The sequence below is a fragment of the Schistocerca piceifrons genome, chromosome 8, assembly GCF_021461385.2.
Source record: "Schistocerca piceifrons isolate TAMUIC-IGC-003096 chromosome 8, iqSchPice1.1, whole genome shotgun sequence".
In the NCBI taxonomy this organism is placed as follows: Eukaryota; Metazoa; Arthropoda; class Insecta; order Orthoptera; family Acrididae; genus Schistocerca; species Schistocerca piceifrons.
Window position 1 is genome coordinate 132,356,225 of NC_060145.1, and position 136,766 is coordinate 132,492,990.

General features: G+C 39.6%; 3 protein-coding genes across 4 annotated transcripts; all 3 read left to right on the forward strand.

Annotated features, from left to right (window-relative positions):
• Positions 1–726: 726 nt before the first annotated feature.
• LOC124712125 lies at positions 727–57,436 on the forward strand. Its single transcript, XM_047242424.1, has 4 exons — positions 727–773; positions 19,475–19,536; positions 56,904–57,220; positions 57,344–57,436. The coding sequence occupies exons 1-4, from the start codon at positions 727–729 to the stop codon at positions 57,434–57,436; spliced, it is 519 nt and encodes a 172-aa protein (XP_047098380.1).
• A 429-nt stretch (positions 57,437–57,865) lies between these two features.
• LOC124712126 lies at positions 57,866–58,963 on the forward strand. The gene has a single exon (XM_047242425.1). It carries the CDS (start codon positions 57,866–57,868, stop codon positions 58,961–58,963), a length of 1,098 nt encoding a protein of 365 aa, XP_047098381.1.
• Positions 58,964–63,397: 4,434 nt separating this feature from the next.
• LOC124711360 (lachesin) lies at positions 63,398–94,303 on the forward strand. Of its 2 annotated transcripts, XR_007005464.1 has the most exons (8): positions 63,398–63,629; positions 67,653–67,894; positions 71,010–71,266; positions 83,054–83,317; positions 84,846–84,985; positions 89,996–90,113; positions 90,828–90,949; positions 91,011–94,303. XR_007005464.1 is itself a non-coding variant. In XM_047241398.1 (7 exons), exons 1-7 carry the CDS (start codon positions 63,584–63,586, stop codon positions 90,847–90,849), a joined length of 1,089 nt encoding a protein of 362 aa, XP_047097354.1. In that variant the 5' UTR covers positions 63,398–63,583; the 3' UTR covers positions 90,850–94,303. The 2 variants fall into 2 exon arrangements, 1 of the variants encoding a protein (XP_047097354.1); XM_047241398.1 differs by having other exon boundaries at positions 90,828–94,303.
• Positions 94,304–136,766: the final 42,463 nt, after the last annotated feature.

The following is a 136,766-nucleotide window of genomic DNA, read 5'->3' on the forward strand; positions in this document are numbered from 1 at the left end:
ACTTTTTTTATTACAGAATGTCGCCAACAGACACTCTCGCACAACACATAAGCCAAGTTGAATCTTAGGTATAAGTGTTAGCTGATATTAGTGAATCTGTTAAGGCGGCTACGCATGTAACAGCATGCTTGACAAGCATAAATGCACAAGCATGCTTGGGCAAGTATGCTTCAGTATGTGTTGGATAAATTTGTGCAAGAAGCTTCATGCTTGATCGAATGCCGATTATGCTTGCTTGTGCAAGATTAAGTGTGTGTATAAAGAATTGGGAGGCTTGTGCAAGCATTCGTCAGTGATTTGATTTGATTTGATTTTTATTTGGTCGTGATGTACTGAGGTTGAATGGTAATTTAGGACAAGTCAAAGAATCCAGTATTACATGGAGAATGATAGAGGAAAAACAGCAATACTGTGAGACAGTGTGCATAGTGTATATGCCACGAATTGTAATATGGAAATGATATTTTCGTTTTTTAGCCATTTTTCACTCTATATACCACATTCCGTCTTTTGTCTTTTTCCTATCAATAGCAAAAACGCTGACCAAACCAGTGCATTGCCGTCTGAGCTAGAAATTTTGTGGTAACCAACCCGACGCTTGTACAAGCCTTCGTGATCTGTCTGGAGGTGCTAGCGATTTGTGCATGCTTGCACAAACACTCTTGCCTATGCAAGCTTCTCGAACATCCAGGTATGTGTGGGGCCGCTTTCACAGAAATTGATAAAATGGCTAAAATTTTGGATAGTCAGCCAGGAAAATTTGGAAATTTTTGGTATGCTTCAGACTGATGTGCTGAAGGTTTGTTATCACTTCTTCCTGAGGTACTAAAGTTCTATTTTGCGCTCAGCCGGCGTAGAATTCTCCCAGCGTAGGTGAGTGGATGTGACGGCAGGTCAGCACAGGTGAACAGCAGCTGCTGCCGGCGGCGTCGGATGTAGGCTGGTTTCCACATCTGCGTCGCCGCAATGCGTGTGAGAGCTGTATACTCCCGACGCCATATATTCTTAGTCGCATAGTTCTACGCTTAGCTCTTCTTAGTCTAATACGTCGAGATCTTCTCTCCGATTTTTTACGTTGTGACTTTCTTACCTCTTATCCCTTATTTGCATTTACAAACTTCCTCCCGCGGATACTCTGGCATAATCCACTTTCTCTTAATGGTTATGCTCGGTTGCTATAGCAACCCTTGACAGCTTTTTCTCTCGTTTTCGTCTCAGAATTCCTGAATTCTTGGGTCCTTTCACACTGATCGCCACGTTCCAACGGTTTTGTGACGGCTTTTTTAATAGGCCTTCTCTTCTAAAACTGTGCTCTTTCGGCAACACCGTCGGGATATTTGGACTCCATGCGCAATAACAAATTCGCACTTTCAATGTAAACATTAGAGTTCGCGTAAGTAACTCGTATCGTCTCACATTAGAAACAGATTTATGTCTATTTAGAAAAGAGTTGGCTTTAAAACTATGTCTCTACTACAAACATGTCGTAAAATATGTCTTGCCTCCAGCAAGTACAAAATAAAAGTTTTTTCACAATTCAGAATCTCAATTGTTCTTTTGTCACTAACAATAGTCACAGTTACAAACAGCACAGAATAACACCGAAGTTTCTTGGTTCTTCCGTGTGATTTCACTACTACTTCCATGGTTCGCCCGACAAGTACTTGTCGGTGACGCCGCGTCGACCTTACGTCCACGACTGATCCCACACCTGCACACACACACACAGGTGATGCGCAATAGACAGGGTTCCTTTCTCCCACTCACATCTAAAATATCGTGTGTTCGAGACGGTGGAAGGCCGAGTGGTTCTAGAATTTAGCGGAAATTCTCGAAAAACTACGATTCCTGATCACCATGCAGTGCAGCTTCAGCTGGAGGCTAATGATATGCCCTTTGTCACTAAAAAGAAACTATATGTAACCAAAACAATTATGTATAATGACAACATCACTAGAGTGAACGACATGTTGGCACACATACCACGGTTTGAGAATTACAGCTTTTCATATGATAGCTTTGCTGCTGACTTCAGCTACTGTTTTGATGCCACATGCCCAGTTGTACCCACAAAGTTAAACAAACTAATAATATAAACAAAAGTATCTGGATAAATAATGATACCATAAAAACAAGGAAAAAACTAAAATTATTGTATAGAGCAATGAGTTGAGTAATAGACAAAATCTGAAGCTGAAGGAGGCCTTCCAAATTTGTTAAGAATATTATAAAGATTTACTAATACAGACCAGGAGCAACTATATTGCAAAAAAAGCCCCTAGCTTCACATAATGTTTCTATTGGCATCTGGGGAGTGATAAACAATTTCAGAACAGGCAGAGACAAATCCTGTATGGATTTTATTATTGACCACAGTGGGACAGTTGTAAAAGATCAATCCGAAATTGCTGGTATGTTAAATGAATATTTTTCTTCAGTAGGGGAAGCTATCATTGACAAACATGATAACCTGCGGTAAAATTTTAAAGACAATCCCTCTGAGCATAGCATATATCTAGCCCCCACAAATTACAAAGCAGTAATTAAAATCATTAGCTCTCTAAAATCTTCCAGATCCACAGTGTATGATCGCCTCAGTATTAATATATTAAAACACAGTAGAAAAGATGTCTGTGTACCTCTGTCTGCAGCAGTAAACATCATAATAGAATAAGGCACCTTCTCAGAGAGACTAAAAATAGCCCAGGTAACACCAAGCTTCAAAAATGATGATAAACTCAAAATTCAAAACTACAGACCAATCTCAAGACATCCTGTCTTTTCCAAAATATTTGAAAAGTCATACATAACAGAATTATAAACTTTCTCCAGATTTACAACCTAATGTTTGAAAATCGAAAGGGATTATTGAAATGTAAATCAACTCGCACAGCAGCTGCTCAGTTACTTGAAGAGATAACAAGTGGCACCGAGAACAAGCAACATGTTGCAGCTATATACCTCGACCTTGAGAAAACTTTTGACTGTGTGAATGCCACTATCCTTTTTGGATATACTATGGAACATTGGAATCAGGGGCACTGCTCATGAGCTAAAAAAAATCTTACATGAGTAACCGAAAACAGTTTGCACTGCTTTAAACTGAAAGGGGTGTTCGCCGGCCTTGGTGGTCTAGCGGTTCTAGGCACGCAGTCCGGAACCGTGCGACTGCTACGCTCGCAGGTTCGAATCCTGCCTCGGGCATGGATGTGTGTGATGTCCTTAGGTTAGTTAGGTTTAGGTAGTTCTTAGTTATAGGGGACTGATGACCACAGATGTTAAGTCCAATAGTGCTCAGAACCATTTGAACAATTTGAAAGGGGTGTTCACAAATCCAAAATCACTAATAGATCAGAGATCCAAAATAGTTTTGTATGCAGATGATATATCCATCGTATCTAAAAAGGAATCATGTAACGAACTAGTGACCCACTGTAATAACGTGACAAATGAAACTGTTCATTACTTTAATTATTGCCACTTAAATGTAAGCAGTAGTAAATCATGTCTCCTCGAGATTAACAACAGTAGTTTTAATGATGAAATTAAACTATACACAGACAATGAATTAGTAAAACAAGAGTTTGTTGTAAAATTACTCAGTTTAACAATTAAAAGCAATCTAAAACGGGACAGATGTTGAGACTCTAGCATGTAAGTTGTCTAAGAATATATTTGCAATTAATTTGATTAGCGCCGGCCTGTGTGGCCGAGCGTTTCTAGGCGCTTCAGTCTGGAGCCGCGCGACCGCGATGGTCGCAGGTTCGAATCCTGCCTCGGGCATGGATGTGTGTGATGTCCTTAGGTTAGTTAGGTTTAAGTAGTTCTTAGTTCTAGGGGACTGATGACCTCAGGTGTTTAGTCCCATAGTGCTCAGAGCCAATTTGATTAGCAAGTTCCACAGAGACACTGTTGTCCTAAAGACTGCATACCACGCTCTATTTTCCTCTCACTGAATTAAGAAATAGAAATTTGGGGAGCAACAACCAAAGCAAATCTAACCAAGCTATTGCTACTTCAAAAAAAGAACTATAAGATTCAACTGTGGAGCAAAATAGAAGGAATCATGCCGTGGCTTTCTCCAAAAACTGGTGTGCTAATCGTAGTAAACATGTACATTCTAAAAGCAATATTACTTGTTAAAAGACAGCAACCCAATATTTGTTTTGATTTGCTTCAGTACATCTACATCTATACATCTACATGGTTACTCTGCAATTCACACTGAAGTGCCTATCAGAGGTTACATCGAACCATTTTCATACAACTTCTCTATCATTCCATTCTCGAATGGCGCGTGGGAAAAAGGAACACCTAAATCTTCCCGTTCGAGCTCTGATTTCTCCTATTTTATTGTGATGGTCATTACTCCCTACGTAGATGGGTATCAACAAAATATTTTCGCATTCGGTAGAGAAAGTTAGTGATTGAAATTTCGTAAGTAGATCTCGCCGAAAAGAAAACCGCCTTTGTTTCAATGACTGCCACCCCACTCGCGTATCATATCAGCGACACTCTCATCCCTATTGCGCGATAACACGAAACGAGCTGCCCTTCTTTGCACTTTTTCGATGTCCTCCGTCAATCCTACCTGGTAAGGATTCCACACAGCGCAGCAATATTCCAGCAGAGGACGGACAAGTGTAATGTAGGCTGTCTCTTTAGTGCGTTTGTCACATCTTCTAAGTGTTCTGCCAACAAAGCGTAGTCTTTGTTTCGCCTTCGCCACAGTATTATCTATGTGGTCTTTCCAATTTAAGTTGCTCCTAATTGTGATTCCTAGGTATTTCCTCGAATTGACAGCCCTTAGATTTGTGAGACTTATTGTATACCCAAAATTTATCGGATTTCTTTTAGTACCCATGTGGATGACCTCACACTTTTCTTTGTCTAGTGCCAATTGCTACTTTTCGCCCCGTACAGAAATTCTCTCTAGATCATTTTGTAATTGGAATTGATCGTCTGATGATTTTACTAGACTCTAAATTACAGCGTCATCTGCAAACAATCTAACGGGGCTGCTCAGATTATCACCTAGATCATTTATGTGAATCAGGAACAGCAGAGGGCCTATGACACTACCTTGCGGAACGCCAGATACCACTTCTTTTCTACTCGATGATTTACCGTCTATCACTATGAACTGTGACCTCTCTGAGAGGAAATCACGAATCGAGTTACACAACTGAGACGATACTCCATATGCAAGCAATTTGATTAATAGTCACTTGTGAGGAACGGTATCAGAAGTCTTCTGGAAATCTAGGAATATGGAATCGATCTGAGATCCCTTGTCGACAGCACTCATTACTCCATAGGAACAAAGAGCTAGCTAGCTGTGTTGCACAAGAACGATTTTGCTGAATCCGTGTTGGTTATGTATCAATAAGTCATTTTCTTCAAGGTGATTCATAATGTTCGAGTACAGTACGTGCTCCAAAATCCTACTGCAAATTGAGGTCACTGATATTGGTCTGTAATTCAATGGGTTACTCCTATTTCCTTTCTTGAATATTAGTGTGAGATGTGCTACTTTCCAGTCTTTACGTACAGATCTTTCGTCAAGTGAGCGGTTTTATATGATTGCTAAGAAAGGCGCTATTGTGTCTGCATACTCTGAAAGGAACCTAATTGGTGTACCATCTGGACTGGAAGACTGGCCGTTCTTAAGTGACCTGAGTTGTTTCGCAACACCTAAGATATCTACTTTTATGTCACTCATCCTAACAGCTGTTCTGGATTCGAATTCTGGAATATTTACTTCAGCTTCTTTCGAACAGGAATTACGGAAAACTGTATTTAGTAACTGCGCTTTAGTGGAGCCGTCATCGGTAACATTTCCATCGCAATCGCGCAGTGACGGTATTGGCTGTTTTTTGCCACTGGTGTACTTTATGTACGACCAGAATCTCTTTGGGTTTTCTACCATATTTTGAGACAATGTTTCGTTGTGGAAACTATTAAAAGCATCTCGCATTGACGTCCGCACTAAATTTCGAGCTTCCATGAAACTTAGCGAGTTTAGGGGATTTTGCGTTCTTCTGAATTTGGTATGCTTTTTTCGTTGCTTCTGCAACAGTGTTCTGACGTGTTTTGTGTACCATGGTGGATCAGTCCCGTCTCTTATTAACTTATACGGTATGAATCTATCTACTTCTGTCGACACTGTACCTTTGAATTTGAGTCATATCTGGTCTACACTTACATAATTAGCTTGGAAGGAATGGAGACTCTCTCTTAGGAAGGCATCAAGCGAATTTTTGGTTCAAATGGCTCTGAGCACTACGGGACTTAACTGCTTAGGTCATCAGTCCCCTAGAACTTAGAACTAATTAAACTTAACTAACCCAAGGACATCACACACAGCCATGCCCAAGACAGGATACGAACCTGCGACGGTAGCGATCACGCGGTTCCAGACTGTAGCGCCTAGAATCGCTCGACCACTCCTGCCGGCTAAGCGAATTTTAATCTGCTGTTTTAAATAGATATATTTTTCGTCTATTTTTAGTGGTTTTGGTTGATATGGTTTTGAGCCTCGCTACAATGACCTTGTGTTCACTAATTCCTGTATCCGTCATGAAGCTCTCTATTAGATCAGGATTATTTGTGGCTAAGAGGTCAGGTGTGTTTTCGCAATCATTTACAAGTCGTGTGGGCTCATGAACTAATTGTTCAAGTAATTCTCAGAGAAAGCATTTAGTACAATTTCGGAAGATGTATTCTGTCTACCACCGGCTTTGAACATGTATTTTCGCCAGCAAATCGAGATTGAAGTCTCCACCAATTATAAGTGTATGAGTGGGGTACTTATTTGTAATGACATTCAAATTTACTTTGAACCGTTCAGCTATTATATCATCTGAGTGTGGGGTCGGTAAAAGGAGCCAATTATTAATTTGGTACAGCTGTTGAGTATAACCTCTATCCATAGTAATTCGCAGGAACTATCTATTTCAACTTCACTACAAGATAAACTACCACCAAGAGACACAAACAAACCATCACCTACTTTATTTAATCTATCCTTTCCGAACAAGGTTTGTGCCTCTGTAAAAATTTCGGCAGAATTTATCTCCAGCTTTAGCTAGCCTTCTGTTCCTATAACGATTTCAGCTTCAGTGCTTTCTTATTAGCGCTAGGAGCTCTGGTACTTTTCCAACACAGCTATGACAATTTACAACTGCAGTACCGACTGTTGCTTGGTCGATTCTCGTCGTTTCTTTGCCCTGTACCCTTTGAGACTGGAGCCGTTTTTGATATTTCCCGAGACTGCCTAACCTAAAAAACCGCCCAGTCCACGCCACACAGCCTCTGCTACCCTTGTAGCCGCCCCTGTGTGTAACGACACCTGACCTATTTAGCGGAACCCGAAAGCCCACCACCCTATGGCGCATGTCGAGGAATCTGCAGCTTACACGGTCGCAGAACCGTCTGAGCCTCTGATTCAGACCCTCCACTCGGTTATGTACCAAAAATCCGCTATCGGTCTGTCGACGATGCTGCAGATGGTGAGCTCTGCCTTCATCTCGCTAGCAAGCCTGGCAGTCTTCACCAACTCAGATAGCCGCCGGAAACCAGAGAGAATCTCTTCCGATCCATAGCGACACACGTCATTAGTGTCGACATGAGCCACCACCTGCAGTTAGCTGCACCCTGTACCCTTCATGGCATCCAGAAGGATCCTTTCCACATCTTGAATGACTCACCCCAGTATGCACACGAAGTGTACATTGGCTTTCTTGCCGTCCTTAGCTGCCATATCCCTAAGGGGCTCCATCACCCGCCTAACACTGGAGCTCCCAATGACAAGCAATCCCATCCTCTGCGCTTGTCTGGACCTCTCAGGAAGACCAGCCACTGCCGCCCTTGCTGGCTCAGAAGTACTTTCCGCAGTGGGCGGTACCTCAAACCTGTTACGGAGGCGTAAGCATACAGCCTTGCAGCCAGCACCAACTTTCGCCTTCTGTCCAGGGATTCGCGACCCCGCCACGGTTCGCCAATCACCATCAGGCAAGTGACGACTGGCAGGGACGCCCGAATCCTAGGGCGCAGTGGCATCAGAGATCCCAGGCGACACTACAGCTTCCAGAGGCGGCAAAGCGCTCGCCTCGGGTGTCCCAATGTCACTGTGGCCCAGGGCAACAGCCTGGAGCCTGTCGACCATGGTCAACACAACTTCCAGCTGTTTACGGACGGTGGCCAATTCCCCCCTGAATCTGTACACAACAGGCGCAGTCCCTATCCATCCCCAACAATTTTTTTCCTCTCTTTTATCTCACAAGCCGTTCAAAACAAACACATGACTGACGATTATGCGTATTTACACTATTCAGGTACTAAAACGCGATGCTACAACTTTCGAATGCTATAATACGCCCGAAAATTGTGAATTAAACTATGCAAGTACCCAAAAACACGCAGAGAAACAAAGAATTAAACTATAAAACAAATGAGTGAGTTAAGAGTGCGACTTGCTGCTGGCTGCTGCTTATCCAACGGCGGCAGAGAGCTCACAATGCCAGAAATAAATGAAAATTTTACATCAGTAGCCTTTTTACACATTAGAAGAGTACCATACTTTCATGCAGATTAAGAAGTGATTCCAAAAAGTATGTAAATAGTGCTAAGCAAAACATTTTATCTGTAATTTAATCATTTTGTTAATCAATGTAATATTCACAAGACTGTATTATTGTGCTATGCATCCAGAATTGTAACCTGATTTTATACATATGCAATAAATCATTCGATGTTGAATAAAGTACTATTATTATTATTGCAGTTTTGAACATGGTAGTTATCCAGCAACCATATATTAGTTTCAATATAAGATTAAGCAGCCAACTTTAGGTACATTGACCTTGGTGTCGACACCTACTAGGTGCGTCTTCATCAGAGTGAACAGTTGCTAAATCGTAAAATTACATTGCTAAAAAGCAGTAGTCAGAATTTTGAGCAGCTATGCTCAAGTCAAAAGTAAAACAAAACGTAGTAGTTTCTGCCTCGTGTACCCAGGCAGAAAGAACATCAGACTGAAGTTAGCAACTGTTCATTCTGATGAGGACACCCCTAGTAGTTGTTCAAATCTAGGTAAAATAGAATTGAGCATTTGGGGTCATTGGCCGGGAGGCCCCCTGCAGGGCAGGTCTGGCCGCCTTGGTGCAGGTCTTATTACATTCGACGCCACATTGGGCGACCTGCGCGCCGGATGAGGATGAAATGATGACGAAGACAGCACAATACCCAGTCCCTGAGTGGAGAAAATCCCCGGCCCAGCCGGGAATCGAACCCAGGCCTGTAGGACGGCAATCCATCACGCTGAGCACTTTTTTTTTAAAAATCTCATTTTGTTCGTTTTCGTTCTTTGCATCTGCTTGGGGCAGATGTCACAAGACATCCGTTTCAGTTCGTCGTCGATCCATTAACTCAGTTTTTTTTTTATTATAGAGGTCCACTCAGCTATCAGGGCGGCCTTGAAATCTAGGACAATGTACCTAACGTTTATGTGCAGCTGGTTGGCTGTTTATTCTTGTATTGTTCTTGTATTGAAAACTTATTGTAATTATTACATTCCTACCTAACCACACCATCAAAAATCGCGACGTATACAGAATAAACAGCAAAGTATTAGTCACAAGCAAGACTATATACATGACTGACCCTTGTGTTACTCCCAGCAGTTTTAACTGTGCTCTTATTTTCTGGTGTGTAATCAAAGGAAATCATTACTTAGAGAACATACTCTTGTATATAAATAACATCGAATACTGCAGAACATACTTCAGTTACATTAATAAGGGAGACCCAGAAGGTGTTACAAATGCGAAAAAAATTAGCATTTACTTAGATTCGAATCTACTTCCTGTAACAACGCGTTACTAACCACAGGACCACAATGAACATAGTTAGAACAGTGTAGTATAACTGTTCATAGTCAATTTTTCTAGCCCTTTTATAGAGGATTTGTCAGTAACTGGCATTTAATTAGACCACACCACACATAGGTTGAGAAATGATTAAAAGTTTAACTTTCATGGGGAAATAGCAACAATGTCACGTGATGATGCAAGAGAAGATCACAAGAGCTTTTAAGTGCATGTAACAGTGGGATGGAAGACATTCTCGAGTGCTGGAATTTGAAGAAAAAGCAGGGAATTTTACAGCAATCATGAATGTTTGGTGGTATAAAATAAAAAATCATGAGGGATGAACATTTCACAGCAGTGGGCTCCAGTTTTATTTATGCAGCTGGTGGAACTGAAAAGAAATCTCAGCAAATGCTTTCTCTCTGCAAGAAAATATTTAAACATAAAGAGAGTAAAGAGAGTTCAACTCATCAGGCTGCAGTTAAAACACTGAAAACTGCAAAACTTTGGAAACTATGTGCACTGACGCTTCGGAAAATGTAAAGGAAATAACTGCCAATGTACTTCGAAAAGCATAGACAGTAGTTAAGAAAAATCAAGCCTTCCACGATTTCGAAACTGAAATTGATGTACAGGAGTGAAATGGCGGTAATAGGGGCCACATTCTTCGTTCAACTAATGTGTGCATAAATGTTGCTTCTCATATTGCAACAAAAATGAGAAACAAAGTAGCAAACACGATAGTGGATGGAAATAGTAAAATTACCGTCATTACAGATGAAAATACCACTATCAGTCATCTGTCATCATTGATAGTGTACTTTCAGATATGGACCAGCCAACCAACATTTCTTTGGGAATTATTGAATTGCAATATGTCGCTACTTATGAAATATTTAGTGCATTGATGACTTCTTTGGGAACACTGGGATTCAATGATGGAGTTTCTGAAACAGAATCTTTTGCAGATTCAACTGATGAGGCTGCAGTGATGCTAGGAAAGAAGGGTGTAATTACTTTAATAAAGCAACAGTTTCCCAATTTTTTTATTTTGCATTGTCCTAATCACAGGCTAAATCTTTTCATAGCTGACATGAATAAAGATTTTCTCTCACAAGTAAACCACTTCAAATCTTTCATTGATAAACTGTAAACAATTTACCATTAGTCACCTAAAAATTCCTTTGTACTGAAAGCTGATGCAGAGTAACTTGAAACTGTAGTCCAAAAAATTGGAATAATTATAGATACTACAAGAGGGTTGCTTTCTGTCTTTAAAGCAGTCTCAGCTGTGTGGAAAATTTTGAAGTTTTAGTGCCACATTTCTAAAGTGCCAAAGATGATCCTAAAAGAGACAAAACTGAACAAGTCATGTGTGGAGGGCTCCTTAAAGCCTAATTTATGCCAACTTCATATTAGAAACTTTATTGATGTGTGGTACTCTTCAGGAGTCAGAAGAATTTAGTGTTGACTTGCAATTTTGTGACATTACAATTTACTCAGCATATAAGAAGATATGCCAATGAATTAAGGTGTTTATTAAAAAAAACCAAACGTGGCCCATACTACACAGAAGCAGTGGAAGTAGAGGCACTGTTAATATCTAAAGTGGTGAATGTAGCAGAAGATGCAAGAAATAAAGGGAATCACACCAGCACTTTGAAGCTCTATGAGTGCCTGGGCAGGCTTACAGAGAACTGCCTTTTAACATCAAAAGATATTGAAATCTGAGAAACGCCTCCAGTATTGGACACTACCACTTGGCTGGAAAACCCTGATGCAGTCTAACGTACAGAGAAACAGAAATAAGAAACATGAGTAAACGTTTTAAGCTCCTTCAAAGACAAATCTTAACAGGTTTCTATGAATGTCTTGCCGAAAAGAAATGCCCAATGTCTCTCCTGCCCCTTATTAACTATGATCAGCATTTCTGTTTCGACAAGTGAATGTGAAAGAAGCTTCTTGCAAATTAACTTGATCATGACTTTAACAAGAGTATCATTACATCTGAATAAACTAGCAAATCGTATGTGCATCAAGTTGATTGGCCCTCCACTAAGAATTTTCAAACCTGAGGATTACATGAATTCATGATTTCTCAAAGGAAGACATCTATTGACCAACGCAAAAAGCAAGGAGAGGAGAGGGGGCATTAACTGAGACACTATGACAGTGCTTATATTTATGTATTCACTTAATTTTAAACTGTAAAATGATTAGGAATAGTAAGTGCAGTTACCATCTTGACATGTTGGGCAAAAATAAATTAACCCATTGAAGCTTTTCATTTAACTGAGTTCTGGAACCCTCAGTTACACCCAAATAATTTCTGTGTCATTGTCCTGTGGTCAGAATGTACCCAAAACCTCTCGATTATAGCATGTTACTTCAATAACAGTGCAACTATACTTTTGTTTAGTTACATGTGAAGCATAATCAGACTCTGCATAACTGCAAAAACTATAAAAATGGTGATGTTTTGTCGACTGCAACTGAGAATAGCCTTTAAAAAGTTTTAGAAAAATAGCACTGGTGATACACTTTAGCAAATGAAACCCTTTAGGTAGTTCGCAATTTGTCAATACATAAGGAAGTGGCACTGAATATAAACAAAACTGATGCTGTGAATTTCAGTTTGAAGAGTGAAAATGACACTGTTAAATTAAATGTGATGGCGTCTCTACAGACTGCATAACAAATTAAAAATTTCTAAGAATGAATCTCGTTCTCACAATGTGAACACACAAAAGATACTTGCAAACGAAATGTCATCAGCATGTTACGTCCTGACAGTGTGCTTTAGTTACTTGTTATTCACATGTATACTCAATTCTCAGCTATGGAATTCTTTTCTGGGGTAAAATTGCACAAAATATGAACACAGTTTTCAAACTATAGAAAGTGACAATGAGAATAAGAACTAAAAATAGTAGTAAAGGTCTTTGTAAAAAGTCCGCTCGAAACAATGATGTTTTAACTACATCATGTGAATACGTTTACCAATGAATTCTGTACATCAAATATACAGTAACATCGATAATTACTGCAAAATAGCGTTGTCCATGAATATGAAACAGGATCTAGACTGAACTTACATTTACTGAGAACTAATTAACTTAAAAAGTAGCACAAAGAGAATGAGGAGATTAATGAACGAACTGTTTTAAAAGGTAGTTCCTAGTGGCGAGGTAGTCCCCAAAAGTGTTGCAGTCTTACAATAGTGACATTGCAGAGGTGTGTTTTCTGAATAAAGGATCAATGTGTGCATTTGTAGTGATGCCTAGTGGGCTAGCAGGTAAGTGCTGATACTATGGAAGCATAGAAGATGGCAGTCAAAGCAGACTATATGGATTACTTGGTTTTATTCAGTAGCAATCGGTTTGAAAAATACTTTTGTCGAACGCAGATGGTTTACAGCTGTTGTTTGTTGTCCCTGATTTCTGTTTCCCTGTCAGTATGGAGAAAAATTTTAATGTGAGTACGAAACGTAGCTAATACTTGAAATGTAGCATGTAGTTATAAAGACGTGAATAGATGGAAAGGCAGAAAACATAACAGTTATTTGCATTTCGGTTTTACGTGTACTACTGTTGGATATGAAGAACGACCACAGTGTGTCAGTTGTATTAAAGTTGTAGCTACTGAAAGCATGCTTTATAATAAAATAAAATGACATTTGCAGTCAAATTACGGCAGTTTGGTACGGAAACCATGAGAATATTTTTCCCTACAAGTTAAAAGAAATGACAAAAAAGCGCGTAGCAAGCTACAGTTCCTGCAAAAACACTTCTTTCATCCTATGAAGTTGTCTACCATGTAGTAAAGAGCAAGAAACTTCACACCACAGCGGAATACCTTGTTTTACCCGTTGCTATCGACTTGATATCTATTATAATAGGTTCCAAGCTATTAGGGTGTACAGTTGCCAAGTTATTGGGAAGAATGTCTTTGTCAGACAACACTATTATTCATCGAATACTCCATATGGCTGATGACATTAATGATCAATTGACTGAAGAGCTCGAAGGTAATAGTGATTTCATTACTCAGTTTTATGAAGATAAAGTCAAACACAGTGAAGCATATCTAATTTTTTGCCTGTGGTTTACACATGAGAACAAACTTCATGAAGATCTTTTCTGGAGGGAAATAGCTCTTGGGGCAAAAGCAAAAGGCCTCTTTGAAGTAATATATTCTTTTATGGAAGAAAAAAATATCAATTGAGAAAACTGTGTGAGGATGTGTACAGGTGGAGGTTGTAGTGTGGCTGGCCTTTACATTAGGTTGCAAGCTCTGATCCATAAAGAGGTTCCTCATGCTGCTTGGATACATTGTTTCATTCACTACAAAGCACAGGCAGTAAATATCATGACCCCTGTCCTTCATGAGGTTCTTGCACTGACTGAAGTAGCTAACTCCATCAAAAGCTGACCACTTCAGTTGAAATGCTCTCAACAAATATGCACTGATATGGAAGCTGAGCATATTTTTCTAATTTATTACAGTAACTCTTGCAGGCTTTCAGGTGATAACGTCTCGAAAATGTGTATGAACCCAGAAATTAACTTTACTCTTCAAACTAAGTAGGAGACGAGATACTGGCAGAAGTAAAGCTGTGAGGACGGGGCGTGAGTCGTGCTTGGGTAGCTCAGATGGTAAAGCACTTGCCTGCAAAAGGCAAAGGCCCCGAGTTCGAGTCTCTGTCTGGCACACGGTTTTAATCTGCCACGAAGTTTCATATCAGCGCACATTTCACTGCATAATGAATATCTCATTCTGGAACTTTACTCTTACCCACTTCAAGAGAAGTATTTTAATTTAGAGAAGTTCATAGATAGTGATTCTGTTTTGAATGTAGTGTATTTTTGTGACATCCTTGAAAAATTCAATTCATGGAATGTATCCATTAAAGGTAATTAGACCAACACTCTGCAGCAGTTAGACAAAATATCAAACTGTAGAAAGAGACCACTGTCTTGTAAGAAAAAGTTGGATGATAAATATATAGATTACGTTTGCACTTCTCTTCGCATGGTTTTGGAAGACAAGGCTTTTCAGTTGCGTGAAGAATTAAAGTCTGTGATTGTGATTACTTAACTGAACTCAGTGATTGCTTTCTGAAGTGCTTTCCAATATAAGTTGATCAACATAACTGGATCAAAGACCTTTTCAATACAGAATTCCCACAACAACTTACCACTGAAGAACAAGAGATATTTATTGATATTTCTTTAGTCTCCACACTGAAATCGAACTTGGTTTCCTCAACATTGCTTGAGTTTTGGAGAAGCAGGAATATCTGCAAGTGAGCAATAAGGCGTTCATTCACAATTTATATTTGCATTAATGAATGCCAGTGCTGAAAAACACACCTCACATTAGTAGGAATATATCATATAAATTGTGAATAAATGCAGAAAGAATGATGCAAGTACAATTCCAATCCTGTGCCAAAAAGGGAAGAATTCATAATGAAGAAGCAATGTCTTAATTCCTATTAATTCGTTGCAAGAATATAGTATAACAATATTAAAAGTTGATTAAAATATTTTATTTCAACAGTTAATAAAGAAGTAACACTCTTAGTATTTTTTTCGAAACTTATTGTAACTTTCTTTACTACACATTTCGAGTCAAATGTCATGTGTTAAAGGAAGTTTAGGTGTTTATGTTCAGGACAAGGGAACCATGAGTCCAAAAACTTTGAGAACCACTGTTCTGTACAGTGAAGGATTACTTAGGCAACAAAGAACAGGTGTTTTGCAAAAAGTAGAACAATTTTGTAAGTAATAACAACGAAGATAAAACGGGAAACCTTATTCCCAAAGCTATGTAATTTATAACACTAACATCTTATTTGATGCTGACTGTATGGGTGATGTCCAAAAACCATTATAAATTTTTTAAAAATCTTGTCCTTTTTCTGAGCTAACTCCTCTCTCTTTATGGCAAGATGCTGACGTTTTTCAGGCTAATAAACGAGAAATTGCAGTACCCAACATGGAAACCAAACACCATTGGATGGTTCTGATGCCATCTGATAGCAAATATAGTGTTACATAACGAAATAATGTATGTTAGTGTGTATTGTGAGTATGGTGCATGCAATGACTGGTAGTGAAATGCATGAATGGCATAGCACTGGTCTTTTACTTTATTAAATAAATTCTTTCCAAAACAGGTACTGTTCACTAGAGATAAATCAAATGAGGTACTGCTGTTTTAGGCAGACTGGCATTATAATCTCGTGAATGGTGCCTTCAATCTTCATCCAGCCATCCTGATTTAAATTTTGTGTAGTTTTCCTAAATTACTGAGACAAACTCTGGGATGGTTCGTACATTAAGGCCTTGGCTGACTTCCTGTCCCATCCTTCTCAATCTAGATCTGTAAGTATATAAAAAGCCTGTGTATATTAATTATGTTATTTTTGTTGTTTTTGTATTGTAATTCCATGGCACATCCAAATTGGTTGTAAAAGTGATCCAAAGTCCAAGTCCTTGCAAAGCAGAAAAGTACTAGATTAAATAAACAGCTGACATATATTTTGTGTGTCAGATTTGCAAGGATTTCCAGTCTACAAGCTGCAGTCTATCTGTACATGACATTTATGATCACAGTTTTGAGCACTTTAGCTTATGCTTGCGACTCCAACTTCCAGGTTTGTGCATATTAGTAAATTGTTTAGTATTCTGGTCTATTTGTCTATGTAGATGTATTGTGTGGTAACCAAGGAGGATAGAATCTATGGGGATGCCGTAACACTGTATATGTGAAGCCAGCGACTTAGGCTCTCCAACATATTGTTGGGATCAAAACACTGTGAGGAGTGTAATTGTATTGCTGTGTTATTCGTCGAAATAACAACTTGAATTCGTCAAAAAAGTAGTTACTTGTGTTGCATATCAGCGCACAAATAGAGCTGAAAGTTAGTTGTTACTTTCTCCACGTAAATACTTTAGCTAAACGTAGTCATGGACGACTTCTGGCTTAGTGTCACAGTGCCATAACACTGCATGTGAAAAACAAAGAAAGAGAGGCCAGTAGTGGAATAAAGCCGGTTTTGCACCTCTTTGTTAGTGCTGGTTGGATCCATTCAGGACCCTCTCCCCCTCCCCTTAACCCTTTGTTCTGCTAAGTGGCTTATGACCTCCTGGAGGTTGACTTACAACCCCCTTGAAATAATCTGGCCTTTTGAGAATTACAGTACTAAGGGTTGGCGGTGGGAATAACATACCACAAAGAAATCTCACCTAACATGTATGCTGCAAATAGACTCGATAAAACACGTGCCTGCTAACAGTTCCAAGTAAATGGGTGATGCTAGAAAAAAATAACTTCCTTACTGCACTTCGCTGGGACTGTCGCGACAGCACATCTGCTTACCGTAGTGTCCAGAATACTTGTGTCCAGGCATGTGGACAACTAACGAGTGATCCCTGTGATCCAAGCGATATAATTGGGAACTACTGACTGGTAATCACATCACAAAGGCTGACATGATCAACAACCACTTGCATAGACAGACGAAAGCAAATCAAGTAATTAAATTTCATAACACTCGCCATATGTAGGGGATCTTGTATGCAGAAACGTTTGAGAACACAAGCACACTCCTCCACACAATGCCCATAAGTCGCATGGTCACAAAGGTAGCCAAATGCATACAGAGCAGTAGTTCACTATACACCCATCCAGGGAGTGCCTCGAGTGTCACTGCGTGGACAGTCCAACTATCCCAGAACAGAAGCTGGTGAGCTTCTGATATTTAATATCTCAGAAGCCACCTCCAATCTCTCTCTGAAGTGGTTACAGCCTGTTTGTGGGTCCATGAACCAACCTTTCCAAACCTATCGACCAAGGTAGCCCCAAATTCTGCAACCTGATTGGTTCCTGCCAAATTTATGACCAGAGCTTTTTTAAAAAATATTATTTATTATGCAGAAGTGCTACAAAGCTGTATCACTTTTCAACACAATATCCCCCATTCTCAATGCAAGTCCTCCAGCACTTACAAAGTGTATAAATTCCTTTAGAAAAAAATTCTTTTTGTAGTCCGCGCAACCACTCATGCACAGTGTGGCATACTTCTTCATCAGAATGGAACTTCTTACCTCCCATTGCATCTTTGAGTGGTCCAGACATATGGAAATCACTTGGGGCAAGGTCTGGTGAGTAAGATGGATGAGGAAGACGCTCAAAATGCAGGTCTGTGATTGTTGCAACTGTTGTATGGGTTGTGTGGGGCTTGCATTGTCATGTTGCAAAACGACACCTGATGACAGCAATCCACGTCGCTTTGATTTGATTGCAGGCCGCAGAGATTTTTTTAGGAGATCTGTGTATGATGCACTGGTGACAGTTGTCCCTCTAGGCATGTAATGCTCCAAAATGATGCCCAAAATAGAGCCAGTATAACCTTTCCTGCTGATGATTCTGTTCGAAACTTCCTTGGTTTTGGTGATGAGGAATGGCGAAATTCCTTGCTCACTTTCTCACTCTCTTCGTTTCCAGTTGGTGGAAGTGAACCCAGGTTTCGTCCCCAGTAACGATTCTTGCAAGGAAGCCATCACCTTCTCGTTCAAAGCGCCGAAGTTCTTCACAAGCATCAACACGTTGTTCTCTTATTTCAGGCGTCAGCTGTCGTGGCACCCATCTTGCAGACACTTTGTGAAACTGGAGCACATCATGCACAATGTGCTGTGCTGACCTATGACTAATCTGTAAACATGCTGCAATGTCATTCAGTGTCCGTCGGCGTTTTTCCTTAACAATGGCTTCAACTTCTGCATTGTTCTGTGGAGTCACAACTCGTTGTGCCTGACCTGGACAAGGAGCATTTTCCACTGAAGTCACACCATTTGCTAACTTCCTACTCCATTCGTAGACTTGCTGCTGTGACAAACATGCATCACCATACTGAACCTTCATCCGTCGATGAATTTCAATAGGTTTCACACCATCACAACGCAAAAACCGAATAACAAAATGCTGTTCTTCCCTGGTGCAAGTCGCAAGTGGGGCGGCCATCTTTATACTGATACTGCGATGGTATGTGTGCATCTGCACTATGCTGCCACCTACAAGCCATTCTGCACGCTGTTTGTAGCACGCCTTCACTACGCAAAAACCGAATAACAGAACGCTGTTCTTCCCTGGTGCAAGTCGCAAGTGGGGCGGCCATCTTTATACTGATACTGCGATGGTATGTGTGCATCTGCACTATGCTGCCACCTACAAGCCATTCTGCACGCTGTTTGTAGCTCGCTTACCAACTTACAGGATAATGGCTCGAAATTTCGATTTGTTATTACAAATTCAAGATTTTCATTTGACTCACCGTCGTATATAAACCCTACCCCCTCCACCTCGGTCTCATTATAGCATCGTTCTCTGGTGTCTCATGTCGTCTTCTTGCTTGTGTGCAAGCTATCAGTTTTTATTTGGAAAAATGAAGTGATCAAGCGGCATCAGCAATGCCACTAGTGGCGAACACCTGATGCAGTGGGAAATAACTCGTAAGTTAATATTCATATCGGCTACTGTAACTTTTTCTCCCACTAAGAATTTTGTAGTATTAAATACATTTCATCTTATTGTTTCAGCACAATCCACCAAATTGTGGATGAGATGAATGCTGAGATGCATCAGCAGCAGAAACAGCATTGTAAGTAGTATATTTTTGTTCATATACATAATATGCTGGTGTTATTTAGTGGCCAGTCAGTGTGTCTTTGCTGTTGTACATGATTTTAATTGTAACTTTTCACAAAGAATTTCGTAGTATTGAATACATATCGTCTTACTGTTTCAGTATATGGCCAACATATAACTGACGAGCTGGCTGTGAAAGCTATCAATAGCAGTAGCAGCAGCAGCATTGTAAGTAGCATATGTACATTTCCTCTTTGTATTACTGTGTATACATAATATGTTGCTGTTCGAGAAAAATTTCATCATATACGTAATATGGAGCATATTCTTTGTTGTTGTTGTAGACGATTTCATGGCAGAAGACGGTGAACAGGAAGGGGTATGTGTCAAGGATATGTGGGGCTATAGCAGATCTCCTGTAAATGCACATTCTAAAAAAAATTCTCATAGTTTTTCGCATTTGTATATGCTTTTATTATTTAAAAAATTTAATATGTGGTTTTAGGTGATGTCAGTGAGATGGACAGATGGCTATTCCCCAACTCAGCTGAGGACGAAATGCCACAATGAGTGGGGAAGATGGAGGAAGATCTTTGTTGGTGTGAGGAGATGACTTAAGGGAGATGCCAAGGAGCTAGAGCGAAACTTACACAGGGTAGTCCATTGATAGTGACCGGGTCAAATATGTCACGAAATAAACATCAAACGAAAAAACCACAAAGACCAAAACTCGTATAACTTGAAGGGGGAAACTAGATGGCGCTATCGTTGGCCTGCTAGAAGGCACTGCCATAGGTCAAACAGATATCAACTGCGTTTTTTTTTTAAATTAGGAACCCCCATTTTATTTACATATTCGTGTAGTACATAAAGAAATATGAATGTTTTAGTTGGACCACTTTTATCACTGTGTGATTAATGGCGCTGTAATAGTCACAAATGTATAAATGGTATCACGTAACATTTCGCCAGTGCGAACGGTATTTGCTTCGTGATGCATTACCTGTGTTAAAATGTACCGTTTACCAATTGCGGAAAAGGTCGATATCGTGTTGATGTATGGCTATCGTGATCAAAATACCCAATGGGCGTGTACTATGTGTGCTGCTCGGTATCCTGGACGACATCATCCAAGTGTCTGGAGTGTTCGTCGGATAGTTACGTTATTTAAGGAAACAGGAAATGTTCAGCAACATGTGAAACGTCAACCACGACCTGCAACAAATGATGATGCCCAAGTAGGCGTTTTAGCTGCTGTCGCAGCTAATCAGCACATCAGTAGCAGACGAATAGCGCCAGAATCGGGAATCTCAAAAGCGTCAGTGTTGAGAATGCTACATCAGCATCGATTGCTCCCGTACCATATATCTATGCACCAGGAAATGCATGGCGACGACTTTGAACATCGTGTACAGTTCTGCCACTGGGCACAAGCGAAATTACGGGACGATGACAGATTTTTTGCACACGTTCTATTTAGCAATGAAGCGTCATTCACCAACAGTGGTAACGTAAACTCGCATAATATGCACCATTGGGCAACGGAAAATCCACGATGACTGCGACGAGTGGAATATCAGCAACCTTGGCGGGTTAATGTATGGTGCGGCATTACGGGAGGAAGGATAATTGGTCCCCATTTTATCGATGGCAATCTAAATGGTGTAATGTATGTTGATTTCCTACGTAATGTTCTATCGATGTTACTACAAGATGTTTCACTGCATGACAGAATGGTGATGTACTTCCAACATGATGGATGTCCGGCACATAGCATGAGTGCGGTTGAAGCGGTATTGAATAGCATATTTCATGACAGGTGGATTGGTCGTTGAAGCACCATACCATGACCTGCACATTCACCAGATCTGACATCTTCAGATTTCTTTCTGTGGGGAAAGTTGAAGGATATTTGCTATTGCGATCCACCGACAATGCCTGACAACATGCGTCAGCGCATTGTCAAAGCATGTGCGAACAATCCAGAAGGCGAACTACTCGCTGTTGAGAGGAATGTCGTTACACATATTGCCAAATGCATTGCGGTTGATGGACATCATTTTGAGCATTTATTGCATTAATGTGGTATTTACAGGTAATCACACTGTAACAGCAAGCGTTCTCAGAAATGATTATTTCACAAAGTTGCATTTATCACATTGGAACAACCGAAATAAGATGTCCAAATGTACCTCCGTTCTGTATTTTAATTTAAAAAACCTACCTGTTACCAACTGTTCGTCTAAAATTGTCAGCCATTTGTTTGTGACTATTACAGCGCCACCTATCACAAAGCGAAAAAAGTGGTCCAACTAAAAATTTCATATTTCTTTACGTACTACACGAATATGTAATAAAAATGGGGGTTCTTACTTAAAAAAACCGTTTGACCTATGGCACTGCCATCTAGCGGGCCAACCATAGCGCCATCTGGTTTCCCCCTTCAAGCTAGACAAGCTTCGTTCTTTGAAGTTTTTTCTATTGACGCTTATTTTGTGAGATATTTGACCTGGTCACAATCAATGGACCACCCTGGATACATGTATTCATTCTACTTACAAATAATCAGTGTTCTTTCTTTCCTTGCAGCAGCAGCAGCTGGTGACATCAGGAATGTTGTACTTAACTGTGTTCGTTATTATTTCTCTATAGCACCGTCGTCCACACAGTACACTGTGATGTGGTACTCGGGGCAGCGAAGCCTGTTTCGCCAAGGCGAGGCCTGATGAGGTATGCCTCGCCAGCAATGACGCCTCTAGTCACTGCACGAGAAGCTGCTGCAGCCGCCACTGCTGCTGCTACTGCCTGCACATCAGCTCCACTCTGGCGTCCGTGGGCGACCTTCCCTCCGGCACGTGGGTTAGGGCTGCAGCTGCAGCAGCAACCAGTCTGCTCACAATGGCTCAACACTGCAGCATGTCCTCCTCCTCCTTCTCCACAATCTCGTCGTCACCAGTCTTCCAAGGTACTGCACATGGACATCAACACCTCGCCACAAGTAGCTTTCTCATCTAATTATAGTTATAGTATTCATAATAGCGATGATCCTGTGACTAGGGGCAGTTCCCTCTTCTGTCCCTAAATCGCTTCAGGCAAATGCCGGGATGGTTCCTTTGAAAGGGCACGGCCGATTTCCTTCCCCATCCTTCCCTCACCCGAGCTTGCGCTCCGTCTCTAATGACCTCGTTGTCGACGGGACGTTAAACACTAATCTCCTCCTCCTCCTCTTCTGTCATGTTAATCAAGGACATCAGGTTAGTGACACCACATCGCAACTAGAATACTTGGTCATTGCAGATGCCTTTGAGGAGCGAATCTCGTTCACTAGAATTGAGAATCCGGCAGAAGGGTACTGTGACCCTGTAGAGTTCCTAAGAGCATGCCTTCCTACCCAAGAAACGGAGCTCCTCAAGGCTGTTAATGGTCCACAGTATCCCACTGTTAAATGCGGTGCAGTGCTGTGGAATGAACTGTCGGACCCCCTTCCCAAAGTTACATCTGGTTTTGGAGAGATAATCTTTTATCTTTGGGGGATAATGACGTGGTAACGCAGAGCACACCAATCACCGAATGGTTTCGTCAATCCATCTTGCGAGCCAAACTGTCCCAGTTTTCTGAGATGGAAGTTGGGGTCAGCTAAAGCATTCAGCCTGGACATCCTTACACAAATCTATGATCCAGTGAATGGAGGGTCTAGCTATGTCAAGCTTCCTGATGCTGTAGTAGACATGAAGACATGTATCAATGTCGAAAATACAGGAGTATTTTGCGCTTTCAATCCCGGCTTGCAAAAGAAAGTACTATTATTGGGATCAAATGTAGCATACATCTCGCAGTAGATACCTTGGTATTCACAAGTGTTATAACTTCGATGGGATCGAGTTTCAAGTCAAGATCCAGGACATATCTGAGTTTGAGGTGCAGAATACCGGAATATCAGTTCATGTTTATGGCCTGGAGGATAAAAGCAAGTCAGATGAACATAATGAACATGTAATCGTCGGTCCCCTTCATTACTAAAAATTTGCCAGTGAACCTAGGGTACATGCAAACACGTTCTTCTTCTCCAATAAAAAAAATAAGGAGAAAGGCATTTATCATTATGTTTAGATCAAAGACATGTCCTGCCTTCTCTTCTCCTAGATGAGTAAACATGAACATAAACAGCATATTTGCTTAAAGTGTCTGAATTATTTTTCCTCAGACAAGTTATCAGCAGCGCATTTAGTAGACTGCACTTCCAAGGACCTGGTGCGAGTTATTATGCCTGCTGAGGAAATCAAATTCATGAAGTTTAAAAATGCTCACTATCAGGAGCTATGCCAGTTTGTAGTCTACACCGACTTTGAATGCCTCCTCCCTACTGTGACCCACTGTCAAAATGACCCTACAGCCTCTTATACTAACTTCACAGAAAAACACATACCATATGCGGCAGTGTACCATATTGTACCATTATATGATTCGAGTCTTAACCACTACAAATCGTATGGCAGGAATAAGCCTACAGTTTGGCTTCTCACTGAGATTGAAAAACGTTCATGGGAGGTTGATAAGCTTTACAGTGACATACACTCCTGGAAATGGAAAAAAGAACACATTGACACCGGTGTGTCAGACCCACCATACTTGCTCCGGACACTGCGAGAGGGCTGTACAAGCAATGATCACACGCACGGCACAGCGGACACACCAGGAACCGCGGTGTTGGCCGTCGAATGGCGCTAGCTGCGCAGCATTTGTGCACCGCCGCCGTCAGTGTCAGCCAGTTTTCCGTGGCATACGGAGCTCCATCGCAGTCTTTAACACTGGTAGCATGCCGCGACAGCGTGGACGTGAACCGTATGTGCAGTTGACGGACTTTGAGCGAGGGCGTATAGTGGGCATGCGGGAGGCCGGGTGGACGTACCGCCGAATTGCTCAACACGTGGGGCGTGAGGTCTCCACAGTACATCGATGTTGTCGCCAGTGGTCGGCGGAATGTGCACGTGCCCGTCGACCTGGGACCGGACCGCAGCGACGCACGGATGCACGCCAAGACCGTAGGATCCTACGCAGTGCCGTAGGGGACCGCACCGCCACTTCCCAGCAAATTAGGGACACTGTTGCTCCTGGGGTATCGGCGAGGACCATTCGCAACCGTCTCCATGAAGCTGGGCTACGGTCCCGCACACCGTTAGGCCGTCTTCCGCTCACGCCCCAACATCGTGCAGCCCGCCTCCAGTGGTGTCGCGACAGGTGTGAATGGAGGGACGAATGGAGACGTGTCGTCTTCAGCGATGAGAGTCGCTTCTGCCTTGGTGCCAATGATGGTCGTATGCGTGTTTGGCGCCGTGCAGGTGAGCGCCACAATCAGGACTGCATACGACCGAGGCACACAGGGCCAACACCCGGCATCATGGTGTGGGGAGCGATCTCCTACACTGGCCGTACACCACTGGTGATCGTCCAGGGGACACTGAATAGTGCACGGTACATCCAAACCGTCATCGAACCCATCGTTCTACCATTCCTAGACCGGCAAGGGAACTTGCTGTTCCAACAGGACAATGCACGTCCGCATGTATCCCATGCCACCCAACGTGCTCTAGAAGGTGTACGTCAACTACCCTGGCCAGCAAGATCTCCGGACCTGTCCCCCATTGAGCATGTTTGGGACTGGATGAAGCGTCGTCTCACGCGCTCTGCACGTCCAGCACGAACGCTGGTCCAACTGAGGCGCCAGGTGGAAATGGCATGGCAAGCCGTTCCACAGGACTACATCCAGCATCTCTACGATCGTCTCCATGGGAGAATAGCAGCCTGCATTGCTGCGAAAGGTGGACATACACTGTACTAGTGCCGACATTGTGCATGCTCTGTTGCCTGTGTCTATGTGCCTGTGGTTCTGTCAGTGTGATCATGTGATGTATCTGACCCCAGGAATGTGTCAATAAAGTTTCCCCTTCCTGGGACAATGAATTCACAGTGTTCTTATTTCAATTTCCAGGAGTGTAGTTCCCATAACCAAATTGAAGGAGAATTAAGATCCTTATAATAACGTGGTTGACTGTCATATTTGTGGGCTGTAGTCAGATAGAAATGCAGAAACTCCTTGTAGGGACCACTGTCATCTTACAGGGAAGGTCTGTGGCATAGCCCGCAATACATGCAATTTGAAGTGCCAGTCACCAAGCCACATACCCGTTTCCTTCAATAATTTATGTGGGTATGATGCTCACTTTCTTGTTGAGTACTTGGCTGATTTCGGCATTAAGAAAGATCAGGTCAGTGTCCTGCTGAGAGCATCGAGAAACATAGTTCATTCTCTAAACGAATGACGCCAATAATTACGCTCCGCTTACTTGACACACAATATTTTATGCAGGCAGCACTCCAGAAACTCGCTGAAACTCTGCTTCAGCAGGATATGGATATCACTCCAGCTGATGAAAAGTTTCACCTTCTGACTAGGAAGTTGGTTTTCCTATATGAGTATCTGGATAGTATGGAAAAACGCAACAAAACAAGGCTACCCAATATAACTGCATTCTCCAATTACCTTAGAATCGATGGTGTAATGGATGCAGGGTCTTTGTTAGAGTCATAGGCACACCAAGGCAAATAACCCACAGATGGGTGACAGGTTCAATGCATCCCTTTATATGAGTTACATCATATACCTGGATGTAAATAACTTATACGTGCATGCCATGCAACAGTCACTGCTGACTGGTGAGTTTCGATGGGTGTCTGAATATTAATGCAAGGGATTTGGTGGAAAAATCAGGAGGAGTGTTGCGGTTGATTCTGATGTGGGGTATGTGGTGGAGACAGAACTCACATATCCTATTAGTTTGGATAATGCGCACCTCGATTTGCTGCCGTCCAGAGCAACTATTTCTATGAGGAGGCTCAACCCCAAAACTGATGACAACGCTTGGGAATAGGCAGAGGTATTTTATCCAGGCTCGTAACCTACAGCAGTGTCTCATATTGGGGATGGAGCTGGTTAGAAACACTCACCCATCTCCTTCAAGCAGTCCACTGGTTGAGGGAGTGTATTGATTTGAATATATGACAGAGTGCTTCTGCGACATGTGTCTTTGAGAAAGATTTTTATAAATAATGAATAATTTAATTTTCAGCAACACAATGCAGAATTTGAGGGAACGGTGTGAGATTTTGATTAGGACCGAATGGGGTGTTGTTGGGTTGCAAGAAAATGCATCGCCATACCAGATTTTAGATGGGTCGCCATATTCAATAACAACTTTGTTGCTGTGGGGATGGCAAAGACTGCAGTAGAGTTTACAAAGCCTATTTATGAGGGGATGTGCATACTAGACCTATCCAAACTCCACATGTGTCACTTTCATTATGAGTTTGCAAAAACTCATTTCACAGACTAAATTATTTTATATGGATACAGCTAGCTTCATCTACTGGATGAAGAACTGCAATCCATGTGAAGTAATGACGTACTATGGTAATGAATTCAACACATCCTTATACACAGCCGATAGTACACATATTAAAAAAAGTTTTGGAACACCTCAGTTCCCAGAACAGACATTGACTGTGGATATTGTATCACAGACACAGTCCCTTTGACTGTTCGGAGATGTCACTAAACCTGCCCAAAGATGTGAACAAACATGCACGAGCAGTGCATATGAGATGGAGGGCTTTTGACAGCTGATCAGTTCCAGTCGTTTCACCAGGGAGGAGGTACACGCCTTGTGTTGTCTGTAGTTCAGCCATGCCAATATTGCGGTTCGATCACGTCCACATTGTTACTTTGTGCCAGGTAGTGCTCTCAACAAGGGAAGTGTCCAGGTGTCTCAAAGTGGACCAAAGCAATGTGGTTCGGACATGGAGGAGATAAAGAGAGACTGGAACTGTCGATGTCATGCCTCACTCAGACCGCCCAAGGGCTACTGCTGCAGTGGATGACCGCTAACTACGAATTATAGCTTGGAGGAAACCTGACAGCAACGCCGCCATGTTGAATGATGCTTTTCGTGCAGCCACAGGACATCGTGTTACAACTCAAACTGTGCGCAATAGGCTGCACGATGCTGAACTTCACTCCTGACATCCATGGTGAGGTCCATCTTTGCAACCACAACACCATACAGTGCGGTAAAGATGGACCCAACAACATGCCGAATGGACTGCTCAGGCATAACGTTCTCTTCAACGATGAGTGTCGCATATGCCTTCAACCTAGTAATCGTCAGAGATGAATTTGGAGGCAACCCGGTCCGGCTAAACACCTTAGACAACTGTCCACCGAGTGCAGGAAAATGCAGGTTCCCTGCTGTTTGGGGTGGTATTATATGGGGCTGATGTACACAGCTGGTGGTCATGGAAGGCGCTGTAATGGCTGTGCGAAATGTGAATGCCATCCTCTGACCGATAGTGCAACCATATCAGCAGCATACTGGCGAGGCATTCGTCTTCATGGATGGCAATTCGTGCCCACATTGTGCACATCTTGTGAACGATTTCCTTCAGGATAACGACATTGCTCGGCTTGAGTGGCCAGCATGTTCTCCAGACATGAATCTTGTCGACATGCCTGGGATAGATTGAAAAGGGCTGTTTATGGACGATGTGACTCCCCAACCACTCTGAGGAGTCTACTCCGAATTGCTGTTGAGGAGTGAGATAATCTGGTCCAATAGTACCTTGATGGACTTGTGGATAGTATGCCACGATGAATAAAGACATGCATTAATGCAAGAGGACGTGTTACTGGGTATTAGAGGTACCGGTGTGTACAGTAATCTGGACCACCAACTCTGAAAGTCTCGCTGTATGGTGGTACAACATGTAGTGTGTGGTTTTCATGAACAATAAGAAGGGCGGAAATGGTGTTTACATTGATCTCTATTCCAGTTTTCTGTACAGGTTCCGCAACTCTCGAAACCGAGGTGATGCCAAACTTTTTTTGATATGTGTACTTACGGTATTGTTTTATAGTGGTGTTCGTGGTGCTGCACCACAGCCGCCGCTTGTGGTACACAAACTACTGTTCGATTGAGAGGACGTGTGGCGTGCACTGTGCTGCAGTCTAAAATCGGAATGTCGTCTCATGACGATAAAAATGTCGTTTGTGACTATGGGACTGAAACTCTCCCTTACTCACACTATTCACTTGTAGTGATAGAAGAGGTGGGGGACTCTGTGTGAGAGAGAGAGAATGAGTGAGAGTGTGTGTATGCCTGTGTGTGTGTGTGTGTGTGTGTGTGTGTGTGTGTGTGTTTGTGTGTGTGTGTGTGTGTGTGTGAGTGTGTGTGTGTGTGGAATTTTCTATATTATTATATTGGTGGTGATCTTCTCCTCCTCTATAACTCTCAACTACATTTATGTATGTGCAGAATGTGTACTGTGTACACACACACACACACACACACACACACACACACACACATATGGTGTGTGTGTGTGTGTGTGTGTGTGTGTGTGTGTGTGTGTGTGCTGTGAAAAAGGTAACAAAGTTTAAATTATGTAAAAAAGCATAAATAAATATATGTCAGCTTAATATTTATTTATTCATACACAGTGTATGGGTACTGTGTACACACATGTGACTGAATTGTGTCTCAAGAACTGAGTTGTATCTCAAAAATCAAATTATATGTGTGTGAGTTGCATAAATGAAAAAATTCGTTACCATATGTCTTTGTTGTTATTTACAAAAAAGTTTATTGCATTGTGCACATAAAGTGTATTCATGACACAAATGACATCACTTTTTATGAAGATGAGTGCTATTAAGGAAGTGAAGTTTAGGATGGAAGATAACAAAATATATAGAATCATTGCATTGGATTATGCCTATTGTGCAGCACAAATTGGCTTACAGGATCAGGAGGTACATGACCATGTCTGCCTCCAAAGACATATAGCTAACTTGCCTAAAATTATATCTCCTGTGCTCGAAGGACACCAGAGACATATTATCAGGGCAAAACTGTATACCATCAAAAAAGGAGCAGTGTGAAGAGAAATCATATGTAGATTGTGAGGTAAAAATTCATTTGTTTCTCATCCAACTTAAAAGTAATTTTACATTTTAATAAGCAGAAACAACAACACTATTTGCACATATCTTCTGCTAGAGTCAATGGAGAGCAAGACACCCATGGAAGTCCAGGTCTTGACTAGCAGCAAATGTGAAGATTCGACGCAATGATGTGAACTTCCCCTTCCCGTTCATGTAGATGATGGTATCCATGTGGCTGAACAATTGAAGCTACGTCACCATATCTTTACTAGATATGCCAGGATCATCCTAGTGAATTCCATGCTGGAAATGTGCTAACCACTTTGCCTCTTCCGTATTTAGCACATTCCACATCCTTGAAAGACCTCAGTGATGCAATATTTGCTGAGAATGTGTCTATTATTCCTGCATCTTCTGTCTATGCTACAAATGCAAGATCTTTAAAAATGAACTAACCATCATCATAGAAATCTCGAGCATCTGCAGTGATGCTCACACCTTGACATACCATTGTGGAATGCTCTGGGTAGGCGCAGCACCTGATCATTTATACAGATCGTTGCACAGCACCAGTAAGCAGGAAGTAGTTAATCATACAGTCATGTTTAACTAGAGCATAAGCTGCAGTGTGTTCCAGGAAATTTGATGAAGATTTTAATTCAGTTCATACGTCTACAGGTCCAGATTTAATTATCTTGTTTTGAGCAGTCTATTACGACAATTAGCGCCAGCTCCCTGAATTTCCATTGATTGAATAGACATCCATTCTCTTCATAGTATGAAGTACAGAACCTCGCATACATGTCATATGCTAGACTGTGTACATTTTCATCCCACTTCAGGTGTAAATTATCATATGGGTAGTAGTTGGATTTCAGGTAGACTATGGCATTGGTTAACCTGATTTGGTGAAATCATTTCCTACGTTCCCTCTTATTTTGGTCTGAAACACAAGTCTGATGCACCTGCGCATCTCCAGTTAAGTGACGGTTTCAATGGAGCACGTTCGTCTGCTGGCAGTCGGTAACACTAGGTACTCGGAAACCTCTCATGAAAGGAAAGATAACAGTAGAAATACACCGACAATCTGAACTTTTAAAAGCTTCAAGTGCTGCTCGTTCGATATAGTGATGTGAGGTATTTTCCATATTATTATATTGGTGGTGATCTCGTTCTCTTCTTGAGCTCTCATCTACATCTACATCTACGTGATTAGTCTGCTATTCACAATAAAGTGCCTGGCAGACGGTTCAATGAGCCACCTTCAAGCTGTCTCTCTACCGTTCCACTCTCGAACAGTGCGCGGAAAAAACGAGCACTTAAATTTTTCTGTGCGAGCCCTGATTTCTCTTATTTTATCATGATGACCATCTCTCCCTATGTAGGTGGGTGCCAACAGAATGTTTTCGCAATCGGAAGAGAAAACTGGTGACTGAAATTTCATGAGACGATCCGGTCGCAACAAAAAACGCCTATGTTTTAATGAATGCCACTCCCATTCATGTATCGTGTCTATGGCACTATTTCCCCTACTTCACGATAATATAAAACGAGCTGCCCTTCTTTGTACTTTTTCGATATAATCCGTCAGTCCCACGTGATGCGGATCCCACACTGCACAGCAGTACTCCAGGATAGGGCAGACAAGCGTGGTGTAAGCAGTCTCTTTAGGAGACCTGTCGCACCTTCTAAGTGCTCTGCCAATGAATCGCTGTCTTTGTTTGGCTCTACCGACAACATTATCTATGTGATCGTTCCAATTTACGATATTTGTAATTGTAATCCCTAAGTATTTAGTTGAATTTAGAGCCTTTAGATTTGTGTGACTTAACGCGTAATCGAAGTTCAGCGGATTTCTTTTAGTACTCGTGTGAATAACTTCACACTTTTCTTTATTCTGGGTCAATTGCCACTTTTCGCACCATATAGATATCTTATCTAAATCAGTTTGCAATTCTTTTTGGTCATCTGATGACTTTACAAGACGGTAAATGGCAGCACCATCTGCAAACAATCTAAGATGGCTATTGAGATTGTCTCCTATGCCGTTAATGTAGATCAGGAGCAATAGAGGTCCTATAACACTTCCTTGGGGACGCCGGATATTATTTTTGTTTTACTCGATGACTTTCCGTCTATTACTACGAACTGTGATCTTCCTGACAGGAAATCAAGAATCCAATCGCACAACTGAGGCGGTACTCCGTAGGCACGCAGTTTGGTTAGAAAACGCTTGTGAGGAACGGTGTCGAAAGCCTTCTGGAAATCTAAAAATATGGAATCCATTTGACATCCTCTGTCGATGGCACTTATTACTTAATGAGTATAAATAACTAGTTGTGTTTCACAAGAACGATATTTTCTGAAACCGTGCTGACAATGTGTCAATAAATCGTTTTCTTCGAGGTACTTCATAATGTTCGAATACAGTGTATGTTCCAAAACCCTACTGCAAATCGACGTTAGGGATATGGGCCTGTAATTCAGCAGATTACTCCTACTTCTCTTTTTGGGTACTGATGTTGCTTGAGCAATTTTCCAGTCTTTAGGTAGGGATCTTTCTGCGAGTGAGTGGTTGTGTATAATTGTTAAATTGTAAGCTACCGCTTCTGTTTTGCTCTTTTCTGCTGATGGTTAAGCCTGCGAGCCGAACGTATAAGTGAAAAATTTTGCACAATGGATTTTATAACGCTAATTTGTCTCCCTGACACTTATACACTCTCCAGAAGGGTAAGCTTATCCTTTGCTCTGTATGTGATATCAACTTGTCGTATGCAAATCTGGTTGGTTTCTAACCATATCCTCAGTATATGCTAGAATGTTCAGATGTGCTGACCTACAAACACTGCCTCCACCAGGTGGTTGCAAACATGAAATACACAAATAAGGAAATAATAAAATGACAAAGGAAAGTACTAGCTATGAAATGATACACTCAGTAGTGTTAAATTCTTTAGTCTTCTGCAATTTACTCTATACAAGATTACACAGTACGAGTAACATTTTAGTTCTGCCTATTCATATTTGGTAATTACTCTGTCTGGCACTGTCCTGTGATATCTTCGCGGTCGTTAATTCAAGCGCGGAATACTGATATCAGCTATGGCAATTGCAATTATATTTAGAACTACACTAGCGACTAGCAAAGTGAAGCCTCAGCATAGAACGAAAAAGACATGTGATCAGCAATTTACTTTACTTCCCTAACCGCTGTTGCGAATGTACGACCACTACAGTAATCTGACGCTTATCGCTGCAAAGGTTCTCGCCTCAGCGAGGTAACATAAATTCTACCTCACCAAAAGCTTCTGTAAGCACCTTCACGGCTGCCGTGGAACACCAGACGATCCTCAGGCTCTCGCTACAAGTCCTCTGTCCCAGTAATGAGGTCGCACACCTCGCCAGGACCAACCTCTCTCCTCGACGCCCCAGAAACAAGTGTTTCTCAGTCGCTAAGCTTTTTCGTAGCCCCTGCTCTTTCTTTCTTCCCCCCTTTAATGTGCGTGGCCAATCATGTTGCTGGAAGGCGTTCGTTTCCGAGCGCCGACCAATCTCAGTTTTGCAACCGACCGAAGCTTCTAGAAGCTTCCAGACTGTTCCAGAAGCTTCCTCTCCGGCCGTTGGGAAAACCACTTAAAGCCGCCTCTCGTTTTGCGAACGAGCCCCTGTGTCTTCTCCTTGTCCTCGGCCACGTGGCTCCCGCTAAGCCGCCGTCCACCCGCCTGGGGTTTCCAGGAGCTTACGGACACTGTTGTCTTCAGCTCTCAGGCATGCCTCCCTCGCTTGTGTCTTTCCCGTTCTCCTGCCAGCCTCCCGTCTCCGTCCACTTCACTATCGCCCAGCGTGCAGATATTCTGCTACAAATTAAGATTCCTAGCCGATGTCAGTATCGTTAATGGTTTCCTGTCTCGATGTTTATACTATTAAAGGGGCTTCTTTCCGGAGTGATAGTTGTAATGAGGCTCAAAATGATGCCACCTTACAATACCTTCCCGTTCCCAGCAATTTTGTACTTGCATGAGGTGACTCTAATATTGTCGTCTTATGCAGTACAAAATTCATTTACATTTTGCCCTTGTTATCTTTCCAAATTTGACGAAGGCAGTGGGATAGATGAATACCAATGTGTCTTTATTGCAACAGTCATACTTGGGATTCTACCAACTTTGGTTAAATTTAATTTAAATTAATTGACATGGTAATTATTTATAGATTGGTTCGTTCGTGCTTTATGTTGTTAATAGTCCTTGTTTGTGACATGGCGATTACAATGTTCAGGTGCGAAATTACGCATGTCACCAAAAGAAAACTGTAAACTAACAATGACATTTATCTATTTAATTATGGCAAATGGTAGTCCCTTTATTTTAAATTAAGTTCTTCTTACATAACCACTCATCCTTCTCTAACTGAATCTATAGTAGTGCAACATAAAACATATTTGATACACGTGGTCGTCCAACATTAACAGTTCTCATGTTCCCAGAGGGCAGTCTCGCCATTATCAGTTCATTTAAACAATTAGATATTCAATTTAATTCTAACTAATTAATATCATCACATATACAATTTCCTGTGTAATTGTGTCTGGAAGTGTTTCTGTCTCTGGTGTATGAGACAGTTGTTGTTGTTGTGGTCTTCAGTCCTGAGACTGGTTTGATGCAGCTCTCCATGTTAATCTATCCTGTGCAAGCTCCTTCATCTCCCAGTACCTACTGCAACCTACATCCTTCTGAATCTGTTTATTGTATTCATCTCTTGGTCTCCCTCTACGACTTTTACCCTCCACACTGCCCTCCAATGCTAAATTTGTGATCCCTTGATGCCTCAGGACATGTCCTACCAACCGATCCCTTCTTCTAGTCAAGTTGTGCCACAAACTTCTCTTCTCCCCAATCCTATTCAACACCTCCTCATTAGTTACGTGGTCTACCCACCTAATCTTCAACATTCTTCTGTAGCTCCACATTTCGAAAGCTTCTATTCTCTTCTTGTCCAAACTATTTGTTGTCCATGTTTCACTTCCATACATAGCTACACTCCATACAAATACTTTCAGAAACGACTTCCTGACAAATCTATACTCGATGTTAACAAATTTCTCTTCTTCAGAAACGCTTTCCTTGCCATTGCCAGTCTACATTTTATATCCCCTCTACTTCGACTATCATCAGTTATTTTTCTCCCCAAATAGCAAAACTCCTTTACTACGGTACTTTAAGCGTCTCATTTCCTAACCTGATTCCCGCAGCATCACCCGACTTAATTCGACTACATTCCATTATCCTCGTTTTACTTTTGTTGTTGTTCATCTTATATCCTCCTTTCAAGACACTGTCCATTCCGTTCAACTGCTCTTCCAAGTCCTTTGCTGTCTCTGACAGAATTACAATGTCATCGGCGAACCTCAAAGTTTTTATTTCTTCTCCCTGGATTTTAATACCTACTCCAAATTTTCTTTTGTTTCCTTCACTGCTTGCTCAATATACAGATTGAATAACATCGGAGAGAGGCTACAACCCTGTCTCACTCCCTTCCCAACCACTGCTTCCCTTTCATGCCCCTCGACTCTTATAACTGCCATCTGGTTTCTGTGCAAATTGTAAATTGCCTTTCGCTCCCTGTATTTTACCCCTGCCACCTTCAGAATTTGAAAGAGAGTATTCCAGTCAACATTGTCAAATGCTTTCTCTAAGTCTACAAATGCTAGAAACTTTGGATTGCCTTTCTGTAATCTTTCTTCTAAGAGAAGTCGTAAGGTCAGTATTGCCCCACGTGTTCCAACATTTCTACGGAATCGAAACTGATCTTCCCTGAGGTCGGCTTCTACCAGTTTTTCCATTCGTCTGTAAATAATTCGCGTTAGTATTTTCAGCTGTGGCTTATTAAACTGATAGTTCGGTAATTGTAACACCTGTTAAAACCTACTTTTTAGGGATTAGAATTATTATATTCATCTTGAAGTCTGAGGGTATTCCGCCTGTCTCGTACATCTTGCTCACCAGATGGTAGAGTTTTGTCAGAACTGGCTCTCCCAAGGCCGTCAGTAGTTCCAATGGAATGTTGTCTACTCCCGGGGCCTTGTTTCGACTCAGGTCTTTCAGTGCTCTGTCAAACTCTTCACGCAGTATCGTATCTCCCATTTCATCTTCATCTACATCCTCTTCCATTTCCATAATATTGTCCTCAAGTACATCGCCCTTTTATAGACCCTCTATATACTCCTTCCACCTTTCTGCTTTCCCCTCTTTGCTTAGAACTGGGTTTCCATCTGAGCTCTTGATATTCATAAAAGTGGCTCTCTTTTCTCCAAAGGTCTCTTTAATTTTCCTGCAGGCTGTATCTATCTTACCCCTAGTGAGATAAGCCTCCACATCCGTACATTTGTCCTCTAGCCATGACTGCTTAGCCATTTTGCACTTCCTGTCGATCTCATTTTTGAGACGTTTGTATTCCTTTTTGCCTGCTTCATTTACTGCATTTTTATATTTTCTCCTTTCATCAATTAAATTCAATATTTCTTCTGTTACCCAAGGATTTCTACTAGCCCTCGTCTTTTTACCTACTTGATCCTCTGCTGCCTTCACTACTTCACCCCTCGGAGCTACCCATTCGTCTTCTACTGTATTTCTTTCCCCCATTCCTGTCAATTGTTCCCTTATGCTCTCCCTGAAACTCTGTACAACCTCTGGTTTAGTCAGTTTATCCTGTTCCCATTTCCTTAAATCCCCACCTTTTTGCAATTTCTTTAGTTTTAATCTAAGTTCATAACCAATAGACTGTGGTCAGGGTCCACATCTGCCCCTGGAAACGTCCTACAATTTAACACCTGGTTCCCAAATCTCTGTCTTACCATTATATAATCTATCTGATACCTTTTAGTATCTCCAGGATTCTTCCATGTATACAACCTTCTTTTATGATTCTTGAACCACGTGTTAGCTATGATTAAGTTATGCTCTGTGCAAAATTCTAACAGACGGCTTCCTCTTTCATTTCTTAGCCCCAATCCATATTCACCTTTTATGTTTCCTTCTCTCCCTTTTCCTGCTGTTGAATTCCAGGCACCCATGACTATTAAATTTTCGTCTCCCTTCACTACCTGAATAATTTATTTTATCTCATCATACATTTCTTCAATTTCTTCGTCATCTGCAGAGCTAGTTGGCATATAAACTTGTATTACTGTAGTAGGCATGGGCTTCGTGTCTATCTTGGCCACTATAATACGTTCACTATGCTGTTTGTAGTAGCTTATCCGGACTCTTATTTTTTTATTCATTATTAAACCTACTCCTGCAGTGCCCCTATTTGATATTGTATTTATAACCCTGTATTCACCTGACCAGAAGTCTTGTTCCTCCTGCCACCGAACTTCACTAATTCCCACTATATCTGACTTTAACCTATCCATTTCCCTTTTTAAATTTTCTAACCTACCTGCCCGATTAAGGGATCTGACTTTCCACGCTCCGATCTGTAGAATGCCAGTTTTCTTTCTCCTGATAACGACGTCAGTTAGCTTTACATAATTGATAACCTGTCTGGGTAAGTCCAGTACTTACTTTTAGTGTACATCTTGTAAATTCAATTTAGTCAATCTTGTTATTTACTTTGGCAATTTGTATTAAAGGGAATTACCATTGCCCCTTTTTGGATCGACCTCTCGATATAATAAAGAAAAACAATATATAAGCATTCAGTGAGTTGGCTTACAGGAAAATGTGTAAACATGATTAGTCAGATACATTTAAATTAATACAGTTTACAAAATACAAAACAAAGAAGAGAAAAAAAAACACAAAAGGCATCGATGAAGTTTTGTCTGTGGGTGTTGGCACAAGTCTATCTGATGTGGCTCTGCTGTTTGTATGATAATAACACATAGGCACTGCTTGACATTACACTGACACTATCGATGCTTGTTTGTATACAGGAGGGCACTGTAGTCCGTGTGTGTGAGATATGGCATGAACTGACGCGCGTCTCTGGCCTGAATTCACTCTAGTACCTTGGCAATGGGGTCCATGGGCACTCCGCTTTCTCGCCGATGGCATGTCTGTTCACAAGGTGAGCAGCAAGGCAAAGTGCTGCGTTGATGGGCTGTTTCATGGGGTTTCTTCACCGAGACAGATAACTGGTCGATAGGAAGGTACACAGGTTTTTATGTGGTGCAAGTAGTGGGTATTAGGTAACCTATAGTTCTTCTTCGTTGTCTAAGAGTTTGTGTAGCTGTCCTAATTTCAATCTTCATGTATTTCTTCTTTGGCCTTTAGTTTTTTGTGTTCCTAATCTTCTTGCTTCGTGATCTTCTGTCTCTTGTAAACTCTTGTAATCAGGTAAGGAACATAGGTTTTTGTGGTTAAAATTACTATGAGGATTGGGTTAGGTCTCCTGCTTGGAAATCTGAGCTTTTGTAGTCGCCTCAGTTCCTGTTGGATGGTGTCGGAAGACACGAAACTATTGTATTCGCGACGTAGAAGTCGCTCGTTAAGTAATAATTTTGCTGCAATGGTAGCGATAATGTTTTCTTTCTCAGTACACAATCGTCGTCAGTGTAAGGCCTGCGTTCGGTTGCTGTGATCCAATCAGTTATCTGCCATGTCATCTGCTGTCGATGTCTTACTGAACATACCGCCACTTTGTAGCTCGTTAGGGCGCTTGCTGCGCGGGCCCATTGATACCTGGAAGGCAGCTGTCCCGTTATCTTTTGTGCGTGCAGTCCTCGCCAACCGCGGTTTTCCCTACTGCGTCCGCCAGCAGTTCAGCCACCCCGGCACCTGTCTCCTCCAGTGTTATCATGAGCAGCTCGTCATACTCGTCCAGTTTCTCTGAATACCTGCACCCACTAAAGTACACAGTCTCAACATCAATACCTGTACATGGAATTTAACACATACATAAACATCTTACATACATAGAATGACTTCATAAGATGGTCGGCAGTGACCCCTTTTCAGCAAATATTATAATTTATAATTTTATCCTACTTCCAATTTGATGGCTACATGTATTCTATGAAGCCCTCGCTTTACATTTAAACTTGCTTACATGGGAGAAATATTTTCATTAGTACATTTTGTGCAGTCCAACACCAAGGTCCATCAGAATACACAAGCGCGCTGGCCAGCGTGTCTACTCTACTTTTATTCATACAACAAAAAAAACTCCCTGTTTTTATCATATCATAAACCTTCTTCTGCGCCGTGGTTCTCTGGTTGCGGAAGGTGTGTAGCTTTCCCTGTTAACATAAGAACAGAATGCGCCACAGCGCAAAGATTGCGTTTAGTCATGTCTTTCTCTGTTGGAAATTTAGTTTTTTCTTGTTGAGATCACCGCTGGTTGCGTCTTTGTTTGGTACCTGTAGACAGGTGAATCGTTTGTGTGATATTGTGATCACTGCTCAGTATCACAGGTACTATAATGCGATCTTATTATTAACCCATTTTCTCAAGCGACAATTTTCGGAATTTTTTGTGCCTATATTTGGCGTGTTCTCTATTGTATTTAATCTTATGTGATCGAGTAACTGTACTTGACACTATGACGTAAAATTCCCTCACATTTTTCTCAGATATTAGTGCGTTCATACGCCATAGCGTAGATCAGTCCACCCTTATACATTTATCACTAACGAACATAAAAGAATTCCCCCTCTATAACCTCGCGGTGCGCTCTCGCGAACTTTACGCAGAGGTGGCCACCCAATTGACCTCTTATCACTATAAATACATCAAACTTCCCTCATTATTTTGCGGTGCGCTTTTGCGAACTTTACGCAAAGCAGGCCACCAGTTCATCAACATTAACACTTCGACATAACACAGCAGGCATACCCATTTGTTCCCGTAAATAATGTCTATCAAGTCACTCACTGGTGGCATTGTGTTCACGCAAATTAAATATTCTGTACAGTTAGTCGTTCCGAAAACTGTCGCCCCCATTTATACAGGTGATTCTGTTATTACACCCTCAGATGTTTAAATAGATATAGCTTTTCATGACTAAACTCATTAGTATCGTTCTGTCCTTTTCAGGTACAGACCAGATGAAATCATTAACAGGTCCTTCATATGCTGGTGTCATATCTATTGTTCATTACCCACAGCTTAATACTAATCATTTTATACTAGAATTATTATATCTGCTCACTCTAGACTTAGCAATAATTTACATAATGTACATCTCATTCTCCGTTTGTCTGTTTTCCGTTCCTTGTTTTACTCTACGAAGCACTTGATGTGGGTTACGTGGTGTAAACCAAGTGACTTCCCTGTTTTTATGGACTCCAGTTCCACTGCGTTCGCATGTGCCAATCGCCTAATCCTTAAAGGCCCGTCATAGACATCGAAGAATTTGTGGCAAAGCCTCTTTTGTTTGTTCGACAAACGGTGAGATTTTACTAACACTCGCTGCTCAACAACAAATTCACGCTCATTTGCCTTTGTATCTGCTCGCTTCTTACGTTTTTCTCCTGCCATGCGAATGTTACGTAGCGCCTCTGCTACGAGGGCTCTATGTTGTTGTCGTTTCCTGGGCAGGAAATCGACTAGTTCCCTTATCCTATCTGGAGCCGGTCTATTCTTTAATACAAGAGATTGGTGGTAACAATGTGGTGCTATGAGGAAGTTCATTAATAACATCCTGAAAATCTTTCAGGAAGACATCCCACGTTGCATGTCTTTTTCCACAATACAGTCGGCACAGGTTTCCTAGGTCCTTCATCGTTCTCTCTGAGGGGTTTGAACAGGGTTTAAACCTTGAGATGAACACGGGTTATATTTTGTGCCTCCGTAACATTCTCTTCCAAATCTCTGATTTGTATTGCGGGCCATTGTCAGAAAAAACTACATCAACCGTCCCGACCTGGGTCAATAAGTCTTTGCAGAACGCCTTGCTTACCGTGAGGCCCGTGGTTCTCCGTAGTGGTGTCAGAGTAGCGAACTTAGGCGTTAGTTCTAACACTACCAGGATGTACCTATATCCCGTTGGCGTCGTCGGCAAAGGACCCATTATATCAGTGGCCGCAATATGGCGCAATTTCTTGGGTATGAATGGGTACATCGGGGCTTGCAACGCTACTGTTGTCGTCTTTGCCTTTTGGCACCTTTTGCAGACGGCCAACACCTTTCTTATTCGCCTCTCCATGTTTTTAAAGTGACATATCCCTTTTAATTTTAGAAAACATTTACGAGCACCAAAGTGTGCATAACTTAAGTGGGTGTACCAAATTAATTTATTGATGACTTCTTCTGGCACACACACTACCCATAGTGACTCGTCCATATTCGTTCTATAGAAGAGAATGCCCTTTCTAAGGAGGTAGTGTTGGCGTATATTTGCCTATGTACGATCCCTCCATTTCCGTTTTATCTCCAGGAGTGTGGTATCCTTGACCTGTTCCGTCCTGATATTCTGTATAGTGACAGTAATGAAATTCTTGAACGCCACCTTTCGGAGGTAAAACAACGAAAAATGTTCGTGTTCTAGCTCCTCTGCTGCCTGTTCCGTTATGCCTATCGGTGAACGCGACAACGCGTCGGTAAAACATTTGTGGACCCTGGTACGTGTACTGTCGTGAACTCGTATTCCTGTAATGCGGTAATCCATCGAGCCAGTCTTCCGTACGTGAGTTTGGCAGTCAGCAGGAACTCAAGTGCCTTGTGATCAGTATATGCCTTTGTTTTTCTGCAAAAAAGGAAATATCTGAATTTTTGAAAACCCCAAACTGTGGCTAGGGCTTCGAGTTCCGTCACCGAATAATTGCGTTCACTCTTCGTCAAAACTCTACTCCCAAACGCGATAGTTTTGTGAACCTGTTTTCCGTCCTGCTCGTACTCCTGAAATATCATCACCCCTAATCCAGTCTTCGCACTATCCGTCGCCATGCAAAATTCCTGCAAGTCCGGGTGTGACAGTATGGGAGCCGTAACAAGTGCTGATTTGAGCGCCCGAAACTCCCTGTCCGCATTCTCGTCCCATACCAATGGTGTCTTCTTACTCGTTAACTGACAGAGGCGAGGCGTCGCTAAAGAGCTCACATAAACAAATTTCTTGTAGAAATTGGTTATTCCGAGGAATCCCCTCAGTTGCTTCCCCGTTTTTGGAGTAGCAAATTCGGCTACAGCCGCCAGGTTTTCGGGATCAGGAGAAATACTTTCACTATTTACAATGTGACCCAGAAAGTGCACCTGACTGCTTCCAAAACATGATTTCCTGATTTTTGCCGTTACCCCATGTTGCTTCAGTCTGCCCAGCATTTTCCCCAGTAGCGCGTTATGTCGTTCCCACGTGCTCTCACCTAAGAGGACGTCGTCGACGTAACAAGTGATCCTTTCTTTTAGGTTGTCACTTAATATACTACTAAAGCCTCTAATGAATTTGGCTGACGAGATACTTAAACCGAATGGCAACCTACAGAATTGGAAGCACTGTCCAAATGCAATGAATGCAGTGTGCTTACGGCACGCTGCACCCAGCTCGATTTGCCAGAAGCTAGACATCATATCTAATGTGGTGAATACAGTGATCACGTGGAATTTGTGGAGTAGTTCCTCTAATCGTTCAGGTCTGTCCGTTTCCGGGACAATAATTGTATTGATCTGACGCGAATCTAATACAAGCCGGATTCCGCCATCCTTCTTCTCGACTCCTCTGATGTTGCCGGTTCAATGACTCCATCATCCCTCTTTTTTTGTAATTCTGACAAAACTCTGTCTCGGTATGCCCAAGGTATGATGTTGGGTGGGACGCGGAAAGGTCTATGTTTCCTGACATTGAATTTGTATCGGTATCCTTTTATTGTACCGGTCTTAGGAATGACAAACAGATTTGCTGTGAGTTTGTGCCCTTGGCAGTCAAAGTCAATTTGCGTCTGTTGCGAAATTTCAGTGCCTTTCCCCATTAGCGCGCCCCTCACTTTCGATTTCCTTACTGCAAGCGTTGGTGGATTTACGGAGTCTCTACATTCATTATATAGAGAGTCAGATATTGCTGACAGCTCGCTTCCACTGTCTGTTATCGCCATGCAGTTGATCTCGCCTATCTTTATTTTTACCAGAGGGTATATTTCTGCCCTACATTTCGTATCCTTTTCTTCTAATAGTAGTTTACCCATATCTTCGTATTCTAGCATGTTCATTTGACCGTATCCGATATTGTTTTCGGGCTGTCTTTGTGTTGTGCCCGACCTGTGGCCTAGTCAATAATCATTGTCTATTTCGATCGCTTGTACGCGTCCCGGATTTGGTGGCCGAATTTTAACTTCATGCCTGTTTTCGGTGCGTCCGTTTCCTTGCCAATTTTGATACGTCTGCGTTCGGTTGTGGCTTCTGTTGTTGCTCCACTGTCCGCTATTACTCCTCCACTTGTTCGCTCTCTGATCATTATGCTGCCTGTTATTTCGATTGTTTGTCCAATTGGGATTGTTCCCTGTCTGATTTTCACGTTGGACGTTTCGCTGAGGCGATCTACGACCATCATTGTGCCAGCCCTGTCCTCTACCGTTTTCGTTCTGGTTATCCCAATTAGACCTTTGTGTGTCCTTTTGAACTTTCCTTCTCTGTTTTGCTGCTCATTAAAAGCGAAATCGAGTTCCCTTAACGTGCCTTTAAATATCTGGATGTTGTCGCCGCACCTACCAGCTAGGGTTTGTTGATACGCGATCTGTAATTTCATGCAGCATAATCTGATTATTTCTGCTTGGCTACGCGGTTGGTCTAAGTACTGGTTTCGTTTGATCATGTTTTCGAAATATTTGACGGGGCTGCGGAAACCTGAACTTTCAAAATTTCGGCTCATCATGAGTTCTTGTTTAATTCTGTTTTGCGTTTCTTTCGACCAATACTTGTTGAGGAACGCAGTACGGAATTCTTCATAGGTATTGCAAGTTCTCGTAATGTTTCGCATCCACTCTGCGGTGGCGCCTTCCATATGTGAACAGACAAAGTCTAGCTGATATCGGAGCGGCCAATGCGGTGGTAAACTTAGGTGAAATTGTCCGATGAATGTTTTCCGGTGCAACAGATTACCGTCGTTTTTGTAGTGCTGGAACCGCCGGACCGATATAAAGTGCTTAAAATCGAAGTTGTCTTCTGACTTCGGTATCTCACGTCTTTCTAGTCTTCCTTCCTGTTCACTGTACCGGCAGTTTTCGTTCCTCATTGTAACGGCACATTCGGAATTATACAGTTGATGTGCGGTGGTTCGGATTAACGGACTGCAATTACTGGAGTCGACCGTAATGTTGCTATTCGCACGGTTGTTGATAAGTGGGGCAGGTGGAGTCAAAGGGTTTGTCTGTTCTGTGCCACCGTTGGCCATATTAAATTCCCTCTCCGTGTTCCCATGGTGGATTACATTAATTTCTGATCCGCTATTCACCGTTTGCGTGTGACTGGTTGGCACTGAAATTGCTCCTGTTCTCGTCGTTTAGAACTACACTAGCGACTAGCAAAGTGAAGCCTCAGCATAGAACGAAAAAGACATGTGATCAGCAATTTACTTTACTTCCCTAACCGCTGTTGCGAATGTACGACCACTACAGTAATCTGACGCTTATCGCTGCAAAGGTTCTCGCCTCAGCGAGGTAACATAAATTCTACCTCACCAAAAGCTTCTGTAAGCACCTTCACGGCTGCCGTGGAACACCAGACGATCCTCAGGCTCTCGCTACAAGTCCTCTGTCCCAGTAATGAGGTCGCACACCTCGCCAGGACCAACCTCTCTCCTCGACGCCCCAGAAACAAGTGTTTCTCAGTCGCTAAGCTTTTTCGTAGCCCCTGCTCTTTCTTTCTTCCCCCCTTTAATGTGCGTGGCCAATCATGTTGCTGGAAGGCGTTCGTTTCCGAGCGCCGACCAATCTCAGTTTTGCAACCGACCGAAGCTTCTAGAAGCTTCCAGACTGTTCCAGAAGCTTCCTCTCCGGCCGTTGGGAAAACCACTTAAAGCCGCCTCTCGTTTTGTGACCGAGCCCCTGTGTCTTCTCCTTGTCCTCGGCCACATGGCTCGCGCTAAGCCGCGGTCCACCCGCCTGGGGTTTCCAGGAGCTTGCGGACACTGTTGTCTTCAGCTCTCTGGCCTGCCTGCCTCGCTTGTGTCTTTCCCGTTCTCCTGCCAGCCTCCCGTCTCCGTCCGCTTCACTATCGCCCAACGTGCAGATATTCTGCTACAAATTAAGATCCCTAGCCGATGTCAGTATCGTTAATGGTTTCCTGTCTCGATGTTTATACTATTAAAGGGGCTCCTTTCCGGAGTAGTAGTTGTAATGTTGCTCAAAATGATGCCACCTTACAAAATATGGAGCTCCTTGAATGTATAAGTTGTTATCCGTTACGTTCTGTACGAGAATAAGTTCCTGTTTAGCATTCAGAACAACTGGTCATATGTTCTCAAAGTATCCCACAAGCAATTTTAAAGGTATACACGCAGTAAATCTCTTGTACTCTTCCACTGTTCTATCCAATGGCTCATCTATGAACCATACAGCATTTTCTAAATCGTTCAAATCCGAGGGAGAAGCGAGACATAGGTTAGTTTATGTTATCCCTACATTACATACGTGGTCAATCTCGATCCCGTTAAGTTCATATCATATCTTATGAAACAGGACTGCTTAACAATTGTGTGTAAGGTTCAATGCCACTGTAACAGTACCATCTCTTTTTGTAAATGATATATGAAACTCTGACAATGGGAGGGTTAAAGTGTCTTGGTGTTGGATGACAATCTTAACTTCGTCGTTCGTGTTAAATATGGCTGATGCATAAGCTTTATGCGAGAATTTTTCCTGCCACATGATACACTTGTCATATTCCACCGGGCTAATTATATTGCACGAAGTCATTGGATGGCATCAGACCCACTGATTTAAGAAACTGTTAGTTTGCACATGTTATCACCTTACTGTTCTGCTGTGAAGTGCCACATTGTGCGTTGTGTTCTCTGGTTTTATATCTTATACCCTTCCTGTCTACGTTGACAATATATGGCCACTGCGACCCCTGGCTGGTTGAAGCTCGCAACTGATGTTTCTGGTCTGGCAAGTAAAGGTTCTGCCTTAAATATGTCCTGGCTGGTTGAAGGCCATCGCCGCTTCTGGGTCTCTGCTCATTCAAGGTCACTCCTGGTTCCACTTTAGATGTAGCTCTACAATGATTTTGTCGCAGCGAAAATGGACAAGTTGACTATCCTTGTCCACAATACACAGCTCCAGATAGTCCGAAGCGAAAACTGTTATTGAGAGGCGCCGGCCGCGGTGGTCTCGCGGTTCTAGGCGCGCAGTCCGGAACCGCGCGACTGCTACGGTCGCAGGTTCGAATCCTGCCTCGGGCATGGATGTGTGTGATGTCCTTAGGTTAGTTAGGTTTAAGTAGTTCTAAGTTCTAGGGGACTGATGACCACAGGTGTTAAGTCCCATAGTGCTCAGAGCCATTTTTTGTTATTGAGAGGTAAATAGCATTGGTAGGGGTCTCAACAATTTTGTACCCTGAGAGATGGCAGGGCACTCTCACTTTTGATACTGTGTCATGCTGCTTAATGTTCATAGGGAAAGCGATCTTTATTACTTGGTTTCTACATTTGATACGATCTGACTTTATTCATATGATGAAATGGTCGGCAGTAGTTAATGCTCTTGCTTGTGTGCTCTGGAGAAGGCATAGCAGTAGGCTTTACCTGTGTTCAAAGGAAGAGGGTGCCGAGTTAATTGACAGCAGTAAAAGCATATGGTGGCTGAGAGCCGAGGGGAGCTTTTTTTCTGCGGAATGGACGGGCGTATCTGGGTGGAAATATTTGAGGACAGTTTCCTGGTCTAACTGTGCAAACACATGTGGTGGCGCCAGTCGGTCAGCGGCCGCATCCAGATGAGCTGACTAGGGCCAAGGATTTGCTGGAGCTTTGACCGGAGTATTGTATGATCTGATTGCCAGCAATAGAGCAGAGTACGGGGCCTTGTTAGGTAGAAAGTGGATGAGATGGCTGAGAGTTTTTGCGAATTCCACGGGACAGGGCAGTAGGGGCCAGGCGTCCAGACTCTGCCACAAAACATATATTTGAAGGAATGAAGCTTTTAGCGAATTTATGGGCGTTCTTTACAAAGTTCAAAATGGATACAACAGGGGAGATGTTTTTACGGAGGGCTGTGGTTCAATCCAAGTCATGCTCTTATCAAAGACACGGGGTAAATGCGTGGGAAAGAGGGCGCGAAGCTGAATCTTTTTTACTTTTTTCCCTATTAATTTTTAAAGTCTCTGGTTGGTCAAATCTGTGTATGGAGAGCAGGTGGGAGGTCTCCCAGTTTCGAATGCCGAGCTCTAGCTCGTGATTGGCTTGTGCTGAAGTGGGTGTGGTCTAAGCATGCAAATGTGCTATGCTACTGAACTGCAGAGGAAAGCTGTAGAGAAAGGGAAGAACATTCAGGTACTGGCGCTTCGCTAGGTCTTTACCTAGTTGGTGAGACTTGTGTCCTTTGTTAGTGTGCCACTTAGAGCCTGTGCCAGTTACCATCTGAGCTGTCAGAGGTACTGCTTCTTGCATCACACACACGACAAGTTGTGTGTGGGTGTACTTATTTTTTGGAGTCGGCCGTCTAAATGTTTTACATATTCCGTTACGCATAGTTGTGTCACGGAGTCAAATTGGTTTGGCACACCAGCAGACAGGTCCACCTGTACACTGGAATCCACCATGGTTTCAGAGGCTCTTAGGGAAGTATCTGCGTTCCGAATAGCTGAACGCAAGACCTCGTACTTGCATATATCCAGGCACACACCGTTAATAACAGATTGCCGCTGTCCGCGACTGCCCTCGGCGGGCACTTTGTGCTGTGCCGCCCTCACTTGCAGAAGGGTAAAGTATTCGCTGCCTCAGCGTAGGGCTCCAATATATGCTTCGCAGCACCCTGTTCTTTGGATCCATGTTTTTCTCTGTGCAATTGTTGAGTATAGATGCTTGATAGTAGCATAGTTTTTGGGCCGGGAATTTAAGGAGATGGGACCTGGGTAAACTGAAAGAACCAGAGATTGTACAGAGTTTCAGGGAGAGCATAAGGGAACAATTGACAGGAATGGGGGAAAGAAATACAGTAGAAGAAGAATGGGTAGCTTTGAGGGATGAAGTAGTGAAGGCAGCAGAGGATCAAGTAGGTAAAAAGGCGAGGGCTAATAGAAATCCTTGGGTAACAGAAGAAATATTGAATTTAATTGATGAAAGGAGAAAATATAAAAATGCAGTAAATGAAGCAGGCAAAAAGGAATACAAACGTCTCAAAAATGAGATCGCCAGGAAGTGCAAAATGGCTAAGCAGGGATGGCTAGAGGACAAATGTAAGGATGTAGAGGCTTGTCTCACTAGGGGTAAGATAGATACTGCCTACAGGAAAATTAAAGAGACCTTTGGAGAGAAGAGAACCACTTGTATGAATATCAAGAGCTCAGATGGAAACCCAGTTCTAAGTAAAGAAGGGAAGGCAGAAAGGTGGAAGGAGTATATAGAGGCTTTATACAAGGGCGATGTACTTGAGGACATATTATGGAAATGGAAGAGGATGTAGATGAAGACGAAATGGGAGATACGATACTGCGTGAAGAGTTTGACAGAGCACTGAAAGACCTGAGTCGAAACAAGGCCCCGGGTGTAGACAACATTCCATTAGAACTACTGACGGCCTTGGGAGAGCCAGTCATGACAAAACTCTACCATCTGGTGAGCAAGATGTATGAGACAGGTGAAATACCGTCAGACTTCAAGAAGAATATAATAATTCCAATCCCAAAGAAAGCAGGTGTTGACAGATGTGAAAATTACCGAACTATCAGTTTAATAAGTCACAGCTGCAAAATACTAACGCCAATTCTTTACAGACGAATGGAAAAACTGGTAGAAACGGACCTCGGGGAAGATCAGTTTGGATTCCGTAGAAATGTTGGAACACGTGAGGCAATACTAACCTTACGACTTATCTTAGAAGAAAGATTAAGGAAAGACAAACCTACGTTTCTAGCGTTTGTAGACTTAGAGAAAGCTTTTGACAATGTTGACTGGAATACTCTCTTTCAAATTCTAAAGGTGGCAGGGGTAAAATACAGGGAGCGAAAGGCTATTTACAATTCGTACAGAAAGCAGATGGCAGTTATAAGAGTCGAGGGGCATGAAAGGGAAGCAGTGGTTGGGAAGGGAGTGAGACAGGGTTGTAGCCTCTCCCCAGTGTTATTCAATCTGTATATTGAGCAAGCAGTAAAGGAAACAAAAGAAAAATTTGGGGTAGGTATTAAAATCCATGGAGAAGAAATAAAAACTTTGAGGTTCGCCGATGACATTGTAATTCTGTCAGAGACAGCAAAGGACTTGGAAGAGCAGCTGAAGGGAATGGACAGTGTCTTGAAAGGAGGATATAAGATGAACATCAACAAAAGCAAAACGAGGATAATGGAATGTAGTCAAATTAAATCGGGTGATGCTGAGGGAATTAGATTAGGAAATGAGACACTTAAAGTAGTAAAGGAGTTTTGCTATTTGGGGAGTAAAATAACTGATGATGGTCGAAGTAGAGAGGATATAAAATGTAGACTGGCAATGGCAAGGAAATCGTTTCTGCAGAAGAGAAATTTGTTAACATCGAATATAGATTTAAGTGTCAGGAAGTCGTTTCTGAAAGTATTTGTATGGAGTGTAGCCATGTATGGAAGTGAAACATGGACGATAACTAGTTTGGACAAGAAGAGAATAGAAGCTTTCGAAATGTGCTGCTACAGAAGAATGCTGAAGATAAGGTGGGTAGATCACGTAACTAATGAGGAGGTATTGAATAGGATTGGGGAGAAGAGAAGTTTGTGGCACAGTTTGACTAGAGGAAGGGATCGGTTGGTAGGACATGTTTTGAGGCATCAAGGTCTCACAAATTTAGCATTGGAGGGCAGCATGGAGGGTAAAAATCGTAGAGGGAGACCAAGAGATGAATACACTAAGCAGATTCAGAAGGATGTAGGTTGCAGTAGGTACTGGGAGATGAAGAAGCTTGCACAGGATAGAGTAGCATGGAGAGCTGCATCAAACCAGTCTCAGGACTGAAGACCACAACAACAACAACCACAGATTCAGATAAGATTCAAATAAAGCGATTAGTTCTGGTTAGTGCGGGTGCATTGATCCCCAGTTGATCACTTTGTTAACCATAGGCTGCACATTATTGAAAACGATTGTCAGATAAAATGTTTGTATGGCATTTCTTTAGCCATCATTTGACAGTTGATATTAAGAAAGAATAAATCAGTTGTTATTTAGACCCCAACTCCTCCCAGTATAATTTAACATGAACCGCTTCCTCTTCCATCGCCCATTTCAGTTAGTTGTTCGACCTCCTAGACTGGCCTAAACCTGATAACTTCCGACCCTAGGCGCGCCCCTAGTACACCGTAAATTGAAGTACATCCTCCTTATTGTACGTAATTTCCTGTTTTGTTATTTAACGGCAGCCCTGGATGCCCACTCTCAAATCCTGACCGCTTGGGCTCCTGCACACTGCTACCACGAGGCATATGTAACAACCGCCTCCCCTCTTTCCCAAACCCTGTATACATTTACAATTGGTGACCAGAAGTGGGGTCATATACATTTACAGTTTAAAATAAGATACGTAATAAATTAACAATGTACAGCTGGTAGCACAAATGTATGTAAACATAGTTCAAATCGAGCGAGGTGGCGCAGTGGTTGGCACATTGGAGTCATATCCGGGAGGACGACATTTCAAACCCGCGTCTGGACATCCTGATTTAGGTTTTCCGTGATTGCCCTAAATTGCTTCAGGCAAATGCCAGGATGGTTCCTTTGAAAAGGCAAGGTTGACTTCCTTCCCCATCCTTCCCTACTCTGATGGAACCGATGATTTCACTGTTTGGTCCTCTCCTCTGAATCGACCAAACGTACACTGGTGGTGTCCAAAATTAAAGCACCAAACCGCTGTTTCCCCGTCCTGTCTTTAATTCACGATATAATCATACAAACTGTCAACCAAATTTCCATATGATCTTGTTCTGCACAGAACATGGCATTCCGGTCAATGGACAACCACATCTATAACGACGTCAGGCCACCAATGAAACGAGGTACTATTTTCCGGATAGCGTCGTATCCACAATCGCTATGTACACAGCCACAGGTGGTGCAGTATGGCACAGAGAAGATGCCTACCAGACTCTCAGCGGTGGAGGGTCAGAGAAAGAAGGGAATCAGGACAGTCCTGATGGCTTAGTGTGAATCGTCCTGTTGTTTCTCGGATGTGGTGACAGTGTATAGAGACCGAAACTGTATCTGGAAGACCAGGGCAGGACCGACCACGAGTGACTTCAAAAGAGAGGATCGTTATTTGGCTATAAGTGCAAGACAGTACAGCCTTAGTACTGCATGGCAACTGGAAAGTGAGCTCTCAGCATCCATGGACGTGTTGTAAAGAGACAAACGTTGTGCAGAAGGCTTCACAGAGTGCCCTTTGTTGTTGGAGACCTGCTGTATGTCTACCTCTGACGTGTCTACACAGAAGGGAACGTTTAGAATGGAGTCATCAACATGCTACCTGGGTGGTCGAACAGTGGCCCAATGTTGTTTTCAGAGATGAGTTCTGATTTAGTCTGGATAGTGATTCTCAATGGATTTGCATATGGAGGAAACGTGGAACACGATTTTGGGACCCAAACATTGTGGAAAGAGACTGATATCAAGGAGTATCCCTAATGGTGTGGGTAGGGATTATGTTGACCACTCAAACACCTCTTCATGAAACTGTGTGGTTAAATCGTCGAGCTTTAACTGCTGTCATATATCATGACGAGATCTTGAGACCTATTTTGCGGTTGTTGCGAGGTACTGTGGCCCCAAACTTCGTACTGATAGACGATAATGCTCGACCTCGTAGAACACAGCTGGTTGATGTTTTCTTGGAAATGGTAGATATTGTACACATGGCGTGGCCTGCTCGCTCTCCCGGTTTGAACCCCATAGGGCATGTCTAAAAAGCACTGTGAGATGGCTTGCAACACGTCAGCATCCACCAACCACTCTCCAAAACTGGGAGCAGCTCTGTTGGAAGAATGGGCGTCATTCCCTCAACATGGGACTGATGACATCATTCATGGCATGCTCCATCATTTTCAGGCCTGTACTGGAGCCAGAGTTAGTCACACCCCACACGGAGCACATTACCAGCTGTCAGAATGTGTGTGCAAATGCGTTAAGTCGTAAAAAAAACGAAAAACATTTTTGTCTACCATTATGCATGTTGCAATTTTCTACATTCTGTATTCTTTACATAGTTTCTACTTTACTACTACCTGTTTATACTGTTCTGTGGCAAAATAAAATCACCCTTACAAAATTTCCGTTTGTTGTATTAATTATGGACACCAGTATAGTTCAAGTATACTAAAACCGCCCATTTAGACATACTATAGGCAGAGGACCAACTTCTGTCGAGGTGATATTGAATGCCTAAATCTTGTATTTCTCACTGTAATTTTTATTGGTATCTCGCTTAACAGGTAAAAACACTGTTGTCTAGATATTCTGAAAAATTAGCACGATGACTCCTCCTCATTCAGCTCCTTATATAGAGTGTGGAACTCTCTTTCACAGTCTCGATTTTTTAACATTTTTCCAACCCATACTCTTTTTGCTCTATATTCCTCATCACCAATCATTCCTAACAGATTTAAACTAAATTTCGTCATTTTATGACGATCTATCATGTGATTTTGAATAAAGCTGTTTCTCAGCAACTGTATTCAATTTTTAAACAAAGGAATTTTATAGCCAACCTGTTGCAAATAACTTAGGTGCAATTGACCTAGGTTTCAACATCTACTAGGGTTTCCTTCATCATAATGAAATTATTGATGAATTCTATACATAATGCATAGAAATTTAAGTATCACAATAAAACAATCTTAACTAAGACGAAAACTCGTTAAGCACAAAGGTTACTTAAATAAAATTACATTACAAAAAGCAATGGTCAGAGTTTAGAGCAGCTATGCTCAAGTCAGATTTGAAATAAAATACATTCCAGCCTTGTCACGTATGCCTAGCTAGGAATAACATCTGACTGATTGGCCCAGAGGCTTATATTGCTGCCTCGAAAACAATATAAGGTAGCACTGCCAGTCGGGCGTGAATAGTGACATGTGTCAATGCGAAACATTATAACAGAAACTACTGAAAAATTACAGTTAATTATAAAACCAAATTAAAGGGAAGGGAGCTTAATGTATTTCTGATGTTACGCAGTTGTGAGACAGGTGAAGTATAGTAGCCATGTATTAGGCTTTACAGAAATTACTGTTACGTAAAGGACAGAATAGTATAAAAAATTTATACAAACAGCTGTAGAACCAAGAAATATCTGTATGAAGTTAGCTACAGTAGTACCCATCTAAGATTCCAAGAAAATGATAATTCAGAACTAGAGGCAAAAAATATAGTAAAAAATAGGGGAATCAAAAGGCTGCAAGTAGTGGATTAAAACCTCTGAAAAATTTTTTGTTATGTAATTGCAACTGTCCATTGAGATGAGGCCATCGTTCGGAGACATATGCTTGAAAATCTTCTGCTCTTTGAGTACGTCCAGTATATGACCTTTCTTTTCTCTATACAAAACGGAAATTTCTTCAATTCTTTTCGGTTTCTGATTGGAAATTAGCAGGCGATCAGCTAAAGTGGAATTACGTACATTAGTACCTCTTTTTCCCAATAAATTTTCTTTGTACCTGACACTAAAAGCTCTTCCAATTTGTCCTATATAAGAAATGGGACATGTTTCTCAAGTGATTTTATATGCTCCTGAATTATATATAGGAGCAACTGTTGACTTGAGATTGTGAACAAGATTTTATGCAAATTATTATTAGTGGAGAAGGTAACTTTTTATCCATATTTTTTAATAAGAAAACGAGGAATTTTATAAGAAACGGGGCCTAGAAATGGAATCGAGAAAACATTTTTGTGCTCATTATTGTCAGAAACAGCACTGACGCCTGACGTAGTTACTTTAGTGTCACTTTTAGCTTTGAAGATCTTGTTAACTATTAAGGGATCATAGCCTCTATTAACAGCAATAGTTTTTATTATATTCGTCTCTTTAATGAGCTTATCAGGTGTCAAAGGTACAGAAACTGCACGATGAATGGCTGACTGGAATAAAGCTTTTTATGGGACTGAGGATGCACTGAAAAGCGGCCACAATTTGATCTGTATTAGGAGCAGAATAATTACTGAAGAATTTCTTTTCTAGCGAATTGATGAAAATATCGGCTAGGATGTCTGCCAGTGTGTTACACATTGCCAAGTCGTCAGGCTGATGGTACAGTTTGCCACTGAAATCCGAATAATTGTATTTTACTATTATTCTTAGCAAACGAACTAGTCAGTGATCTTTTTTTTAAGTATGCAGGTTTTTAAATGGTGTCAATGGTAATTTGAACAAACAATGTAGTTATCTTGATCACACTGCAGATCTTTGATTTTACTGACTATATTTTGACTTCTGAACACCGAAAACTATTTTGAAAAACAAAGGATTTTTTTTATTTTATCATCGAGAAACCCTGCTAACTAATGATATACACTGTTCGTACTGTTCAGAATAGCGGATATCAATGGTGACTTTTGTGTACTTTAAACTGGGAACGCAATTTTAGGGTCTGTGGCTCTAAATTCCGATCATTGCTTTTCAGAATGCAATTTTACATAAGTAACCTTTGCACGTCATGACAACTGTCATCTTAATCAAGGTTTTTATTTATCATATACATATAACGTCATACAGTGATTTTCGATTTGTATCGTAATGCCTTAGTTTACGAAAGTTCAGGTTTGATTTGATTGCATCTCTTGCTTGATTTCAGCATGCCAGAAAAGAGAAACTGGCAGTGAAAGGGAGAAAGTCCTTGCAGTTTGGTCCAGTGCGATGGACGATGACGTAGTCCAAACTTGGAAAAATAACACAAGTTCACCTTTAAGTAATGATCCTTTTGAATTGCTGCAAATTGCAGTGCATGTATCCACAGCAACTTTTGACTTTTGAAATGATGGGCTGTGCTATTCTGTGGCTAAAAGCCAGACTCTTAAAATATTCTCCATTCACCAGGAAAATGTTACAACCAGCCTGCAACATAACAGGACGTTCACCAGTATTTTATCAGTGATCTAGGCTGGTATGATCACAAAACGTATAAACATATAATTTATACTTTCGAGAAGATGAGATAGCCTCCCTCATGACCATGTTACACTTTCTGATTCCATCTTCTATCATAGACAGCAGCTTCTCATAACAAGACATGTCCATCCTAACGGAGTACCAAAATTCTTGCAGACCTTCGGGCCTCAGTTCTTTCAGTAACAGTGAATATATTCCCCTGACCTCGTCCCTTCTTTTCAGCCAGGGTCGAACCCAACAACGGCTGACTTTTCGTTTTCGTTGCCGTTGTGCTCTAATCCGAATATTTACCGTCAATACCAGGGCAATAGCTCCAAAAACAAGTGGATCCTACATGTGCAATATGCTGTATACATGTAAATTTCTATATACCGGGTGATCAAAAAGTCGGTATAAATTTGAAAACTTAATAAACCACGGAATAATGTAGATAGAGAAGATTGATTGAGTAACGTGTTGTGGACCGACGAAGCTCATTTCACGCTCCGAGGGTCTGTCAACGCCCACAACTGCAGACATTGGCCTACCGAAAATCCTAGAACTGTCGTGGAAACTCCATTGCACGACAAGAAAGTCATGGTATGGGTTGGATTTCCCACATCTACCGTTATCGGGCCTTTTTTTCTTCGAGGAAATGCGTGATTCTGGTTTTGTAACTTCTACCGTGACGGGTGAGAGGTACGCCAATATGTTACAGAATCGCATCATCCCCAGCCTGGCTGATAAACACCTGCTGGAATGTACGATGTTTATGCAGGATGACGATCCACCCCATATTGCTAGACGCGTGAAAGATCTCTTGCGCACGTCGTTTGGTGATGATCGTGTGCTCAGCCGCCACTTTCGTCATGCTTGGCCTCCCAGGTCCCCAGACCTCATCTGTGCGATTATTAGCTTTGGGGTTACCTGAAGTCGCAAGTGTATCGTGATCGAGCAGCATCTCTAGGGATCCTGAAAGACAACATCCGACGCAATTGCCTCACCGTAACTCCGGACGTGCTTTAAGTGCTGTTCACAACATTGTTCCTCGACTACAGCTATTGTTGAGGAATGATGGTGGACATATTGAGCATTTCCTGTAAAGAACATCATCTTTGTTTTTTGTCTTACTTTGTTATGCTAATTATTGCTATTCTGATCAGATTAAGCACCATCTGTCGGACATTTTTTTTGAACTTTTGTATTTTTTTGGTTCTAATAAAACCCTATGTCATTCCAAGCCTTTGTGTCAGGTTGTACCTCTGTATCTATATTATTCCGTGATTTATTCAGTTTTCAAAAATATACTGACTTTTTGATCACCTGGTACATGTACGTGTGTAACCAAGAGTCGTAATATAAAACTGTCGAGTCTGTAATTCAGAACAGTACTAATATACATAAGCGAAAAACAAAGGCTTCTGGTGAGTATGTTATGAACCAGCTGTAACATCTTGACGTTCTTTCGACTTTCACGTGCCATATAGTGTGACTACTCAGGAATTCCTCTGACCTTCGATGTTCCAAAACGTGGCAGGACGTTGGGAGTGTCTCCCGACAGTACGCACTTGGCTGTTTAGACGTTTACTGACCGGAAGTTGGTTTCACGTGACGAGGCATCCTGTTCGAAGACGCCATTCATGTTGATGTTTGCCTTGTGCTCCATTTAACTGCTTTCGTTGTTTGTTGCTGCTTCTTGTTATTTCGTTGCTGCTGTTCCGTTTTGTTATTGTTTCTTGTTATTGTTTAGTTTGTTTTAACAAACATGAGTGATTCCCAAGAAACGCTCTATAAGTGTGAGGAATGCAGTTCAGAGTTTACGCCCATATGAGGAAAGTTCATGAACTTGATATCCATGTGTCTAAAAAAGGAAAAGGCAGTGAATTGTGTCCCCAGTGCGGAATTGCATTTATGAGATGCAGTTCATTAAAACGTCATCAAATAACTGCATGGCATGAAGTCGGAGGAAAACAGTCGGAAATGCCGCATTATTTGCCCACAGTGCTCTCTCTCGTTTCTCACCTATGACACACTGAGAACACATATTCAAGAGAACCATGACGTTAGTTTTGAGTGCCAGGAGATAGAATTTGGTTGTCTTGCAGGTTTGTTTTTTACATTTATTGTGTTAGTCACGTTTTAGTAAATTTTGTTGATCCCAAGTACATGACTTAAAAATACTGCCTTAACATTTTTTCAGATTTTGAAGAGTGGAAAATTTCTTACGAAAAAGTAAACCATGTTCGTTATGTAATGAACTGTTCGGAGCAGGAGCGACTAGAAAAACGTGTTCGATATTACCACTGCCATCGCTCTTTCAATTTCAATTCTAAAGGAACAGGTGCCAGGTGTGTCAAAAGTATGGGCATGAATAAAATAGGCAGTACTTGTCCATCCAACATGCAAGTGACAATAACAGAGGACAAATGCTGCTTAAAATTTTTCCAAAACATATGGGACACACCCAAGATGTTGGAAGAACATTTCTGCATGGGAACGAGAGGGCAGAGTTGGCAGGTAAAATGGATTATGTTACACTTATGTACATGAAACATGAAATTATCAAATTTATTTGTGTGAACAGACGTAGGGTCTATCAATGTGCTTCATTTTTATTTCCCTTTTTTTTTCTTTTTTCAGGACGGCTGTCACAGGGTGTTCCTGTTGGACGAGTCTTACAAGATGTCCGAAGTGCACCAATCGCTGCAATGTGGAGAGAATCCATCTCCTTGAGAAAAAAGATTTGCATAATATAAAAAGGGATTTTGATATTGGTTATGCAACGAAGAAGCATGAAAATGATGCAGTGAGTGTGAAATTGTGGGTTGAAGAAATGAAGAGACAAAGTGACAACCCAGTACTGTATTTCAAGCAGCAAAAACAAGTGGATCCTAATTTTCAAGATGAAGACTTCATTCTTATTATAATGACAGACTTTCAGGCCGAACAACTTCTAAAGTATGGAGAAGATAAAATATGTGTGGATGGCACTCATGGCATGACTGCATACGATTTTCAACTTTTTACTATTGTCGTTGTTGATAGATATGGTGCTGGAATGCCAGTTGCATTTTGTTTTTCAAATAGGGGAGACTGTGCTTACTGTCTTTTTATTTCAAATGTGTGTGAGAAAGGGTGGGCACTGTAAAGACCAATGTGTTTATGTCTGATGATGCACCAGCATTTTATAATGCATGGTCAGCAGTAATGGGACCTGCGCCAAACCAGTTGCTGTGTTCTTGGCATATACAACGGAACTGGTCTCAGAATTTAAGGAGAATTTCTGGGAGTAGTGAGAAAAAATCAGTAGTGTTTAGTTCACTAAAGCGACTTCAGACTGAACTGGATATAGATGTTTTTAGTTGTAGTCTGGAGAAAGTGGTGGAAGACTTATTGAATGATCCGGATACTGCAGAATTTGGCAGGTACTTTCTTAAGATGTACTGCCAGCGAGTGGAAAAGTGGGCGTATTGTTTTAGGCACCGATTGGGCATTAATACAAACAATTACTTGGAGTCCCTACATAAAGTTATTAAATACAGTTATCTAGAAGGGAAAAAGTGCAGAAGGCTGGATAAGTCATTAAATGCTTTGTTATGTTTAGTGAGAGACAAAGTATATGAGGGCTTAGTGAAGCTCTCAAAATGTAAACAGTGCTCTAGGGTGTCAAGAGTGAAAACAAGCCACAACAATAGCTCAGCTATAACAAATGGGATGATTTTATGCAGGGGTGAAGGATTGTGGGAAGTGCTTTCTTCCACTGGTTGTGAAGTGTATGTTGTTGTAAAAAATTCAGAACTGACATGCGAAAGAAAATGTTCACTTAAGTGCAACACCTGCAACATATGTGTACATTCGTATAAATGCAGCTGTTTAGACAACATTTTAAATTTTAACATATGTAAGCATATACATGCATGTGCCAAATCATTGTCTGGTGCTGTCCAGGAGAGTGAACAGTGTTCCTTGCCCTCTAGTGCAGACAATGAATATGTGTCAGCATTGCTTTCTGGCAATTCAGAAAAATCTGCTGACACATTTGAACAGGATGTGATGTCTCACTGTGAAACTATAGTTGCACTCAGCAAAGGAACACAGTGTGGACAGGAGACTAAGGCCAAAGTATTGAAGGATCTGAAGAAGATCATTGGTAATCTTAATAAAGATTTTTCTTTCTCAGAAGAAAACACAGTAAATGTGAATGCCAAGATTGAATCTCAGGCTAGATTTTTTTCCACAAAGCAGAGAAGGATTTTGTGAGGGGTGATTAAGTGTTAAAAAAAAAGTAAACTCCAGGTTGGAAATATCAACAATATTAGGAAAAAAATAGTTTGCCACTCACTGTAAAGGTGACATGTTGAGTTGCAGACAGGCACAATGTAAAGAATGTTACACATTTAGTTTTTGGCCAAAGCCTTCTCCAGAAAACAAAACACAAACAGATTAACACTAGCAAGCACACATGACCAATATCTCCCACTGCAGATAGTGGAGATGTGTGCAGGGAGTGTGCTTGCATGTGTAAATCTTTTTGTGTTTTCTTTTCTGAAGAAGTCTTTGGCCAAAAGCTAAATGTGTAACAGTCTTTACATTGTGCCTGTTTGCAGCTCAACATGTCACCTTTACAGCGAATAGCAAACTATCCTTTTCCTAATATTGTTAATGCACATAAAGGTGGTCTTGTACATTATGTCAATTTTTGTGTGTGTGTGTGTGTGTGTGTGTGTGTGTGTGTGTGTGTGTTTTGTGAGTGAGAGAGAGAGAGAGAGAGAGAGATTCCATGTAGTTGAAGGTGAATAAAAATTTAAATTTACTTGTGCATTTTTTGAGTTTTGTTAATCATGGTATACTAAAATAATGCTGTCCCACCATCTTGGCTCATTCAAACTGTATTCTATAATTCAGTGATATCTAATTGTGTAAATAAAACTGAATTGCACAATGAAACATTGTAATTGGTCTGTATCAGTGTTTGGTAAAGGATTTGAGTTAACAAAAGACAACAAAGAAAGTAATGGAATTTGTCATGATTTTACTACTGTGTTTGAGCACAAAAATCAAGGATTTAGTGTCACGCTACAACAAGTCTTAGTTTCTATGTAAAATAAAACTGGCTGAAAATCTCAAAAGTGCTTAAATGTCATGTCTGTTATGACAAAATACTTTACACACACAGAGTTTGCCTGTGTTGCGACATTCCATTTCTTGTAATCCCACCTGTGAGTCTACTGCAGTTAGCACTGTTTGAAAAGAGTTTAATGTTTCCTTGTTAATGATCCTTTTTGTGAATACATAATTAGAATGCTAGGAAACAGCTGGTTGATTATTAGTTCTCTTTGTATAAAGTCCCATGACTAGTGCTCTGTTGACAGACGTCATTGGGTCAACTAAAAGTCATCTCATAGTCCCATGTATTTAGATTTGGGATAACAGTGTCAAGGCAGGCATCACTTCTGGTTGGTAAATGACATGCTACAAATAGTCCATAAATTGTTAATAGATTCATAAATTTTCTTCCTTAGAACTCTCCTTGCAAAAGTGTACATTGAAATGAACACCCAGTGCAATTTCTGATTTCAAGTGCATAAAATAGCAGCCAAGATTCTATTTAGATGAGAAAATTTTCAAAGTTGCCATCTGGAGAATGGTATACTAGACAACAATTATTATAATAAGATTTAATAAGTCCGAAGCAGCCAACTCAAAATCTAGGTCCACACAGTAGCTTTTTAAATCAATTTCTTTAACACTAGATTTTCTGTTGGTATATTTAGATACATCACCGAAGGAAGCAGGTGTTCTGCACCATGCACTTATTGAATTTAGGCATTCAATTCAGTTATACTACCCTGCTTCTTGTGCTGATAACCAATGTTTACATACACAGTAACATTTGCTTCACTTCTATAAAAAGTGATAACACATTAAGTTTAGTTCTAAGATACAGGCATTATGGGAGTAACTTTCTGAGCACTATGTGACCCGTTTACAATTAATTCTTCTTTCTGTTTGTCACAGAAAAAATTATTTCACAGGAATATTGGCGACACTATGGAATAAAAAAAACGATACATCACAATATTTTTGGGCCATGTAGCATTATCCATTACATTATATCTAAGATCAGGGTAAACACTTTCAAGATTTTCACCCCTTTTTTTTTTTTTGTTGCTGGAAGCTAAAGACGTTTTCTAGAGTTGTACAAATTATGACTCTGTTCAGGTCTAGCCATGATCTTTTTTCACCATACAGCATTCCTTATGCAGGTTTTCAACAGGGCTGGAACTATACTATGGCTACTTAAAAGCCGCTTTTCGTCGTCCAAAATATTAAAAATACTTCATATTCCCCGGTTTGGTCCCCCTACATGTGAATGCGAAGTAAAACGAGGTAGCAGACTTATGAGCAGTATAGCCTTGTGTTAACCTTTTAACCACATTTATTTTCCATATTTTACGCACATTTCGTTATAACAACTAAGATCCACAGAAAGAAAGGGGAAAAAAACCTGACACTAATCGGCAGAATATTTCGGCGAATCTGTACGTACATATATCAATTACGTAAATTTCAGTATGGGCCTACTGTGGAAATTTTACACTATTCTGTTTATTGAACATGAAGGACTAAATCATAAGATGGAAATTACTTCATGCTTAACTAATTCCTTCAGTATTCACGTGTGCAACTCAGTGATCTCCATACTGACGCAACTGCACTGCATGAAAACCGTCCTCGCAGCAAAGTGTTTACTGAAGGGACAGTCACGTGACTTCCGGCAGCCAAACGTCAAAACAGCCAAGTGCGTACTGTCGGGAGACACTCCCGCAGGACGTTCAGGGAAGCGTCAATCCACCGTTGTTCTTCCCTCGGACTGATTTGGTTGTTCGCCTTCGACCATAGATGCTAATAGACTGGGCAAGCAGTGCAGCGGCTATACATCTGGCGTGGCTGCAACATAGAATCACGTGACTGTTGGCAGAACGTCGGCGGAAGTTCGAGGCAGCATTCTGATTCCTGATTTCACTTCCAGTATTTCTCAGTGGATTTCCTGCTAGCTTCACCGCATTAAATGTAGCTTATGTAAACACAGCTAGAAGTGATAAATTATTGCGTAACCACTGTACAAATTTAGTTTTACAGCCATTACTTCACAATGAACTTTGTGAACTGCTGAAACACTTTCGATGTTCGGCAATATATTCGCCGCGAATATTTTAGTGTTACCAATTATGAGATGCATTCTCTACTAACAATACGCGTTATGCACTGCATAAAATGTAAATATTGCGTGTGTGTGTTTTAGTGCCTTGGTTGCAGAAAGTGTTATAGACTTCATAAATCGGCATAAACAACGAAACCTGTAACGTAAACACACGTGTTCACATCGAATGTAACGAACTCAATTGTGTCGTTCACTCACAAAACGTAAAGCAGTTTCATTTGAAAGCTCGTTTTTGGTTTAAGCAGTTTGTTTCGTAGGTGTATCAAATAAGATATCTACAAAATCAGTGCTTACTTACATGAATACTTGTTCCACAGATCATGAATACGATACTTCGCAATGATGTGTCAGTTTAATAAAAGGTAGACCTATCATTACATGACAATTCTTCCATTCACTTATTTATAGCTAAAAAATCGTCTACTGAGTAGGAGCTGTCATTCATAGATTCTTTTAGTTTGATTTTAAATGCTGGTTGGCTATCTGTCAGGCTTTTAATGCTTTTTGGTAAATGACCAAAGATTTTTGTAGCAGCATATTATTTATCCCATACATTACAGCTTATTATCTGGAAACTAACATAGGCCATACAACTACCTTTTTGCAAATGGTATTCAGTATCTGTTTCTGATATTCGTGTGTTTTGTAACTGGGAAATACAAAATAAAACTAAACACTGATGAGAAATCAAACCCCTAACTTGTTTTTGCAAATTGTTCTTTAAAATAATACCAGCATAATTCACCCCTTTTTGTACCAAAGTCAGATTTAATCTAGGATAGTAAAAATCATCCTTTCTTCTTATGTAGTAGCAATGCACATTGCCATTGCTTTTGGAGCGGGAAGGGTTATTGGTAATAAATATCTCTCTCCCTCTCTCTCTCACACAATATATATATATATATATATATATATATATATATATATATATATATATATAATCTTCTTCAAAGTGCTTCGAACAGATGTGTGTGTGCGCAGTACGCTTGAAATCTTTTCGTTTCACTGCCTTTATCCACATCTGCCTGCGCCCTTCATCCTTTGGAAACCTATACGAAAGAGAAAAAGCAGGTTTGTAGCCTACCATTTCAAGAAATATATACGATTGCAATGTGCGCCTGGAAACACACACAGCACTTTAATTTACGTAACTGTGGCGTTCCGGGTAAGGATATGATACACACAATAGCTTATCAGTATTCAAGAAATGCCGCTAAATTAAACTAATAATACTTACACGTGAAATTTAATGTTACTTCCCTTCACAAAACGCTCGGTACAACCATAAGCACAACAGGATACCACCATTGTTTTGCCAATAGTCACGTGGTATAGCAGTAGAGATGTTGGTGCCACGAAATATACGTCATGACCAGTCTACCAATATCTATGGTCGAAGTTGTTCGCTGACATTATCTTTGATCGATCTAATATCTTTGATTTTGTCTGAATTATTCAGTACTAACATCTCTGCAACTGGGTGTGTTTGGTTTCCGCCATTTGTCAAGGAAGTGTTTACTTTTGTTTTGTTGCAAAACCATAGCAACTGTTAGGAAAATTGGCGGTGTAGGTGTGGGAAGCGGTTGGTTGTTGGCTAGGTCTGTTGGTGTTGACTGACTGCGTAAGAAATTTAATTTTCGATTTTGACTATTAAAATGGATTTACGGCTGTATACGATTTTCGTCGGTTTCTTCTCTGTTGGTAAGTTTAGTCTTTATTTCTAGTTAACGCAACCTCTTATAAATAATTAGCTGTGACAGTCAACGAAAACAAATTTCGCAGGTTTAGGATACAATATAATATTTTCATGCACCTGGAGTTTTTTAGTTTTTATAGCTTTCGTGCCCATGTATGATTTTTTGTACTTTGAACTGGACACCAGCACATGCAAATTTTTATGTATAAGAATTCCTAGGGCCACATTTTACATAACTATTTGTATTAGTACACTTTTTGCGACGAAGAATTTAGGCAAATAGTTGCAGACAATACTGTGATTACCAACATATCTAATTTTTTTTTCGTCTAGTGGCGCATGGTTATAAATTTCGAATATTGTTTGCTGTGTGATAACAGAATCAACTGTCATTTACACTATTAGCAATTGATATCATGAGCGCCTAACCACATATTTTCCCTTCTCCAAGGTACGACACTGGGTAAAATTAGATACTAGTACGTGAACAATCATAGGAAATACTGAAGCGTCCGATCCCACCCGTCTGCTTTGACCCATGACGTCACAAATATGGCGGAAACAAAAACAAACACACACACTTTCCACAAGAAGCCTAATGACACTACCGGGACAAATGCGGGAAATGGGGTGTTTTGGGTGGGGGCAAACTAAATATAAACAAATTTAGACGCCTTGCGTAGCTACAACGTGTTAGTGAAGACAGCCATGCGTGAATACCCACCCACCTCCCCAGGGGTCGTAACCCCTGCAACCCATAGAAGATAAAGATGCTTCAGTGGCTGATTAGTGTTTTTTTGTCTTTAAAAAAAAAAAAAAAAAACTCACGGGATAGAACGAACAGATCAGAAAAGTAAATAAAATAAGATAAAACAGAACTGGAGACAGCCACACTCAAACCAAACTCCGCGCCGTCATGACGTCACACACGACAACACCCTTACGTCACAGGTCAAAGCCGACACGTGGGATCGGACGCTTCTGTCGACCCCAATCATATCGGAAACAACAATGATATCAAGGTAATGGTAAGTTTATCTAATGTTAGGTACCAAATTAAACTTTAATCAACACATTTTCCAACTTTGAAAGCCATCGTATATCAACGTACAGATAATTTTAAAGCCGGGGGAGTCACAGCTATGGTACTTATACATAATTGATTGACAAGTCATACAGTAGAACAGTGTTTCAATAGAAGTATTAAAACTATTATAGCTAATAAAAACTGAATGAAAAGTCCAATAGTCTGCTTGAGTCGATTAGAGACTCACACAATTTGTCTGCAAATTTTAAGTTACATCTTCCATTAATGCTATGATACAGGGAGCCACAGAGTGACAGTTGGCATAGCCAGCCAAAGTTCTAAGACCACTTCATTCGATAAAATCTGTGTCAATAATGAGTGTCTAGTCTGCGAACTTCTGGACGCTAATCACTGCACACACTCCAACAGCACACAGGACGCCTCGTAACTTTCATCGTCAGCTGCTATGATCATTATTGTTATGTTTGTGACAATGACTCATACGCATGTCAGCTTTTGGACTCAATATTTTTCTGGATAGCGTTTACGAGGGGCATTGTTTGATGCTTGGCATAGACCTAAAGAGCATACGTTAATTGGTAAAGTGATGACAGTCCATGATTTTAGCAGATTGGACATCATCAGTTTTGTATCACACCGACGTAGGCAAAAGGAGTGACATATTAATTAACAGAGAGGTAGCTAGTCAAAGAACTGTTATTGCAGATATTACAATTGCAAACGGGTGAAAATTTTTGAAGGAAATAATAACTACGTACAGACCATGCTGAATCAGACAAAACTCATCATAAATGCCTTTACGAGGAAGTGTTAAGAAGTAGTAAAAATTCAGAATAGAAAACGATAAATTTAAAGGGAAGAAAGGGGTTGACTAGACATCATATTTCAACATATGTGTTAGGAAGCACAACAGCTGACAGCACAAACAAAATTGTTCAAGATACCAATATAAACATTCTGATAATTCACAAGAAGAACTGAAACATTCTTAATTATGCTTACTGGAAGTAATGCAAGATGAGGCATAGAGAACTATTTGAGGCCTGGAGATGGTGCTATGTCAAAGAAATGGCTGTAGCTGAGGAGTTGTGACACACAAAGTAAAATGCAGAATTATTTGCAGAATGCTTACAACAAAAAAAGTTCTTGAAAACTGGAACAATGTTGAAAGGGTTTACTTCATAAGAAAGGAGACAGATAATATGTAAATAATAATAATAAAAACCCTATTGGCCTTTTCTCCACAGTTACTCACAGAAAACATCAGAAAGTAGTGAATGAGTCATTTGCAAGCCCTGGCTTGAGTGTTAAATTCAAATGGTGGCAGGGTTGTTTGGGTGGGGAGGGTGAGGTTTCATAAATGAGATTGTTTTCTATTAATTGAGGTGTGTATTTGTATTGTTTCTGTGTTTTTAAAGTGGTTTGTGAATTGTGTAATTGTATTACTGTTGTTTGGTCTCTTTTTGTGTGTTATCTATGTGTCTCAATCCCACATTCATGGGGAAGTTGGCATCTAATACATTTGATTCTTGGTTTTGTTGAACTTACTTTTGTTTTGTAAGTTTTAGTCTCTGTGTATTGGTATTAGTGTTTTAAGTTGTGCACTATAGATTAGATGATGTTGTCAGTACCACATTTTGTTAGTTTTCACGATTGTTTCACCATGTGTATTGATGTTGCTTCATGGCTTTTTGTGGTATGGCCTAGGATTTTTGTAGTGGTGTGGGTCTTTCTAGGTGAGATATATAGCTCAACTGATGTTTCAATACCAATTACCATTTGGTTGCTTGTATTGTGCATTTTTTGCTTTTTTGAATTATCGTTTGCTCTTGTTTCTATCGTGGCATGTATATTTTACTATTAATGTGATTTTGCAATTGTTATCCTAGATATTTGTTCTTGCTCAAAACCCCTATTTTCCTTCAGTAGTCCCATTAGCTTCAATATTTATTAATAAGATTTTGTGTGATTCTGTACTTGATGTCTATGTGATTGTACCATAGAAACATTTAAATTTAAGGTTATTGGTCTCCATTTTGAAATAATATTTGTGCTGCATCTTGAGAGTTGGTATGACATTGGTCAGAGCTGACAGGTGATTTTGAACGATATGGTTTGTTCACTAGCAGCGTATGGATATAATCAGTGACTTCTATTAAAGATTAGCTTTACTGTGGGGCTACATAGTCACTTAAAACATCCCTCAAATGTAGAAAATTTTTAATTCTGATCTTAATTTACTTTCCTCTTCCTATGTCTTGACACACAGGTCTACTGACAGTCCATGTAGGATTCCAATGTAACTCATATCTTCTTGGTTAAATTTCTTTTTACTAATTCTGTACAGGAAAAGAGGAACATTAGGACTAACATCCCATCAACAGTAATGTTATTAGAACTTGTGCATAAACTCTGATTGAGGAAGGACGAGGAACGAAGTCGGCAATCACCTTTCAAAGAAAACATCTGAGCATCCACCTTAAGCAATTTAGGAAAATCATGTAGACATTAAATCTGTTTGGCTGGATTGGGATTTTTGAGCCAGTGTTATCCCTGGGACATTGTGCTAACTATTCTACATGGGAGGCATTACAGTTATCAGTTTTGTAGCCGTCACTCTGTTAGTGTGCTAATCTCTAAATTTGGGTCTTCTAGTCTACACACATTTGTGTACATGTGGGGAAGTTTCTGTGAGTGTTATAACATTTTTGAATAATGGTGTGCGTTGTGGAGAAATTCGTGGCCTTATTTGAGCAGCTCTTTTCTACATTGTAAACATTTCTTTAAAGGAGGATTAGTTTTGCCCCATAATGCTATTTTATAAGGTTACAAGGGACTGGAAGTACAAATATGTGACATTCTGTAGTGCATACTGTAGAAATGGCTCTCACTGCAGAATGAACTCAATTGAATTCTTGAGAAAGATAAGTATTCTCCAGGACATTCAATTTAATTAATGTTAATTGTTTTGTTTAAACAGTTTATGCTCAGCGGACACCTACAATATCATACATATCACAAGAACAAATCAAAGATATTGGTGGCACTGTGGAACTTGAATGCTCAGTGCAGTATGCCCAGGACTATCCTGTGCTATGGATGAAAGTGGATCGTAATAGGCAAGTTGATCCCTTACCTATATCAACTGGAAGTTCGTTGATTATTCGTGACAGCCGATTTGCTTTGAGGTATGATACAGCAAGTTCGACATACACCTTACAGGTAAGTACACAAAGAATGTGTATCACATACAATATGGAGATTATTACTATTATTTTTGTTAAAAATATTGCCTTCAGATACTAATGCACTGCATAGTGTGGATAACTGCTGGCGTTCTTGGCTTCACAATTACTCTATCCTCCAGATAAACTTTAGAAACAAGTACACCATGTACAGAAATGACAATAAGATGTTAAATATAAGGAAAATGTATTGTGACTGTAATCTGCTTAACCCAGATAGTCCTGAATTATTATTATTATTATTATTTTTTTTCAGAGTTTATTTATATCTTATCTACATTCATTCACAAGGTTGTAAGGAAGAAAGTAAAAACAATTTTGAGTATTTATTTTTATTTAGTATTTCCAAAAATGGCGTCCTTTCAGAAGGATGTAAGGACAATAAGGGAATACGTTTTTGAAGTATATGACATTTCACAATTAACTTGTTTTGGTTTTTATACTTTCAAATAAACATAAATAAATTTGAATTATGGGCTAAAACAGCTAATAAATACAAAAAAAAAAAACAAAGAAAATAACCTATAAACTTATTTTATGCACTAGTAGGATAAGACAAAAAGCAACAAACATGAAGTGATTCGTCACATTTTACACACATAGTAGTAGTTTTTTTGTGGCAACTTCGACATTTCAGCTGCTTCTTCTTTTTTGTTATCTTGTCTGTTGGTAGTTCAGCAACATAATGTTCTCTTCCATCAAATCTAGAATCTAAGTTTTGCCCTCTTACTAGGATGTCCTCTTCTGGTAGTGACTCTTTTGTTACTTTTAAGAATTGCAGTGACAATTTGATTACGAAACGTGAGATGATCTATGGGTTCTTCGTTGTGCTTGTGAAGATCCCAGGCATTTTGCTCTGCAATGTCTATAAAATGTGCAGTGATCGGGAAATACCACTTTTTCCCTCTTATAGAGCATCTAGATAGGGATACATTTCGGTCAGCTCGATCTATGACTCCCATATGAGTATTGTAGGAGTGTAATAAGTTAGATTGAGGCAGGCTAATCCTTTTCTTTGTTCCCTGGAAAATCTTGCTACAGAGCGGAGCCAAATAATATATCCACCACTTGTGCCTCCACACCAAAATTTGAACTTCTGAACAATCACCTAGTCTATTTCTCTTGGCTGTGTACTGATTTGTGTAAGTGACCATCATTTGAAGCACTTCGTTATCAAAAAACTGTTGGAAATATTCAAAAGTGTTCACCCTCTCTTCATTGCAACTGTGAACATTAGAGGCCATACAGGTGTTGGATTAACTATTACACCACTTTTCCAGTTATATTTCTTGAGTTTTAGAACTTTATTCTTCGATAGCCTTGCTGGTTCGTTTATGGTTGTTGTTACTGTTGCCGTTTGTGTACTGCTGGAGGGTCCTGGAACATTATCAGAGGTACAGGATTGTTTCCTTGTTGCATTCACAGCATTACCATTGGTAGAAGTGGTCAAATCACAAAGCGCAGTAGCATTGAACTGACTTGCGGGTAATTTATCTACACTTAGATTTTCTTCAGCACCCGAATCTTAATCTGTTATGTCATCAGTTGAATTTAGAGGAGGGTGTAATGTTACATTCGCACCAGTATTAGGTATTTCCTCATCTTTTGGTTCTAATATGTCCAAAAGTTCCATCAGTGTACATCGTTTTCTGTGAATACAAAATGACAACATATTACCCTGACGTCCTTCTGGAAGGACGGTTGAAAACATTATTGAATTACAACTGACGAAAACTTTCAATCTTAATATGAACCCCTAGATAATATAGGTTAATTCTTTAAGATGTTATATGACAAGTTTCAGAATTATTGACGCAATATGAAAGAAAATGTACATACCCATCGATGACAAAGTCAGTCAGTTCATCCATGGTAAAATCGGCCCTATTTTCAAGACACTGTTTCTCACTCACTATGAACGACAGCGTCAAACTGACTGTCGCAGCGCGCAACTGACTCTGCCTACTTCATATAACAATGCGTCACAGTCCATTGCATCAGTGCATTATTCGCAAAAATTAAATAACTTCAACAGTGAGTGATGTCGTCCTTCCAGAAGGACGTCAGGGTTATCTGGGTTAATGTTTGAGTTGCTTTATCCTTTCTGTAAATTCAGGCAGTACTGATGATGTTAAGGAATGATAGGTTTAAGGAGATAAAATATGCACTTTTTAAAACCTGACTGCTGTCCACATTTGTGTTCCATAAAGAAGAATTTTTTTTTTTTTAATGTGTGCTACTATATGGTTAACTTGATTCATAGTGCATGGTTCGGTTGCAGGTTACCTATCAGCTTCCAGGAGCAACAAAAAATTGATTTTAAATATTTCACGTAAAAAATTAAGGTGCTGTTGTAAATTACTTATTTAGAGGTATAATCTTACGTTGGAGGTCAACTCAGTAAGACAAGTGTTACACTTATGGGCTTTGTACATAACTTGAGGCTGCATAACTCAGTGCACCAGTTACCTAGGCTATATTCATCCAGTATTTGAGAATGAGAGCACTTAGCAATTTTAAATAAATTTTATACATAATTTCAAACCTCTACAAAACTTTTTTTCTGGCATTGTCCTTCCCAGAAGACATGAAAGGGAGAAGGGTTTATCGCTTGCTGCATTTACACTGTTCGTGCAATAAAACATCAGCATTTGGGATGATGATGCAATTTAATACTAAATTTACTTACAGCACATTTTTCAGACATTAACCACGTATACCACTTAATGCACATGCAAAATTATATCATTGTATGATATGCAGGAGGTGTGACACCATAAGCATCGAGATAAGGGAGAAAATCAGCTTTTGCTTGAAACAGAGCACAAGTTGCCCAAACTATACTTGTTGGTGTTTTGACAGTGAGAGCACTTAGTGACTTCCAGCAAACTTAAACATGGTTTCAAACCATTTCTAAACTTTTTCTCAGTTACATGCTCAATGTCAAATATTCCATACATTAACTTATCTGTAAAATATTTAGCTGTATAAAACAAATTTTCTTTTCACTAGTTTTTTAGTAGTGCATGCCACAAATTGGCACAGTTACAGGAAATGAAAATGAGCAGTTTGTAATTGTGCATGATTTTCAGATAAAGGACATTCAAGAGACTGATGCTGGTTTTTACCAGTGCCAAGTGATCATTGGTTTGAACAACAAAATAACAGCAGAAGTAGATCTTCAAGTCCGCCGTCCGCCTGTAATTTCAGACAACTCTACGCGCTCATTAGTTGTAAGTGAGGGACAGGCTGTAAGACTTGAGTGTTATGCTGGAGGCTATCCTGCACCCCGTGTTTCTTGGCGTCGTGAGAATAATGCTATCCTTCCTACTGGAGGTTCTATATATAGGTAAGAGAAACTGAAATTTCTGGTATTATTGTTATGTTCTACATATTTTTTGACAATACTCATATGTCAACCACGTATTTCAAGAACACATGGGGAAAGGAACAGTAGTGAGTACAGAAACTAGATATGATGAGATGTAGATCAAATGTGACAAAACCTGGTTTTAAAAGTATCATTGTACAATATGTGCAGTGACACACATGTACTATAGTTTGGTTGGCACCGACTGTTGTCCTTATATTACACGTGCAGGATGTCAGTAAACTTTTTTATTGCCTCGCTTACTGGATAAAAGTAAAACTGTGTCTCACAAAGTTATTTCTTCTTGTAATGTCATGACTCAGAGGTAATAACTGATACATTATAGGCTTGGTCAAAAAGTAATTGAAGATTGCATCGAAGTGTGGAAAAAACTGTTGGCTGCTGACGAAGGGACAGAACTGTGGTGGAACTGCTTCCTTTGAAAGGTGCTAGAAGCAATGAGAGTTTGTGTGGAAGGATGCATAAACTATTTGATCTGTTTGGTGTTTGTGTTTTGATGCAACACTTTCGGGTCTAAACTTTTTGGTCATGGTCCCAGTTACACACATTATTGCATCATAATCACACTCATGTCCATATCCAAAGGCAGAGTCATCAGTGAAATTCAACACTCAGCATTGAAATCACATTTATTATGAACATCAGAGCAGACCTGACCAGGACAGAGTGTGCAGCTATTTATAGAAACATCAAATATTCCAGAGTATACAAGCATAAGATATTTCAAGAACCTTCTAGAAAAGATAAATACTAAGTAACAAATAATTGCTGGTGGTCAGGTTTGAAATGGTGAAACACTGCATGCTGCCAGCAACACCAACAACTACGCCACACTGCACACTACATACCTTGTGGCATTGCTCCTCTCCTATAGAAACAGCAGTCTGCCTTCAGAAGTTCTCATTGGAATTGATTATAGCACCCTGGGTCTAGATCTCGTCAGTGGTCCTCTGTATAGTGACGCTGTCATGTGAATGTGTTCTGGTCGTGTTGTTACATTCTCTTCACTATGGTGAGCATTAAAGGTAATACCTCCCATCGTTGACGTGTGCCTCTGGCTGTAGTAGATCTTCATCCAGAAGACGTGAACAGTGACTCTGCTCTTTTGTCTTCCTGATGAACAGTCATATTCCTTGACTTCATATGCGTGTGTCCAACAAGCAAAGAATGATATGATATGGCCCAAGTTGCACTTTAGAAATTTTTCTGACAGTCCTACTTTCTGCACAGGTGTAAAAATCTGAATCAGGTCTCCTGGGCTATATCTCACTGCCCAGTGTGTGGTGTTTTAGCATTCTTTTTTTCTTATGGGTGCCCAGGATCCATATGCACTCATCTTCGCATAGGACCAATCCTCTCATGTGTAGTTTCTTGTTCTGGCAAGAGGGCCATTTTTGTGCAATGTCCAGCTTGTTGCCTAAAATTTTAAGGTGACAGTTTTAAAGTATTGTCAGGGTGGCTGGCTCACCTGTGTTTTTGAAGTGATCAGCCAGCCACATATTCCTGTGAATCTATTTATTTTTCCTCTTGTCTTACTTGTGTTTTAGTTGACAGTTTTAGAACATCTGACCATTCTTAACGTTGCCATATGTGTTAGCTAGTGTGATTGTGGAGGTGATCATAGATGAGATTGGGAAAGAGTGTGTGATTGCTTTTTATTCTCTTTATCACATTTTCTAAGTTTAAGCCACATTAGTTTCTACTAATGTTTGTATGTCCAGTTGAAATGGGAGTAGTGTACCCATCATTGTTTCTGCCTCACGACCTTGGGGCAAAAAGAACAGTGTGAAGCTTAAATAGTGCCTTGATTTGCTGTGTTACATTTGAATGTCATGGTGAGCAGTTATTGCATCCTAATCTGTCTGTTCAGCATCAATATACACCAAAGGCATGTCTGCCAGTGTCTTATTAAAGCATTATTGTGTGGTGCCATTTGTCTATGGATGGTAGGCAGTTGTCATCCGGTTGATGTTGCAATATTAAAATTACCTCCAAACATAGTCTTGACTGGGAAAACTTCCATGCTCAGAGACCATTGCACAAGATCTTCTGTGCTTCAGAATGATCTCTTGCAAGGAGCTTCACACACTCTGTGGCCTCTTTAGATGGCACAGCTTTGGTGACAGACTATCATCCACCGATTCCATTTGTTGAATTCGGGAGCATCCCCAAGAGGTTGATTTGAACTCCCTGAAATAGTGCTGCTGCAAGTTAGTTTGGTAATTGGGGCACATAGTTCTGTCATCGGCTTTCCTTATGTAGTGTCTAACAGACCTGACCTTCTTCCGACTGTGTCTAAAGTCTTCATGCATCCCAGGTGACCAGATGTTATAGCATCATGGAAATATAGGGTGTACATGAAGTCTGGGAACATTTTCAATTATTTATTGCACAAGAACTAAACATTGGACAGATGTCGTACATATTGCATTTTGAAGGGAAACTCTGAAAGTTTCTTTTACAAACATTTGATATGCAAACCATGAGTGACCTGGCAGACGTCAATACGGTAATCGAATTCTTGCCATACCCGACCCAGCATGGCATCATCGACTGTGGCAATCATTTTCCGTAGTTCTCTCCCGGAACTGTGCAACATCATGTGGTTGAAGCCGTACATACACCAGATCTTTAATGTGTCCTCTCAGAAAAAAGTCACGTGGAGTGAGATCTGGTGACCGGGGAGTCCATTTCATGAAACAGCTGTCCCCTTCTGTAGCATGGCCAATCCATCGATGCGGCAGCTCTGTGTTTAGGTACCCATGAACTTCGATGAAAATGGGATGGGGTGTCATTGGAGCCATTTCGAGTTCATGGGATGCATGACACACCGATTTCTTTTGACTCCTTATGAATGTGTCTCATACGCGCTCCACATTCACTTCACTCACACTGAGACGTCCGCTTCTCTTTGCCGGGCACAAGCAACCCGTCATAGCAAATTTGTTGTGCCAGTGGTAAATGGCCTTCCTTGTTGATGGCTTCTTACTGTACTTGGTTCTAAACATCTGTTGGACAGCTGAAGCATACTTGTTTTTGTCAAACTCCAACACACAGAAAGCTTGCTCCGCACCTGAACTCGCTATGTTTGCGACTAGCGCTAACTATCAGCAAATTACCAAACTACACTGTGGTGGTATAAACTTTCCGGATTTCTCTTCAAAAGACATATGTGTGATATCTGTACAATGTTTGGTTCTTGCGCAATAAACAATTGAAAGTGTTCCCGGACTTTATGTACATCCTGTACTTAAGAGTAGCTGGCTGTGGATGAACTGGGATGACAAGCAACCACTATGCCCCATTTGATTGTAGTTTCTCTTGTACAATGCTTCATTTATTAAATGGAATTTTCCTTTGCTGGCTCATGCTGCTTCATGGTTGTCTGGTTTTCAGTAGTGCTGGATCTTCCTTGTGTTCAGCAGCAAAATCATTCAGTGCAGTGATGACTGCGATTTCATCCACACTGCTGTGCTCTGCCAAAGGATTCTTTGAAATGCTGTTGACATCCTTGTATTTGCATCCAGTTTTGTATATCACTGTGAGGTCATAAACTTGAAGCCTTAGTGCCCGTCTTACCAGTCAACCTGATGGATTTTTCAGGCTAGCGTAGAAAATGATGGTCCATCAGAACGGTGACTGGTTTGCCTAATAAATATAGTCAGAACTTGCCAATAGCTCAAAACATGTGCAAGGCATTCTTTACTATGGCGGGGTACAGTGGAGCCAGGAATGGATGCCCAGTAGCCATCCAATGTTTTGTTGTCAAAACATCATTGTTAAAACACCCATTTATTGTTTGTCAACTACAACAATTATGATGATACTTGGAGAAGTCAGTGCACCCACAGCATAAACTGTACATGGACTGTGAGGAGGCACAGCCGTCACCGGCCAGCCTGACAGGTTGCAGTGTTGTGCAGCCGGCGGGTGATGATGCCAGACTGGAACAAAGGTGACATGGCTCATGGCAGCAACAGTGTTTGCCCACATGAGCAGAGGTAGGCAGTAAGAAGTTTGCCTGCAAAGGCAATGGTGGCCAAAGGACTACACAGCTCCAGGCTTGAATGGTAGACCTCCAGAGTAGAATGCTGGCAGCAGGTGAGGTAGGGCCGAGGGTGACCCACTGTTTGGAGGGCACTAAGTCCACAGCGTTGGACTCGGCATGAACAACAGGGCCACAGCTAGCAACAGCAGCAAGGGTGGCTGATAAACTGTGATACCTCTGACTAGAAGTAAGTATTATTTATATGGGATTGGGCCATTGTTCTCTCTCTCTCTCTCTCTCTCTCTCTCTCTCTCTCTCTCTCTCTCTCTCTCACCGGTTTCTGTCACATAACCATAACCATAACCAGGACCATGGCTCAGACGTGAAGCAATCAGGTTACCAATGCTACAGTGGCTCTTCTTTTCCACTGCATCGTTGATGTCATGACTCTGGTTCCTATGCTATGTGGTAACTGCTCGGCCCAGCATTAGCTGTGGAAAGTTTCTCAATACTGTGGAAGTAATAGCTACCACATTTTCAGTGTCTTCCTGAATTTGCAACAGCCAGCTTTGGTGTAAAGTTCTGTCTCAGAATTGTTGTTATACAGTGTTAGGTGTGGAGAATATGTTAGCCTCCTTAAGGACAAGGAAAGATCTTTCTTGCACCTCATTCCAAGAAAATTGCTCCGCAGTAGTTGTTGCATGTGGCTTGTTACAGAAAACATTTATGGATTGCTGCTAGCATGAGCACATTCCGAGAAATACAGGTTGCTTTTGGCAGGATGTATTTCTCGTTTGCTTCTTTGAGCACAGTCACTTTTGTATCACAGAGTATGTGGTATTCTTTAAATGATGACAATAGGCATTCAACATTACAGAAAGGGAAGCCCACGAATCAACTAATTCACAGACATGTTGACTATTGACGATGACATTAGTGAGATTTCCTTACATCTTGGTTACTGTCATTAATGGATTTGCATATGAGCTGTCTTCACCTCCATGGGTGGTCGTCTCACTCAGTTTTCCTGAAGTAGGTGGCTAGATGGGTGGCTGGTACGTCTGTACAGAGACTGGGAACTGCTACAGTGTGGGAGTGAACTTGTCCAGGGTGCGGCAATGGGCTTCATCCCACAGGTTGACTATAATCGTCCGCAGTTGGCTGGCGTGAATAAAACTGTTGTGATGGTTGATGTACAAGGGTGTAGTAGTCACTGAAAACTCGCCTTCTTCCTCTGGAGTAGTTTACGACACATCTGGGTTGTCCACAGTGAAGACGCACTGGTGTGGTGTTCTCTGCCCTCCAAATACCTCTTCTTCTATGGGGCATCATACGTTGTGTGAGAGTTGGTTGTACCTGTGTTTGTTGGGTGCTAGGTTGTTGTTTGATAGTAGTGTCATCCAAGTTGGTATAGTCCATTCTTTCTGGCCTTTCATCTGATGGCAGAGGTAGGTGCATAAGATCGATGCACCTCTTCAGCATTCTCTGTTACCTTCTGATGTGCTGGGTCAAACACTGATGAATGCCTGATGTTCAACGGACTTAATGCCGGCTTGGAATCCATTGCTCCACTGAAAATATGCACTGCCCTGCCCATATAGATGATGGCTTTTACATTGCCTAATTGGAGTCACACTGGTGTAGATTTTGATAAGTACCCAACTTCTCCACGAGACTGTCATATCATGACCACATTCATGTCCAAATTTGAAAGCAGGGTTGTCAGTGGAATGATGTAAAACCCTTAGCACTGAAATCACATTTATTATGAACAGTGACTGACAGCCAGAACAGAACAAAACTCCTGGACGGAAAGTGCAGCTATTTTTAGAAACATCGAATATTACAGAAAGGTAATATTTAGATAAACATTGAATATTCCAGAATGCTGATATTTAGACAAACATTTAATATTCCAGGATATACAGACATAAGATATTTCAAGAACCTTCCAGAAATAGTGAGTGCTAAACAACTGATAATTGCTGGTGGTTGGGTTTCAGCTGGTGGTGGTTGGGTTTCAACTGGCGACTTGCAGCTCCCCAGTCAGTGATGCTAACCACTATGCATCATAGCTTACAACAATATTGTTAGTACATTGTAGTTTTGAAACAGTTGTCAAGCTGAGATGTCTAAACCCAAACTGATTGTAAACTCCCTAATTATCTGCGTTACCTCTTCATTACCCTTTCTTTCATCCAGCTTCTCCTAATTTGCTCATGAAGAAAATTGTTGTTTGATGGACAGGTTCTGGCTTTATCAAGATTTTCTGATGTCTAGTTTTTCACAAAGTACAGACATATTATGTCTTCCAGTATTATCTGTTACCCTTGTATCTATACATTTTTCTCAGGATAATGTAATGTACTCTTATCTGCATTATAAAATCCCATTCAATTAATGTGGCATATGAAATGATCAAACCAGGAACTTACACTTAAATTTTGTTACCTACATGTACTGCTCCTTGCATACTTAAATGTGTTTGTACTGAACCCATTTACTTACTGCTCTGCTGATAATCCTTATTAATCATAGAGAAGGTGCATTATTTAATGTTAACATTAGCAACACATGGTGTATTATGTACCCATTGATGATAAGTGGCTATTTGTTGGTACTGTTTTATCATTTATTGCAATGCAGTGTTAAATCTTACAGTGATTATACATAACACTTAAGCTTGTGCTTAACAATAGTTTCATATATGTTATAAATGCCAATTTGTTACATTGGAATAACTTACTTGCAAAATAATTGTCTTCGATCTCGGGTGAATGCACACTGCATTTCATACAGAGTATGTTTAAAAATGACTTATGCAAACAAAATCATTTTAAGAACTACATTGTATTGTTGTGGAGCTAACTTGTCTTTCCTTGAATTCCACATCTGGCTTTTTTCTTCATTAACTGCTCTTGTATATGTGTCGCTTGAGCTTTGCAATAATGCAGATACATGCTAACATCATTCTTTAGAAAAACTCGACGTGGATGTTTCTCATTATTTTAAACACCATCTGTGTATTCTTATTAGCTTATATTAACTATATTCGGTAGTGCATAACATATAGCCTCTGTCCATCTTGTCATTTGCATCACTGAATATTTATTGGACATTTTGTGAAACAGTATCAACCCCCTTCCCCTCCCCTTCCCTGTTGTTTTATTGTAATCGGGTATAATGTGAAGCATATTAGTTCACTCATCTTCGTAGTACATTGTGAAAATTAGTACATCACATTTTTTACGTCCAAGTGCATATGATACCATAGTATCTTTCTGGTATCCGAAAACTGCTGAACCGATTTCTCTAAATGATTTTGTTTCACAGTGGAGAGAGCACCAGCAGATAACTAATACACCAGTTGTCTATTGTTACATTTCTATTTGTGCCTTTTATCAGCTTGGTTATTCTACACACAATATCAAATGGCTTATTAGAAGCACAAAATGGTCGTTTGGGCAGTTTGCCACAATAAGCTTCCAACAAACCAGTGTAAAATCACATCACACAGAGCAAATATTTTGATGCCATATTTAGCTGGTTTGTTGGGACTTTATTGTATGAAGCTGGAATGACCTCTGAATGTTTCTGTGTGCTCATTAATAGTAACAAATTCCCCAGGATTGTAACTGTTCATGCAGTTTTTCACAAATGCCTCCAGAGAGTTCCTAATACCTGTCAACCCATGTTTTACATCTCATATCCCAGTTTCTTTGTCATCAAATCTAATAGACCTGAGAAGTAATAAAAATCTCTTATAACTCTTGCAGAATCTCAAAACAACCATTCCAGTTCTATCATTTGACCAAAGTTCTAATTGTGTGGTTTCCACCTTTGAGGCCAGCCAAATGAAGAACACACAATACTGCAAATTTGATGAATTTCTATCACACAGGAAAGGGATTATAAATGTGTGGGGATTTTAATGTATATTTCTTGAAGGAATCGGACAGGAAGAGTAATCTAGAGGTGCTTTTAGCCACTTACAATTTGGTTTCAGTCATAATTTTCCTACTAGAGTTGTTCAAGACAGCAGTACCCTTAGAGATAACGTATTCACTAAACAAGAAGAAGTTAAGAAGACACACATCTATCCAGCTGTAAACAGATTGTCAGATATGATACACAGTTAATCACACTATATAACTTAGCTCCATGTACTGTACACTAAAAAACTGTGAGGCTCATTAATGACAAAACTAATGAAGATTTTAGAGAAAGCTTAAAAAAGGTAGACTACGGTGAATTTTAGAAATCTAATGCTAACTCTAAGTTCAATGTATTTTTTTAATCCATTTGAATCAAATTTTTGTAAGTAATTTTCATAAAAAGATAATTAAATGTAATAACGGTGAAATATTAAAGAAACCTTGGATCACTGCAGGTTCAGAGTTTCTCCACAACAAAAAAATGGCTTGTACAAAACAGCCAGAAATACTTTCTTATTACAAACCCTACTGTAACATATTGAGAAAAGATGTAAAAAATCCAAGAATATGTACATCTTGTCTGAAATTGACACGTCATATAACAAAATAAAATCAATGTGGAATTTTGTTAAAAGAGAGACAGGGGAAAGAAGCCACACTATTTCTGTTACAGAGAATGGGAACATTGTGAAACACAGTTCAAGTGTAGAATATTTTCCAATAATTACTTTTTACACATGGGTGACAAAATTGGTGCACAAAGCTCAGCAGACAAAGCACAAAAGGACACTGAAAACAGAGGACATTTAGTGAAAAAAAAGTTAGTCTCATATCTCCATATGATATATGAAGGTCATTCTGACCCTAAAAAGGAAAAGTTCATAGAGGATGGATAATATCTCCAATAAGACAGTAAAAAGTTATGACATTACAATACGTACTATTTTTAGTCACTTACATAATGCGTGACAGACTCAGTGTGTTTTCCCAGAAAGGTTGATCAGCTATTTACACATTTATGGAGTACATAATAAATGCTTTAAATGATAAAATATTACCATTTGGTATCTTCTGTGATGTATCAAATGCATCTGATTGTGGCAATCATAACATACTAAATTTCTACGGAATATGTAGTTGAATGACAGATTTAGTTCTTATTTAACAAAGATAATGCACAAAGCTACCATAGGCAGCTCAAGCAACACAAAGGGAATGACAATTCATCTGTATGGAGAGTACCAAAGGGTTCAATCATTGCAGTTCTTGCTTTATGTCATTGATCTACCATTTTATTTGACTCAGGAAACAGAACTAGTCCTGTCTGCAGGTGACACAAGTATTGCGATGCCAAGCAAAGAAAACACAGAAAACAGTAAATGATGTTTCTGTTAAAATTATAGAGTGGTGTTTGCAATTTGGCGGTGGGAGGACACAGTTCACCCAGTTTTGTACTATCAAAGCTATTGCACCTCCTATTAACCTAGTATACCAACAGGTAATAATAAACAGGGTAGAAAATTCTAAGTTCTTAGGTGCGTATACCGATAATAACTTAAACTGGGAAAACCATATAGTAGAGCTACTTCTGGCATAAGAATGATTGCCAACTTTGGCGATACAGAAAAGGTCAGGTATTTTGCGTATTTTCATTCACAGATGTCTTATGGAATAATGTTCTGGGTAACTCTTCACTTGGGCAAAAAGTATTCATTGCACAAAAGAAAGTACATAGAATTGTGTGTGGTGTTCACACACATACATCTTGCAGGTATTACTTCCAGCAGCTGGGAATATTAAACCACAGCCTCACAGTACATTTATTAACTTTCAAAATTTGTTATCAACACTAAACCCAACTTTGAGAGCAACAGTGATATTCTCAAGTACAACACAACAAGAATAAATGATCTGAATTATGCTTTAATGAATACAACTTTGGTACAGAAAGGGGTGAAATTGCAGCTATAAAACTCTCTGACAATCCACTTGTGGAAATAAAATGTCTGACAGACAGCAGAAATGTTTTTAAATGTAGATTAAAACTGTTTCTCTTAGATAATTCCTTCTACGATACCATACAGGAATTCTATCTTTTTTAAAAAACTGTAAACGGTAAGTGGAATGCAGAATGGCAAGTCATTCAAATGCAGAAACAGACAATGCCAAAATTAATCTGGTACTGATTACTAAGTACTGGCATGAGATACATCAATGCTCTTTAAGAGTCAAGACCAGTGAAACATGCATAATGTTCATCCGTGGCTGCTACAAAAAACACTTTTACACTGGCTTGTTGGCATTCCTATTATGCAACTACAATAAGAAGAGAATGCAAACCACAGCACAATTAACTGTACAAACAGATATGATGCTAGAAATATATTACTACATCTACTCAATACAGGCTGCTCTCTGATAACTTCTACTCAGATGCCAAATTAAATTAAATAAGTTTAATGAATCAAAGAAACTTTGGTTAATCCTAGAGTTGGCACACTGGCATATTTTATACATCACAGTCACCCTCTGCCCTCTAATGGAAAAATGACATGCCTTACAGGTATCTCACTGTTCACACCTTTCTAGTCATTGTTTAGCTTATTTTTAATTGTGTCAAAGTGATTGCAGCATCAATGGGTCAAGGGCAACAATTTGTAATTTTCAAATTACCCTGTGGAGACCCATATACTATAACAATCACAAATCTTACCTCTCCCATTAGTACTCACAGGCACATGCTTCTACCTCCTGATCTATACAGAATTTACTTATTTCCACATTTTTGTATTTAGATTCTGCTGCTCCTTTGTCCATGTTGGATGTACATGAATATGCAGCTAAGGTTCATGATGCTGTATATCACTCAAAAGACTGTTTTCTCCTCTGTTGGTGTATCTTAGTAATTCAAGCACTGATGTGCAGTTGGAGAGAATAATGATTGGATCATCCAGATGACTCTTGGTGTATGGAAGTGCTCATTGTATGACAATAATCTCTGCTGTCATTGTTATTTCCTTAGGCAGTATGCATTTCTTATGCTGTGACAACTGCTGACAATATAAGCATAATCACATCCGTCTTTATTCTTCAAAGATTACCTCTTTGCCTTTCTACAGTTGGAGGGGTGCTGAATCATTTGTGTGTTTCTTAGTCAGACTGCATGTCTAATACAGCTTCTGGTTCTAAAATATTGGATTGCTAACTTGAGACATAGTGATAAAGTTATTTTTATATGTAAGCTAGTTATCGCATGTTCCACAAGAGGAGTAGTATTTTTGTTGAGGCAGTATCCGTATGTGGAACAGAAGCGAACTAAGCTATGAATATCTGGCACTATCTGATCTTGTACATGCTGCAACCATTTTAGCAAAAATTTGCATTTAAGTATTTGCAGCGTAGGTGTAAAAGTGGCTCATTTACCTCAGTTAAGACTAGTTCCTAGCAGCTTGAAGTCAATAGAAACCAAATTATTTACCCCATGCATATGTTTATGACCTATGAAAGCATGGTGATGTCTTACCGTAATAGAGTTAACTGAAAGCTTTTATTAATAGAGATAAATCACCTTGGTATTAAAAGATGGTATTTATTCTTCACCACTATATTTCTTAACTACATGAATGATGCCACTTTCTTGTACATTAGTCTAAAATTGTATTATCACTGTAATCAATTACATCTGTTCTCTATGTCTGCTGTCATAAATTAAAAGAAATTTAACATATTTTGTACAATGTTTCAGGTCAACTGTGAAGTTGTCAGTAGTTACTATTAGCAAATATTTTCAGAAATAATTCCTCTGTATAATTTCTGTTACAGAGGGAATGTCTTGAAGATTTCCAGGATTGGGAAAGAAGATAGAGGTACTTATTATTGTGTGGCAGAAAATGGCGTTGGCAAAGGAGCACGGCGCAACATAGCTGTTGAAGTGGAGTTTCCACCTGTGATAACAGTACCAAGACCTCGTCTTGGGCAGGCTTTGCAGTATGACATGGACTTGGAATGCCATGTTGAGGCTTACCCACCCCCTGCCATTACATGGTTGAAAGATGAAACTGTCCTTTCGAACAACCAGCATTACAGGTTCGTACAGTTCACGTCATCTACTGTGTGTATTTGTTTGTTTTACAGTCTGGTGATCTTGTAACAGCAAAACTGCAAACCAAGTTCTCTATGATTGTGTCCAGTGTGCCAGTGTATGATTTCCTCATGCACAACCAGTGCTCATTTACTGAGTATGTCACTGACTTTGCCCTCACTTGTCACTTCAGTGCATGTGCAGACTATGGTAGCCGAAGAAAAGAAAATCTCTAAATAAACTTTTAATCAAATAAATACCAAGCCACTCTATACTTATGAGAAGCCACCCAATCTTTACGAGACATATTGGCCTTTTGTTCTTGGAAGTCCATACATAGTGAATGAGGGAAATGTTAAATGAACTATATTTGCCCAAGGATCAAGGGGAAATCAGCCAGTACTGTGTGACGAGGAGATACAACCAATCAGAAGTACAGTGAAATTGACAGAGAGAGATTAGCAACAGGCATTGGAAAAACAGACTGTAGCAGTGATCAGAGAGTACTGAAGTGTATACGTTGCAAAATTGAACAAAGTTGTTGGAGAACACATGAAGCAACATAAATAACATAAAAAGACTGTAAACAGCTTCAGCTGTTACTGAGATTGTGAGAAAAAAAGAGGTCACAATAAGGCTACATAGTTAGAGGGAGAGAAGTATGCAATGAAGAAAATAGACCTTAATTGTCATGGCAGCTGCATTTAAAGGAGCTAATGTCAATAATCCATCACATTTGCTTTATATAATTAATTTACATGAATTTTGGCAGCAACATATGCGATTATTCTCACAAAAATATAAATCATTAATAATTCTGTAATTCACATGAATTTTGATGTGGTTATTGTGCAAAAAGGAGTAGAAAAAGCTTATAACTGCAATACTCACAGTACAGGAGATAACTACTGCCAGTGATGTGTCATATTGCTGTTTGTAAGAACAATCATTCAATCTAGTTATTATGATAGCAAACAGATGCTGGCTCTTATTGAATGACACACTTGTTTGACTAAAATCATTATAGATAGGCCAGATCATTGTGAAACACACACCTAAAATGCCAACATTTCAAGCGACTGTGCAGTGGACCTCTTCAGGGAATTGACAAAGGCCTTTGTAAACCTATGGACATATTTATTGTTGAAGATTATACTGCAGAAATTACCCCACAAATCATGAACATGTAGGAAACTCTTGTGATGTATGAAGTTTTACAGACATTTAGTTGAAGACAAATCATGTTACAGACATATTCTGAAACTTTGTCCATTAAAAACTTGAGGTTTGTTTCTGATGCCTTTGTCATCAATAATCTGTTAAACCGTAATCTTCCTTTACACAGCCCTGGCTTTTGCATGCAGCTCCATCCTCCCCTCCCCTGTCAAATATTTAAATTCTTACATGTGCAGTATATTTTCATGTGCTTCAAAATTGACAGCAAACTACGAAACCAACACGTCATGAGATCATGTGGTTATCCCTTGATATTGCTTTATTTGTGTGAACCTCTTCTGTTTCCCTTTTTTACAGCATCTCACATTTTGCAACTGCTGATGAATTTACTGATACAACACTTCGTGTGATAACAATTGAGAAACGGCAGTATGGCAAGTACCAATGCAAGGCAGCCAACAAACTGGGTGAAGCTCGGGAAGAGGTGGAGTTGTTTGGTGAGTCTTCTATGGCCTTCAGTAGTAATATTAGTTAAACAGTATGTGCATGTGTTCTTGTTGGAATCTGCCAGAAAACTCGTGTAGTACAAGAAAGTTTTTGCGATATCACATACATTTTAAATGCATGTTTCAGTATAGGCTGCTTGTTGCTTATTTATAGGCTAAACTTTATTTTTGTTAATGATGGCAGAAGCTGTTATTACTTTAAAAAAGTTACACATTGTATTTCACATCTTTACGAAGCATTTTGTTGGTATGCAGCAAGACTATGCTTATGTGGTGCATGTATTACTGTGAAACAGAGACATGCTAGCTTGCTGTTTACTTAAGACCAAGACTTGTTCAGTGGTTTGTAGGACATATAAATCTATAGCAAGACCTTACAAAATGTGGTCTTCAGTACCATTGATTGTCTGCAGAGATTACATTCCATCTACAGTTTTGAGGGAGGCATAAAGTCATGAATATATGATAGACTGAAATGTGAGTTAGTCTCAGAGTTCATAATTCCTGTCATTGACCCCCTTATTAATTAGAGATTGAAAATGACAGTCATTCTTTCTTTGTGACTTACATGACTTGTTTTTTACTGGACACTGTCAGATTACTCCTAATCTATGAAGAATGAATAGATAATATGCATATTTGTGGGTGTAGGGATTTCGCAAGATATCTGGAACAAATATTTTATGGTGTTGCAGAAAAACCAGTACTTCATACATTATTGATGTGTAGTGGATCTGTTGGTAATGTGCAACACAGTATGCTGGATCTTTCCTTGTGTTTGGATAAGTAACATATTGTATGTCACGTATCACTGTACAGAAAGTGACGGTGGGAGTGTTTTATGAGAAAGATTTAAGCAAGCTGAACAAAGTTAAAATGAGTGTAAGGAGAGCAATGCAAGAAGTGTTGAATGGATTTGATGGCATGAAATTGACAGATGCAGAAGTAATTTCAAGTGTATCTTAGAGGTGGTCCCATAGGGCCGTTACCGTTTGCAATAGGTAAAAATGATCTAGTACATAATGCTAGAAGCTCCGTGATGTGCTTTTTGTGAACAATGCTGTTGCCTACAGGAAGGTTACACCACCAGAAGACTGTAGTAGGCCGCAGGAAGACCTGCAGTGGATTGACAGTTGGTGCAGGGACTGCCAGTTGACATTGAACATTAATAAATGTAACATATGCATATAGATAGATGAAGAGAACTGTTACTGCCGGATTACACTGTTGGTGATAAATCACTGGAAACAGTAATAAATGTAAAATATGTAGGAGTAATCATCTATAGTGATATACAGTGGACAGAATGAGAATCATTGGAAGTGTTTTAAAGAAATGCAGTTTATCCATAATCACAGTAGGAAAATCCTGATAGACTATAAATATTTCTGGAATAAAAAGACCACTTACTGAAAGGCGCACACAAAAACCAAAAGAACTTACTAGCTTTCGTAATGAGACCTTCTTGAGCTAGAGCACGCGCGAGCAAGTGCATGCCCGCCCCCACCCACCTCCTCCATGCACATTCACGACCATGTGTGTCTGTGCCCCTACATGGTGCTGGCTGAACGCACCATGCCAGGATTGCAGTTTGGCAGGTGGGCTTCAGTGGAGCTCGAAATTAAATTTTTTTTTGTGGGGAGTGGGGGGGGGGGGGGGGGGAAATGTGTGGCATAGAAGGAGAGGCAGAAGAGGGTTTGGGGAGGGGTAACTATTGGATTGGAGGCAGTTGGTTTGTTGTTTAGAAATATGAGGGTTGGCAGGTCCATGGACTATGCATGTGCTGCACAGGTGTTGGAGCTGGTGGGGAGTGGCACACCATGAAGGTAATGTGCAGTTGTGAATTGGGAGTATGTGATACGGCAGAAGAAGGGGTAACTGCTATGTGATAATTCATCCATGAACGGTGTAGCTTGCGAAACACTGATGACAGGTTTTTTGAGTATTGCTCACCAGTCTGAGACCCTCATCAGCATTTTCTGACGAGATGAAGTTCTGATTAGTTTTGTTGATTATCTGTGTGTGGCAAATTTCATTGTGAATTTAGCATGTACTGTCATTAACTAATTCATGGTGAGCTGATTATTGAAATAAAATATGTCAAACAACCTGAAGTTAGATTGAATGATGTAAGATTCTTCTGCGGTAAATACACAGTCACAGTTGAGAAATGTAGAATTTTATTGTTGAAGTGATGCATGACATATCATAATAGCTTAGTTTCATCAGCTGTATATATGTTATTGTGTGTACATGTGCAAAAAGATATATATGTTTAGTAGTAGTTACTGATATTGACATTATTTAATAAAAATTAAGTGTAAGACCAGGCCTGGTTCCAAGATTTGTGCTCCTGGTATGCTCACTTACATGAAAAGTGCATCATTGTGTGTCCAGCACTCTCGTCCATGTCCCACCCTCTGGAAATGTATTTTAAATAATACGATGAAGGTTACAGATGTTGGGGAAACAGGAAAGCAGCAAAAGATGCGTCTACAGCACGATGGTATTATTTGTAGGAGGTGAATGTTGCAGTTCATTTTATGACTAGGATAATATTAATTGAATTAGTTTTCTGTTTTTTATCTTTCTACTAATGCAGTAAATTCATCTCGTAATTGAAGAAATATACATTCGGTAACGGTAATACAATGGACAGGACATTGAAATATATTTAACATTTTGACAGTGCATTCAAGGCTATTTCTCTTATGTTACCATTTTATTAAAGTCGAGTGCATTGTGGGATTTGACAAACAGACCCTTGAGTTAGGTGTTATAATGCCAGTCTATCAGCTGAAACTGGTGTTAATTGGTTACATCAGTGGCCAAAAGCGAGCGTGATTTCACATATAGGGTAGAGACAGTCTTGAGCTGAGTAAAGTTTTTAACCGCTTTGAAAACTTGTTTTCCATAGTTCTAATTTTTAATTGAAAGCATAAATATTCTTTGTTACTTCTGTGATAAGAATTACGTTGATAGGTGGATGGAATTCTAATAACTGGTGGTTTTGGCCATAAAACCGAAGTGATCAATCCACTGAGGACTGCAGACACACTTTACCTCTTTTTCTGTTCATCTCTAGGAATGTTGCAATTTTGTCAGAAGATACACTGATGAACCAACATTATGACCACTGCTCACCATGGGACTGAATGCCACCTGGTGGCATTACACGCTTGTGATGCAGGAAGGACATCATATAATCACAGCAAAAATGAATAGGGTATCATTCTAGTGACGATATGGGCCACAAACATGGAAATCCACTGATGTAAACATCTTTGACAAGGGGCACACTGTTATGATTTGGCACCTTGGATAGAGCACCTCAGAAATAGTGAAAATAGTTGGCTGTTTGTGTGTTGTTGTTGTGAGCATTTTTGGAAAGTATTTGAAGGATGGTGAAACCATTAATAAGAAACAAGATGCCTGTACCTCTTTATAGAATGAGGGCATCAGAGGCTTGTCTGCTCTGTGATGCAGGTTAGGGGCGATCTGTGGCAGATCTGATAGCAGAATACAACGTCAGTGCAGGCAGAAGAATTTCGAAGCATGCTGTCCAGTGAAAGTTGTTGAACATGAGTGTGTAACAGGCAACTACTTTGTCTTTCATTTTTGATCCAACACCACAATCAGTCATGATTGCAATGGGCATGAGATCATAAAGATTGGTTTGTGCATCAAGAGGGTCATTTTAGCCTGATCAGACGAATCACATTTGTTGTGACACAAGGTCGACGGTCGTGTTGAGACACACCATCATCTAGGTAAACAGTTGCTTGAACATGCTCTGTGCTAACCAAGCAGGCCAGTAGGGGGCTGTATTCTGTTAAGTGTCACATTCACCTGTGCTCCAAAGGGCATTTAGTTGTAATCAGAGGTACATTGACAGCTGTGGACTACATTAACATTGACCTCTAGCAGCCCTTCATACTTGATAATTTCCTCATTGGCTATGGCATCATCCAGTAGGAGAACTGTGTGTGCCAGAGAGCCAGAACATTGCATGTCAATGTCTGATATGAACCCAGTGGAACACATTTGGAGTGTTATTGGGCACTAGCTCTGCAACCACAAGCCACAGGCCTGAAATTTATTGCGACTATGTTACCTGTGTGCATACACATATTGTTCCACATACATCCAGAAACTTAACAAGGACTTGTCAAAACTATGCTATGCAGTGTCTCTGTTGCATTGTGTTCCACAGGTGGACCAACATGGTATTAAACAGGTAGTCAATTTGTTTCAGCTCATCAATGTAAGAGTATCATGTGATCTTGGTGGCTGGTGTCGTATAGTGTTCAAGCAGTGATCTTTTAAAAACATAATCACTTGACTTTCAAATAATTTGATAAGTGGAACAGCTCTTATTGTACAATGAACAGTGTAACTTCTCCACTTTTGGATAGTTGCGTAAATGAACAACATAGTATATGTATTGTAGAATGTAAACTTATTTAAGAACTCATTTCAGCAAACTTGTGTGCATGTGGCTAGGCAGGGAAATCTGTTTGGCAGGCTGACATTGTGGTTGTATTGCTCTAGCAGTGTCTGTCTACAAAATTCCTTTTTCCCCACACCCTACTGTCCCCCACCCCTCTACACTTGGTGCACTAGATTGGAGTGTGAGCAGAGTTCATTTGTCCATGGAGCACTGTTTGGGCAGGTGTGATTCAAGAGTTTTGCATCTCCCATGTTGAGGGAAAGCCAAATTATTATTGTGTGCTATACAAAATATTATTTAAAATTGTTTTTTGGTGTTCATTTGTCGTGAAGTAGTACTTGTTTTGTTTATTATATTGCCTTCAGTGATTAGAATGCTTGCACTGCATCTGACAAATAGTTTTTGAATATTAAACTGCTTTTCTTGTGTTTCTTGAGAGAACGACATCTATAGATACAGCAGTATTTTATGCTATTTATGTCTTGCGGAATGTGCAGTTTGCTTGTTATGTTTACCAAAAACTGGCACATGCTGCCATGTTTTGTTTGCAGAAACCATTATCCCTGTTTGTCCCCCTGCCTGTGGTCAAGCATATGGAGGAGATGCAGCAGAAATATCAACTAGCATGGCTCTCATTCTCATCTCAACTATTATAGTTGCATTGCATCGGTAGGTTTTATTGATGTGTTTATTTTTTACATTCAGTAGTAAGGAAGCATACTTCTTATGCTGTAGCATGTTTATGTATTGATCGAGTGTGTAAGTATTGAATACTTAATAATACCTATTACAATATACCAGATTTCCTGAATGGATTCTATCTGTAAATCGTAGTTGTTATTTTATCTACACCAAAACATAACAACATTCATTAATGTCATTTATAAAGTTAATTTAATGCATTAGGGTAGCAGACAGTAATTGCAAGGAATCATATTTTTCCAATATAATCTGATCATACAAAATAGGTTCTATAATGGAACACAGTTTTCAGAGAATTCTGTTGCAATAGAAAAATGTAATGTTGCATCATCATGCTTTTTAAAAACAAACAATCTGTACTATGTGGGCAGTACATAAGTGATTGTAGGCATTATGAAAAAGTCTCGATATATTTCCTCAAAACTATGTTTTTATGTGTTATTGTAGTTGTCTAATATTTGATGTGATAAGTGTAATGTATGGAGAGAAATGTAGCTCTATCACCTCTGCCACTAATGAAATAGCTTTGTGTGTTATAAGCAAAATTGTAAAAACTTATTTTGCATTAGTTTTATGTAAAGCCTTCAAGTGTTTTGAAAGTGATAGTGAATTATCATAACTACTGTGGCAGTTAAAATGCTTGTGAACTGTTACTAATGATGCATTTATTCTTGTTTGCAGAAACCTCAACACCAAACATTAATTTTCGTTTTGTTGTGTGGCCAAATGAAGGCAGCTATATTCTTTTGGATCTTATACTGTTAGTCTTTCTGTGGATGGCAGTGCTTTGCAGATTATCTGACATATAAATATATTATACTGTTAGTCTTTCTGTGGATGGCAGTGCTTTGCAGATTATCTGACATATAAATATAAGTTGTGGGCATTGATCACACAGAGGCCAAAGGAGTTTCTGCTCATAACATTCCACATGAAATGAGTAACATATAAAAACAAGACTTTAGAGGAACTATTTATTTTCGTATGGTAGATATGTTCTATTAAGTGTCTCCATTGTATAATAAGATTCTAAATTTGTTTTGGGGCATGTCACAATTACTGTATTTCTTTAATGTTTTGTTTGGTATCTGTACCAAGCAGACAATTGACTTTTTTCTGAAATTATGTTGATTGTGTCATTTTGAAAGTATTATGGAATATTGTGTGACTTGATTGCTTTACTTAGGCACAACATGTGTAGTGGTACAAAAATATGTTTCTTTGATGTACTATGTGGTAGAATTGTGAGAGTGAGATTTTCTTTGAGAACATTACATTCCTTTTGAAATACAGCTGCTGCTGCAGCTTTTAATTTTTTTATATCTAATGGGCAGCTAAGTTTTTACTTAATAGCATTACTCATGGCATGTAAAGTTTTTGCATTATTGCCTTTTGTGATGATTCATTACTGTGTATGATATTCGTAACTTTTGTACTAATGTAAATATTAGCTAATCGTACTCTTCCTCATAAAATTTTTGTTTACAAGAGTCCAGTCCATTGTGCAGGCAGCAGTAAAGATTGTAAACATATATTTTAGTCAAATGTAACCCTTTGAATTCTGTAGAAAGGTGGTTCTAAAGCTTATAACTTCATAAAAAGTTAAATCATCAAACAGGTAGAATAGAAAGCTGTGGGTATTGCATAACACAGTAAATGGTATTACCCATTTTTGTAAGTTTAATTTAATAAAGTCTTTCTTAAGATCTGGGCAGTAATAAGACTGATATGGAAGCTGTTTTGAAAACAAAGTAATAAACTCAAAATATTAAAACCAACCATTGTTTTTAATCTTTGGCATTTGCAGATATGTGTTTGTGTGTTGGAGATACGTCTTTGCTACAGTTAAATATGTCGTATTCTAAACTTTCTCGTACTTTTAGTTTCTCAAATCACAACTTTTTGTTATACCAATTTTACTATATTACCCAGTATTTCTTGCTATCACATACACACAGTTTAAGCCTTTAATACTAGCTGCTGTTTTGTCATTTAGATTGAATAGCTAATAAACAGATCGTAAAATATTCAGAATCATGTACCCACTGATATTCATCCGATTAGCATTTGCACGTTTGTTGTGTGGTTGACCTGCACCATGATATGCTTACATATTTCTTGTGTGGGTATTTTCACTTTGTAATGTATCTTTGTAGTACGTCTGCAATATTTATGTAGTAACAACAGTATATGTGTGTTTCCCTTGTATTTATATTTAATTTGTTTGTGTACATATCATTTTTGTAACTTGCTTACAAGTTGGTTGTGGCTATTGTAAACTTTGGCTTTCATTCATAAATTGATTTAATTTTGGTCATAAATCCCATATTGTACAGTTATTACAAGTACCTGCAGCCAAAAATCATTAGGTATTGTATAATTTCAGAGGCAGACGATTGTAAAAGACAAACATTCCAATACGTAAAAGTAACACTGGAATAAATTTTATATGCGTTTTCAGTTTTTCTGTATTAAAACATTAGATAGCTCAAAATATTAAAGTAGGATTTTTAAAAGTAAAGATGTGTCTTATTAGATTCCAAATGAGACACTTTTGATTATATTCAGAGAACAACCTTCCTTACTCTTCATTTGTCTAGCAGAACTACAGCGTAAGAACATTCACACCATGCGCATGAAAGTGGTACAGTTGCTATGTTTCACTTCAAAATCAGTAATAAATCAGCCTAGTGCTTGTGAATGTGAGCAGTGAAACTTAGGTTCTCAGATTGTGAGGACATTTGGTAACTTACCATGACAAAATGTATTTTTTAACGTGAAACGGTATGGTAAAGTTTTGAGATACAGCGCCAATTTCTGTGGACTACAGATAACACTAATCACATAATGTTGCTGGAAAAGAAATTCTCAAAAAATAAATGTTTCACAAAAAGCAGCAACACTTATATTTTATGCCCACAAGAACAACATATAGTAACCAACACATAAACTGCTTACATTACAAGATGTGTGTTCTGGAGCTTTACCTACCGTTTCTACACATGAGCTGTTAACTCTGATGATATCTGTAGAATGCATTGACTTTACAATTAATTGAATTGCAGAGATGTTTCAGCAATATGTATTCATAGTATGGTATTGTATGTGTAAGGGTTACAGTTATTGTCAAAATTTTAGGTTTTCCAATAATAATAGTTTTAAAGCAGGTACATTTGGCTGCATATGACCTTCATTTCTGTTCTCTAGACATCAGCCAGAATAAATCTCTAGATTTTGTACTTAATACAAGAGCATTGGCTGCAAAACTGTCAAATATACATGTAAAGAATCTTTTACATTTTTGTAAACTTTCAAAAAAATTCAAACTGTTGTACTGATGTGCGCTGTCTGCTACAGAGGTTTTTATTCTATTATTTGCTGCATATTGACCTGTGTTTCATGTGTTAATTTTTGCATCAGAGACAAAGGAGATAAAATATACAATATGTTTATGTGGATCATAACATTTTCCAGATAAGACTGTGGATGTCACGAGGAGGAAAATTATTGCTGTTAAGTTTGCTTGATAATTGTAGTTTGCTTCAAAATGTTTTATGGGATAACTGTGAAGGGAAGAGTAAATACGCAGTCGTAAATACAGACTCTTCTAACCCCTCCCCTCTATCTTTTATAGATACATGAAAATAAGAGAAAATGATTAAAATGTAAATTAGTACATGAAAAAACGAGATCTTTTCCTCCTCCTCCTCCTTCATCATCTTCTTCTCAGGTGATCTCTTGAAGCCATATAGAAAAGCACTGCAGCTTGTTTATCAAAATTAAATGATGTTTGTAGCTAGGATTTTCTTTTTTCAAAATATAAGAAAATATGCATTTGTAATGAAGTACAATATGTATTACATAAGTATTAACATGCAAATTGAAAATTTGCCTTGTTGCTCATTGAGTACTGTGATGCCCAAAAAATAATATTGGCAGCTGATTGCCATCTTTTTTTTACAGTTGTTACTGCCTCAAAGGCATATGATATCCAGTTTATATTTTCATAATGCCAATAACTAGATCTGTCATTATTTTTGTACTTTTATACAGAAATTTCAACAGGCTTTGTTATATTGATCGAAAGAATTTCCTTGATATGAAATGTAGTTTTTTGTTGAAATGTGAAATAAAGAGCACAATTTTGTCATTAAAAAGACCTAGCATTTAATATTTCTCATTATTATTCAGCTACCCGCAATTAATTTCATCATTGGTATTTACAAAACAGTTTCCTTGTTGCAATTGTACAGTCAGTCTCTGTAAAGCTTTCATGCTTTAGGATCCTGTAGAGGCAAATTTTTACTAATGTAGTAACAACGGATTGAAAAACTGCCAGGTATATAAAAGTATGTTGCTTCTCAATTGACAATTATTAACAACATCGTAGGGAAATTTTAAAAAATTGAACACTGTAGGCAGTCAGTTATAATTTTTAATCAGAACTCACAACTGTGAATATACAGGGTGGTCATGAAAAGCTTGTAAGGTGTAGCAGGGTAGGAACTGCTTGAGATATAATTGCTTAGAAAAAAATTCTATACATTACGCTGTTTCAGAGTTAATTAGCATTGAAGTTAGCCAGTCAGGCTGTTGCATGCCCATATTCAAGCAGCCCACCAGAGACGGTGTTGCCAAACATGTTTTTCTTTTGGTTTTGTAAGACCTAGCAAGCAGTACAAAAATTGGACATTGGATGGTAGTAAAGACTGAGCCCAAGAAGACTCGTGTATTATCATTTACGTAATGAGAACAACTGACACTAACTTAACTGGTGGGCCACTTGAATTTGTGCCTGTGACGACCTGATTTGCTAGCTTCAATGTTAATTAACTTGGAAATGGTTTAAAAATCACATTTTTTGTTAACAGTTGTTTTCTGGCAAAACCTACCTTGCAACTCTGTTACAAGCTTTTCAGACTGTTTGCAACTGCCCTGCATAAATAAATGGAACATACACATATACCTTAACTCTTGCTCTTACCCTCATAACAAGTACCCCCCTCCCACCAGGGGACTCACCACTCTTTGGTAAGCTCGTGTTAGGCTACCACGAGGCCCTAGCCTTAGCAGCACCTTTTCCCTTTCTGTACTGCTTGTCTATCCTCTCACAAATCTTTTTCTCCTCCCTTGGGGACTGCATCTGGGATATTTTTGGGAATGTGTTCTGAAGTTCCAGTAGCCTGGCATCAGAACAGTCCTCCTGCTGCTTTTTTTTTTTTTTTTTTTCCTCTCCTTCACTTTGGCGTTTGGTGAGGTTCCTCTTTGTTTCTTCTTCCTCTGTATGCACTCCTGAAGGCCAGCCCACACTTCTTGACAAATAACATCTGACTGGGTAACGTAATTCCTAGACATGGGTTGACAGGAGGGATTCGCATGTACCTCTGGTATAGGCCAGGCCCAAGGAGGGGCTGCTTGAGCTGTGACCTTCTCGAATTGCCAGTTATTCCCTCTGTCAGAAGTTCGGGAAGTGTGACCTGTGGTATCAACAGTCATCTAAGATGGGTTAGCCCCCACCCTGAGGAGGCCCACCAGTTGCAAGCAGAATGCCATCTGAGATGCTGGCAGTTGGGGGTTTTCTCCCAAAGAGCCAGTCAGCAGTGCAGAATCATCTGCTAAACAAAACAGAATGAGGCTAAAGATTCCGAGAATATCCCAGATGCACCTCAGTTCCTTGTGGTATCACGTACTGAGGATGGTCAGTCCTTCGCTATGGTTAATTCATTTATTACTCAGAAAATTTTTGATGCAATATCAGGCACTGTAAAATCCTGCTCGTTTATGTAATAGCACTTTGATTTTGGAGACCAGTTGTAATTTTCAAGCCCAACAACTGCTTGCAGCTTTGCTCCTCCATGGCCATCCTGTACATGTCAAAGCCCATCAAACTGTGAATTCTTCATGCGGTGTTATTTACACCAAGCTGCTCAATGGTCTGATCGAGGGAGAAATCCAAACTTACTTCTCTGATTGGGGTGTCACTGCAGTCCATCGGGTAATGAGAAAAGTGGATTCAATGTTAGTGCCTACATGTGCACACACTTTTCCTCACATTTGATAGAGCAGTGCTTCTATCAAAGATCAAAGCAGGCTATGAAGTCATCACGGTGCAACCGTATATTCCAAACCTGATGTGCTGTTACCTGAGTCAACATTACAACCACACTCGAATCTTCTGTCAAAACATGGCCAAATGTGTTATTTGTGGTAGGCATGCTCAAGAGGGCAATTGCCTGCCTCCTCCTTCCCGCTGTGTAAATTACAGTGACGACTATGTGGTCTCATCCTGACAATGTCCTGTGAATCTTGATGAATGGGCCTTTCAGGAGATCTGGCTGAAGGAAAGAGTTCCTTACTGTATCGCAAGTTGTTGGCTAGTTGAACACCCTGCTTTTTACCATCTAGCACTTATTGTACCATTCTTGCTACACATTGCTTCACGGAGGACATGGCCACGCAGACTTGCGATCCCAAATTCAATACTGCAGTTGTCTAATTGCCCAGTGTCACAGTAGCATCCCCCATCTCTTTCACCACCTGTGAAACAAGCCATCAAATCTTCACCTCCAGTGGCGAAATCGCCTACTACACAACCGGCAGGCCAGGAAAGACAGAAGGAATACTCTTGCAAAGACATTTATGTCTCTCCAGCCCACAAACGTCTGAGTCTTCATCTCCCGACCACAAAGGCTAAGAAGTCAAACAAAGAAACTGGTCTTCTCCTTTGCTGACTCAGAGATTCTTTTCCACAGTGTTGCCACATGATACCCTCACACGGCTCACCTCTGTATCACCAGTGCTCACTGCCAACCGTTTTTCTGTCCTGGAATCAACAGGCCGACATAGAGAAACTGCCAACATCTTTGTAGATCTCAGGATCCTTCAGTCTCTGCACCCTGTAGCAGTGAGTCTTTGGAGGCAGGCACTCGACAACCACTGAGGTGACAATCTTTCATTCTTTCCCGCCTTCCCCCTTTCCCTGTCATGACTCGGCTTCAGTAGAACATTTGTGGCATTTGATCCAACAAGGAGGAATTATGACGCTCTTGGAATTGCAGAATTCCCTGGCTTTCTGCCTCCAGGAAACGAATTTGCGTCCTCATGACCACTTTGATCTCTCGTATTTCTTTCTGGTCCCCCCCCCCGAGGATCTCGTTCCACCTCACTGAATACCTAGCTGCGGGCTGTTGCAGTTCACACGTAACTTCCTCACTTCATCTTTTTTCTTTGCAATGTTTGTTAACATCTGTCTGTCATTTGAGGTCACCAGTGCAGACTTCCTTCAGCTTATTGGTCAACTCTCTCACCATTTTTTGCTGTTTGGTGACTTTAATGCATACCATCCCCTTTGGGGCTCTTCCACAACCTGTACAAGAGGTGCTCTCTTGGATGACCTTCACAGTTAACTCAACCTCATCTGCCTTAACACTGGAGCACCCATATTCCTTACAGATTCCATGCTCACCTATACCCAGTTGTACCTCTCGTTCTGTACTGCCCAGCTTGCCTGTCATCTCAAGTGATCCTTTCTCTCTGACACGTACTCAAAGCAACCATTTGCTGTGTGCTATCCAATTGCGCACTTCTACCCAACTATGTGTAAACCCAATTGTCAGCCTTATAAGGCCGACCGGAGGCTTTACTCCTCCCTGCTGACCTACGAGCAGCGTTTCCACAGTTATGATGACCAAGTAGAGTACCTTACAAAAATTATTCTTAGCGTCACAGAATATTCCATACCGCACATTTCATCTTTGCTGTGTGATATCCCGGTGCCATGGTGGTCTGAGACATGCTGTGATGGAATTCGCACACGGAGATGTGGTCTCTGCATTTGCAACCGTCACCCTGTGAGCTTTTAACAGCTCCACCACCCCTTCCGTCATGTGGGCCAACATCCAACAGCTCTCTGGAATCAAAGTCGCCTGACCATAGCAGACGATGTCAGTGTGGACCCCATTATTATTTACAACACCTTTAGGCCGCTATTTTGTGGAGATTTTGAGCTTCATTCACTATCAACCCGCTTTCCTCTGCCAAAAATGAGTGGAGGAGACTCGAGTGATAACCTTCTTGTTTCAGAATTGTGAATGCTACAATGCACCTTTACTATGAGGGAACAAGAGCGTGCTCTAATTTCATTCTGATCTTCCACCCCAGGGTCAGACAATGTTCACATTCAGATGTTGCAGCACTTTTCTCTTCCGGGCAAGCACTTTCTCCTTCTTACGTACAATCACATCTGGACAGATAGTAGGTTTCCCAGACAGTGGCATGAAGCCACTATCATATCTATACCTAAGCCCAATAAGGAAAACACATTCCTTCCAGCTACTGCTCCATTTCTCTCACCAGCTGTGTTTACAAGGTGATGGAATGTATGATTCATGCCTGGCTGATATGGTGGCTCGAGTCTCGCAATTTATTAACCACTGCAAAATTTGAATTTCGCTCATACCATTCTGCAGTTGACTATCTTGTCACTTTGTCAGCCCGTGTTGTGAATGGTTTTCTGCAGAAATACCATACTGTGACCGTGTTTTTTGATTTGGAGAAAGCTTATGATGCCTGCTGGAGGACTGGTATCCTCTGTACTCTCTACACCTGGGGCTTCCAAGTCTGCCTGCCCTGTTTCCTATAGAAATTTTTGAAAGGTTGAGTTTTCAAGGTATGTGTGGGTTCTGGTGTCTCGGACACCTTTAGCCAGGAAAACTGAGTGCCTCTTGGCTCCATCCACCCTATTATGTCCTATCTCCTGCTGGACATCTCTGGCTCCTTTTTTGTTGACAATTTTGCAATCTGTTGCAGTTCTCCATGGACTTGTCTCCTTGAGCAGTGTCTTCAGTGATGTCTTGATCATCTTTACTTGTGGAGCTTCGATACTGGCTTTCGCTTTTCCACTGACAAAACCATTTGTGTTAATTTATGGTGAGGCAATTGGTTTCTTCCACTGTCTTTACATCTTTGGCTTGTTGCTCTTCCATTCACTGAAACTATGATATTTGTGGGGCTCATGTTTGATAGCAAACTTCATTCGTCCTCCCACTTGATGTATCTGGCCGCATGCTTACTGAGGCCCTCAATGGCCTACGTCTCCTAAGGCCTGTGGAGTGGATCGGACACTCTCCTCCATTTGAACCGATCACTTGTCCATTTGAAACTAGACTGTTGGTATTTCATTTATGCATCTGCATGTCCGTCCATCTTATGCCATCCGAATACAATCCACCATCATAAAATGTTTTACACTAGCCCAGTTAAGAGTCTATGTGGAAGCTGCTGAACTACTGCTGTCATACCAGCATGATGTTCATTTCGGCAGATACGCATGCCTTTTGTCTGCCATGTCTGGCCACCCATCCTATGCCTCCTCCTTCGATGACTCATTTGGCCGCCAGTATGGGGTGTGTTCCTCTTCTCTGTTACCTCCTGGATTTCGCTTTCGACTAATGCTCTGGCAGGGTAACTTCACACTATTTGCCACTTTCTCATTGGGCGTGGTCCCTTCACCACCTTGGCTTTGTGTGGTGGCCCGTGTTCACCTCTGACTCCGTTTGCTTCTGTAGGAAACTACTTCAGATTTGATCTATCGCTGTAAGTTTCTCGACCTTCACACAGAACTGAGTGATAGTACTTTTGTGTAACTGATGACTCTTGGACTGACTGGTGTCAGGTGTGCCTTCGCCATTGGCACCGACAATTTTTGGTACACACAGCTAAGCCCTTCACCCTGTATCAAGCCACACAGTACATCCGGCGACACAGGCTTTTCAATTGTGTCATCTGCTCCGATTCTCTCAGTGCCCTTCAGAGACTCTGTGTGCTGTACACAGTCCATCCCTTAGTGCAACGGGTCCAAGAAAGCTTCCACTTCCTCACTCTTGATGTGACCACTGTGATGTTTATGGGGGTTTCTGGTCACATTGGTCTGATGGGGAAATGAGGCTGCTGATGCTGCTGCCGAGGCTGCAGTCCTTGTACCTCGGCCCGCTAGTTCTTCCACTCCTGGTGAACTCCGTGTTGCTGCCTGTCAGCAGGTGGAGTACTTTGTTCTTCCCTTCACCAGAATAAGCTCCAGGGAATTAAACCTCTCCCAGCAGCTTGGCTGACCTCCTCTTGGCCCTCTCTCTGCGAGGAGCTCATTTTAGCTAGGCTGCCTATTGGGCACTTTTGTTTTAGCCATTGCCATTTGTTAATTGGTGATCCCCCATCACTTTGTGCTCATTGTCATCAACCTCTGGTGGTTCGCCATTTCCTCATCAAATGCCCTTTTTCAGCCACTTGCATTCTAATGTATGTTTGCCATCTGAGTTATTGGCTGTTGTAGCGAACAATGTGCGGGCTATTGACCACATTTTACTTTTTATCAGTTGTAGCAAGATGGTGAAGGACATTTAATTTTTAGTTTGGGACCTCCGTTGTGTCTATGATGTATTTTGTGGACTTTTCTCTGAGAGGAAGTCCTTGTTCTTAGCTCTCTCTCCTTCCATCGATTGAGCTTAACATACAGTCACTTTTAAGTCCTTTTTTCTGTTTGTGTTCTTGTGTCTAACATGGGCGCATATAACCTTAGTTGTTTTTGCACTCTAAAACGAAACAAAAACAAACAAGTGCCACATCAATACTGCAGAAATGTACAAGAGGTAGTTGCTTCTAGAATCGGCAAATTCTTAGTCATGAAACAAAGGCAGTTAGTTAAAGTGAAATAATACGCATATGTACAGTGACAATACGTTGTTCTTCTGTGTAGAACACTGATCTGATAATGACAGTTCAAACTGGTTGTACATAAACATAAATGTGACTTTTTGAAAATAAAAATTATTTCACAAATATAAAGAATGTTACATATATTCTTAGTAATTTCTAGCTCTGTGTTTTCAATACATTTTATAAGACTAGGCTACCATACAAATTTAAGAGTAGTTTCAGTTTTTGGGATTGGGAAATTGACATTAACCTAAGTCAACTCAACTCTAGGTGCTGAAATCATCATCATCAAACAAAGGAAAATGTGTCCCTATCCCATACATCCTCCCACTACCACCTACTAAAGACTTGTCACAGACATCTTCTACCCCATCAAAAGCATGGTCACATGCGAAAGCAGATATATGAACTACCATCTTAGCTACAACCGTTGTGCCACGTGCTATGTGAGCATGGCAACTGAAAAGCTGTCTTTCCACATAATGGCCAACATCAAACTGTGCTCATGATAGCCTCACCACTTAGTTGCTGAGCACACTGGCCAACACAGTGTGCTTGACTTCAGCAAGAGCTTCCCAGGCTGTGCCATCTGAATTACTCCAACAAACACCAGCTTTCTACAACACATCCTTTGTTATATAATCCCCTGACTCAAACCTCCGCTTTACTTCCCCATCCTCCAAACAAAGACTTGATGCTGCACCTAGAGTTGAGAAGATCTAAGAATATCTCTGACAGCATGCTGTGCTGTTGTTAACTTTCAGTTATGAAATGTGATCTATAGAGCTCTGAAAACAGTGGGGCATTGCCATAGAGACATTTATAAAATTGTGTTATTTTATTGGTTGAGGTAATCCTGCAAAGCTGTCACGTCCAGCCCACTCACTGCAACCATCAGGGATCAACTGACACTGACTCAACTATAGCACTCTGCTATCCTGCCCCTCACTCCCCCACACCCCTACACAACCCCATAAGAAGCACTAGCATCTTCCCTCACCTCTTCCTGCTATCCCTGCTCTTCCTCAGCACTCGTTTCTTCTGTACACTACCCATCTCAACAAGGATTGCTACTCACCTCAGATGCAGTCGCAGTTGGGCCTTAGTGCCCAGGAACAAACAACAGTAGCCGTGTGTGTGGGAGCGGGGGGGGGGGGGATTTTTGTCTCCTCCCTTCCCGCGCCCATCCTGTCTGCCACTCAGTGCATCGTCTGTGTGGTGATTAGCAATCCAATCCAATCTTTTCATATTGAAACTATTATTGTGTGAGAAATTACTGTACACCAAAGAACACAGGTACTGACTGGCGTATGTTTCACCCAACGATCAATTTAATAAGCCATGGTTGCAAATACTAACACACTTTATGAACAGGAGGGTGAAGTGCCTGCACAAGCTAGTCTGGGAGAAAATAATTTTGGGTTCTGGAGAAATGTAGTAACATGCAGCGCAGTACTGATCCTGCGACTTATTTTAAAGGATTGGTTGAAGAAAGACAAATATGCATTAGTAGATTTAGAAATATTTTCTGAATATGTTGACTGGAATACACTTAGCAAAATTCTGAAATTATCACAGGGATCAGGAGTCATAGGAAATGAAAGGGAAGAAAGGAGACAGGGTTGCAGCATATACCCCATGTTATTCAATCTGTAAGTAGTGCAGACAGAAAAGGAAACCAAGGAGAAATTTTGAAAAGGGCTTAGGTCATTTGAATGGGATCAATAGCACCTTGAAAAGAGATTATAACATGAGCGTCAATGAGGTCCATAAGCAGAATTAATGTGATCCTGAGGAAATGAGATTTGGAAACAAAACATTGAAAATAGTAGATGCTTTTTGCTGTTTGAATGGCAAAATATTCAATAATGGCCAAAGTTAACAGGATATAAAATGCTGCCTGGCCATAACAAGAAATGAGTTTCCAAAAGAGGGAGATTTGCTAACACTGAATAGAAATTTTGAATTTCTGCTCTAGAAGCGTTTGTGTGGAGTGTAGCCTTATACTGAAGGGAACTGCTGATGATAAACAGCTCAGACAAGATGAGAATATAAGCTTTTGGAATATGGTGTTACAGAAGAATACTGAAGATCAGATGGGTGGATTGGATAAGTAATAAAGAGGTACTGCATCAAATTGAGGAGGAAAGAGCTTTATGGTACAACAGTTGTTACTTCTCTAAAAGAAGTGGTAAGTTGATAAAACATATTCTGAGTAATTGAGAAATAGCTAATTTGGCAGTGGAGGGGAGGGTGGGGGATAACAATTGTAGAATGAGCAAGGCATTACTAACATAAGCAGTAGTTGTGCATTGATTAAAGAAACTTGCACTGGATAGACTGGTGTTGGGAGCTGCTGACCACAAGACAAAGAGAACATGACATCTCAGACTAAATCATTATCCAGCCAAATCACGTGAAGAATATGACAGTGTCTTTAGTGGCCACTTTTCACACTAATCAGTGCTGTTTAGTGCAACGAGGTGAATCCCTCTTGTATATTTTGCTGTCAAGCATCACAGCCTACTATTCAGCATTCTGCTCTTAGAGAGTAAAGAGCACTCAGTTTGGTAGTAAAACAGTAATAATCACATCACTACCAACACCATCACATACCTACTGCTCAAAGGAGTTCTTTAGAGGTAGTGGGCCTTTCTCCCAACGTTTTCTGGTGAATTGATAGGCTACAGAAGTGGTTTTCTGTTGTTGATTTACTACCAAGTTGATGGCTTTTGTGAATTGCAGTCAGGTTGGTCTGTTGTTGATGTTCACAACAAACAGATATGATGTGTGAATTTAGAGTTTCCAAGAATGTACTGCTGATGTAAAGCTCTCTTTGTTTTTCATCTAGATATCAGTGTGGAAATACCATGACATTTTGATGAATTTTAAGATCCACTATCTTCAGGCGAGAGTACGACACTTGTCTAAATTTCCAGCTATTTTAAGGCTGTATACGCAATGTGTGCCAGGCTGCACTATGCTGAAGTGGCTCAAGGCACTGCCAAGGTTGTTCACACTGTGTGGTGCCACAACATGTAGTAGTTACTAGAAGGGGAAGATCCAATTTTCTGTAAAAAATCTTGAACAGGTACAACACTGTGCCACGTCCATTTCTGGACTTATTTTTTATTTGAGTTTTATCCATATTTTTAAGTTGTGGATGTGTCTGCATTGAATGCATAGGAAGTGTGAATAATAAAACTGCCAGTCACAATTTTTTCATGTATTATTGAATCACATGATCCATTTCAGACCCTGTTGGTCCATTGTCAGGGCCAAGTCCTGTCCTTGAATGAGGTGATACAAAATATTTATACTTGTTGTGAGAAGGTTAGAGGTTAGGGTTGTAATTTGCGTATTAAATGATGGAAAGTGTGATGAACCAGCTGATGATGGAATTCATGTGATCTTGGAAATGAGTTTTGGAACCTGTTTTCCCTACATATTAGGTAGGACAACTGGGACATGACACCCAAAATTCAACCATAGTGGAATACATATAATATCTGTTTCTGCACTGTGAACTAGAAGTGTCCTAATTTATTATTAGTTGAGAATGCAATTGTTATATTGTTTTTTTAATAAATTAGCAGTTTTTTGTAAAATGGGACCTAGGTATGGGATGCTGGAAAATATTTTCCCTTCTTCCTTAGTGTGGCAATTTCTTGACATATTTTTGTGTGTAATTATTGTTTCAGTTGTGTATTCATTGTTTATGCCAACACTTATCATTGTGCCCAATTCTTTCTTAGGGTTGTTTTCTTCTAAATTAAGTGAATGTGCTCTGTGTTTCATTGTCCTAAATGCTACCTGTTTGTGTTTAGGAGGATGGCATGATAATTTGTCTGTTGTTATGTATGTGTATGTGTGTGTGCTGAACTTATGTTTGTGTTGGATGTTGGTGACTGGAAGAGCCAGGAAATTTAAGCTTTTTTGTCCCTATGCTCTCTGTGGAATTAATATTTTTCTGAGAAGAGCTGAATAATGTAAGTAGCTATTCAATCACCTCTTTTGTGCCATCGTGTAACAGCAATGTATCTTGAGCATACCTCCATTAATATACTATTTTTCGTTTATACCTAATATTTTCTTTTAAAAAATTACTTTCCAAATTATTGACAAACATATCTGCCAGGAAACTTGATATACCACTGCCCATGGCAAGCCTGTTTCTGATAGATGATATTTCCCATTAAAGATAAAGATGTTATGTGGCAATGTCCTTGTATCAGATATTTCAGAAATTGACAACATTTCATGTTTTACTAGGTTTTTAGAAATTATCTCTATTGTTTCTGCAGTTGGTACATTTGTAATTAGGTTAGTTTCTTCAAAAGAATCAAACCTAGCACATTTAGGAATTTATTGTTATTGTTATTATTATTATCTCTATTCATCCTAAGATCATCTCACAGTGTAAGAACTGTCAGTACAATTGAATACAATACAAATAAATAGCTCAAAAGTACAACACATAGAATAAATAACATCCCCTATTAGGATAGGACAGATGGTCTATGGGGACAGGACAGGTGGTCAGCCATGGTCTTTGTTAAGAAACCATCCCAACCTTTACCTTAGTGCTTTAGGAAAACCACAGAAAACCCTAATCAGGATGACTGGAGAGAGCAACTTCATCCTCCAGAATATGAAATCAGTCAGTGTCTTTAACAGTTGCACTGCCTCATTTAGTTGGTTCCTATTTGTACAATGATCCTAAATTTACATGCAACTTGTTTTAGGTAAAGCATAATGTAAAACAGTTTTGTTTTTTTTATCACTGCACATATTAAGGACACTTGCTGAAGACACCTGGACCGTGAAGGTGCTACTGTGCCCCTCGCACCAACTCTAATCTCTTGAAAAATCAGGTCGAATGCTTGCAAATATTCAACTATGCTTCTTAGTCCACCTGAAAAACTGAGTCAGTAGCCCCCATGATGAGTGAGATGTCGAATTCAGGAAAATGACAAGACATTGCTATTGTGCATTTTACTTCCTTGTAAAAGAAATAAACTGTGATCATGTTGTGAAATGTGATAAGGTGTTGTAGTTATCCCCTTTCATTACTACCCACTACTCTGAGGCCTCTTAAGTAATCTTTAATTGTGTTATGTGCATTACTTATGAAGAATATTTCAGCTGCATTTATAAATAGGTGTATTTTAGTAATCTTTGTCAGGTTTCCTTTTGGCAATTCCCTGATAGAAAATTACATAAGTAGCTCTTTACAATAAGCCACATCACAACTTCTAGCTATTATCCTTACGGCATTTTTCTGCAATTTAAAAACAGTGTCAATGTTTTGTGCCTTTGATTCCCAGAAAAGAATCTCATAGCCAAGAAATAAGTGCACATAGGCATAGTATGTCACCACAAGACATTGGCTATTACAAACTGATGTTCAAACCCTGGAGCACTGCATGCTGATGACATTCTTTTAGCCGGTATCTTTGTGTGTCCATTCCATGTTAGCTGACTATCGATTTTCATCTCTAAAAGCTCTGTGTTTCTTATACAATCTATAGATTTATCATCTATGCTTAGTGTGAGAGTTGCTTCCCCTCTTTATAGTGAAGTGTATACCATTCGTATTTTTATGTTCAGTGTTAATTTATTACACATTACCCAGTTGTAAACATCTTTGAGCATTTCATTTGCTTTCTCTAACAGGGCTTCTGGTGTTATATCAATGACTATGATGTTGCAGTCATCTTCAAAGAGAACTATTCCTCCATGTATTATACTGTCTTAAAAGTCATAGATATGTATTAAGAACAGAACTGGACCTAATAAACTACCCTGAGGAACACCTACATTTATATGTATCCACATCTACATCTATACTCTACAAACCACCTTGTGGTGCATGGCAGAGGGTATGCCCCACTGTACCAGTTATTTGTGTTTCTTCCTGTTCCATTCACATATGGAGCATGGGAAGAATGACTGTTCGAATACCTCTGCACTTACAGTAATTATTGTAATCTTATACTCATGATCCCTGTGTGAGTGATACTGATATGTAGGGGATTGTAATATATTCCTAGAATCATCATTTAAAGCCAGTTCTGGGTACTTTGTTAATAGACTTTCTTGTGATAGTTTACATCTATCTTCAAGAGTCTTTGAGTTCAGTTCCTTCAGAATATTTGTGACACTCTCCCATGGATGAAACAAATCTGTGACCATTCATACTGCCCTTCTTCATATGCATTCAATGTCCCCTGTTAGTTCTATTTGGTAAGGCTCTCACACACTTCAGCAATATTCTAGAACTGGTCATGTTAGTGATTTGTAAGCACTCTCTTTTGTAGACTGACTGCACTTCCCCAGTATTCTATCAATAAACTGAAGTCTAGGACATGCTTTACCCATGACTGAGCCTATGTGATCATTCCATTTCATACCCCTAACAGTGTCTCACCCAGATTTTTTTTTTTTTTGTCTGAGTTGGATGATTCCATCAGTGACTCACTAATATAGGATACTACATTTTTTCATTTTGTGAAGTGCGCAGTTTTACATATCTGGTGACACACAAGAACTGACGGGTCTTCTTCTGAAGGGAAGTGATTCATGATACGGGAATTTGTTTCCATCTGCAGCGAATCACTGTACGTATAACCGCTGGCCTCACAAGCCGTGTCTTGTGGTATCTGAACATTTAAAGCAAGCTGCCAATATTCAAGCCGCTTTGAATTCTTATGAAGTTCTGGCTTAATATTTATGCAGCTTTTTTTTCAGATAGCACTTCATTGTAGATAACTGCATCATATGCAAAAAGTCTGAGGTTACTATTAATATTTTCTGCAAGGTCATTAACAAATACAAAATCAAATAGGGGTAATGCAGGAGTAGGTTTAATAATGAATAAAAAAATAGAAGTGCGGGTAAGCTACTACAAACAGCATAGTGAACGTATTATAGAGGCCAAGATAGACACAAAGCCCATGCCTACTACAATAGTACAAGTTTATATGCCAACTAGCTCTGCAGATGATGAAGAAATTGAAGAAATGTATGATGAGATAAAAGAAATTATTCAGGTAGTGAAGGGAGATGAAAATTTAATAGTCATGGGTGACTGGGATTCGACAGTAGGAAAAGGGAGAGAAGGAAACACAGTAGGTGAATATGGATTGGGGCTACGAAATGAAAGAGGAAGCCGTCTGGTAGAATTTTGCACAGAGCATAACTTAATCATAGCTAACACTTGGTTCAAGAATCATAAAAGAAGGTTGTATACATGGAAGAATCCTGGAGATACTAAAAGGTATCAGATAAATTATATAATGGTAAGACAGAGATTTAGGAACCAGGTTTTAAATTGTAAGACATTTCCAGGGGCAGATGTGGACTCTGACCACAATCTATTGGTTATGAAATGTAGATTAAAACTGAAGAAACTGCAAAAAGGTGGCAATTTAAGGAGATGGGACCTGGATAAACTGAAAGAACCAGAGGTTGTACAGAGTTTCAGGGGCAGCATAAGGGAACAATTGACAGGAAAGGGGGAAAGAAATACAGTAGAAGACGAATGGGTAGCTCTGAGGGATGAAGTAGTGAAGGCAGCCGAGGATCAAGTAGGTAAAAAGTCGAGGGCTAGTAGAAATCCTTGGGTAACAGAAGAAATAGTGAATTTAATTGATGAAAGGAGAAAATGTAAAAATGCAGTAAATGAAGCAGGCAAAAAGGAATACAAACGTCTCAAAAATGAGATCGACAGGAAGTGCAAAATGGCTAAGCAGGCATGGCTAGAGGACAAATGTAAGGATGTGGAGGCTTATCTCACTAGGGTTAAGATAGATACAGCCTACAGGAAAATTAAAGAGAACTTTGGAGAAAAGAGAGCCACTTGTATGAATATCAAGAGCTCAGATGGAAACCCAGTTCTAAGCAGAGAGGGGGAAGCAGAAAGGTGGAAGGAGTATATAGAGGGTCTATACAAGGGTGATGTACTTGAGGACAATATTATGGAAATGGAGGAGGATGTAGATGAAGATGAAATGAGAGATATGATACTGTGTGAAGAGTTGACAGAGCGCTGAAAGACCTGAGTCGAAACAAGATTCCGGGAGTAGATAACATTCCATTAGAACTACTGACGGCCTTGGGAGAGCCAGTCCTGACAAAACTCTACCATCTGGTGAGCAAGATGTATGAGACAGGTGAAATACCCTCAGACTTCAAGAAGAATATAATAATTCCAATCCCAAAGAAAGCAGGTGTTGACAGATGTGAAAATTACCGAACTATCAGTTTAATAAGTCACAGCTGCAAAATACTAACACGAATTATTTACAGACAAATGGAAAAACTGGTAGAAGCCGACCTCAGGGAATATCAGTTTGGATTCCGTAGAAATGTTGGAACACGTGAAGCAATACTGACCTTACGACTTATCTTAGAAGAAAGATTGAGGAAAGGCAAGCCTACGTTTCTAGCATTTGTAGACTTAAAGAAAGTTTTTGACAATGTTGACTGGAATACTCTCTTTCAAATTCTAAAGGTGGCAGGGGTAAAATACAGGGAGTGAAAGGCTATTTAAAATTTGTACAGAAACCAGATGGCAGTTATAAGAGTCGAGGGGCATGAAAGGGAAGCAGTGGTTGGGAAGGGAGTGAGACAGGGTTGTAGCCTCTCCCTGATGTTATTCAATCTGTATATTGAGCAAGCAGTAAAGGAAACAAAAGAAAAAGTTGGAGTAGGTATTAAAATCCAGGGAGAAGAAATAAAAACTTTGAGGTTCGCCGATGACATTGTAATTCTGTCAGAGACAGCAAGGGACTTGGAAGAGCAGTTGAACGGGATGGACAGTGTCTTGAAAGGAGGATATAAGATGAAAATCAACGAAAGCAAAACGAAGATAATGGAATGTAGTCAAATTAAATTGGGTGATGCTGAGGGTATTAGATTAGGAAATGAGATGCTTAAAGTAGTAAAGGAGTTTTGCTATTTGGGGAGCAAAATAACTTCGACCGAAGTAGAGAGGATATAAAATGTAGACTGGCTATGGCAAGGAAAGCGTTTCTGAAGAAGAGAAATTTGTTAACATCGAGTATAGATTTAAGTGTCAGGAAGTCGTTTCTGAAAGTGTTTGTATGGAGTGTAGCCATGTATGGAAGTGAAACATGGACAATAAATAGTTTGGACAAGAAGAGAATAGAAGCTTTCGAAATGTGGTGCTACAGAAGAATGTTGAAGATTAGGTGGGTAGATCACGTAACCAATGAGGAGGTATTGAATAGGATTGGGGAGAAGAGAAGTTTGTGGCACAACTTGACTAGAAGAAGGGATCGGTTGGTAGGACATGTCCTGAGGCATCAAGGGATCACAAATTTAGCATTGGAGGGCAGTGTGGAGGGTTAAAGTCGTAGAGGGAGACCAAGAGATGACTACACTAAGCAAATTCAGAAGGATGTAGTTTGCAGTAGGTACTGGGAGATGAAGGAGCTTGCACAGGATAGATTAGCATGGAGAGCTGCATCAAACCAGTCTCAGAACTGAAGACCACAACAACAACAATGTGTCATTAACATACAAAATTAACAGCAAGGGTCCCAACACACTTCCATGGGGCACTACTGAAGGTACTTCTACATCAGATGATGCTCCTCCATCCAAGATAACATTCTGTGTCCTCCTTACCAAAAAATCCTCAATCCAGTCACAGATTTCCCTTGATACCCCATATGATCATACTTTTGGCAATAAGTGTAGGTGTGGTACTGAGTGAAATGCTTTTTGTAAATCAAGAAATACTGCATCTACTTAACTGCTTTGATCCAAAGCTTTCACCATGTCATTTGAAAAAAGTGTGAGCTGAGTTTCACATGATTGAGATTTTTGGAATCCATGCTGGTTAGCATTGAGGAGGTCGTTCTGTTTGAGCTACCTCATTATGTTTGAGCTCAGGATATGCTCTAAGATTCTACAACAAATCAGCATCAAGGATCTTGGATGGTAGTTCCATGGATCACTTCTACTACCCTTCTTGTAGATGGGTGTGGCCTGTGTTTTTTTTTTTATGAGAATAGGTCATGGCTTTTTTAGGTTATAGTTAGAAGAGGGGCTAACTTGGCCGCAAATTCAGTGTAGAATCTGACAGGAATTCCGTCAGGTCCTGGAGCTTTGTTCAATTTTAACTATGTCAGCTGTTTCTTAACACCACTGACACTAATACTTCTTTCATTCAACTTTTCAGTGGTGTGAGAATTAAACTCAGGGCAATTCTCCTGGGATTTCCTTTGTAATGGAATGCTTGAAAATGGAGTTAAGCATTTCGCTTCTGCTTTGCTACCCTCATTTTCAATTCCTGTCACATTTGCTAGGGTCTAGTCACTAACTTTGATGCCACTAACATCCTAGAATTTCATTGAATTTTGTGAAATATCATTTGACATTATGCTACTACGGTAGCTATTAAAGGCATCATGCATTGCTCTCAACTGTCAAACGCATTTCATTCAGCATTTCTCTATCTATAACCCTACTCTTTGTTTTACACCTATTATGTAGTAATCTCTGTTGCTTTAGAAGTTTCTTTAAAGTGACTACATATGATGGAGGTTCCCTCCCATTATGAACTGTTCTGCTGGGTACATATCTGTCCAGTGCTCCTGCCCTGTGCTGAAAGTTTCATGTTCCTCACTGAGATATGACACCACTGAATTTTAATCTAGTTTACTGAACATATGTACCTTTCTGCTTGTTTCAGTTGTCCTCTGTATTTTGGTAATCATTGTTGCCACAGCAGTGCCATGGTCACTGATACCAATTTTGATGTGGACATCCTCAAAGAGATCAGGTCTTTTTGTTGTCATTAGATCCAATATATTTGTATCATGAGTGGGGTTCTGAACTATCTGTTCTAGAAAGTTATCAGAGAAGGCATTCGGTAATGTTCCACAGGATGACTTTTCATGTACACCACTAAAAAGAACTGTAATTTTCTCAGTTAATTGTTGCATTATTAAAGTCTCAACCGATGATTGCAGCATGAGTGGGAACTATGTACAAGAGAACTGAGTTTTTCTCTAAAGTTTCTGGTTACATCAGGAGAAGAGTCTGATGGCTGATAGAAGGATCCAATTATCATTTTATGCCCATCCCTGATACTGATTCTTGCCCAAACAATCTCATATGCAGCTTCAGTTTCTATCTTGGTGGATTTAAGTTTCTTGTCTGCTGTGACAAATACACCACCTATTTCCCATTTGCCCATCCTTTTTATACATACTTAAATTTTTCCCAAAGATTTCACTGCTACCAATGTTAGATTTCAACCAGCTTTCTGTACCTAGTGTTATGTGAGCTTTACTGTTTTTCATGAGTGCTTCAAACTCTGACACCTTGTTGCAAATGCTTAGACAGTTTACCATTAGGATTTTAATACTCTCACCTGCGAGAGGCATTTCTTTCGATCTTACACTGACACTTCCAGGTTTTCTACAGCTGTCATTATTGGAATTGGATGGAGAATCACATAATCTAAAAAACCCCACATACATTCAGCTACCTGAGTAGCAGCCTCTGATGTGTAGTGTACACATGACCCATTTAGAGGGACCCTACAGTTCTCATCCCTATGGCACAAGTCCAGGAAGTTGCAGCCTAGCTTGTCACAGAACCTTTGAAACCTCTGGTTCAGTCCTTCCACTTGACTTGGAACCAGAGGGCCACAATCAGTTCTGGGGACAATGGTGCAAATTGTGAGCTTTGTTGAAACTCAATGCGAAACATTGGTCTTCTCAACCTTCTCTGCCAGTCTCTGGAATGACCCAAGCCTAACATCAGAGCCCAGATGGCAGGCATCATTTGTTCCAATGTACACCACAATTTGCTATTGGTTACACCCTGTTCCCCCAATGGCTGCTGAAATAGCCCCTTCAACATGTTGAATGAGGTCTCCAGGTATACAAAATGAGTGCACCTGGTGTCCTTTTGTGCCATTTCCCTAAGGGGCACCATCATTTGCCATATGTTTGAACTGCCAATGATTAATAAACCCCTATCCTTTTTCGTTTGTATCCTCTTGGCACCAGACAAAACAGGTTTCCCAAAAAGAGGTGAAGTGGGTCCCAGTGGCTCAGTTTCAGCCTCTGTGAAAGCACCTCAAACTTGTTGGTTAAGTGGATTGGTACAACACCCTGTGTCCTCTCTGGTCTCTGTCCACATAGACAGGATGCCTAGATCTACCATTGACATGCTACTCACAGTCAAGCGGATGGATAATTACAGATCTTGTATCTTCTGCAGAGGAGACAGTATCCAAAGGAGATGATAGTACTTGAGAACCTCTGGTACCTGTATCACAGGTACACAACTTGTGTTATATGAATAAAAAAAAATACGTACACATATATGAATGGAAAAAAATTTAAAGGCTAATATAATTGCATTATTAGAAATGTTCTGCTTGTATGAATTTAGGCTATTTGGACTTCCTCTCTTACATTTCAATTGTAGATGCAGGCAGCCAACTTCAAGGATCCCAGCGCATGACAAAAAATGAAAAAAAAATCTTCCTTACTTGACTCCACTTCACGTCAATAAAAATACTTAACACTGTTGTTAAGTATTTTCTTATTCATACACACATATAATACATAACACTTGTAATGCTTCATATTTTAAGCAATACGTCTTGTCCATCCTTCTACATCTGAGAGAGTGAAAACAAAATCATGTACAAAGAAAAAATGAATGATGTTTTTATTTTCTTTATTTGTTTGCACCTAACCACGCATTCATAATTAACGTCTTTGCTGACGCTTATGGTTGATTGCTGTTTCATTTCTTTTTTTAATAAAATTTAACCTTATTATATCCTGGGGGTCTTGCACCATGTACCTACACAATTGCCCCCACACTGTACATTGACATGTTATGGAGACATACAGTGTTTTTGCATGTACATATTTAAATTTAAATTTGCCGATAGAGGTTGATGCCCAATTTTTGTCGGCTTCTCTTTCCTTTAATGGAATGGATATGCCAGCTTATCCTATGTACATTAAAGTTCTACAAGAAATTGAAAGATTGTATACATAATATGATAGTTCGATAGACACACAAACAAACACAAACATACAAACAAAATTCAAGCTTTCGCAACAAACAGTTGCTTCATCAGGAAAGAGGGAAGGAGAGGGAAAGACGAAAGAATGTGGGTTTTAAGGGAGAGGGTAAGGAGTCATTCCAATCCCGGGAGTGGAAAGACTTACCTTAGGGGGGAAAAAAGGACAGGTATACACTCGCGCACACACACACATATCCATCCGCACATACACAGACACAAGCAGACAAAATGTACAAAATGTCTGCTTGTATCTGTGTATGTGCGGATGGATGTGTGTGTGTGTGTGTGTGTGTGTGTGTGTGTGTGTGTGTGTGTGCAAGTGTATACCAGTCCTTTTTTCCCCCTAAGGTAAGTCTTTCCGCTCCCGGGATTGGAATGACTCCTTACCCTCTCCATTAAAACCCACATCCTTTCGTCTTTCCCTCTCCTTCCCTCTTTCCTGATGAAGCAACTGTTTGTTGCAAAAGCTTGAATTTTGTGTGTTTGTTTGTGTGTCTATCGACCTGCCAGCGCTTTTGTTTGGTAAGTCTCATCATCTTTGTTTTTAGATATATTTTTCCCACATGGAATGTTTCCCTCTATTATATTCATAATATGATAGTTCATTACATATTTGAATTTGGCATGCTTACAATAATGTTCAGTTTGCTTCGGCCTCGCTGCTGGGTTTTGCACTTGCACACTAGCAGATTTGGTGGCTAAGTGCTAGTCGCTAAGAGTCGACATGCTAGTTGCTACTGTCGCACGTGTGTGTGCTCATTTTCTTAGTGTTGATTTCACATTGAGTGTCACACTTTTACCTGAGTATCACATATTAAAGAATTGCTGTGGTGTTGTCTTCATTCTGGGTACAGTGAGTGTGTGTTTATTGTTCAAAATCCAACGCTGTGGTAGAAGATCTCCATTTTTACAGCTTGTGTGTCTTATTACCTGTCATACTCACATTTGAAATGGAGAGAACCCTGGCCAACAGCATCCGTCAATGAGGTGAGTACTGGCCTGAACAACTATAGTTCACTTATTAATGTATTGTGTGAGTTAATGAGCATTTCGCTCTCATTTAAGTATGTGGCTGAAAGAGACAGCTGTCCATGAATTGTGAAATGAATCCTGTCATCCAGGAGTGTGTGGCACAAAGAACATAGATTTGCCATGAGATAGGGAAATTCGCAGGCATCTATAGTGCTGAATGAGGCCAGGCTGATCAGGCCTAAGTGCTGTAGTGTATGAGTGAAACAGATGTGAACGTACGTCATAGGGAAACCCCGTAGGAGCTTTTTGTGCCCACGGAGACATAGCGGTGTTAAATATGGTGGACTTAAGATCAGTCATAAAGGGAAACATTTATGAAAACTTTAATTCTGTAGTAATTCAGGGAATGAAGCCACAGTTATTTTAATCTACCACCTTTCTTAAATTTTCATGGTGATTCCAATAAAACTTGAATATTGATCATATCTATAATAGTTTAAGGCTTACTGTTAAAGTGAAATTAACAAGTTTTGTAACAAAGATCCAAATGCTAAAATATGAACACTGGTCAGTCTTAACGATCAACATTTCATATAAAAGTGCATCATTAAAATGACAAACGTTGTAAATATCAACTCCGTAACTTTATCTGTTTAAAAGATATAGTAAATTTAAATGATCAGTATTTTCAGTTAAGCAACAGATCATCATTTTCTCTTCACAAAATACATTGAACAATGACAGAATGACACCTTATTGAATCATTAGGCAATAGAATATTTGTTGTAAAGTTTAGTGCATAATAGTTACTTTTGTTTTTTATTTATCTGTCAGAAAGCACATTGGTGGAATGCTACTGGCCCTGAAATTCAAAGTTTGGAAGGAAATTGCATGGGTTCTATGTAAAAAAATGTAATGTTTATTATATAATGAATATGATTGTTACTTTATTTAAAACGTGAAAGTGGTCAAGCTTTGGTTATTTAAATATGTTAAAATGTAAAATAATGCAGAATAAACTGTAGCCAGTCACATGGACGATTTCAGGGAAGGGAACCGCACTACTCAGTTGAGCGATGAGGTTCGGCATGCAGGAGACGCGGCCAAAGATGGGCAGAGGTACAGTGCTGGTGCAGACATGAAAGCAGACAGTTCAGCTGGAGGCACCAAAGTGGACAGTTCTGGTCTAGACACCAAAGGGTACAGTTCGGATTGAGATGTGAAAGTGGACAGTCGGTCTTTAGGTAGCTACGAAGTGAAATGACTCAGAAAATTTCGTGTTGTGTCATATTGTGGGACTTAGTCTCTAAGCAATGAGCAGCCGTGTGCCTCGTGTGAACTTTTTGCTTGGATAACAAGGTGGAGTATTGGACTTGTATTTCATGATGAAATTGTGAATGATCAAACTGTGTCAAATGGATATGCACTCGAATGTAACAGTAACTCTAAATACGACCACTTTCGCTGTTAGTTTGCTTTCTGAATAAACATGATTCTAACCAAATCCCAACTGTGTGGCCTACATCATTTATGGAACATTAACTTAGCTCCTGATATTATTATTACTGTTATTATATGTTATATAAACTTTGTGTATTTCATACAATTTTGCAAACTTGCCCATCATTTATGGGTCATTAACTTAGCTTCTGATATTATTATTACTGTTATTATATGTTATAGTAAGTTTGAATGTTTCATACAATTTTGCAAACTTGCCATCAGCAAGACAATTTAACCAAAGACTCACAAGTGTCTAATTTAGGGTGTGTAATGCGACACATGTGGTTCAACCCCTAGACGAGTTTGGGCCAAGACATTTTGATGAAGAGGAACCACATGTGAGCCCGAACATCTTTAGGATGTTAGCTCGCAATCAGGCATTGTGAGCCATGATACTCAGAAATTATTTTGTTGCACACGTATGTTAATGTCACCACACTTGACCATCTATTTGTTGAAAGACACATATAGCTGAAAAAAACATTGTATAAATTGCTTGTCTTTAAAGTTCATTCCTCCACATGGAGTTTGGTTTCCAATGAAAAATCATACAAGTATTGAGTTGCAACAATATACAAAACATGATAGCTTGTACCTATGGCTGACATTCCATCCATCGCTTATATTATGAACATGAATTTCTTACATTTTTGAACGTCATAAATTCTTCATTAACTGGGTTCTGTTACTTCAGTTTGTTTGTTAGTTTCAACTTATCTTCATTCACATCACATAAAAAAATTAATTACATAACACATGTTTAGGGTACAATACAAGCATATGATATATTTATACTTCATTTTGTAGATAGGCTTTTATCACTTATGGGAGTTCATTTCTTCCTTAGGTACAGGAGGGAGAAAAACATTTGAAATATGACTAAAACATTACACATTGCTGGCCTAACTACATTTGGTTCTGCCTCCTTTGTTTGGGAAGGAAGAAAGGTAATACTCATCTACTGGTTCAAGGATTTATGAGGAAATGTTACTCATATAATCATGGACTAGTTGTGAAGGAACTTTTATTTCATGGAAATAATGTGTACTGACTAATCACTCCCCTAGTATCATGTTGTTTCTTCATGTGCTAGTACTATTTACTTCAATTCGCATGTAGCTTAGTGTGAAATATAAAGAAGTTTTAACCATCATAGACTTATCTATCTCAAACACCTGGAAATGTCATTATTTAAGCTTTCATGTGACACAATAAAAATTAATTGGTTTTTGTAAAAGCACATGCTTAAATGTTTATGTGTACTCTGCAGTGAATAGGTACTGATAAATGTCACAGAGATATACTGCGATAATGCATATTTTATTTTTCATTTGCCTTATGACCTTCATATAAATATTCTTATAACTAAATTGTTTACTTGAGGTGCATCCCATTTTTTTATTTGTTATCTGCTACACTCAAAGTACTTCTCTTCTTCTGTGCCATAATGATGCACTGGTCACTGAAAGAAAAAAATTTAAAACTAATTGCATTAATTAGCTCAGTGACCACTGATACATTTGGCCATTACATCTGTCTGCAGATATTTCCATACTTTATTTAAATTCGTAGACATTCATTTATTTTGTTACCCATTTCGATCATTTAACCTGCAAAGAAAATTATTTGACATTTCTTATGATATAGGTTCCTTAGTTCTTAGTCAGTAAATGTAATTGCTTAATATTTCCATTTACTTTGTATTTAAGTTAGGTACTTGTACATATTGCATTCCTATTTGGTTGCACCTTCTGCCAGTCTGTCTTACATGCATACAGGTCAATGCCTCCTCTCCTACTACTGGCATCAGTACGTATTGTTGAGCGTCGACAGCTGAGTTATAAGCTAATTTTGTTTATGCTTTTGCTTTACATGAATTGGTGTATTACTTCTCATTGCTGTTGATTTTATGTTAACATATACAAATTGAAAGAATTACTTATGCCTATACACATTACTTTATCTTAAAATACAATCCAGAAGGAAAAATGACACATAAAGTTATGTACAATTATATTGTGATTGAAAGAAAAAAAGTGCTATCCAACTTCATCATTCTATAAAACTTTTATATCCTTGTGATGGTGGAGACCCTTGTCTCTCCATTTTCTCATGGGCTAATGTGTATGTCCCGGAGTATGGTATTTCGGAAATTATATATGGTCCTGAATAGAGTAATTGCCACTTCTTATTCAGTTGTCAAATTTTATAGATTTAGGTGTGTCAGTAAGAGGACTCGTTGCCCTTCAAAAAACTGTGTAACATGTTTCAATTCCTTATTATAAATTTTCTCTCTATACTTGGCCCTGTTTACTAGTGTAACCATGACTTGTTTGATTTTGTCTTGTAGTGTCATTTCTGAAGTGGGTACCTTTGGTATGGGTGACTTCCACTCATTTGTTTGTTTTGTCTGGAACACCAATTCATTAGGTGTGAAACCTGTTGAAGAATGTGGAAGTCGTGCATTACATATTCTATCCATCGGGTGTGTTTGTGAGGTGTGTATGTCCTAATAAACCAGTCAAATTCCTTAAAGACTCATTCTAATTGGCTTGCTTCTGGGTGAAAAAAGCTTACTAATACATTTTTATGCCCTGTGAGGTCATAAATTATTTCCACTTTTGCCCAACGAAATATGAAGCATTATCAGTTAGTAGTACCTTTGGTTTACCTAATCTTCTCAAATAGTCTCCCTCAATTATTTTAATCTTTAATGGTGTACATTTGAATATGTTTCAAGAAAATATCATGTACTGCTACTACGTATCTTACAACTCCTTTACTTCTTGGATATGGACCAGCTATGGCCAGGGATACTATGTCTAGAGGGTTTTTTGTATTAGGTGTAGCTCAGTATATTTTGACACATTGGACTGTTTTGATTTTTGACATATTGCACACTTTGTTAATACCTGTAGGACTTGCCTTCTCAAATTTGGAAAATAACAAAGTGTTGCAATTTTTTCAGTACATTTACCTACTTCATAATGTCCCCATATTTCATATGTGTGTCTCATAAATTCATCAATATAATCTTCAAGAATACACTCACACCATTGATCAGACTTTTAATGTTTCCTATGAAACAAAATGCCACCTTCATCTTGCTTAAGGTTTTGCATGACTTTACTCCATCTGTGATCTTGCTGTTGTATGATTTTCATTTGCTTACAAAACTTATGGTAATCAGACTGTTGTGTTATACCTTGCATTAATAGTGTTTTGATTTCTGCATCTTGCTCTGTTAATTCAGCAAATTCCTCTAAACCTTGTGGTAACCTAGCCAAGTCATCTCCAATAACATTCTGACTTTCTTTCATATAAATGATCTCAAAATTGAATTCATGTAAATGGAGACACCATCTAGCTAATCTACAGTGCAATAGTTTACACGTTAAAAGAATGACAGTGACTGATGGTCACAGTAAACCTTGGTATTCTTACCCCACAAAAAATATTCAAAGTTTTTAAATGCCCATATTACAGCTAAACTTTCCAATTCTGACACAGATTAACATCTTTCTGTTCCTGATAATGTGTGACTAGGAAAACTGATGACCTTGAGTACTTCTTTACCTTCTTCTTCTCGCATCTGGAACAAACATGTCTCCAGGCCCTGAGATGAGACATCTGTGCATAGACAAAAATTCTTGGACATGTCAGTGTGGCTAAGAATGTTTGCATTGACTAATGCCTGCTTAATGTTATTAAAGTCCTGCCGACACTTGTCATTCCACAACAAAAGCCTATTTTTTTGTAACAAGTTGAGTAATGCATCGCTGTTCATCAGTTGCTGTGGTAAGAATTTATGGAAAAAGGATGCTAGTCCTACAAAAGCTTTAAGTTGTTTTTTTCTTTGGAGCTGGACGATTGCATATGGCAGCAAGTTTTTTTGGATCAGGTAATATACCTTGTTCTGACACAACATGTCCTAAAAATTTGACTTGCTCCTTACCAAAATTAGACTTTTTTACATTTTGCACTCTACAACTGTCACTGGTGCCTGCTGTAGGACCCGTGAGAATTTGTGGATAAATACTGACAGGTTGTGGTTTGTTCACTGTAGCCTGTGTATTATTTACATGTATATTTCAAGATCCGGTAATATTGCCTTCAAAAAGATTGCAGGTCCTATTTTCTGCAGCTTGTAGGTTAATGTTTACCTTGTTCACAGTTTCATTTTCTTTTCTCTGAATAGCCTTTTTTACTACATCTGTATATAACTTACAATCTGTTACTAACTTACCTGCAATGGTACTACCATTATCTAATGTACCTTCTTCAGCTTGACTAATGATATCACTTAGATTTTCATTGATCTTCTCTCTCTTCTTCTTAGTACATGCTGAGTCAACTTCTAATGTTGCTACCCTTCTCCAGCTAGAGGTACACCTTTGTAGTCTTTATTTAGTTTGTTAATGACAGTGGTTACCTTTTTTGCTGTCAGACACAACTGGTTTTGTGTGGCTTCAATATTGTGTTTGTGTCTGTGATTTTTATTATCTGTTGCACTACTCAATCATGATGGACATTAAAATAATCTACCTTCTGCTTTAACTCAATAATGTTACTGTCAACTTCAGAAAGTACTTCATGCTTTACTTGTTTTTTCGTATCATTTAATTTTGCGTAGATTTCAGTGCAAAAAGTTTTGGCTAAGTCATTGAATTTCTGTGAGACTGTGCCTTGAAACTCCTTGAATACTTGTTTTTGTTCTTGTTTCATTATATTTAGGTCTTATGTGATGGTGTTCAGATTCTGTGTCAAATCATCAATTTTGGTATTCGTGTCACATTTCATCACTGAAATTTGTGTTGATATTACCTAGTTTCATGGTTATATTAGATAATAACTGCCATAGCAGTTGTGTCAGTTGTACTATTGTAGTACCTTCCAAGTTAATGTCTGTGATGTGAACAAATGGTGTTTGTAACGTATTGTCAAGATTCATATTTGTATCGCTCTCCCATGTTTCATTCAGGAGCGGTATGTTGCTCTGGGAGATGGGTGACATTGTGTCATCAGTTGTAAACGTTGTGTCATCAAGGTTATTGTGCATTGCTGTCATTTGTCACATTTATGACACTCATCTCTGACATACTTAAACTTTCTGCAGTAGGCATGCATGGTGCCTGAACTTCAATTGACGATCACACAATTCTAAGCATCTTGGCTGATTGCATTTTCGCTGTTGCTATCAACAATGGACATATATTTTTCTGCCATGTTGTATGAATATGCAAAAAGAAAATTTTTGCAAGAAATGTTAAAATTTCATATGCTAATTATTACACTTGATAATTGTAATTCATGCAATGTCAAAGGCTGTTTTACATCTATTATGATGTGTAAACTATTTTGTTGCAATTCTTTATGTTTTCCTGACAATGTGTACCACCCTGCAAAATTCCTGTAAATCTTCCACAATAAAATTCAAGGAAAGCCAATAATGATGAAAAGGTTCCTGTCCACATCAAAAGAGGCATTACCAAATGTAACCATGCAAGCAACTTGCATAGCCTTCCTACCTTTGCTGCACCAAACAAAATAGCTTACTATGGAAAATTTTATGTAACTTGTGTTCAATTCTTATTCCTTTTCAAAATTTTCTTCTCAATTTTAGACTTTTTGCTTTACATGCTCCCTGTTGTGATTCATGCAAACATAAAAAACAAACATTTGGTTTTTATTACTCATAACAATGTCATAGAACTTTATTACTATACCAATAGTTAACAAACCCTACTTACAACCGGTGCCCTGAAGTCGTGGCACTCAGGTCGCCAGTTGTGATATATGAATAAAAGAAAATTTCACATACACATATATGGATGGAAAAATTTTTAAAGGCTAATATAATTGCTTTATTAGAAATGTTCTGCTTGTACAAATTTACGCTATTCGGACTTCCTCTCTTACATTTCAATTGTAGATACAGGCAGCCAACTTCAAGAACCCCAGTGCGTGTCAAAAAATGAAGAAGATCATCCTTACTTGGCTCCATTTCTCTTCAATAAAAATACTTAATACTGTTGTTAAGTATTCTCTTATTCATACATACATATAATACATAACACTCAAAATACTTCATATTTTAAGCAATATATCTTGACCATCCTTCTATATACGAGAGAGTGAAAACAAAATCATGTACAAAGAAAAAATGAATGATTTTTTTTCATTTGTCTGTGCTTCACTGCACATTCATAATTAACATCTTTGCTGACAATTATGGTCAAACACTGTTTCATTAAAAAAAATATATAAATAAAAAAGCAGATGTGTGTGTGTTATCTCTACCTTTTGCATTCTCTTTTCCAGGTAAGACTGGAACCACTCGTTCACTATTCCTCTTGTACCTAGCATGTCTAGCTTGCTTAATAGTATTTTATGGTTAACAATGTCAAAATCCTTGACTAGTTCTAAGAATACGTCTGTAACACAATCATCGTTGTCACAAGCTTCAAGTGTCACTTTTGTGAACTCTTTAAAGGCCAATGTTGTAGCACTTTGATAACCAAACTGTTGTGCTTAATTAAAAAGGTTGTATTTATTCATGTAACTCATTAGTTTCTGTTTCATGATTGATTCAATTATTTCTGATAATGAATACAGTAGAAAAATTGGTCTGTAATCACCAATGCTTTCTTCATTACATTTATTTAGTAAAGGCAAAGTTCATGCATGCTTTTTAGGTACTCTGGAAAAATACCTGAACTAAACAACTCATTTATGTCTGTTAATGAAGCTTGCCTTCAGAACAGAGATAGGAGTCTCAGTCTATGCCTGCTGACTTCTTATTTTTTAACCGTTGTGTTGCCTTCCTGAAATCAAGCTTTGTTGTGGGAAACAAAATCATTGTCCATGCTGTGGAAGTCATTGTGAACATTACATATGTTTTAGGAGGATTTCACTGCAGCTTTTCTGCAATTATGGTCTAAACAGATGCTGAACTTTCTGTTACTGCCATAGCAATGTTTACCATTTGTGCCACACCAAAAGTGCCAAAAATGGTTAGGAAGTTACTATTAATTTCACCCTTGACACCTATGTTAATATTAATGTCTCCACATATTATTGTGTTAATTTTTGGGGGCTGAGACTCTTTGCAGGACTTCAGTTAATTTTTTAAAGAGAATATCCATATTACCAGTGAGTGGTACACACACATAATGTTTAACTTCTTATAGATGTCTAGCTTTGTTAGTTCAATGGCTGTCAGTTCAAAATGTTTATTTTCATTAATTGTGATAAGATCTTCTCTAGCTCTAAATTATGTGCCACCTCTGATATAAATGTAAGATTCCCCACCCTTTAAGGTAATTCTGCAATAGTAATTTCCACATTCACACTGTATGCTGTAATTCATCAGCCATACATCAGTGTTCAGTAATGCATACTACTATGCTGTTCAAAGACTGTAATTCAATTTCAGGCTATTGGACTTCATATTTAATGGACTACACATTTTGATGAATATCAGACAATTCTGAACAAATTTCCAAGGTGTTTGTGCACTTCAGTTATTATTATGGCGGTTATCGACTGCAAGAGTCTACCACCTCATCTTTGAGAATGAACTTCTTTGAAAACTGTTGATCTCAGTGTGTTCCAAACTCTGTATTCGAGCAGATGTGTTTTTTCACCGACATGATCAAAATAAAGTTAATTAATTATAAACGAGTGAATACTTAATGTTGGGTTCGATATTACCGCACATAACATCTCAATCCCCACACTGGTGACCCCGACGCTTACAAACGCCACTTACGATGCCAGAAATGTGTACTGGAACATCACCATGGACAAACAATGTAGCAACCCTTTGTCAGATTTCTACATCCATTGACTTCGTATCGCGCCGCATTTGGGATGCAGTGTATAGGAAGTGTAATTAGTGTGTAAATTCCTGACTCTTGTGTGAATTGTGCTTTTTGGTAACTTTCGTCACCTTCTCACACATCGACAATGCGACCGAGGTGCACACATCGTCCATCAAAACCCGCTCAACGAGTCGGTGATTTCACTTCTGGATAGTGCAGTGCTCCATCACCAATTAATTTGGACAATTTTGACTTGCTTTTGTGTAATGAATTAACTTTGTGCAGTGCTTCAACATCAGACAATCATGCCAAACAATGGACTGCAACAAACGGGGACTATGTTGTAAATCCCAGTTCGCACGAACTCCGAACTATGGGTAAATCGCATGCCTGGTCGAATTCACAATCACCCGTCACAGCTACCGCGTCTTCCGCGCTGTGTGCAAATTCGTTCGACCCAGTTTCCACACAGCTCGTCTTCCAGAGTTCGAATGTTCGCACCAACTTCTCCGCCGCTTCTCCGCACTTGTCCCTCATTTGCAGCATTTAACTACCAACATTTCTCTCGGACCAACTTACAATGTTGTTCATGGCTGTGGAGTATATATTCTCCTCTAATGGCATCACCAATGAAAGTGAAAAATACCTCGTACTCTTCAGGCACCTAAAGGACTATCATTATATAATTACGGACATTATCTGTGATAATTTGAGTGACAAGTACACCAGAGTGAAAGCCACTTTAATTCAGCACCTGTCATCAACATCACAGGAACAGTTTCATCAAGGGCATGCTACTGATCATCGACAATGCACCAATTACACAGCCGACAATGCCAGCTGTTTCTCAGTGCAACACTGGACATGCCACACCTCCCTCTACGCAGCACCCAAGCCGCACCGACTCTGCTCGACCGCTACTGACAGCGACGTCTGAGCCGCCGCCTGCTGGCTCACTGATCTCGACCCAGCCAAAACAGACAGCTGTGTGACATATGATCCCACCACGGCTACCGCACCCGCATCTTGTCAACAACTTGCCAACACTATGCACGCTTACCGCCCAGCCATTCACCATTAGATTGCACCTGCAATTTGTTCACCCACCCCAGAAGACGATTTCAGCCATATCAATGCTTCATACAGCAGTGAATGTGTTCTCACTCTGGCACTGCCGAGTACTGAGTTTCACATTCGCGATCGCACACACGATCTCTTCTACTCAAACTCTTACATCAATACTGTGCCGCTGACCTTGTTTTGTATGCCAGGTTACCCTTTGATAGAGACAGATTCTGATTTCAACCCCATCTTACTCAGTGATACACAGCAGACTGCTTCATGACATGCATTTTTGCCTGAACAACTGTGACAGCTACGTCAGCAAATTGCGACATACAACTTGTTGGTACAAGATCAGTTACACATGCTGCAGCCGACACTGACCGAGCACGACATGCAACGAGATGCTCCTGTCATTGTTCCGCCTCTGACTGCTGACGATCCTTTGCCATTACTACCAGCTACAACTAATACCCTGATGATCACGCTACATGTATTTATGTCCCAGATGTTACAACTGTCATCATCATGCTGCCTCAAGTGGAAATTCTACGTTACTGATGTCATACAAGCAACTTATTTACGCCGCTGCCACCTTTCCTTGGTAGTTCCAGACACTTCGTTTCTGTACCACGGCATAACCAGCCGCATTCCAGTGCCACTTGCTTTGCTGCCCTCTTCACTACCTCCGCAATGTACATTCAACACATCTGCCATTTCTGCTTTGACAAGTGAGCATCTTTCCGCTCTGACACACGACTGAGCAGCATCACCTTCCTGCTCCGACCATGGTTTCGCCGACCACGTCCGTCTTCCACCACCTCTCGCCATCGCCATGCCTCATGCACAGGGCTCATAGCCATGCCCCCCAACCTTTCATCATGGCTGTTTCGCACATCAAAACACCAACACTGTCAACTCCGCTTGGAACATCCTGCCATGTACCGCTGTAACACACTCACCGTCCACGGAATTTGAGGTGACACTTCCGTCTACACCGAAGTCATCTGCCGCCAAGGTCAGTCACGTGCAGCTTGCTGTTTTCTCCCCTGCTGCGAAATCAAGCACCTCTATAATTCTGTCATTACCGCGAGTGTTGCTCATCTGGCATCTCTTACGCAACCTGTTAAGCCACAGCACGCTTGCTCCTTTATGTCATATGGCCAATAACAAACTGTTACCGGACACATTGCACTTACCGTGGTGCTCGCTGGCAAATACTTTGACAATACATCGCATCGCATTTTCGACACACTCCGCACCTTTGATCGGATCAAAACCCCGCTGCGCCGCACGGCCTCGGCACGACGATGTTCTCCCCACCGTCACGCCGCCGCCTTCTGCTCCCACTGTGCCATCAGCAGCATGGCACGGTCAACCTGTGGACGCCTTCTGCGCCTCCTTCCCTCCGCTGGTCATGCCTACCAAGACATCGAGAAACAGTCCGATCGCGCCTCGCACTAGCACCTGCCATGACACGATTGGTCACACGCACCTGCGCCATCAGCCGGCCGGGTGCACACATGCCTCTCATCATCCTTACCGTGTTCTGCACTACCGGCGGGGGCTCTGTGGTGGTGCAAGAGTCGACCGCCTCGTCATTGAGAATGAACTTCTTTGAAAACTGTTGATCTCAGTGTGTTTCGAACTCTGTATTTGAGCGGATGTGTTTGTACTGACATGATCAAAATAAAGTTAATTCATTATAAACGAGCGAATACTTAATGTAGGGTTCGATATTACTGCACATAACGTCTCGATCCCCACATTATTATTATTATTATTATTATTATTATTATTACAGCTTCTTCAACCTTGAAATTTCATAAAGAACATCTGAGTTTGAAGAATTCTAAATTGTGGAGTTTCTCTGTATTTCTTTAGTCAGTCACACAAATTTTCTTCTGGATAATTTTATATATTGTTGACAAATATGTGAATTTAGTGTTCCTAAATATTCTGGGTCATGTTTAATTTTAAAATATGTAACTCTACATGTCCTGGATGAAATGTGTCCAAAGGTAGTTGTGTCTCAGCCTCCTCATGTCTTTGTCCAAAATTGTGTACAAGCTAGTGTCAAATGGAAACAAATTAAAAGCACTTAGGCCAATAACAGATTTTAGGTTTAAATCAGTTGTTGGTCTTTTGCCTTTCTTCTAGGTTTTAGGTATGTAAGATAATTTAACATCCAAGGAGTCATGCTTTAAACACACAAAGAACTTTACTCATAAAATAAAGGATAGTGATATGATGAGATGCTTTACTTCATTCAGCTATACAATTAGCCATTTCTAAATAATCTCATTATAAGCAGCACGTTAAACCAAAATCTTTCCTCACCCATATATGGAGAGATTTTTAGCACTAAAATAAATGGATACTGAATTTAACCTACAGCACCAAAACATTCTAGAATGAGGAATAAGAACCAGAGCAAAATGTCAAACACTTCCACATTAATCCTTGGGGTGATACATCAAAACTCCACGAAGACTATAAACCACAGTATATGATCACTCTCAAGTACTAAATTCAAATATGTGTCATTTTATCTGTACTTACTCAAAATGAAAATTAGTCAATATATTCCAGTTAATCATGAAATGATGTATGACTGCATTCTTGCTCCAACCATCTTTGTCTCTGATACAGGAAGTGGGCTCAAGTAAAATTTCAGCAGAGGGCTTTGCAATTTTTCTTGACTTTGCCCCAAAAAACCAACTGATGTGCGAGTGTATACCCGTCCTGTTTTCCCCCTAAGGTAAGTCTTTCCGCTCCCGGGATTGGAATGACTCCTTACCCTCTCCCTCAAAATCCAAATCCTTTCGTCTTTCCCTCTCCTTCCCTCTTTCCTGATGAGGCAACAGTTTGTTGTGAAAGCTTGAATTTTGTGTGTATGTTTGTGTTTGTTTGTGTGTCTATCGACATGCCAGCGCTTTCGTTTGGTAAGTCACATCATCAGAGATATCTCTGCCCAAACTCTTTGCCTCTGTATATGTCTGCTTGCGTCTGTATATGTGTGGATGGATATGTGTGTGTGTGCGAGTGTATACCCGTCCTTTTTTTCCCCCTAAGGTAAGTCTTTCCGCTCCAGGGATTGGAATGACTCCTTACCCTCTCCCTTAAAACCCAAATCCTTTCGTCTTTCCCTCTCCTTCCCTCTTTCCTGACGAAGCAACCGTTGGTTGCGAAAGCTAGAATTTTGTGTGTCTATCGACGTGCCAGCGCTTTCGTTTGGTAAGTCACATCATCTTTGTTTTTTATATATATATATATATATATATATATATATATATATATATATATATATATATATATATATATATATATATATATATATATATTACTGTACTACAAAAATATATATTTTTGTTTATGTGAATATATGCTATCATCGTTGTTCTATTGTGCTGTTGGGAGAATTTCATTTTCTGTAAATTATTTTCGATTTAATGTTCTATTTTTCAATCTTAGTATGACTATATCTTTGCTGATATATACTTAGGAATGATGTTAACAATGTGTGAGTTGGTTGTTTGTTGTCTGGCGGGAAGGAAGGAAGGAGAGACTTTTCCAGAGTTGCGTTCAAATGGATTATATTTCGCTGAGTGAACATTGTAATTGAAGGCAGCAAGGTGTCTATGACTACTAAAAAAATGAAAATTACATACAAATCAGTTTGTCATTTATGTTATTTGAAGAAACACACCAGTCTATATGGTTTCCAGACCTACAAGAGAACCTGGCTTCCAGACGGAATAAATTCAAGCAACAGATTGAAGGAGATAATAGTGCCACTAGACCTGGCCAACAATATTTTTAACTCCATGAACGTTTATTACAATTAACGGTCTACCAATTGTGTGTAACAAAGGAGGTCATTAAATTGTACACTCAATGGCATTTTTGAAGAAATTTAAGAAAATGTTATCCAAGGATTGGGCAGATACCATGAAAAATCACTTCACTGTTAAAACATTTACAATTGGAAGTTGTAAATTGGAATTCCAAATGCAGAAATAAGTTTCAGACTTTGATCAATTTGAAGTAGCATTTAAGCAAGAGTTCACATGTCCTAGTGAGTATACTAAAGTCTATGATGTTGCCAGCTTAATTTTGAAATACATTTAAGATATAATGAGTATGATGATGACTCATATCTGTGAAAGTTGCGTATGTGGATATAGTACATATAGTGACAGTAATGTGTGTGTGTGTTTTAAGGTTTATGGCTATAAATTTGTGTGCCTTATGGATTACCTGAAGGAAGTTTTATATTATAATTATCTAGTATGTAAACTGTCATGTTATTTATTGTTAACTGGAGGAGGAAAGCTCATTATTAGTGAAATCTGTGCTGTATGAGACATTCTGCATTAAGTAGGTGTCCTGTACTTACTCGGAAGAAGTGTACTAAATAACAGAGATGTAGGTGGGAAAGATTTACAATACATTTTCTCACCTGATCCAGGCAGAAGTTATAATAGTTAATTTAGATGATGTTACTAATCAGAACAGACACAATATGCCTCATGTTAACTGTCACAGAGCTTGAAAAAGGACTTTTCTATTTTAGTTATACACTACATTAACTTTAATTACTTACCTGAGGTAAGCTAGTGATTTTATTGTTTACTGATTCATGAATAAAAACAGATTTAATTGAAAAAGGTTATGCATTTACATAACATGGGGAATGTTGTTAAGTGTTCATCTACTTTTGTCTGCTGTAGCAGAAAGTCTAATTTTACATATAATCATTGGTACAGCAGCAGAGCATAAGCTCAAAGTTCGACAAATTAATCACAGGAGCTAAGGCATTTCTATTTATCAAATATGAAATTCAATTTAGTAAAACTGGACATTACAGAAATATTATAAGTGTAAGGGGATTAAACATTATCACTGGAACAATGGTGGTAATGCCATAATATTATGTAATCTGTAGTAGAAAAGATGCAATATGTCATGGGGTAAATACTCTATTATACAGAACTGATATGCTAAGGAAATTCAAACCCTCAGGAAAATCTGCTACCTTTGTAGATTAGACAGAATGACAACCACCAGGTTCTGAGTTAGCTGCTTCCACATTCATATTTCATTTTCCCTGGAACAGTTTCTTCCACTCTTATTAACCTATGATCTTTAACACTTTTTGCATGGGAGATTACATACCATAAGCCAGTAGCAGCTCATGGAGATAGTGATAATACACTGACTGACTTGTAATTATGACTGCTCAGTGACTAACAAATGTGTTGTTACTCCATACATTCATGATTGCAAAAGAGGTATGTTAGTATCAACTTTTGAGGCCTTTACAGGGTAAGCCAAGACAAGTCCATTCTGTAGGATACGCTGACCACAGCCTCTTGGTGAAGAACCCAACAAGAAGGGATTCTGGGGTGGAGAGTGGTATGGAATTCTGCGTTAGGGGTTCTATCTTCTTTCTTTCTTTGATCCTAGCAAGCCCAATCTTAATTTTCATTTTCATTCTTCATCAAGAAGAGTACCAATTCTATCCTCCCTCTTTCCACATTCATGTTTTTCTATTACTGAAACCCTTCTTTTCTGCAGACCACATCATGGTGATCACAACCTACTATCATAGGATACCTTGAGGCAGTAACACATTCACCAATGACACAGTTATACAGGAAAGTGACACAGAAATCCTTCTTTCCTGCAGATCACATTGAGGTGATCACTAATGTAGGAGAGCATGGGGCAGTAACACGCATTCACGGACGACACAACTGCACAGTAAATTTTCACAGATGTCTTGTCTGGTGATAATACACATTAGTCACATCATGAAAAAGTGGGAAATGGATAGGAAAGGAAACCATTCCCTAGGTGAAATCAATTATGATTTGCTAAGATGAAAGGATTTTGAAGATTTCAAGTTATTAAGTACAAGTGTCATATCTTATAACTATAGAGAAGAGCAAATACAGCTTAAGATCAATTGCAGAATTATTATCAACAGGACTTGGGAAGATGCTTTTAATTTATAGTGTGTGTATGCAACTGAAAGAAGTAAGAAAAGATTATGTTGCCTGTCATTGCAAATTACGCTTTTGCATGATTTTTAGTATGAGAAGAATGTGTCCTCTGAGATAATAAAGAAAATAAATCATATAATCAAGTGATATTTATGCATAAGTAACTTATAACACTGCATGGAGAATAAGTTGAAATTATAAAGGAAGGAGCCAGGAAACATATGTTTGGAATAACAGGGTAGAGTTAATAGGCTGTGGAGCAACTTTGTCATTGGAAGTTGTAAAGGTTAGGGTCAGAAGTTTGGCATACAATTAAAATTTTTAAGATGGGGTGGATCTGATTTTATGTAGGTATTGGAGAGAGGAAGGATAGGCAAATCCAGAGAAGAGATGTTCTAATCCTTGTCAGGTGAATTCACAGAAGGAATGACATGAACCATTTTTGTATGGAACGATGAAAGAAAAGGATACTCACATTGCAAAGATGACAATGTATGTACACATTATCTGACCACAGAATAAGGTACAAGTGCAGCTCTTACAAAGGCATGAAGCTGTACAGTGATGGCTACTCACACTGTTGAACTGTTCTCCAAAATAATTAGATGCTAATAGACTTATCTGGGCACTGATGATTCTTTCCATCCACATTTCCATAAGTTTGATTTACTACAAATCTGAGATTGGAGATTGTAGAGTATGTTGTAAATTAGAATGTCAGCATGTAATTTCTTGTGGTAAAGATGAACCTAATCATTTTTCTACCTCAATATGATGAGACAGATGAGATCAAAGTAAAGAAAAGGCAGTTGCATTGGAGTAAACAGAATATATCCCCATTAAACAGTACAGCTGCTGCTGATACGTGTATCTACAGAAAATAATTATCAAGTGGATCTTCATAAATAATTTTATTCACCCATGGAAATTTTAAATAATGATGAAGATTTCTTTGGAGAGTAATAAATTTATAATGATTTTTATAAATTAAGATTGTTTTTGTTCTTTTTTTGACACATTGTATATCTCTCTGGCACATTATCTCTGTTGATGAGTGTCTTGTACATTAAATCAATGATTTATGTATGAATGTCATGAGACAATAAAATTCAGATCCTGATTCTGGAACAAAGTATGTTCAATATTTCTCTCTACTTCATCTGAACAAACTGGATAAATTGAAGGAGATTCATCAAAACTAGAAATGGATTTTTTTTAAAAAAAAAGACTTTATGCATGTAAAATCATGATAATAGAAATAAAAACAATCCTATCATTATTTAAAGAATATTTTGTTGTTATGAGATGTTGTAATTAGTTAAATATCTTCAGTTATATGACATCTTTCATCTAAGTGGGTGGATCTATGGTGTGACGTGTAATTCTTTTGAATAACATGTTCCACCCTTATCCTCTTGGGCCAATGAAAGATGTTTGTGATAATTGAAAACATAGTTTAGGTAGTTGGTAAGTGCCAGAACATTTCTCTGTGGGAGGTATTAAAATATGTACAGATGGGTTGTGAAAGCTGCCTGCTCCGAACATCAGTTAGGTGTGATAGCTATTGTGCGTCTCCATCTACTGTGGAAGCTTGCTTATTCTTTGGACATTATAGCTTTGTGGTGCCTCGGAGGGACACCCTCCTCTAGCTTTACTTTTCCTTAACAGAAGTAGTCGATAACAGAACTAATTTTCACATTTTGGACAGGTCAGTATTATCTCAACTGTTTATCTGAAAAATTTCATATACTTTTAGACACAATATGTTATATTTCAAGCTAAAACCTATGAATTGAATTACTTTATTTTTGTTGTTACAGTCAATGTGTACTAGCTCTGTACATACAGTTAAATTTTTTTTAAGGAACATTTGAAATTATGAAATATTTAGCACACTTGAAATTTCTATTATTAATTTTGAAATATGGTACTGTTAATTATGTTTATTTGTGGATTCATTTATAAATTAATAGAAATTCATTTGTCAAGAAAATTTGTAAACTCTGGAATATTGTTATTACCACAGAGTGTGGAGCTAGTAGTGGCATGCCTCTGACGTGATCAGACATGGTTTTGTATTTTTTTGGCTTTGTTAATGTGAAAATTCAAAAGACAGTGTGATACAGTAAAATGTGAAACAAATCCAAAAAATCTCCACATGCTTTCATCAAATTTATTTATGTCAATTGGAAAATGAGAACCTAAAATGTGAAAATTTCAGCTTTGAGAATCAGACCCATAGATATTAAGAACTGGAACAAACTATGAGAAAAGAAGATAAGAAAAAAACATTTATTGTAAATATTACTCCTCTCCTCTCATATTTTTTGAAAAGAGTTTACCATCAACAACAGTAGTGACAGCAACAACAAAGAAGGGAGGGGGAGATTACAAGGTCAAGGAGCAAAAAGACATTCACAAGCATGTAAACAGTCATAAACAACTGAGAAATCATTATAAGAACTGCCATTGACTCGATGGATAACGTCAAAGCAGCACACACATTGTTATGATCTGTCATGAGCTATGAAGTAAGGTAGATATGTTCACCCATTATTGTAACTGAGCCTCTACAAGAAAAACAATGTATGTAAAATACATAAGAGTTAACACAAAACTGTTATGTCATTTAGTAGGTTGATGGGACTGGAGCTCTCTTCCAGCACTCACTTATCGCAATAAGATGAAGATGTCCAAAGGTGCAGCTCCATGGCACTGCATATCAGAACCACAAAGGAATTAATTTTGAGAATTGCAGCCAAAAGTTATTAGAGAGGTGAGGTTGACATATATGCATCTGGGTGACAGATCATACATGGAGTGTAACTCCACAACCAACCACCAGCGGTAAAGCTCCAGTGCTAACTCGCTGAAGATGTGCTTGAAGCTGTTTGAGGGTTCTGACATATTGGATAGAATTTATCGTGCATCCCTGCTCCAAAAAATCAACCATAATCACACCCTCTGCATCTCAGAATACTGTAGCCATACTTTCTCTGCCAATCACACAGTTTTGATCTTTTTCTTCTTTGGTGAGCTTCCGTGATGCCATTCCAGTGACTATCTCTTTGATTCTGGTTCAAAAAATGAACCCTTATCTCCTGTTACAGATTTCTGCAGAAATCCTACAAACAGAAGCATTGCAAGAGTTGGGAGGCAATTGCTTTTCTTGTCTCTTTGTTCTGGTTGATTAACATTCTTGGTACTCAAGTTGCACAAACCTCTGAGTATACCAGTTGTTGAATAATTGTTATCACACTGCCTTTACACAAATCATCTAGTCACCCATCAATCACTGTGAATGATCAACTTGCTAAATTTTGTGTGGAGTCACTGCAGTCACCAGCCTGCCACTCTGTGTTCTGTCAGCCTGTGGTGTTCGTCATTCAGTTTTGTTACAGCCATGAACCCATCATCTAACAGTGCTGATTTCCACTGTAGTGTCATTGTGTGCATTTTTTCAGTCTTTGATGAATGTGAATGAGGTGTTTCACCTTCTGCATTCAAGAATTATCTCACAGAACTCTGTCTAATATGAACATCAATGTCGGCTATTTTGCAGATGACACAGAAAGTTACTACTGCAGTGGCCTGGAGAAGAGACATTGTGGAATAGTGCCAAATTCAGATTTTTGCATTTAATGATCTTTAGTTAAGGAGAAAAAAACAGGAAGCTTTATTTTTTGACTGCCCTTGTAGTTTGTGTAGGATATCCCTTCAAATCTCTCTGTTATTAAACTCCCATTTCCCTTCATCTCTCTCTCTCTCTCTCTCTCTCTCTCTCTCTCCCTCCCTCCCTCCCCCTCACTCCCTCTCCCTCTCTGTATCTCTTTCCCACTTCTACAACCAATCATTTACTCTATTTAGTCCTCATTTTATCACTGCTGCTGAGAACCATCTGTCTCCCTCCCAACTCCTCCCTAACCCAGCCTTGTCTGCATCACACATCAGTCAGCTGCACATGAGTGTTTCTTCTCCATTGTATTTGTTTACTGTTTTCATTCTAGAATACCAAGAATCATGCAGGTAGTTTTAAGGAAAAAAACTAGAATGTATCACCTCAACCCACAGGGCTTGGTGGAATACTGGGTGGATATCAGAATATAAGTGCAAAGGTCCAGGGTTCAATCTGCAGATATTTTTTGTGGCACTTATCATCTCTTTCAGTGATTTGTTAATGTGAAAAATGTCAAGTCACACAGTGGTTTGTGGTCTATTTTAAATTGTAGGTATTCATGTAACTATCTGTGTTAATCAGTTCAAAGGGTGGAGGGAGACTCAAAACAGACAACCTGTTTTCAGTTCCAATAGTAATCAACATATTCTGTATGTGATGTATGTCATTACCCTACAGTAATAACGGTACTCTATTTGATCTAAAATATCAACACATCTATGTAATGTGGAATTGACCACTAAATGTCATGAGAGTTGGACGTGCCAGTGTAAAAGCATATAGGGGTGTCAGTAGTGAAGCAGTAACAACAAAATGAGTTGGCAAGGACAGCTCAGCGACTTTGAATGTAAGCTGAGTAACAAATCCATCTAGAACATTTAAACCATACAAAGCTGCCCAAGCTGACGGTTGGTGATGTTACTGTGCAGTGAAGTAATAACACAGTTAAACCAAAGTCAGGCAGACCTCGTGTACTGACAGACAGTGACTTTCAAGTATTGCATAGGATGGTCATAAAAATTTCATAAAACCATCAAAAGGAATCACTTGTGAATTCTAAAGTGCTACCAGCAGTCCAGCTAACACAATACTGTGATTAGGGAGTTATAAAGAATAGAGTACAGTGGTCATGCAGCTCCTCATAAGTCACACATTTCTACAGTCAGTGCTATGTGACACTTGAGGTGATATAAAGAGTGAGGTCACTGGACAGTGGATGACTCAAAATTAGTGATTTGGATCGACAAATCACACTATGCCCAATGGAAGGATTTAGGTTTGGTGAATTCCTGGAGAATGTTACTTGCCATCATGTGTAATGTCATCAGTGAAGTACAGAAGAGGTTGTGTATTGTATGGGTTGTTTTTCAAGGTTAGGGTGTGATGACCTTACTGCACTTAAGAAAACATTAAATGTGGAAGGATATGAACACATTTGATAGCATTATGTTCTGTGTACAGTACAGGAACAGTCTGGAGATGATGATTGTTGGTATCAGTATGACAATACATCCTGTCATAAAGCAGTGTGTGTGAGGCAACCATTTGTGGATAAGAACATTACTGAAATGGACTCACCTGTCCAGTCCCAACCTGAACCTAACAGAACAGTTAAGAGGAGTTGAAACGTTGACTTCACTACAGGCTCCAGCATCCAACACCACTACTTTCTCTGGGTTCAGTTTTTGTGGACGAATCATCTGCCATTCCTCCACAGATATTCACACCTCGCTGAAGGTGCTCAGAGCAAAGTTCAGCCATCATATAGGGGAAGGGTGG

What these genes read in the sequence shown, in the direction of transcription:
- LOC124712126 (XM_047242425.1), top strand. Translation starts at nt 57,866, where the DNA reads ATGTCTGATGATGCACCAGCATTTTATAATGCATGGTCAGCAGTAATG.
- LOC124711360 (XM_047241398.1), top strand. Translation starts at nt 63,584, where the DNA reads ATGGATTTACGGCTGTATACGATTTTCGTCGGTTTCTTCTCTGTTG. An exon ending in CGTCGGTTTCTTCTCTGTTG is followed by an intron (nt 63,630 to 67,652) that starts GTAAGTTTAGTC and finishes TTGTTTAAACAG; the next exon opens with TTTATGCTCAGCGGACACCT. An exon ending in ATTATAGTTGCATTGCATCG is followed by an intron (nt 90,114 to 90,827) that starts GTAGGTTTTATT and finishes TCTTGTTTGCAG; the next exon opens with AAACCTCAACACCAAACATT.
- LOC124712125 (XM_047242424.1), top strand. Translation starts at nt 727, where the DNA reads ATGGCTAAAATTTTGGATAGTCAGCCAGGAAAATTTGGAAATTTTTG. An exon ending in TCAGCAGCAGAAACAGCATT is followed by an intron (nt 19,537 to 56,903) that starts GTAAGTAGTATA and finishes ACATTTTTTCAG; the next exon opens with ATTTTGAAGAGTGGAAAATT. An exon ending in CGAGAGGGCAGAGTTGGCAG is followed by an intron (nt 57,221 to 57,343) that starts GTAAAATGGATT and finishes TTCTTTTTTCAG; the next exon opens with GACGGCTGTCACAGGGTGTT.